At 40.3% G+C, this 144179-nt stretch overlaps 2 long non-coding RNA genes across 2 annotated transcripts; one reads left to right on the forward strand and one right to left on the reverse strand.

The window, feature by feature from the left end:
- Nucleotides 1-10738: 10738 nt before the first annotated feature.
- LOC110134451 (uncharacterized) lies at nucleotides 10739-66130 on the reverse strand. Its single transcript, XR_002313070.2, has 5 exons — nucleotides 65993-66130; nucleotides 61011-61112; nucleotides 28086-28204; nucleotides 11472-11526; nucleotides 10739-10780 (listed from the first exon to the last, which is right to left on the reverse strand). It is a non-coding gene; the product is annotated as an uncharacterized lncRNA (long non-coding RNA).
- Nucleotides 66131-73692: 7562 nt separating this feature from the next.
- On the forward strand, nucleotides 73693-91097 carry LOC110134450 (uncharacterized). Its single transcript, XR_011484522.1, has 3 exons — nucleotides 73693-73845; nucleotides 82997-83090; nucleotides 91027-91097. It is a non-coding gene; the product is annotated as an uncharacterized lncRNA (long non-coding RNA).
- Nucleotides 91098-144179: the final 53082 nt, after the last annotated feature.

The raw sequence follows: 144179 nt of genomic DNA on the forward strand, positions 1-144179 counted from the left end.
GCTGCAACATGTAGGCCTCTCTACCTATGGGGCTTTTATACCTTCACCTTCAGAGTACTGAGAGCTAAGGCCCTGGTACTGCCCCTCCACCCCTGACCAGTGGGAACTGAAGCACAAGAAGCCTGCCTCCTCAACCCCTAGCAGGATGACAGCAGCATGCTCCATCCTGTACCCTAGGGCCCCATGGCAAAGGTGAGCCCAGGTTGTCCACAGTGGAGAGGTGTGTCTCAAGTCTCAGGGGAAGAAAACACACCTCTCTTCCCAAAGAGACCCATTTGCTTCAGTGCCTGCTTTACTCACCCCTCTCTTCTACTAGTGCTTTCTGGGGTCACCTCCCAATTTCCCCAAAAAAACTCTTTCACTCAGAGTCTCCTATCTGGAACCACTACTGGGTGAATTCAGCATAAAACCCATCTTTCTCCTTAGAAATAAATTCAGGAGAAGAGAGATTGCAAAAGGCCTTTGAAGCTACAGGGATCTCTATCTTTAACAGTGAACTGCTCATGGTATCCCATGCTCTGATGTTTCATTGCTTTTATCTGGGGTTAATATACTTTTGACAACTTTGAATCTTGCCTCAATTCTATCAAAGGAAATAAAACCTAAAAAAAATGAAAATACTTGAAGATTTTCCTAAGATCAGGAATCAAAGAGTTAAAGGCTAATGTTGTCCTCAGTAGCCCCCAGCCTATGACCCTGAGTCAGACTGAACTGACAGGATAGATGTTGTGTGAAAGGACCCAGGTGACAGGAACTACAGGAAGACTGGACTTGCCATTGTCCTCCTACCTGCTCTTGTTCTAAGCTGAGAGCATCTGGAAGAGATCTAAGAATGTGATTCTCAACATATCTTTATCCATGATGTTGTCATGAGAAACCACCACTCCTCCACCAGAATGTGATCTCTAGCTTCTGTGATCTTGCAGTTATACATTTTCTACAGTTATTTTATTTGTGAGCCTTCTCGGGGAATAGTGACTGGAACGTGGGAGGCAGTTAGGGGGTGGGAGGTGCTATCAGGCATGATATTAAAATCAGCTATCATCTTAGCCTGAATAATTGGTGATACATAGAAGTCCAGGTTGTCAGAGCTTCTGAAAATCTGTCCATAAGTAAGAAGGCCTTCGTGTCTGGGTTGAGGTTAAGGAAAACATTGAACACTTGGAAAGCAAGCTAGCAGTGACTTGAAAAGAAGGGCCTAAACATAGTTACTCTTAAGAAGGTGCAATAATATTAGTACTTACCCCCATATGAGAAGGATAGAAGCAGCATCAGTGCCTCCCATCACAATCCAAATAGATTCAATAATTATGGGGTAAGGATATCATGGGATGAATAGAATCTGTAAGATTATCCAGGAGAAGTGCTGGAATGAGCTGACATGAGCTGTGCAATGCAAAGGTACCAAGCGTTAATTGTCTCTAATAACTCTCAGCATTATTTCCACAAGGCAGTGTGATAACAACCTTTGAGCATGGGTGCCAAACCTTCTCAGGAAGGGATTTTAATTCAGGCTATGTGTATCCAGAAAATATTTTATAACCTCTCTGTACCTGAATTTCTGAAGGTACAAAATGAGAGAAATTAAAATGAGATATTGAATAACCTGATTAAACATGGACCAAAGACCTTAATAGTTACCTCATCAAATGAAAAAAAAAAAATATATATATATATATATATGGCACATTAGCATATAAAGAGATGTTCTACAGCATGTCATCAGAGAAATTCAAAATAAACTATGCAAACAAAAAACAGATACTACTACATATCTACTAGAATGGCTAAAATCTGGAACATTGACAATACCAAATGCTGATAAGGATGTTGAGCAACTGGAACTTTCATATATTGTTTGTGGGAATACAAAGTGGTACAGACACTTTGGAAGATAATATGGTGATTAATTACAGAGCTAAAACAAAAACACAACTTTCCCATGTAATCCAGCAACCATGCTCCTGGCATTTATGCAAAGGAGCTAAAAATTTATATCCACAGAAAAACTTCACACAGATGTTTGTAGCAGTTTTATTCATAATTACTGAAATTTGCTGCCCTCCAAGGAAATCATAAAGATTAGAGAAGAAATAAATGAGAGATAAAGAAAACAGTTGTGAAGATCAATGAGACTAAAAGCTGATTCTTTGAAAATATAAACAAAGTTGAAAAACCCTTAGCCAAACTCACCAAGAAAGGAAAAAAAAAAAAAGAGTGAGAAGACTCAAATCAATAAAATTAGAGCCAGAAAAGGAGAAGCTCCAACTGACTCCACAAAAACAATAAGGATCACAAAAGACTACTATGAACAACTGTATGCCAATAAAATGGACAACCTGGAAGAAATGGATAGATTCTTAGAAAGGTACAGTCTCCCTAGACTGAACCAGAAAGAAACAGAAAATATGAACATATCAATCACAAGCACTGAAATTGAAATAGTGGCTGAAAACCTCACAACAAATAAAAGTCCAGGACCTGATGGCTTCATAGGCAAGTTTTATAAAGCATTCAGAGGAGTTAACACCTGTCCTTCCAAAACTCTTCCAAAAGAATTGCAGAGGAAGAAAAATTTCCAAACTCATTTTATATAGCCATCATCACTCTGATACCAAAACCAGATAAAATTATTAAAAAAAAGAAAAGAATTTACAGGCCAATGTCACTGATGAACATAAATTCAAGAATCCTCAACAAAATACTAGCAATCTGTGTCCAACAATACATTAAAAAGATCATGCACCATGATCAAGTCTGCTTTATTTGAGGCATGCAATGATATTTCAACATCCACAAAATGTCCTTCAGTAGTGAGTGGATAAAGAGACTGTGATACATCCAGACCTGGGATACTATTCAGATTAAAAAAAAAAAATTTAGCTATCAAGACGGCTCTTTGAAACCCCATGACTGTAGTCTGCCAGGTTCCTCTGTCCATGGGTATTCTCCAGGCAAGAATATTGGAGTGGGTTGCCATACTTTCCTCCAGGGGAATCTTCCCAACCCAGGGATCGAACCCAGGTCTCCCACATTGCAGGTGGATTCTTTACCAACTGAGCCGCCAGGGGAGCCAAAAAAGATATGGAGGAACCTTAAATACATAACTAAGAAAAGAAGCAAATCTGAGAACACTCCACACTGTTTGATTCCAACTATATGACATTCCGGAAAAGGCAAAACTTAGGAGACCAAAAAAGATCAGTGGCTGCCAGGGTGAGGGACAAATAAGTGAGTGAGCAGAGTACAAAGGATGTTTAAGGCAGTGCAATCACTCTGCATGATGTTCTAATGATGGATATTTGTCACCATACACTTGGCAAAACTCATAAAATGTTCTGCACCAAGAACGAGCCCCAAGGAAAACTATGGACATTGGGTAGTTATTATGTGTCAATGTAGGTTCATCCTTGATTTAAAAAAAAAAAAAGTGACATTCTGGTGAGAAATGTTGATAATGGGGCTGGCTATTCATGTATGGAGGCAGCAGGGGTCTATGGGAAATCTCTGTACCTTTCTCTCAGCTTTAATATAAACTTAAAATTATTTTAGAAATAAAGTTTCTAAAAGATCCCCAAAATGAGATGTATAGCACATTCATGAACCATTATGGACAATAAGTAGCAGCTGCCTCACAGCTAGAGAAAGCAAGCACAGCAACAAAGACCCAATGCAACCAAAAAAAAAAAAAAAAAAAATCAAAATTGATTAACTAATTTTAAAAATCTTTTTTAAAAAGTGCAAAGATTCATTTCTTGCCTATACACCAAGTATCCTCATTAAATGCTTAAAAGGAAAAAGGAATACTTGGATTGTGAAAACAGTCATTGTTTTGCTCAGAATTTATTAATGCACACAGGTACCTGCTCAAATGGTGCTTATACTTATAGAAAAAAAGTTGTTCTGTCAAAGAAGCAGAAGACTCAATTCAGGGAAGAATGTCTCATTCAAAAAAAAAAAAAAGTGACTCATTTGACATTTTAGGAATGGACAGGGTTTGCCTGTGGAGCCAGATTTCTTTTTAAAGTTGCTAAAGGAAAAATTCTGCAGTTTACAGATGGTGTCAGTGGAGATGCTTGACGAAGGATAAGATGTCCTTGGAGAAGGCTGAATTCTGGGTGATGTAGTCCATCCCTCTGCAGACTTGACCCCTAGCATTGGGTAGTGTTCCTTAAATGAGGCACAGATGACATTCCTTTTCTTCTCGCTGCTTCTGACTCTTTTGTCAACCCAGATAGCTGGTTGAAATTCCTCATTATATTTCCTAATTTTAATAAGAATGCATCCAGCCCAATTCCTTCGAGCACCTAAATTCACTGCATTCTGGGAGAAATTAGAAGTCAATCTTTCTATATTCATTGCCCTGAAAATGAAACATGCAGCCAGAAGCACTATTTTTTTTTTCTGGCAGAAAATAATTTTATGAATACAACTCAGTCTAAATTACTGAAAGAAAAAGGATCTATAATTAGTTTTCCAATGCTATTGTTGTTACTGAGAATATAGGTTTCCCCCTTTAAAAAAAAAAAAAGCAATTACAGAAATAATTGTGTTGAGAAATGAAGTTGCCTGTTGCAGGTAAGGTGGTTCCTCCTTCACTGAATGCCGATCACTTGATTTGTTCTTTTGTTGGAAAAAGTCAAAGAAAAAGAGAGAGAGAGAAAATAAAGAAAAAAATAAAGACAAAGCTGTTTTATGATACTGTAGTGGTTCCTTTAGGGAAAGGCCTTCAGGAAGGCTCTCAATTCAAGTTCACTGAAAGTTTAATTGAAGTTATTAAATGCCTGCTTTTGGCCAAAAAGACTGAGCCGTAGTTTTTGAGTAGTGTGCATGGGCAAAATTTTTTCTCTCGCTGTTACTAGTTTTACCACCTTTATTGCCATCCTCCTCAAGAAAGAGTACCAAGATACTGCTTTGATAATGAGGTCAGATTTTTGTTTGTTTTGATTATTTGTTTTGATTAAACATACAGAGAAAATATTAACAAGCCAAATTTATCAAAATTAATAAAAGCATATACATCCATGTATATATGTATGTGTGTGTATGTGTGTGTGTTTGTATTTGTATGTATATGTGTATATCAGCTATTACAGGAATAAGTACATTTTATATTTTTCAAACTGAGGCAAAGGTATTATCTTCACTCTAGGTTGTTTACTAGGAAGCCAAAACCTTGTTCTTCCACAAAATCATTCTTTAGGTAGGAGACATTTTTTAACTTCAAATTCTTGAACTACCAAAGCATATTTCACTCTCAGACCACGCTAAGCATTCGTAGTCACAGAGTTCCCGAACATCTATTTGCGTATGAATAATTCAATGTACTTTGAAGAAATGCTCATGAATGGTTAATGAACAAGAAAATATTTGCACGAGGTAGATCTGAAAGATGGATTGAAGGGGGGATTATCTGTTCATTCACAGGCTTGAATCCAGTAATAACTCAGAAATCGACGTAAAGAAACTGATACAGGAGAGGTGGGAGGGAATCCTCTACATCCATCCAGTTTGGTTTACAAATGAAGAAAGAAAAAGTGTCTGATTAATGAACATGTGGATTTTGAAGACTTGATATTTTCAAATTGTAGTGCTGGAGAAGACTCTTGAGAGTCTCTTGTACTGCAAGGAGATCCAGCCAGTCAAATCCTAAAGGAAATCAACTCTGACTATTCATTGTAAGGACAGATGCTAAAGCTGAAGCCCCAATACTTTGTCCACTGAAGCAAAGAGCTGTCTCACTGGAGAAGACCCTGGGAAAAAAAGATACTGGGAAAGACTGAAGGCAAAAGGAGAAGGGGTTGGCAGAGGATGAGACAGTGAGATAGCATCACAGAATCAATGAACAAACTCAAGGAGATGGTGGAGGATAGAGAAGCCTAGGAGTGCCATAGTCAGAAAGAGTCAGACACTATTTAGTGACTGAACAACAACGAAAATATTTCCATGCCCAATTTTCCCTCTGTTATCAAGTCTCCAGATGAAAATTTTGTCTTAAAGGAAACCAATATAAGAAATTCTACAGCAAAGATATTTGAAAGAAAGTACTCTAGTCTAAGCACTGAAAATTGGGTGTTTAAATTTATTTGGAAAAATCACTTATTAAATTTTATTTTTGGTAGGTGCCATTAATCCAAGATCTAACTTCCATAGCACTCATGGTCACTGTGTCTGGCAGGCTGTATGTGTCCAAAGATGTCTATGCAGTTGAACTTGGAGTTAAAAATTGGTGATATACCCCTGTTTTCTTCATCTTTCTCCCGCCTGTTTAACTCCAGTCCAAGACAGACTGAGCTCATCATAAACCCAAGGCTCTACAGTTTCTCGCTGAAATACGCTGGCTTCCATAAATATTCTTACCTATAACCTTACAATGCTTTCTCACACACATTATCTAATTTCATGCTATAGTAACATGAAAGAAAATGAAGTCGCTCAGTCATGTGTGACTCTTTGCAACCCCATGGACTGTAGCCTAACAGGCTCCTCTGTCCATGGGGATTTTCCAGGCAAAAGTACTGGAGTGGGTTGCCATTTCCTTCTCCAGGGGATCTTCCCAACCCAGGGATCAAACCTGGGTCTCCTCCATTGCAGGCAGATGCTTTACCCTCTGAGCCACCAGGGAAGCCTAAATAGCATGAGGCACATATTAACTTAGCATTATTTTTTGATTAAATATATTAAGTTTAGTTAGATTTGCTTAGTCATTAATTGGTAAAGCTCAATTTGAAACCAGTATCATTGATTCTAAATCAGTTTATATAAATAAATTCTCAGATTCGGTTTTCTAGTAAGAAGATGAAATGTATACCCATTTTCTGGTATCATTTAGAAGATATATAGTAGGTGTGTGTGTGTGTGTGTGTGTGTGTGTGCACGTTTATATGTTTCTAAAAGCAATGAGAATCTGGTTAATAAGTAGTTACATATGCCAGAATTCCAGAATAATCAAGAAAGTATCTCAATTAAAATATGTATATACTTTGTTTAGAGGCTTTTACTTAAACTGTATTTCCAGAGAATTAAAGAAGGCATTAACTCCAATCCTAAGGCCATGCGTACCTAAATGAATATGTCATTTTAAACACAAGATCACAGTGAGAGGAACAGCAGAGAGATTTTGAATCCAATTGCAATATCTAGCAAGCAATGGGATAGACGGGTGGGATATTTGACATGACTCAGGAAACAAGGCTTATGAATGATGAGGGTGAGATTTTCCATGAGCACTAAGTCCTGAAAGTGTTGTTTTTTCCACCTGAAGGCAACAGAGTTTGTAACAATCCCACAGGAGACATCTTGCAGAAAGTAATCATGGAATTTTTGCAGAAGGCATGCTCACGTGAAAGGATTGTCACAACTTCTTTATTTTCAGAACGTGTGAAATAGCAAGTAAAACAGAAAAGGCGAATCATAATTGTGATAGATTGCAAAATGGCTACAAAGTCTCTCTGTGTCTGAATGTGCTCCGCTTTGCTCTGTGACAGACTCCTTTTCTCCATCCTGTGAAACTGAGTTGGCCATGTGACTTATACCTCAAGCAGCCATTTAAAAGCACTTGTGAGTAGGTCTTGCTCACTTGCTGTTCCTGGAATCCTAGGATTGCCACATGAAGGAGCCCAAGCTGGCCCATAGGAGCCAAGTGGAGGAGAAGCAAGGCATCCTACTGACAGCCAGCTAGCTACCAGAAACACCAGTGAGACCATCCCCAGTCCTGAAACCAGCTTGGCTCACAGCTGACCACTGATGCATGAAAGAGTCCAGTGGAGATCAGTCCAGAAGAAACATCCAGCCAGCCCACAGGATTGTAAGATTGATAACGTGACTGTTGTTCCACGTTTCTAGTGTTGAGGTGGCTGCAATGCAGCATTAGCTAACTGACACAGCCCTGACAGTGCAACCCGTGCAGACTGAGCCCGCGAAGCAGAATGTCTTGGCTATTTCAAAAATATCTCAGAGAACTCACAAGCAGAATGATTGGGGAAATATTGTATTTCACCCCGGACACACAGGAGCAATCAGGTCCAGCAGATTGCTCCTTATGGTGCGCAATATCTCAATGAATGACAGAAAGGGCTGAATACAACCCAAACTCTGCCTGGTGGATAAAGAGGCTCTCGGACCTTGCTGTTTCAGTTTTTGTTTCTTTAATCTAAAAATGGAATTTAAAACTTTTTTTTTCTCATGACATCAGTTATTCAATATGCCATCTGATGCATTGTAAGTGCTCAGTAAAATAGCAGTTTTAGTTTTGGTGGTGACAATAATGCAGATAGAACCCACACACAACGCATCCTTGCATGAGATGGTCAAAGGCCACTTCAGGATACAGTTGTATATTTGATGTGTCTGATCTGATAAGGGAAAGAGTTTGACAAGGACCAGCCTGGGACAGCCTGGGGCTACTGAGCAAGAGATTGGGAGTAATCAGTAAACAAAATAAGGAAAAATGACTGATGATTTAATGAAGGTATTGCTGTTGCTCTTCGGTCACTCAACTGTGTCTGACTCTTTGCAACCCCATGGACTACAGCACCCTAGGTTTCCCTGACCTCCACTATCTCCTGCAATTTGCTCAGACTCATGTCCACTGAGTCAATGATGCCATCCAACCATCTCATCTTTTTATTAATACCAGAAATACACTGAAACAATATTTGTGTTTTCAGAATGTGGAAACTTTCCTCTATGTAGGTATACAGATTTAAGATCACAGACACTATACAAATTTTTATACTAATATTTTTGCTAACATCTTTTCAAAGGACTCTCTTGTTTTCCATATAAATGTTTCCACTAAGATTTCATGTTAGGGAATTAATTTAATATAAAGATAATATTTATCAAAGTAATGAACCATTCATGAATAGATCTGATGAGAAAACATTTCTCATTAGAAATTATTTCTAATGAGAAAACATTTCTTAATAATAAAATAAACACATAAATGAATACTGTATATTAAGCATTACTATGAACAAAGCAAGTGGAGCTGACAAAATTCCAGCTGAGTTGTTTAATATCCTAAAAGATGCTGCTGCTAAGGTGCTGCATTCAATACGTCAGCAAATTTGGAAAACTCAGCAGTGGTCACAGGACTGGAAAAGTTCATTTTTCTTTCCAATCCCAAAGAAGGACAATGCCAAAAATGTCCAAACTACTGTACAATTTCATTCATTTCACAGGCAAGTAAGGTTATGTTCAAAATCTTTCAAGCAAGGCTTTAGTACTACATGAACTGAGAACTTTCAGAAGTACAAGCTGGATTTTGCAAAGGCAGAGGAACCAGAGATCAAATTGCCTCTGTAGGATCATAGAAAAAGCAAGGAAATTCCAGAAAAAAAAAATCTACTTCTGCTTCATTGACTTTGTTAAAACCTTTGTCTGTGTGAATCACAGCAAACTTTGCAAAATTCTTAAAGACGTGGGAGTACCAGAGCACCTTATCTGTCTCATGAGTAACCTGTATATGGGTCAAGAAGCAACAGAATTGAATATGGAACAACTGACTGGCTCAAAATTGGGAAAGGAGCATAACAAGGCTGTATATTGTCACCCTACTTATTTAACTTATAAAAAGTGTACATCACGGGAAATTCTGGGCTGGATGAATCACAAGATGGAATTAAACTTACCAGCAGAAATATCAACAACCTCAGGTATGCCCATGACACCACTCTATTGGTAGAAAGTGAAGAGTACCTAAAGAGCCTCTTCATGAGGCTTAAAGAAGAGAGTGAATAAGCTGACTTGAAACTCACCATTCAAAAAAAAAAAAATCATAAGATCAGTTCCATAACTTCTTGGTGAATATGATAGAAAGGGAAAAGCAGAAGCAGTGACAGATTTTATTTTCTTAGGGTCCAAATCACTGCAGACTGTGACTGTGGCCATGAAATTAAAAGATGTTTGCTCCTTGGAAGGAAAACTATAGCAAAACTAGATAGTATATAAAAAGCAGAGACATCACTTTGGCAACAAAGATCCATATAGTCAAAGGTATGATTTTTCCAGTAGTCATGTGTGGATGTGAGAGTTGGACCATAAAGAAGGCTGAGCATTGAAGAGGAATTGGTGCTTTGAATTGTGGTGCTGGAGAAGACTCTTGAGAGACCCTGACCCTAACCCTAACCCTAGTCCCAAGGAGACCCAACCAGTCAACCCTAAAGGAAATTAACCCTAAATGTTCATTGGGAGGACTGATGCTGAAGCTGAAGCTCCAATACTTTGGCCACCTGATACCTATATTCAACTCATTGAAGAAGACCTTGATGACAGGAAAGGTTGAAGGCAAAAGGAGAAGGAGGTGCCAGAGGATGAGATGGTTAGATAGCATCACAGACTCAATGGACATGAATATGAACAAACTTAGGGAGACAGTAAAAGACATAGGAGCCTGAAATCTATTGGGTCACAAAGAGTCAGACACAACTTAGTGACTGAACAGCAACAGCATATTTTCTATCACATGGATAATTAAAGGTTAAAAAAAATAAGTCAAGAGACTTCTTTAAGAAAAAAAAAAGAAAATTAATGTTATAGATATCTTCAGGTTTCCCAGGTCACACAGTTAGTAAAGAATCTGCTTGCCAATGCAGGACACACAAGACATGGGTTCCATCCCTGGGTTGGGAAGATCCTCTGGAATAGGAAATGGCAACTAATTTCAGTACTCTTATCTAGAAAATTCCATGGACAGAGGAGTCTTGAGGGGGCAACAGTCCATGTGGCAACAGTCCTGAGTTAGCCTTGACTGACCAGGCCCAGGCTGGCTAGGTATCTCAAAAAGAAAACACACACATGAAAGAAAAAAGAACTTTTTTTTGCTAATAAATAAATCTATATATACATATATAGATATAGATATATAAACATTATGAGAAAAAATGTCTTTTAAAAACCTGTTCAAATGAGTAAATTATACTGCAAGAAAATTTTGGAAATTCTTAGGCTCAAAATGAAGCCAGAATCTTGAATCCTGAGTGATTATGAAGGAAATTAGTAGCCACCCCAAACCATTGTTCAGTCCCTGGTAATTTTGAGACTCCTATTGAATACAATATATACTGGGGAGAAAGGCAAGACTTTGGGCCTGAAAAAAGTGAGCAACTCAAATAAAAAGGCTGCATCAACCTAGGATTTATGGGCAACATCCTCAGTGAACTTAGAGATGAGAAAAAATTTCAACTTTAATGCAAATATGACTTGCCCTTGGAATGAGTTAAAAAAAAAGAGAGAAAATAATTCTTTTATCCCTCATAAAGGAAAAAAAATAAATTCAAACTTGAGAAAGACTATGTAATATTATTATGCCAGTAAGACTTCATAAATAACTACTATGAAACATGAAACAGTAAGAAAAAGACTGATGAATTTAATTGCATAAATTATTGATATAAATCTACTTTATCAAAATACATAATCACAAAACTAGTGAAAGAGAAGAAAAAAGACATGGGATGGTTACTTACCACACATGCAACCATTATACAGGATTCCCAAAATCAGTAAGGAAAAGAAAACAAGCTACCTGTTAGAAAAATGACCAAAGTCACTAAATGTGCTAAAAATGAAAACACAGCAGACAAAAAAAAAAAAAAAGAGCAAAGATTATCAACCTCATTAGTAGTCTGGGGAAAGAAGTTAAAATTCACAATGAGATACCATCGTATGCCTTCTAAATTTGCAAAACATTTACAAGTCTGACATTTGCAAGTTTTGGCCCTGCTGTGGAACAATGGGAGCCCATATATCGTAGTGATATGAGTGTAAGTTGGTACAATTGATTTGGAAAGCAATTCAGCATTATCTATAAAAGTTTAAGAGGCAAGCATACCATGACTCAGCAGTTTCACTCCTAGATAATCTTTGCATGGATGTTAAAAGTGATATATACAAGAATGCTGTCAACCACAAATTGGCACTTGCCACCCACCTCTATGAGGATTAAATCATGTACTGCTGCAGGTGCAGAACTTCACCACTGCCTAAAAGGAATCTAGGGTGGAAAGCAGAAACGAGGCAGTCTTTGCTCTGGGTAAACTGGCAGGACAGGTCTTCAGATAGATATTCTCAGGAGCTGATTGTATGAGCCCAATTCTTATATCCCTTATAACTAGAAAAGAACTAAAATCCTTCATGGTGATGATTCTTTTCTCATGACTAGCAGAAGTTTCATGAGACCAGCTGGAACTTTCTATTCAAAAATATATTCTTGATTGCATGTACTCACCCTTTACCAAAATCACATAAATACTACCCTTCCTCCCTACCTCTTTGGAGCAGTATTTCAGGACTATCTGAGGTGCTGTTCCCCTGGCTGCAGGCCTCATGTTGCCCAAAACAGTATAAAACCCAACTGTTGTTAAGAAAATTAAGGTCATGGCATCTGGTCCCATCACTTCATGGCAAATAGATGGGGAAAAGTGGAAACAGTAACAAACAATTTTTTTGAGCTCCAAAATCACTGTGGATGGTGACTACAGCCATGAAATTAAAAGATGGTTACTCCTTGGAAGAAAAGTTATGACCAACCTAGACAGCATATTAAAAAGCAGAGACATCACTTTGCCAACAAAGGTCCATCTAGTCAAAGCTATGGTTTTTCCAGTAGTCATGTATGGATGTGAGAGTTGGACTGAAAACTGAGTGCCGAAGAATTGGTGCTTTTGAACTGTGGTGTTGGAAAAGACTCTTGAGAGTCTCTTAGACTGTAAGGAGATCTAACCAGTCCATTCTAAAGGAGATCAGTCCTGAATATTCATTGGAAGGACTGATGCTGAAGCTGAAACTCCAATACTTTGGCCACCTGATACAAAGAGCTGACTCATTTGAAAAGACCCTGATGCTGGGAAAGTTTGAGAGGGCAGGAGCAGAAGGGGACGACAGAGAATGAGTTGGTTGGATGGCATCACCAACTCGATGGACATGAGTCTGAGTAAACTCCGGAAATTGGGATGAACAGGGAGGCCTGGAGTGCTGCAGTCCATGGGGTCGCAAAGAGTCGGACACAACTGAGTGACTGAACCGAATTCAAATCTCACTGTGCACTTTTTTTTAAGGCAACAATGACCTTGTCCATATTGTCTGTAATAATGAACGCAATATGAAAACAGAACAAAAATTGTGGAATAGACACAAAAGGGTCTACATAGCAGAAAATAGCTAATTTGATTTATATGCATCCAGTGGATTAATCTCTTAGACAAAATTGTGAGTTAAAAAGGCAAACTATAGAGTAAATTCTGGAGAAGGAAACAGCCATCCACTCCAATATTCTTGCCTGGAAAATCCCATGGACAGAGGAGTCTGGCAGGCTACAGTCATGGGGTCACAAGAGTCAGACAGGACTTAGCGACTAAGCCACCACCACCATAGGGTAAATTCAGGGCGATATTTAAAATTCTAAACAGTGTAAACCCCACTCTATTGTTTTAAAAACAGATAGAAAATGACAGCTCACACTGATGGATTATGCCTTCCTGAGAAGGAAGATTTTATTTCTTAAGAGGTGATGACACACACATATATTTATAATGTTGTCCCTCATAAAGGTTTCATACTTAGGAAATATTGCATAATCAATTTTTTAAGAATGAATTTGAAAGGCACATACCAGTCATAGCAAATTCATATTAGTTATCAAACTTAAGGAAGGGAAAAGAGACTGTGTTTATGGGTATCAGGGAAAGAAATTAAAAAAAAAATGTTGAGGTATAATTGACATATTGCATTCATTTCAGATGTACAACATAACAATTCAGTATTTATATATACTGTGAAATAATCATGACAGTAAGTCTAGTTAACATCAGTCTCCATACAAAGCTACAACATGTTTTTCTTTCTTGGGATCCATGACTTTTCCATGTTGCCATTCATACTGAAACACAAGTGTCTTGCACTCATCTGAATTAGCCACACAAGCATTGTGGTGTGGCCTTGCTTTAATTCTCCCTGTAGTGCTTATTATTGTTACATTGATTTGTGTAAGTATTCTCTCACTCTTCCTCTGGAAGGTAAAATCTCATATACAGCTCTGACTGTGCACCTGCGGTGTCTGTATAAGAACTCCCAGTGTGTTTACTCATGTAAGACAGCCCTTAAAAACATGGGCCTCTGCTATCCGGATTCAGTCAGTTCAGTCTCTCAGTCGTGTCCAACTCTCCGTGACCCCATGGACTGCAGCACACCAGGCTTCCCTATCCCTCACCAACTGCCGGAGCTTGCTGAAACTCATGTCCATTGAGTCGGTGATACCATCCATCCCTCTCATCCTCCATCATCCTCTTCTCCTCTTGCCTTCGATCTTTCGCATCATCAGAGTCTTTTCCAATGAGTCAGTTCTTCGCATCAGGTGACCAAAGTACTGGAGTTTCAGCTTCAGCATCAGTCTTTCCAATGAATATTTAGGACTGATCTCCTTAAGGTTTCTTTTAGGACTTTCTTTTATCGTCCCCATCATTCAGATTAAAAAAGAAAAAAACTGAGGCACAGATAGACCAGATTACCTGCTGGAGGATGCCAGTGTGAGTCAGCACCACAGCCAAGATTGGCACTAGACCAGTTGGCTTCAGAATGTACCCCTTCTCAGCTCCACCCTACTCATCCCTCTGTTCAAAAAGACCCAGCCCTTGTGTTTTTCTCATTTTTCTCACTATCGCCACTGATCTGAACTGCATTCGGAGTATGGTGCTACTTCAAAAAGTTTTGAGTAAATATATAAATGGATGCCCTCTTAAGGATATTTATGTTTGTATTGCCTGTTACATATGCACACACACAACATAGAAGGCAGAAAGTGATGTGACCCAAATGCCTAGCATCATAAATTTAGCTATTCTGTGCCTCAGTTTCTTCATCTGTGAAACAGATATAACAGAACCTCTGACACAGAATGGTCAGGATCAAAATAATTTAATATACAGAAATATTTAGAACAGGCTTGTGTTTATATATAAGTGTGTATGTGTTCTGTGCATATATATATAATAATATAATGTGTCTATATAATGTACATGCATATAATATTTGATTATGGGCTTCCCTGGTGGTGATGGTAAAGAATCTGCCTGCTGATGCAGGAGATGTGGTTTTAATCCCTGGGTCAGGAGGATCCCCTAGAGAAGGGAATGGCAACCCACTCCAGTATTCTTGCCTGGAAAATCCCATGGACAGAGGAGCCTGGTGGGTTACAGTTTATGGGATCACAAAGAGTCAAACATGACTTAGCAAGTAAACAATTACAATATTTGTTTATACACTGTATATAGTGCTTCATTGTATATTTTATATGTTATATAAATTTGTCAGCAAATTCTAGGTATGATGAAGAAAATAAATCCGGATGGTTGAAAAATATTCTTTTTTTCCTTTGTATTTTTCTTTCTTTACCAAATTTGCAAATACATAAGCATATTATCTAAATGTAATCACCTACTTACGTATCTATATCTGTATGAAGCTTCTCTGGTGGCTCAGATAGTAAAGAATCTGTCTGTGATTCAGGAGATCCAGGTCCTATCCCTGGGTCAGGAAGATCCCCTGGAAAAGCAAAATGCCAACCCACTCAAGTATTCTTTCCTGCAGAATTCTATGGATGGAGGAACCTGGTGTGCTATAGTTCATGGGATTGCAAAGAGTTGGATGTGACTGAATGACTAGCACTTTCACATTTCACCTAAACTGACTGGGTCCCTTTCACATTCTTACCACTTGACTCACTCTAACAGCCTGCAAAAAATCTGCACCTACTCAACAGAACAATGTCTCATTCAAGAGCTATTAACCTGGAGCCTGCCATGTGCCAATATCCCTTCTAGCAGCAGAGGGACAGAGGTGGAGGCGTATACCCAGCCATCCAGGCACTCACATTTTTCTGGAGTGGGAAGAAAGAATGGCAAACAGCACATTCAGTACCACACAGCATGTTGAGTTCTGCGACAGAAAGAACATTGCACAGGCAGAAGGGAGAGCCCTGAAACCTAGGGAGGCCCTGTGTTGCCACACACCAGGACAGTCTGCTTCAGGATTGGAACACTGGGTTTGAAGTCTTGATCCAGCAAGATGTCCTGAAGGGACATGTGTTCTCTTATTCCCCAAAGCTGAGCAGAATTCTAATAAGAAGCATCTGCACTAATTCATGCTGGTCTATTTCTGACCAGTATTGTCGTTCAGTCACTCAGTGATGTCCGACTCTTTGCAACCCCATGGATGCAGCATGTCAGGCTTCCTCATCCTTCACAATCTCCAAGAGTTTGCTCTTATCTGCTGTGCAATCCCAGAAAATGTTCCTTAACCTCTCTGCCTCAGTTTTTCATTTTTAAAATGGAAATGGATATAGCCAACAAAGGTCCATCTACTCAGAATGATGGTTTTTCTAGCAGTCATGTACAGATATGAGAGTTGGACCATAAAGAAGACCGAGCAAAAAAAAAAAAGAAGGCAGAGCATCGAGGGACTGATGCTTTTGAACTATGGTGTTGGAGTAGACTCTTGAGAGTCCCATGGACAGCAAGAAGATCAAATCAGCCAATCTTAAAAGAAATCAACCCTGAATATTCGTTGGAAGGACTGATGCTGAAGCTCCAATACTTTGGCGACCTGATGTGAAAAGCTGACTCACTGGAAAAGACCCTGATCCTGGGAAAGATTGAGGGCAAGAGGAGAAGGGGATGACAGAGGATGAGATGGTTGGATGGCATCATTGACTCAATGGACACGAGTTTGAGCAAACTCTGGGAGATGGTGAAGGACAGGGAAGCCTGATGTGCTGCAGTCCATGGTGTAGCAGAGTTGGACATGACTTAGCTAAATGTTATCCTGAGGATCAGAGTTGGTCTCAACCAGGGGAAGATCAGATTAAGCCAAGCTCCATCACAGTCCCAGAAACACTCTGTTCTCTCATATGTGTGTATGGTATTTTCTATTTTCATGATTTTTATAATCACAAACCAGAAGCATTATTATTGTTTATTCCCCATAGACAATAATAATGGTCTTAATAGACTTAATAATGCTATTAAGATTTTTGTAGAAACATTAATCTTTAACAAAGGTAGGGATCGTAATTGTGACATTGTTCTAGGACGTGGATTTTCTTTTAACTTAATAAATAATGTGCACATTTTCTCACATGATTTAATATTATTTTAATATTATACACTATTTCATCAGAGAATGCTCCGCAGTTGGCTTAATCACTTTTTTGATCAATTTGAAAGTTATAATTGTTTATAATTGTAAAATGGTTACACTTGTGAAATGGTTCCTTAATCATACTTTTGTTTGCATATATCACTTGCTGTTTCCTTAGAATAAATTCCTTTTTTTTCCATTTATTTTTATTAGTTGGAGGCTAATTACTTTACAATATTGTAGTGGTTTTTGCCATACATTGACATGAATCAGCCATGGATTTACATGTGTTCCCCATCCTGATCCCCCCTCCCACCTCCCTCCACACCCCATCCCTCTGGGTCTTCCCAATGCTAAATGTGTCTATGGCAGGTCAAAATCTTGCTCATTGGTAAAGCTTTAGTATATCTTCCAAAATGCATTGTTATATTGTTCAGTTGCTAAGTCCTATCTGACTCTTTGTGACCCCATGGACTGCACTACACCAGGCTCTCCTGTCCTTCACTGTCTCCCAGAAATTGCTCAAATTCATGGCCAATGAATCGGTGATACCATACACCCACCTTATTCTCCATCGCCCTCTTCTCCTCCTGCTCTCAAAATGCATTACTGAAAAACCACTTTAAAGTCATACCAGACAATTGTGAGAGTGCTCATATTTTTTCACATTTGCTGAACTGGAAAATTTTAATTTTAAGAACTGCCAATTTTAAAAGTTCCCATTATTTTAATTGGCATTAAAGAACATGGAGGTACTGAAGTCTTTTTTACAATGTGCTCATTGCCTTTGAAGTTTGGTTTTTGTAAACGGTGTTTCAGGAATCGGATTATACTGCCTATAAGGCTTCCACTTGCCAGATCAAAAGTCATTCAAGTTCTTTGTCCCCAGAAACAATTTTTATAATTTCCCCTGATTCATCTTTACATTTTCTCTTCTTTCTAATCCCCTGCCCTGGTAAGTTGCACACAGGCATTAGCCTATTTAACCAGACTCTTCCTATGTGTTCATATCACTCTGAGCAGGTACCAAATCTTGGCAATTGTAACACTTAAACTTGTCTCATATCTGCCCCTTCTGATACATTCCTTTAAATAACATCTTGGAAGAGTTACTGATCAGTTCTCACAGGTATTTGCAGAAGCTTTTAAGAGGAATCACAGCCTCAGACTCATTCCTGCAAACTGCCTGTCCCTTCTCTGCCAGCATGATTGTTTGAAAGTTCAAATGTACTCACGGTGGATTCTCATCACCTTCTCTTTGTACTCCTATGGAGCCATATATGTGCAGCCTTAATATTAACTTTTCAGTGAGTTTAAGATGCCTATCACTGGTTTAGGCGACATGACTTTAGTTGACACATGGATCAATCCCATTTGTATTTCACTGTTTATGAGCATTTATTTTAATGCGATAGAAATGATATAATGTGTCCAATAAATGACAGCATGTATTATTCATAAATGCTGTATGATTAAAATAGTATAAAAATTTAACAAGCAAATAATTGTAACAGTGACTAGTGAATATGTCAAAAAAATTCTCCAAATGAAATACTGGTGACCAGTTTCTGGAGCACCGTCTCATGCCATTGGTTCATTGTATTATAGACACACTCAAGGCTGAATTCCCAGGCAGGGGGTGAGCCCCAAGGTATAGATTGCTTTGTGATTTTCTTTATCCCTGGCGCCTTGGCAATCCATTAAATAGTGGGTTCCGTATTGCACAAATTTCACTCAGGAAGGAGGGATGTATTCAACTGTTGGTCAGGTTCCCATTCTCGATATTTCTTTGTATTAATTTAGACTCTTTGGTTTGTAAGTGACAGAACAGAAATGAGGCTTGAACTGACACAATAACAAAGGAAAATTGAAAACTTTAGTGGAAACTTTGGCTCATTTATGGCTGAATCCAAGTACTCCAATAATGCAGATAGGAAACAACCACTTTTCTCCCTTTGTATGATTCAGACTTAAAAAAAAAAAAAGTCGGTTGTGTGTTTCAGTTTTGACCTCATGTACCTTCTTTCAGTTTTATACTATTATTGCAATCATGGAAGAAAACACCTATTTCAATATCTTTAGTTACTGAGATGGTATCTCTGCTCTGCTTAGTCACTCAGTTGTGTCTGACTCTTGGCGACACCATAGACGATAGTCCCCCAGGCTCATCTGTCTATGGGGATTCTCCAGGCAAGAATACTGAAGTGTGTCGCCATGCCTTCCTCCAGGGCACCTTCCCAACCCAGGGATCAAATCCCAGTCTCCCGCATTGCAGGTGGATTCTTTACCATTTGAGCCACCAGGGAAACCCAAGAATACTGGAGTGGGTAGCCTATCCCTTCTCCAGGCGAGGGACCTTCAAATGGATGGTCCATTTGAAATTGAGTCCTGATACCTCCAAGTTAACCAATTACTGGATATCTGTTTTGCTGTTTCTTTATTCAACACACATTTATTGAACACCTAATACGTATTAGACCTTGTCACAGATACTCGTTACATGTAGTTCTTATATTCAAGTCTATCATGGGATGCAAACAAGTATATGAGAACATCCACTATATTGTTGGAAGTACCATGTAGGATTATGTGAGCTACCGATGTAGGTAGATGGGCTTCTCTGGTGGCTCAAATGGGAAAAAATTCACCAGCAAGGCAAGAGACCCAGGTTCAATCCTTGGGTCGGGAAGATCCCCCTGGAGAAGGGAATGGCTAGCTACCCATTCCAGTATTTTTGCCTGGATAATTCCACGGACAGAAGGAGCCTGGCATATTACAGTCCACCGGGTCACAAAGAGTCAGACATGACGGCTAAGCACACATGCACACAAGGACAAATAAGTCAGTCTCGGGAGGTCAGGAAAAGCTTAAGGACCTGTTGAAATCACCGATAAAGAAACCGTAGAATCTGACCTGTCTTTGTTGTTATCTTATAATAGTGTTGCCCTTGTCCATTGCTGCCACTATTAGTTTTGTTCGAATCTGAGAAGTCTCTGGAATGACTTCTCTATATGGAGGGATGGTTCTTCCTAGAAGGATCCTGTCTTATTTCACTGGTGGAAAACAGTATTTGGAATTTAAAAACTATTTTTTCCAAAATTTTTGCTAATGTAGGTGAATTTGTTTTACACTGTATTCATTATTTATTTTCTATTAATGAATCATTTTTTTCATTTCCCTTGGTGAGCAGAATTTTCCAGCAGTTGAAGATTTGAATAATTCAGAGATAACTAATTATGTTTTTTTTTTTTTCAGTATGCACATTTCAGATGCAGAAAGATTCTTACCAAGGGAAAACAAAAACCAAACATTTTAAATTGCCATTGTCTAGCAAATGTGATGGGAAAGTGTTCTGGATTAGTTTGAAAATTAATGACTAGGCTGGGAAAATAAATAAATAAAACAAAGCGTGATCTCTGTATTAAACCAGCAGCAAGTTGTGACAGCTCAGCAGATCCGATCTCTAAGCCTGGCCACCTCACTATTTAGTGAGTTAATTGGGAACTCAAGCCCTTGGTTTCTCTGCCCCATCCCTTCATGTTTAAAATAATGTCCTTTTTGTGCTGACAATCTAGAGATTATGAATGCATGAAATTAATTTCAAAATAAGAACAGACAAATTGAATATCATTAGAATAAATAACTTCCGTGATTTTTGATCTCCAGTCCCAAAGCACATGATCAAATCAAGCAAGGTACACATTATAACTTCAAAAGCCAAGCAGAAAATTAATTTACGTAACTTTAGAACAGAGGATAAAAATAAGGACTGAAAGAAACTACAAATATCAACTGTTCTAATACTGAATTTTTTTTTTTTTTGCATTTACAAGAGCTGCCCCACATTTGATGATTTCTTATTTAGACAAAGTGCTTATATCCATGGCTTCTGCCTAGTGAGTGTACACGCTGGTAAAGTCATGTGGATCACACAACCTTGGTGTCTCTTTCAGCCAGTGTCTTCTTCTGCTCAGTCACAATTCATTTCTTCCAGTGGTGAAATATTGTTAATGTCACGCTGTTTATACCCATTGGGAAATTTATATGACTTCCCTCTTAACCCGAACAGCTGAGGATAGATACACATTTTATCCTTTATCTGTCAATCATTATGAACATAGTCCAGTTTTGGAACTGTACAGGCATGGGCCTGAGTCCCAGATACCCTATACACCAGCAAGGCCAACTCAGGTATCATCCTTGTCATCATTACTCACTGCCCCCATTTGAAAGAGACTGCTACACAGTTTTGCTTATATAAACAGAGAGTAGGTATAGGATGTCCACCTCTGGTTTAGATTTCTTCCAGAAAAATGGGATTTTCTTTTCAGATAGCTTGTAGGCAAACTGGAAAGGAGCCCTGCCAAAGTGGATTAAGGCTAATCAGTGACAGGTTCTATAGGTAGGTCAAGATTGGAGCAGGAAGAGTCAGAAGCTCGATGCCGAAGGGTTCTGTGTAGATTTCTATAGAAACCAGGAAAACAATCTTTTCTCAAGAGTTGAGCAGGAGCAAAGCAGTGGAGGTACTAATCATGTAAATGAAAAGAAAATGTGGTGGCAGAAAGATATGAAAGAATGACACAGTGACGGCGATTCTCAACACTGGCTGTGGGCTGAATCTCCCGGGAAGCCTTTATAAACACAGATTCTCAAGTCACGTTCCATTAGACAGGATCAGAATCTCCAGGAGTGGGAACTCCATGTCTAAATTCTATAAAGCACCTGGATAATTCATGTGTAACCACCCATCACTGGGTCTTCCCTGGCGGCTCAGGCAGTGAAGAATCCACTTGCAATGCTAAAGATCTGGGTTCGATTTCTGGGTTGTGAAGATCCCTTGGATAAGGAAATGGCAACTCACCCCGGTATTCTTTCCTGGGAAATCCCATGTACAGAGGAACCTGACAGGCTACAGTCTATGGGGTCACAAGAGTCAGACACAACTTAGTGACTAAATCACATCACTCGATCATTTCCTGTTAGTTAGGGTACACCTTCCAAAACGACATCATTCATGCTAATCTGACGAAGTTTAAAATACACAAAACAATAAATGTAGCTGTTTAAGTGGAAAATATCATGGCTGAAATCAAAAGAACTTATATATGTTACTTTTATTCACCCTGCTGGAAAAAAACATAGACTCAGAGAAACTTAGATTTGGAGATTTTTCACTTAAGCAGCTGTATGGCCATTGCAACTAACCAAATCCTTTACACATAGTTTCATAAGTTTTAAGTTAATAGCAGTATTTAATAGCTCTTAGAATTATTATGAGGACCGAATAAAAAATTGCTTTCAAATTTAAAGGGAGAATGCTATTTATTCAGCTGATCTTTGAACAATGCAGTGGGGTAGAGGTGTCCAAACATGCCCAGTGAAAAATCCACATAGCACTTCACATTTCACCCTCCATAACTGCACTTTAACAACCAGAGGTTCAGTCAACCACAGATTACACAGTACTGTGGTACATATTTATTTTTTTAAAAATCAGTGAATAAGTGGACCTATGCAGTTGAAATCTAGGTTGTTCACAGGTTCACATAGATTTTTAAAAAATAATAAATATGATATACCACAGTATTACAGTGTGATACATATATATAACACTTATATGCAATATATATAAAGCATATGTATATATGTCATATGTATATATTACACATGTATACAGGTGTTTATATATATATATATAAACTCATATATATATACACATGAACTCCACATCTGCTTCAGCATTAAAAAATCTGCCTTCAATCAAGGAGACACAAGAGACATGGGTTCAATCCTTAGGTTGGGAAGATCCCCTGGAGTAGGAAAGACAACCCACTCTACTTCCATTTTCTTGCCTGGAAAATCCCATGGACACCAGAGCCATGGAGAGTCTGTGGGGTCTCAAAGAGTTGGACAGAACTGAGCACATGAGCTATATATATATATACATATATACACCTATACATATAATACGTTGGAAATAGTAGTTACAAACAGAATTCTCACAAATTATATGATTCTATTATTTAAAAAATATTTACTTGTGTTTTTAAGGCATCAGTATGTTTTATCTTTATCTAGCAACCCCTTCCTTCACTTCTAAATACATTTGTGGTTACAACAAAGTTATTAAACAGTTTAAAATGTTTGTGTGTTATAGACAAATCCTCTAAATAGCAAAGAATTAGTCCAAGTAATCAGCGTTCCAGCCTCCTGGTCGGCTGTAAAATCTAAGGCTGTATGTCTAGGTCACTTGAAATCATGAATCCCAGCCGTGTGAAGATTTTATTTGAAAAGTCTCACAATCAATATAGCTGAGGATAGTCATTCCTAGAAAGCTCTAAGGAAAAGAGTGTTTGGAACAGTTGTAGGCTGGAAGAATGGTAATTGACATTCCTCTGTGGCTGAATCCTGGGGAATAATCCATGTTGTTAGATTTATAGGGAAGTGAGAGTGGGCATCCTCCTCAGCTTGGCATTTCACAATAATTGTTTCCTCTACTTTAATCCTTATAGACAGGATTTACTCTGTAATTCCATTGGTAAAAACTAATGCATGCTGTTGGGATCCTTGGAATAGGAAACAAATCCAGTGCTATCCAGGCAGGCTTGAAACGTTTTAAGTATTAGAGTCAGCTTTAATTCCTTGGGTTTTAATTCCCCTCTTTTCCATTTGATTGGGCTTCCCTAGTGCCTCAGTTGACAAAGAATCTGCTTACAATGAAGAAAAGCTGAGTTCGATCCCTGCGTCAGGAAGATCCACTGGAGAAGGAAATGGCAACCCACTCCAGTACTCTTGCCTGGAGAATTCCATGGACAGAAGAACCAGGCAGGCTACAGTCCATTGGATCCCAAGGAGCCGGGACATAACTGAGCAACTAACTTTCACTTTCACTTTTCCCATTTGCAAGATAGTTGTCCTTTGGGCTATTAGATAATCTTTCAATGATGATTTTGTTTCCTCATCCATTAAGTGGAAACGTTACACTCACCTAGTAGCATCATTGCCAAGAGTATTGAAAATCTGACCTGATTCCAGTTGAAAAGTTTCAAAGCCACAGCAATCATTTCAAAAAGAGAATCCTTATTTGTTCAACTGAACAAAATAATTCCAAATTTAGCTCTAACCTAGAGCAGCTAAGACAATTTATGATTTCTTTTTCCTGGCCTTGGTTCTCCTGATTTATTGTATTTGTTAATACATTATATTGTAAAATATAATGTGTGTTAGAAAAAAAATGTCATAAAATAATTTTGCAATCGGATCAATAATTCTGAAGTGAACTGCCATATGGCCCCAAGGTGGCCCCAAGGTCTTTTCTTTCCTGTCATTTTCTTTTTCTCCCAAGAGGTGAGTCCTGTTCTAATGTCTCTGATAATAACTTTCTGATTCCCTTTATAGTTTTACTACTTATGTGCTGTGCTTAGTTACCCAGTTGTTTCTGACTCTTTGCAACCCCATGGACTGTAACCCACCAGGTTCCTCTGTCCATGGGATTCTCCAGGCAAGAATACTGGAGTGGGTTGCCATGCCCTCCTCCAGGGGATCTTCCCAACCCAGGGACTGAACCCAGGTCTCCCTTATCGCAGGGGAATTCTTTACTATCTGAGCCACCAGGGAAACCAAGGAATACTGGAGTGGGTAGTCTATCCCTTCTCCAGGGGATCTTCCCGACTGGGAGTCAAAATGGGATCTCCTGCAGATAGATGACCATCTGAGCTACCATGAAGCCCTTACTACCTATATACATTCCTAAAAATACAGTTTAGTTTTGCCTGTTATCTAATTTTATACAAGTGAAGTAGCACCATATGTATTCTTTCCTTAATGCCCTGCCTTTATTTCTGAAAATAATGTTTACAAGATTCATGTGGTTGGAACACTCTTTTTTCTTTACTGTGCAGCATTGCCTTAAATAAATGCACCCCAGAGTATATATGCATCCCACTACTGGAAAGTATTGGTTCAGTTTCCATTTCAATCTATTATGAACAGTGTTGATATGCACTTCCTTGCTTGTGTTCCTGATACCCAGATGTTTCGGGGTTTCCACTAAAGAAGAGGCTGAGATAAGGATGAGGGTGTGGGGAGTGTATTTGAGAAAAGATCCAGGAAAGGGAAGAGAGAGAGTAAATAGAGTGAGAAGAGGATAAGGACAAGTAATAATTGATATTTTTATCAATGATTGCTTCAGCCATTGAGGCTTGAGTCTACTTGAACCTCTGAGATGCCTACAAACCTTCCAAAAATGTTCTCAATGTTCTCTATATGTTGAAGTCTTCACCCACAGACTTCAGACTCCCAAATTGCTGAAAGTTGATACAGGGAACTAACTCTTTTCAGATTTACATTAATCCTGTAGATGCTTTATTTTCTTCTGCTCTTAGACAAATTGACATTGTGTCCAGAAATCTTGCTACAATATTTATTAAGAATTATAATAGCTAATTTGCAGAAATTTGAAGATTTTCCACACATATAATCATATAATATACAAATAATACCAGTTTTTTTTGTCTTTTTCAATATTTTTGCTTTTAAAATTATTATTATCATTAGTATTTTTACCCCCAGAGAGGTCACATTAACTAACTATATATGCTGTAGGTTTTTATCACATTGAAGAAGTTCCACACTGTTCTTAGTTTTTCGAACAATTCAATTTTATGAAGCATTTTAATTCATCTACTAAGATGATATGACTTTTCTTATTATTTAATACATTTGGTGAATTAAGTTGATCAATTTTCTAAAGTTGAAGCAAGCTTACATTCCTGCTATAAAAACAGTTTGATCATGATGTAGTAGGCCTTTTGCATACTTTGGTAAAAATTTAGTTTAGTGCCTTTCTATCTTGGTATATATACATATATATTTATGTAAACATAAAATGTATATATATGTTTGCTTTAAGTTTACATAGATAATTATATAAGAATTATATCCATCCTATGACTATGAATAACTATATTTTAATATATATTTATATCATATTTATATGTTTCAATATATTATATTTAATAATCCATGTATCAGTTCAATACAAGTTTGTGTATAAGGGTGTGTGTATAAGTATAAGTAAACATAAAATTATAGTCCAAAGGGTTTTGGTGAGTTACTCATTGCCATACAATCAATTAAATTACAGAACTCCAAATATGTGCAGCATTGGCTGGAAGTATTTCTTCCCTGGATGTTTGGTAGAACTTGTTGGTGAAGTTTTTGGACTTTAACTTTTCCAGTTGATAATTAAATGTCTTTGAATCCTTCAGGACACGTCAGGACAATTCTGATATCTGGGTCAATGTCAGGAGAGTTACATTTCCTAAACATGTGTGTTCAATCACTCCTAATTTTCAAATCTTTTGCCATGCAAGTATTAGGTCATTATTTTTTTAGTTCCTCTTGGTCCTAAAGTGGCTTATCTAATCCCTAATAATTGATTATATGTGACATCTGTTTTCTTAGTCAGTCTCACCACTGCTTAGATGATTTCTTATGTCTTTACTGGTTTTCAACTTTACTGATCTAATGCATGCTTTTCACATGTTTCATTAACTCCTGAATCCACTTTATTTACTGGATCCCATCCTATAACCCCTTCCATTTTATCAGCTGGATCCCATCCTGTGGCCCACTGTCCAATCAACCTCACTTTGGGACATAGTCCTGGGTCTCAGGGTCCCTGCTCAGCCCCCACTTTATGCAGCTCGAGTTTTGAATTCTGTGCCTCACACTCCACAGGTCACAGAAGAGGGTGCTCTTCTATGAATTGCAAGAGAGAATTGCAAAAGTCAGGAGCAAAGGAGCTTAGGAGATGTCTTAGCTTGTTGGATTCCCAGTTTTCCTTGAACTGATCCTGATAATCCAATATTATCTTGTCAACTTTTAGATGGTTTTAAGAAGTTTGTGAAAAACTTTATTTAGCTTTATTAGTTGTGTGTGTGGTAGTTTCAATAACAGGAAATGACTTACTTCTATTTTAACTTGCTGCATACCAGTATTTATCCCTAATTGTGTCTTTATTCAGGAGTAAGTTCAGGTGTTGTCATAACAAAGTAAGATATAAAAATTTTGTAGAAAAATATATAATATATAGTATTTATGTACATATATATATATATATGGGGTATATTCTGAGTAGTGAAATCTTTGTTGTAGTACTTTTTTTCTTAAAGTAGAATTATCTCTATGTGCAATACTGTTTTCGAGCTTGAAAAATATTATAGATCGTGTTCCCTAACCTGGATAATGTCATTATGACATTCACCTCTTTGCATGCACCTCCATCACCAGACATAGAATAATTTAAGAGGCTTAAACTGGATATTTCATAACAAATTTCTGATTTACTTTGTACCACAGTACAACCATGGCAAACAGAAACAATAATATCATACTTTTTTTACAAAAGAACATCTTCAATAATATTATGACATGATATTTTTAAAAGCTCACGTTTCAGGATGTTAATACATATGCCAAATAAACACATAGTCTTCTATATAAAAGACAGGCCTAGAATGCTCAATATTGAATTTGGCTTTAGACAGACTCAAAATCATGAGAACTGTTAAAGTGATCATTCTAATTGTCAGCAAAAAACTGCTTAGAATCTTTGTGCACATTTACAACAATTTCCCAGAGAGTAGCAATGCTATTTCTACTCTCCACTTCAGATACGTGATGTTTTAGAGCATCTGAAAACAAAAATGTTACATTAGAATAGGTCAGCCAATTGCTTAGTGAGTTGGTAAACTCACCAAAGGAAGTAGTTTTTTTTTTTTTTTTTTCTTTATTAGGCATTGTCACTTGTTGAGATAAGGAAAGCCAGAACTTTGGAAATTTATCATTTTTACTCTTCCAAAATGAACACCCACTATGCACTGACAATCTTCTCTTTACTTAATTAAATAATGTACACTGTGCTGCTCAGTTGGTAAAGAATCCACCTACCATACAAGAGACCCCAGTTCGATTCCTGGGTCAGGAAGATCCCCTGGAGAAGGGATGGGCTACCCACTCCAGTATTCTTGAGCTTCCCTGGTGTCTCAGCTGGCATAGAATCCACCTGCAATGAGGGAGACCTGGGTTCAATCCCTGGGTTGGGAAGATCCCCTGGAGAAGGGAAAGGCTACCCACTCCAGTATTCTGGCCTGGAGAATTCCATGGACTGTATAGTCCATGGGGTCGCAAAGAGTCGGGCACGACTGAGTGACTTTCACTTTTCATGCTGTGGTTACAAGAAGAGATGTGGTGGACAGACCACAGGTGACATCTGAATTCACTTGCTCTAGTGACAAACCCTTAGAAATACTCACCACTGGCCTTTGGAGGGATCACTAAGGAGGATTAATCTTTAAGAATTTTTAAAAGACTAGCCTCATTGACCTACAATATGTTATGTCCCTCTGGGGAACAACCCTTCTGGCATCTCAGTTCTGGAGGTTCAGAGCATGCTGGACTCCCAGCCCTGTAGCAAGGCATTTGACCTTGACATGGGAAGTCCAAAATATTCCAACTCCTTGACTGCTGCGATTGGTTCAGGAACAGACATGTGACCCAAGATGGACTAATCAAAGTCCACAAAACACACTGGGACCCCCTTTAAAAAAAATTTTTTTTCAGTATACCCTCTATTCTCTGGAATGATTAAGCTGGTGGGCTACACATTTGTGCCTGAGGTCTTAAAAAGAGTTCAAACTTGGTTCAAGTTTGAGGTAATCTACATGACAGATGAGTAACTTTGACAAAAAGTATCTAAATTGTCAGCATCCCAGTTTATTTATTGAAACTGTGACACTGCCTTTCCAACTGGCTGCCTGTCGATGCAGCAAGATCATTGCAAACTAGCAGTGTAGTGCTTCTTTTGTTTTTGTCTTATTTTAGTGCTTGTTTTCTTCTCATCTTTCTTCTTCATGCAGCCTGGAGGAAGCTAGTGGTGACACCTCTCAACCATGTTTCTCCTTTCACAGAGCAGCCCAGTAAAAGAATAAAGTCCAAGCCATCATCACCTCTCACCTGGGCAACAGCTCAAGTCTCATACCTGGTGAGCCTCATCCCTTGGTAAACAATTTTCCCAACAGTGCTTCTCCATGGAGTGATCACTTTCGGGGAAATACTATGTGAACATCCTCATGAGTCCATGTTCTTGGCGCCCCCAATCTTAGAGTCCCATAAGCTTTGATCTCTTGCTCTCAGAAACATCAAATCTCCTTTGAGGCACAGTAAAGTTTCAGGATCTGCTGCAGACCACTGGGAAGCAAGGACGCTGTCACTTACTCACTGCCCAGCTGTTCCGCTCTGATGCTGCCACCAAAGATTTGTGTTATCACACAGCATCAGCCAGCATGAAACTGCGATATCTATAAGCAGATCTTCTCCCAGAAGTCTGTGGTCTGCCATGCCTATTTCAGATGAAGTATGCCATCAGCCCCTTTGTCAACCGGCTTTTTCATACTGATTTGGAATTTAAAATCTTTAACTATTTAGACACTTCATTAACAGTGGATGAGAGAAAAAGAAGGACTCTGGAAGCTAATTTACTTCTGTTCCCAAGTCTCCTCTGTCCTTGTTATGAAATAAGAAAAGGAAATTCAAATTTAAAAATCATGTGTATTAGCACTTTTTCTATGGTTGAGAAAATTTATCATTATTTCTTTTCAGTGAAAAACTTTATTTCACCTCATGAAGTTTTAAAATCTACATTGTTACAATTTGAAGGACACTGGTCTACTCCAATAATATAATTTCAAAAATGAACCCCAAAGAGAAACCATGTGACTTGTATAAAGTCTGAACTCTATTTCTTGGCAACTGTGCCTCTCAGTAATTCTAAGGGGCACTAACTTTTCATGCCCTGAAATAGACAGTCATGTAAATAGTTAGAATTAATGATTGGATAAGCCATAGACCAACATGATTTTTAAGAGTAGCTTAGGTCTCTGAAAGTCTCTTCCTTTCGATTTTAGGAAACTGTGTTTGTAGACCCAATACCAAACCTAGGAACAAAAATGCATTCCATGAGCTACTCATAAGTTCATCCTGGCAGCCATTCATCTATTCATTCATTCATTCAACAAAAATGTGTCAGTTACCCAGCTACTAGTTTTTGTGTACAGTGCCAGTAAGTGGTTTGCATTCTTAAAATGTAAGTTTTATAAACCAAGGTCCCTTCCAACAATTGGAAGTAAGGGAGATAGAATATGCAATGCATGTTTATACGTGCTATTAGTAGAGAGATGTTAGCTGGAATACCAGAAAAGCGGCCATACAGAAGTGGCATTTGAAATGAACCTGAAAGAAAAGTTATACAAAACAGAAAAAGTCGTATCAGTCAGAGAGTGTACTCAGGCACAGAGACACAAAAAGATGTGGCACTTTGTATTTGTATTGAAATGTCCTTATTCCTTGCTTGCAGTTTCTTATAATAGCGAAAGTCAGTGGGTTGCTTTATATAGTAAGTTCCTATTTAAAGCAAATAAATGACATAGTGTGATAGAAATAAGAAATGAGAATAAAAAGTGGATTCTGTGACAGAAGTTCCGAGTTCAAGTGCTTGTTATGTAATTGGCCAGTTATAACCTTGGATCAGTTAGACTCTTGGATCTTTCTCCTCATATAAAGAAAGAAGTTGTAAATCATAAGCAATAATGACAAAGGGAAGGGTACTGCTGAAGTGTGTTCCAGGTTACTGGCATGGATTTTTAAACCAGTTGATCCTCACAACAATACTCATGTAGATTTGCTTATTTTCTACACCTTAGAAATAATCAAGGACAGGACAGTTTATCTCATTTTTTAGGCGTATGAAATGTTTGGGGGAAGGATGCCTATTAGAAATGCTGTTTCATAGACGTCCCCCACTTCTGGGAAATTTGATTTACCTATATGGTACTTATTCACCTTGTCTGCTCATTCAAATCTTCTGGAAAACTTTTAAAATGACTAAAATATGACCACCACCCATATAAATTCAATCAGAATGTCTGGTAGTTGGATGGTTCCAGTTTATGTATGTTCTCAGAATATTCTAATGTGCAGCCCAGATGGAGGACCCCGCCCCCTCAACTTAAAACCATTCCTTCAGCTCTCCAAACGATTCTGACCATGCTGAAACTCTCTGAGTATGACCTGAAGGTGATAAAGGAGCAGAGAGGATGAATTGTGGAACCAAAGATACTGTTGACTGCAGAGTGAAGGGGGAAACACATTGTGAAGAGAGAAATAGAAATAGCCTGTGTGTTTAGCAGATGAAGGCAATTTCAGAGATGACGCAGTTTTAGATTAAATGAGCAATTTGAGCTGGTGTTGCAAGTTTAGGACAGATTTCTTTTCCCATTTACTATAAATGGAATTCAAGCCATTGGAACTGAGACTTGATGAAGGAGTGAAACAAAACCCTTGGTAAGAAACTGGACTTTCTATCACAATTGGCTGCAAGCAGTGATGGTTGGAGGGGCAGGTGTGGAAGAAACCTAGAGGCTGAGTGATAAAGCAATGGGAGGCCAGTTTCGGGTTGGATTTTAATTATCATTTTTATTAAAAAATCATGAAGAGATTAAACAAAAATGAAAATGCAAGAAGAAAAACATGCTGATGATGCTTAAAGTGCTATGTGAGCAGATTAGGAGAGCAGAAATAATGCAAATAAGGAAAAACAAGTAGAAATGCAAGGAAAAAAAAAGACATAATTAGTCACTCCATCAAACAGCTAAAATCAAAAGGGGTCCAATATCCATAGAATGAATGACCCTAAAATAAAGTAATCAATATTTGTCCTGGAAATACAAAATTTAAGATTGTTAGCTTCTCAGATCACTTCTACTAAATAATCTTCATTTCTTCTGGCTTTACCTTGGGCTACTTTGACTGGAATTGAAGGACCAGATTCACATCATAGACCATCTTATTTAATGTTCACAATGACCTTATGATAAACACATTGTTGTTTTGTTGTTCAGTTGCTAAGTCATGTCTCACTGTTTGTGACCCCATGGACTGCAGCACAGCAGGCTTCCCTGTCCTTCAGTAACTCCCAGAGTTTGATCAAACTCATATTCATTGAGTCGATGATTCCATCCAGCAATCTCATTTTCTGTCGCCCCCTTCTCCTCAATCTTTCCCAGCATAAGGGGTTTTTCTAGTGAGTCAGCTCTTCACATCAGGTGGCCAAAGTATTAGTTTCAACTTCAGTATCAGTCCTTCCAATGAATATTCAGAGTTTATTTCTTTAATATTGACTGATTTGATCTCCTTGCTATCCAAGGGTGTCTCAAGATTCTTCTCCAACACAACAGTTCAAAAGCATCAATTCTTCTGCACTTGGCCTTCTTTATTATTCAACTCTCACATCCACACATGACTACTTGAAAAACAGTAGCTTTGACTATATGGACCTTTATTGGCAAAGTGATGTCTCTGCATTTTAATATGCTGTCTAGGTTTGTCATCAGTTCAGTTCAGTTCAGTCTCTCAGTCGTGTCCGATTATCTCTGACCCCATGGATTGCAGAACACTAGGCCTCCCTGTCCATCACCAACTCCTGGTGTTTACTCAAACTCATGCCCATTGAGTTGGTGATGCCATCCAACCATCTCATTCTCTGTTGTCCCCTTCTCCTCCTACCCTCAATCTTTCCCAGCATCAGGGTCTTTTCCAATGAGTCAGTTCTTCACATCAGGTGGCCAAAGTATTGGAGTTTCAGCTTCATTATCAGTCCTTCCAGTTTATATTCAAGATTGATTTCCTTTAGGATGGACAGTTGGATCTCCTTGCAGTCCAAGGGACTCTCAAGAGTCTTCTCCAACACCACAGTTCAAAAGCATCTATTCTTCAGCACTCAGCTTTCTTTATAGTCCAACTCTCACATCCACACCTGGCCACTGGGAAAACCAAATCCTTGACTAGACAGACTTTTGTTGGAAAAGTAATGTCTGTGCTTTTAACATGCTGTCTAGGTTGGTCATAACTTTTCTTCCAAGGAGCAACTTTCTTTTAATTTCATGGCAGCAGTCATCATCTACAGTGATTTTGGAGCCCAAAAAATAAAGTCTGTCATTGTTTCCATTGCTTCCCCATCTATTTGCCATGAAGTGATGGGACCAGATGCCATGATCTTAGTTTTCTGAATGTTGAGTTTTAAGCCAGCTTTTTCACTCTCCTCTTTTACCCTCATCAAGAGGTTCTTTAATTCCCCTTCACTTTCCATCATTTCAATGGCTTCCTCCCATCATCTTTGTCACAATGAGTGAGGTAACTGCCTGTTACCAGTTGTGCTAGCATTTGGCTATTCTGCTTTGTGACTGAATGGCATTTCTTAATGGTTGAGCAAACAAACAAAAAACGAGATACAATTCCTGCTGTTTATTTCCTGTTCATCTGTTCATGGACCTGTTCTCTTTCTCTTTGGAGGACTGACCTACTTCTTGATTTCAGCACCCCAATCCAATCTGCCTCCCCTTTACTCCAGCTCCTTGTTCTGTATCTGACTATTTCTCCAAAATGTTGAAAATAATGTGTACCCTATGTTGGAAGTTTTTTAAAACATCCCTATAAAGGGAATAGGCAAGGAGAGAAACAAGTATTTGCCTATATGGCATCAGTTGCTTTATATTTTTCTCTATAATATATAAGTGCATAATACATTTATATAAATACCTTAATATAATATACAATATAATTTTATGGCCATTTATGTATTTATATAATACTTTGGCCACCACACGTGAAGAGTTGACTCATTAGAAAAGACCCTGATGCTGGGAGGGATTGGGGGCAGGAGGAGAAGGGGATGACAGAGGATGAGATGGCTGGATGACATCACCGACTCGATGGACATGAGTTAGAGTAAACTCTGGGAGCTGGTGATGGACATGGAGGCCTGGAGTGCTGCTTTCACGGGGTCGAAAAGAGTCGAACATGACTGAGCAACTGAGCTAACTAACTAACTAACTAATTATGGGCTTCTCAGGTGGCTCAATTGTAAGGAATCCACCTGCCGATGCAGGAGATGTGGGTTTGAACTCTGGGCCAGGAAGATCCTCTGGAGAAGGAAAAGGCAACCAGCTCTATATATTATAGAATATGCTTGAACATATGTACTTATATATTGCATCTGTACTATAAAATATCAGTATTGTATGTGATATTGTATATTATAGAATTCATAATTATGAAGATACTAAATACATTTAAAATAAATATATCTATTTACATTTAATATGTATATAATTAAAATATTTCTTTATATGATAATTCATAAATCTAGGGATACCTTTATTTCAGTGAAATATTTAAAATAGAAAAGAAAAACTAAACAGAATTGAAAAATCTTGAAAATAGCAGGATACAATAGACTGATGTCTCTGGATTCATTGGATAAATTAAAACTACTAACCTCTGGAAGGCTGGGGGAAGATACTGGGCTTTCAAGAGGTAACTGACATGATGGGAGAGAAAGCAGTTACTGACTGCCATCATCTGCCACATGCCACGTGGTATTATCATCTGACCGAGGATAAGAAAGCAAACCTTATTCTCTCCAAGCATACATATTTTAGTTTCTATGGAGCTGCTGAAGAGTAAAGTGAGCAGTCACGAATTCTAGAGAAGTGCTCTGATTCACACATTGACATCTGGCTTGCCTCCATGCAGTTTTCACAAAAAATACAGCAACCTCCCCAAAAGCTTTCTGAGTGCTGGCAGTGGCACCGGGAGACAAGCACGAAGCAAAATATTAACATTTCACACAGCGAGCAGGTCACACCATGTGAGGTTCGGGAACAAAGTGCCTCTATTTCCCCCGAGCTTCTGCCGATGCCAGAGCCTCCTTGCACAGCTCATTACCAATGCTCTGATGGCTTCTCCCAGAAGAATGGATTGCCTTTTGTTGGCATTGAAAAGATGCTCAAAAGATCAAAATAATAAAATCAAGTGACAACAGTCTCTGCAGGAACGAAATGCTTTTGCTCAGTGACTCCTGACCTGGTTGCAGCTCCAAGAGGTGTTTCCCATGGAGAGCTCTGTGCTAATGTCACCTTTTGCTGGCGGCTCTGTGCCATCTGAGACAGAGGAGGTGTTGGTGCAGCATATGCTGCCTCTCCAAGGAAGCCCAGTGGTGCAGAAAAACTCAGAGACTTCCTCTGGAGGACACCGACACAGTCACGTTGAGCATCAGATATCTTTAGCTCTTTAAGTCATGAAGTATCTCCTCCAGAAGAAAATCCATAAATGACAATCCCTGGTTCCCTTTGGAATCCCTGACCACCCAGAAAATCTTGATTTTTTTCCTCTTAGGGAAACATCTATCTGAGGTGGCTCAGTGGTAAAGCATCCGCCTGTCAATGCGAAGACCTGGGTTCAATCCCTGGGTGGGTATGATGCCCTGGAGAAGGAATGGGCAACTCACTCCAGGATCCTTGTGGGAAAATCCCATAGACAGAGGAGCCTGGCAGGCTACAGTCCTTGGGGTCACAAGAGTTGGACTTGACTTAGCTAAACAATAACAATCTTTAGTGTAGAGTTCCTTGTGGGTATAATTAAGTACTTACTCCAGGAAGAAATCCACAAATGAAAATTCTTGGCTTCCTTGGAGATCCCTGATCCATCAGGAAATCTGATTTTTTTTTCCCTCTAAAGTGACTGACTAATCAGAAATATAATGCCAGAATAGACATTTGTCAGCAATGTAGAATCCCAGGGACATATATATATATATAGTTTCTGATATATGCCTATTGGTTTACACACGTTCTCTCTAATCATCTTCTAGAACCACAAAAGCTAAGTAATGGTAGTCCCTTTTACAGACTAGGAGACTGTGGGGTCACCAAGTAAATCAACTTGTTTGAGGCCATGCTGTATTAAGTAACTACATGATGGATGTGAGATTAAAAATCATATCTATCAAATGCTGAAGCTTGGGCTTTTTCCAATATTGCATGTCATGGTTGAAAGAATGCTTACTGATTACTACCTTTATGTTCTAGGAATATGAGTTATTTAGGAAATGCATCTTGAGCAGATTTAAAAGTTCAACTTGCACACAAATCACCTGGAGATCTTGTTAGACACAGATTCTGACTCAGAAAGTCTGAGGTGGACCTAGGAGTGACATGCATGGTGCTGATCGAAGGACCATACTTGGGAGATCAATGTTCAGAGCATGTAAACTAAATGAATAAGAACTTAAGCCCTTTTAAACTCAGTATTTGAGTGTATTTGCATAAAATAGCCTTCACTAGGTGAAAATTCACGGGATTCTTGTTTTTACGGTGGGGTCATCATTAATGATAGTGTCTAAATGTATTTTCATACCAGGCACATTTAATTTACCTTTATTCAATCCATCAAGAGATGCATTGGCCATCTGCAAACATAGTTATACCTGACATTATTTTTCCAGGTGATTTACAATTTAGAAAATGTCTTTATGTGTGTGATCATACTCAATGCTCACAAAAAGAAAACAAAATAAACAGTGCTATTGGCATAATTTTAAGTTGATAGTATTAAGGGTCAGAGGAAGAAGGTGATGTGTATTGGACCTGTGTCACAGATTTTATTAAAATATTCAGTTTTTCTGAATCTCAATATCATAATCTCAAAGTCAGAATTAGCAAGACTTTTGCTACGGCTCCTGTTACAAAGTACCACATACAAGTGGCTTAAAAAATAGAAATTTAGTATTTTTCAGTTCTAGATGGCAGAAGTCTAAGATCAAGGAGCTTTCAGCGTTGATTCCTTTTGAGAAGTGTTTGTTCATCCCTCTCTCCTGGTTTCTGGTGGTCTGCTGGTGATCTTCAGTGTCACTTAGCTTATAGACTCGTGATTTTGATCTTTTTCTTTGCTTTCTAATGATATTTTTCTTGGGTGCATGTCTGTTTCCAAATCCCCCCCTTTTGGAAGGAAACCAATTATTTTGTTGGATTAAGGGCTAACCCTACTTCAGCAGGACCTCATCTTCAGTCAGTTTAGTTCAGTTCAGTCGTTCAGTTCTGTCCAATTATTTGCAACCCCATGGATTGCACCATGCCAGGCTTCCCTGTCTGTAACCAACTCCTGGAGCTCGCTCAAACTCATGTCTATCGAGTCAATGATGCCTTCCAACCATCTCATCCTCTGTCATCCCCTTCTCATCCTGCCGTCAATCTTTCCCAGCATCAGGGTCTTTTCCAATGAGTCAGTTCTTCGCGTCAGGTGGCCAGAGTACTGGAATTTCAGCTTCAGCTTCAGTACTTCCAATGAATATTCAGGACTGATTTCCTTTAGGATGGACTGGTTGGATATCCTTGCAATCCATGGAACTCTCAAGAGTCTTCTCCAACACCACCGTTCAAAAACATCAATTCTTCGGTGCTCAGCTTTCTTTATAGTCCAACTCTCACATCCATACATGACTATTGGAAAAACCATAGCTTTGACTAGAGAGGCCTTTATTGGCAAGGTAATGTCTCTGCTTTTTAATATGTTGTGTAGATTGGTCACAGCTTTTCTTCCACGGAGCATGTGTCTTTTAATTTCATCTGCAGGACCTCATCTTAACTTAGATAATCAGTGATCCTATTTCCAAATAAAATTGTATTCTTAAGTATTGGCAATTAAGATTTCACTTAGAATTTGAAGAGTGGAATACAGTTCAACCTTTAACAGTTGGTGTTGCCTGGTATCTGTTTGAGAGTTGCTTATAATCTATTTTGGCAAGCTATATACAAATCCAAATGATTCCATATAAAAGGTAGGCAACGAAGTGTTCCCACTGAGACTTGATGAGTTCTGAGATGAAAGAGACCCTGTTCTCCTAGGTAAACCAAGACAATTGCTATAAATTGGCAGCCCATGTTAACCTTAGAGTAGAAGTGAGATTTAGATAGGGAAGTAACCAAAAAAAAAAAAAAGATATGGAAGTAAAGAATATTCCAGACATCAAGTTCAGTGTTTGTTAAGAAGAGAAGTCAGTCCCCAAATGTGCCCTGAGAAGAGGAATTAGAGTTATTCTAAACTATAAAATAAGAAAATCAGAGTAGAATTGGGTAACGTTGATTTTATGTTTATTTCTGGAGATAAAAATTAAGTAACTCCAAGGTCTGGTCTTAGTCTGTAAAATGGGAATACTAACTCAAATATCACAGGGAGTTGGCTTGTTTCATTGTTTTTTTTGTTGTTGTTGTTTGTTTGTTTGTTTCAAACATATGAACAATGTATGGTGAAGCTTATATGTTAATGTCTTAATAGATGTCTGTGGTATGCTGCCAAAAATTGAAAACAAGCTACTGTCTGAAGCTAGAAAGAATGGTTCTCTTTGCATTCTAAAACGCAGGTGACTTTTACACTGAGAAACGATAGCGAAGCTTTTGTTGAGTTAAAACAAACCAATCCTTGTTTACTGGCCTGCGGATTTAAGAGAATAGATTGTCATTTTAATTGACAGAGGATTCTGAAACTCTGTCAAGAGGATTTATTCAAATTCTTCTGGACAGTCTCAGAACTTACAGTCCTGTGTTTGAAAACAACTCTTTTTTCAGTTCAGAGGATGACATCTTTGGGGAGTTGTCCCTGAAAGGATATAGTCACCAATGCTCACAAAGAAAGAAATGTTCATACCCTGAACAAAGATTATCTCACAAGATAAATAGCTGTGTCCCAATTCAGACAGAAATGCATTTTGACAAGGTCAGAGTCTCTCTTCTTATTCCTCGGGCCTCGGTTCCCTGGGACACATGAGGTTCCTTGTCTGAGTCAAAGAGCTACGGGGCTGATGGGGAGAGAAACTCATTAATTTTGTCAATACCCATTCCCTGCTCTGAGCTTTATAGACTGTCTTAAGTAAAAGATGAGCTTGTCTCCATCTTCTTATTCTGTTCAGAGTGATTTAAAAATGGACCTTTCTATTTTCAGTGAATATCAAGCTCTTTATCTAATATTCACAAGCCCCATAAATCTACCCCTTCCCCACTCCTCTCAATGTACAATCAATTTCTCCCCAGTGTAGGGCCTCTCCCTAATCAAATGGGTCTCATCACTCTGAATTCAATGCTCTTTCTTGATTTTTCACACTCAGTTTTAAATTTTTCTCAATTGAAAGCTCTCTTTGTGACATCTCTTGCCTCGTTCCTTTATATCTGTTTCATCCTAGTCCAGGTTGACCAATATCCTACACATGTTCGCCTCTACCTATGCAAGCCAGACAAGACCAAGTGATCACAGCATTCTATGCTGCTAAGCCTGGATGGATGGGTGCCTACAGGACCATTTTTGTTCATGAACACAAATCTCCAAAAAGAAAAGAAAAGAGAAAAAAGCCTGATTTTAATGCTAGAATCATGGGGTCATTCTGCATTATTTATTTTATTTTGTTCATTGGAATTCACTTGTAAATTCATTTTTGTTGAGTGAAAATTCTCTAAATTCTGTTGTGCTTTACAATTTTCAAAAGTTTCACACATATGATTTCATATAATCTCACAATAACCCCTTTTTTTCCTTTATCCCTATGTTACAATGCCCCCTCACACACACACACACACACACACACACACACACACTGGTGTGTACGTATGTTAATTGCTCAGCTGTGTCTGACTCTTTGGGACCCTGTGGACTGTAACCCGTCAGGTTCCTCTGTCCAAGGGATTCTCCAGGCAAGAATACTGGAGTTGGATAGCCATTCCTTTCTCCAGGGGATCCTTACAACTCAGGGCTCAAACCCAGCCCTCCTGCATTGCAGGCAGATTCTTTACCATCTGAGCCACCAGGGAAGCCCAATTCTTTATTGTCTATTAAGTCTGCTTTTTTTTTTGTTGTTGTTATATTCACTAGCTTGTTGTAGTTTTTTTTTTTTTTTTTTTTTTAGATTCCACAAAGAAGTGATATTATATGGTATTGTCTTTCTCTGTCTGGTTTATTTCATTTAGCATGATGCCTTATTGCCTTTCTGGATTTCCAGTGTTCATACTGAATTGCCATAGACCCCTTCAACAGGATTATCCAGGCTTGGTAGGCCTGGATGCCCCCAGGGATAGAGAACACTGACATCTACAGTTCAGTTCAGTTCAGTTCAGTCGCTCAGTCATGTCTGACTCTTTGAGACCTCATGAATCGCAGCACGCCAGGCCTCCCTGTCCATCACAAACTCCCAGAGTTTACTCAAACTCATGTCCATCGAGTCGGTGATGCCATCCAGCCATCTCATCCTCTGTTGTCCCCTTCTCCTCCTGCCCCCAATCTCTCCCAGCATCAGGATCTTTTCAAATGAGTCAACACTTTGCATGATGTGGCCAAAGTGTTGGAGTTTCAGCTTCAGCATCAGTCCTTCCAATGAACACCCAGGACTGATCTCCTTTAGGATGGACTGGTTGGATCTCCTTGCAGTTCAAGGGACTCTCAAGAGTCTTCTCCAACACCACAGTTCAAAAGCATCAATTTTTTGGCACTCAGCTTTCTTCATAGTCCAACTCTCACATCCATACATGACCACTGGAGAAACCAGAGCCTTGACCAGACGGACCTTTGTTGGCAAAGTAATGTCTCTGCTTTTTAATATGCTATCTAGGTTGGTCATAACTTTCCTTCCAAGGAGTAAGCGTCTTTTAATTTCATGGCTGCAGTCACCATCTGCAGTGATTTCTGAGCCCCCAAAAGTAAAGTCTGACACTGTTTCCACTGTCTCCCCATCTATTTCCCGTGAGGTGATGGGACCAGATGCCATGATCTTAGTTTCTGAATGTTAAGCTTTAAGCCAGTTTTTTCACTCTCCTCTTTCACTTTCATCAGGAGGCTTTTTAGTTCCCCTTCACTCTCTGCATAAGACATCTACAGTACAGTGCAACTGATAAGGACAGGAATATCTAAAAAAGGGCGCTTGGAATTCTGGAAAATGCTAGTTGCTCAATGAGATAAGCTGCTGCTGCTTAGTCACTACAGTCGTGTCCCACTCCATGCGACTCTATGGAGCCCACCAGGCTCCTCTGCCCAGGGAATTCTCCAGTCAAAAGTACTGGAGTGGGTTGCCATGCCCTCCTCTAGGAGACCTTCCCAACCCAGGGATCGAACCCAGGTCTCCTGCATTGCAGGCAGATTCTTTACCACGGAGCCACCAGGGAAGCCCAGGCTAAGCTGAACTGACCTTAGTAAATAATAATCTTCTAAACAGTGTCTTCCAAAAATAAGAGAGTTTAATCTGACATAAAGAAACAAGAAAAAGAATGGTGAGGGTAGACGTGGGGGTTAAGATGATCAATGTGAGCATGATTTTTTGTAGAATGTTACGAGAGACATTGTGGGTGGAACAAACACATGTTTCAGATTAGTAAGCTAAACAACGAGACTTGAATAATGAGCATTTGACACTCAAATCCAGAAGCAGTATTCACTAGTACTTTTTTTGTACTGTACATTATGTACCAGATGATATAACAAGAGCTATCTATATTTATTCTCATTTTACCTGATTCCATAACCCAATAGGCTATTATTGCTCCCATTTGCAGATGAGGATCTTGCGTCCCATATAATTTAGTTACTTTGCCCAAATAATAAGTGAATAAAATGCTCTGGAGAAAAGTGGAGATTGTCAACAGATAAGTACACATTCTCCTGGTTTCTTATAATTGTGTTGCTAATATTCTTGCTAACATTTCGCTAGTCCTTTATTTTGGTTATATTCTCCTGCATTGCTTTAAGAAATCTTCATTCAAACTAAATAAAATGAAGTATTCACTTGAAAGAAGGGAAGAAAGAAAGGTAATAGTTTATGATAGAACTATGTTAATATGAACCTGAAATTTTCTAATCTAGAGGAGATATTTTATGGCTGGTGAAATCTCAGGGTGGCGAAGACACCATTTGTACAAAGTAAAATTTTCTTGCTCATTTATAGGCAAGTCTACACAAGTCATGTCTGATTAATCTTCTACTATTTAATTTAAGGTCCTTTCAATAGGCTTTGAGAATTGTAGGCATTAATTATTTCACTCAATATAGGAGAGAAGTTCAATATAAACTTTTATCACATGATTTTTATTCATCTTCTTGATCATCAGTTTCTACAAGGAGACTCACAAATTTCAAAGAAGAAAGAGAAGCCATCATTTAGTTCAGAGTGAAAGATGTGGACCAGAACTCGAGAAACACCCTTCAATCATAGAACAAGTGTGTACTGTTTGCCTGTTATGTAGAGGCAGTATTCTATGGTCTTGCTATACAAGAGTGAATCTTGACCTTATGGCATCATATTCCAGCAGGATGGGACAGACAATACACAACTGTCAAAATAAATACATAAAATTAAGTCATGTATTAAAAGGCTTTCCTGGTGGTTCAGGCAGTAAAGAGTTTGCCTGCAACACAGGAGATCCAGGTTCAATCCCTGAGTTAGGAAGATGCCCTGGAGAAGGGAATAGCTACCCACTCCAGTATTCTTGCCAGGAGAATTCCATGGACAGGGGAACCTGGCAGGCTACAGTCCATGGGGTTGCAAAGAATCAAACAGGACTGAGTAACTAAGCGCTCATGCATGCACGCAATCTGGTCAGGCCCTGGGAGAAGATATTATTTGGGTGAAGTTTTAAAGCTCTTTTAAGTTAACCATGCTTGGAGAAAGCATTGTTAAAACTTCTCTTCTATGCTAGGGTGTACTGGGTCAAATCAGAAAGGTATCTGGGTTTGTAGATGGATTGTGAGAGTAAGTCAGTTATGGTATAATGAACAGACTGGCCTGACCGAGAAGGGTAAGCTAGTAATCTAAAGTTCTCTATAAAGGTAGAAAGAAGCCCAGCCAAGTGACGGAAATGAATTGTGGGCGAGAAGGGAGTCAAATGTCAGAGCTAGAGAAACATGACCAAATGGCAACCTAAAGAATCACCTTGTTTTAAATAATAATGAATGTGCAGTCATATTTAGGCTGGAAAGTAAGAGCAAATGTTTGATCTCAGTCATGGGTCATGGCTTCCTGTCTGGTTTTTGTCATAATTTGTCCAAAAGGGTGCATGCACATTTCTAGCTGTCACATTTATTAGAATTATCTCTTTCCTCCTCCTGATTGGCATTAAAGTAAGCAAACATGATCAATGTTGTTAAATAAATTTTACTAGTGAAATACTAGGTCTCTTCATTTTATTCTAGGTGTTCCATGTTTCACTCAGAAATAAGGCGGGATCCTTTGTCATGCTTTGAGCATCGGTGGTAAAATCTCCTCATTTTCCTATTAAAAAATGCAAAACTCCAAGAGCTGAAGCAACTTCTAAATGTCACACAAGATATATTATAAGTTGGTTCCCAGAGGAAGTTGTTTTTGTTTTTCCCCCTTTTTCTTTATTTTTTGAAAGGAAAAAAAAAAAAATTCTGTGCTTATTTACACTTCATGGGAAAAGCATCATTAGCATTTTGTATTTTTCTGTAGGCTTTTTTCTCCCCTGGGGATTATTTTACATCTGAAAGGGCATTATTCATCAATGAATAATGAGAAAGTTTTCAGGAAACCTTTCTACTACAGCCCTGCTCCCACCCCTGTCCACTTCCCCCCAACACACAGATGCTGACTGGGTGATTGAGGCCAAGGAGAAACTTCAGGCTTTGTAGGCATTTCCTTACTAGCCTTGAAGTCACATACACCCTGGTAATGACAGCCATTCCTGCCACCCTTGACTGCAGAGATGCACAGACTCCAAAAACCAACATGGCAGCTTTTACTAAAGAGTGGACGTAATTGAACATGCAAATCGGATTTACACACTCAGGTTTGGGCAACAGTGACTATAAACACAGCCTAAGACTCACATTCACAAAATTATATTGGACTGTACATACAAATCAGCTCCCATTGAATCTTTGAAAATGAGATCACATTTCTTCCGCATTTACCGCACAGTCCATGCTGGTTAACTAGAGCAAATTGTTATCACCAAGCTCAGCAGAAAAATTGTAAAATGTTCCCGATGGTTATTTCTCCTCCCTCCTCCTGAGGGGCTTTGCAGGTTATACATTTACAGAGCGTTTAGAATGTGATACAAATCAGGCCCCTAGATTTTCCCCCCATCGGTGGTGTCGTCTGGATAAATCACACCCTTTGGCATTTGCATTGATACAACAAGAACATACCATGCAGCACAAATAACCTCATTTCCATAAAACGGCCTTTTAAAATTAGAAAATGTATAATTCATTTGGGGTGGTTATTACCGCTTTTGGTCGGGAGGGATTTAAACTTGTATTTAAATGCAAATAACTGTATTTTTTCACAGTTACACACAGGAAGCCACACAACTTAGGCACTCTAAGATGTATGGTTATCCTCCGCTATCAATTCAGGATGACGATCTTGATCACAAAAGCGGTTTACAGGTCCCGTTACAGTTTGCATGATCAAAAGCGGTTTACAGGTCCCATTACAGTTTGCAGCAAGCTCTCACATGTCAGGTGAGATCCTCCAAGCTCCAGGAGACAGACTTCCATTTTACATTTGAAGAAGCTAAAGCCCAGAGAATTTAAGCAATGTCTCAGGATCACACAGGTTCAGGTGTCATCTCTGTGAGCAGGAAGTGGCTTAAACATGGATAAGAGGACAGAATGGATAAACTTGGGCACCCAGACAGATTCAAGGATGGGAATAAGGTAACCAGAAAGAAAGGGAAAATGAGAGAGGGTAGAGGGAGAGAAAGAACCCTTTTTAAAGCGGCAGAAAATACCCAGGAAAGAAAGGGCCAGGTATACTCTTGGACAAGTATGTACTACTTTGTCTGCTTCTCATCTCCGACCCTCTGCATGGCACTGTAGCTCACAAATATTTAAAGAACAAAGAGAAGCAGAAGCCTTTGGTATCTCACAACCCAGGTGTCTGACCCAGAACCATGGTTCCTTCTATTCAACCACGCTGCTCCTGTCTCCTTTGTTCCAGAAGGCTGTTTATCCTGCAGTCTCCTGGGCAGGGGAAAGCATCTCTAAGCCCCACTCTGGAGACAAATGGCTCACCCTTTAGGTATCAAAACTGCATTCCCACAAAGGAACCAGGTTTCTGGCTGCTGGGTCTTTGTCCATCCTGTCATCTGGCTTTCTCTCTGAACCAACTCCTCCTGACTCTGACCCCCACCTTGTCTAACAAGTGTGTACTTACTCTTCAAAACTAAACTAAGGCAGGAGTCCTGGATGAAAACTTTCTGAATTCTCTTTCCATCACCAACCAGGTGATGACACCTCTCTTGCCTCAGCCTTCGTCATTTTATGAGCCCTCTCAACCTACAACCAGAAGGTTTGCTTTGCTGTAGCCATACCTCTGGGCTCAAGTCCTCAAAAGCAAGGATCTTTTCTTGTTTATCTGTACATATTCACAACCGATGTGGCAGAGAGTGGAGTATAGAAAGAATCCTATGCATGTTTGTTGAGTCTCAATTCTGCTGACACCATCTGTGTGACTTCAGACAATTACTGAGCTTCTCTGAACCTCAGTTTGAAAGTGAAGGTGTTAGTCACTCAGCCATGTCAGACTCTGTGACCCCATGGACTGTAGCCCACCAGGCTCCTCTGTCCAAGGGATTCTCCAGGCAAGAATACTGGAGTGGGTTTCCATTTCCTTCTCCAGGGGATCTTCCCAACCCAAGGTTTGAGCCCATATCTCCTGCATGGCAGGCAGATTTTTTACCATCTGAGCCCCTGAAACATTTTACTCATATTAAAAAAAAAAAAAAATGGAAGTGTAGTATGGCCAGAGTGAATATTGCACTAACTAGAAAGAGAGTGTGCCCCGTATCTGGTAAGGTATCAAAAAATGACAGTTGCCATAATCACTCCTGCTAATATTAAATCAGTGAATGAATGTTTGGATACCAGAGGTGCTGCCCTCAAGCAGACCTTTTTGACCTTTATTTATCAGTTTGGTGTCAACTATACTTCTTTCTATACAAAATACTATCCCCTTCCTGACTACATCTCTATTTATGGAGCTATTACAAATCCTGTCCTCCAGAACAGAATCATATGGTTACCCAGGACCTTGTGTTTCTCCTGCCTCAATGTCACTCCAACGTTAACAGCTTCACTGAGGCATCCATTTGTCAGCAATGGCTGGAGTTATTACCATTCTCCCAGAGACTGAATTTAATCTGTTCAGTTACGCTGTTTGCTGTGCTTCATTTTCTCATTGGCCAAATGAGGAAGTCAGATCTTAGGGATTCCAAGTTTCCTTCCAATTCAAGCTCCTGATTTTCAAAGAGAAATTCAGTTTGATCAAAGAATTTAATAATTTAATGTATTTGCTCATACTTGCTATAGCAGTGAAATTGAAAAGCTTTCTGGTCCAAGATTTAAGAGCAAGAGGAAAGACCTTCTTGACCTTGGATAAGACACTTTCTTTTTCTGAATCTTCTAACCTCATCTGAAAAATAAGGATCTGGGAGAGCAGGAATTTATGTAACAGCATTATTGAACCCCAGCGGGCATATAGAAAGTGAGGAGATATTTTTGTGTCACATGGCATTTAGTAAGTGAGGCAGAGGACGGAAATCATTCTACAATGAAAGCAACACTTTGGGATAATGAAGAATCATCCAACCCAGATTAATAGGAGTGTTTCAGTTGAGGCCATGTTAGCAATGTTCACATGATCTCCATTAGAATATTCTGGGGCTCTCGAGGCGATTCAGCGGTAAAAAGTCTGCCTGCCAGTTCAGGAGACACAAGAGATGAGGATTCGACCCCTGGGTTGAGAAGATTCCCTGGAGGAGGAAATAGCAACACACTCCAGTATTTTTGCCTAGCAAATTCCAGGGACAGAGGACCCTGGCGGGCTGCAGTCCACGGGGTCACAAAGAGTCGGATACAAATGAGTACACATGCATATTAGAATACTCCACTTTTAACATTTTTTAAACAGCTAAGGGAAGCAATAGGTGCTTAATAAATTTGTGTTTAGATAGAGTTTTGACTTTTGCAGTATTCTGATTTTCTTATTATATATAACTCTAATTAACCTTGAGATTTTATACTTAAGTTATATCAAAGGGCACAGATCTTTTCTCCTTTAAGTATGTTGTTTCCAGAAAGTATTATGCAGCCTCACTTCCTATAACCTTTCCTTCTTTCTCCTACATCAAAACCTCCTCACAGGTTGGACCTGAAACGATTAGAACTGGGAGAAATGTAGCGACATTTATTTAAGATTCATTTGGGCTTTCAGTTCTATCATTAGTCTGCTTGTATCCTCAGTTCTAGGAAGAAAACCTATAAATGGATCATTTCACCTCCAGAACTGCTGATTCTTATATTTAGTCAATTGTCTTTTTAAAAAGTATGGATTATATTTCCTCATTACCTGCTCTGAGCCAGACACTGTGCCAGTAGCTTTGTAAACATTGATGTTAATATAATAACATTTTGATTATAGATTATTTCCTCATTTTCAACATCAGGAAATTAATTTTTGGTGAGGTTTGTAAAAATTTCCCAAGGATACCTGGATTCTAGTGGTAAATCCAAATTTGAGCTTGGTTTGTCCCCTGAAAGAATCCACCTGCAAATGCGGGAGACCCCAGTTCTATTCCTGGGTCAGGAAGATCCAACGGAGAAGAGATAGGCTATGCACTCCAGTATTATTGGGCTTCCCTATGGCTCAGCTAATAAAGAATGTGCCTGCAATGCGGGAGACCTGGATTTGATCCTTGGGTTGGGAAGATCCTCTGGAGCAGAGAAAGGCTACCCACTCCAGTATTCTGGCCTGGAGAATTCCATGGACTGTATAAATCCATGGGGTTGCAAAGAGTTGGACACAGCTGAACAACTTTCACTTTCACTTCTGTCACTAAAAATTCATGATTTTGTACTATAAGGCATTCTGTTCTATAATTGGGAGATATAAGACAGCTGCTTTCTTCTGGAAGGGACCTGGTGCCTACCTGAATTTAGCCATATGAAATATTGATGTCCAAATAAGAGCTGGTCCCTGGCTGTGCAGAGAGGAGCATGGCAGCATGTGTACTGGGGATATACTAGCCCCTCACTTACATCACTGGCCCATTCTATACCTTCAGAAACTCTCTACTCATTCTGAGAAGTCATATCCTGTCTAGGGAGGGAAAAAATAATGGAAAAAAAACTTCTTAGAAGGGAGACAAATTCAGCTTTTAGATGAATAGAAAAAGGGACTTTGTGATAGTTGGAGTTGATAAATGAAAACACAAGGTGACGTTATTGTTTTCTAGAGGGCAGAGGTAAGTGCTGGGTCTACTGTTCACTAGCTTTTTGATCATGGGAAGACCCAAAAGGTTTCTGAGCCAACATTTACTCATCTGTAAATTGGTTTATGATGCTTATTCCAAAATGCTGTTGTAAATAATGAGGCATGGAGAAGGCATGGAAGGCCTCCTTCATCATCCTCGGGAGGCTTCTACTCTGGCTGGTCTTGAAGAGTTGATATTTTCTAGAATTCCACTCCTCACAAGTGCCCTCTGAGCAGTTCCATTCCTTTCTGGTATTCCTTATCTCCAATCTTGAAGCTGAGATTTGCACATCCAAATGCCAATGAGGCTTTTCCATTTGGGTACCCCAAAGGGCCTCAAGCTTGAAATTGTCATTATGCAAACACATCATTTTCATGCTTCCTTTGTCTACCCTCAGGGCTCAAGAACAGTAAAACCATCAGTCCAATTCTGATGCTAGAATCATGGAGTTATTCTGTATTTGTTTATCCTGATGCTGGGAAAGATTGAAGGCAGGAGGAGAAGGGGACGAGAATGGATGAGATGGTTGGATGGCACCACTGACACGATGGACATGAGTTTGAGTAAGCTCTGGGAGTTGGTGATGCACAGGGAGACCTGGCATGCTGCTGTCCATGGGATCGCAGAGTTGGACACAACTGAATGACTGAACTGAGCTGAACTGAATCACAATAAATTTCATTTTATTTATTTTTGTTGAATGATAGAGTTTAAATTCTGTCATGCTACAATTTTCAAGAGTTTCACACACATGATTTCTTATAAATCCCATAACACTTTTCCCCCTTACATTTTTACTGCTTCTTCTTCTCCCCATTCTCCTTGGTAATCACTTGTTTATTCTCATTATCTGTGAGTCTGCTTATGTTTTTGTTTTATTAACTAGTTTGCTGTATTTTTTACATTCCACACAGAAGGGATATCATACAGTATTTGTCTTTCACTGTCTGATTTATTTCGCTTAGCATAATGCCATGGGGTCATTCTGGATTTCCAATGTTTATGCCATATTGTTATCAACTCCTGCAGCAGGGTACCCAGCCTAGGTAAGCCTGAATACCTCCAACAATAGGGAACACTGACATTCACAGTACAGTGTGACTGATAGGGACAGGAACATCTGTAAAATAGTGCATGAGATTCTGGAAAACACTAGTTGTTCAATGGGCCAAGCTGAACCGACTTCAACAAATAATACTCTTCTAAACAATGTCTTCAAAAATAGTACTTTCTATGCTGTTCTCCTGAAACATCCCACCCTCGCCTTCTCCCAGAGTCCACAAGTCTGTTCCATACATCTGAGTCTCTTTTTCTGTTTTGCATATAGGGTTATCGTTACCATCTTTCTAAAGTCCATATATATATGTTAGTATACTGTAATGGTCTTTATCTTTCTGGCTTACTTCGCTCTGTATAATGGGCTCCAGTTTCATCCATCTCATTAGAACTGATTCAAATGAATTCTTTTTAATGGCTGAGTAATATTCCATGGTGTATATGTACCACAGCTTCCTCATCCATTCGTCTGCTGATGGGCATCTGGGTTGCTTCCATGTCCTGGCTATTATAAACAGTGCTGCGATGAACACTGGGGTGCACGTGTCTCTTTCAGATCTGGTTTCCTTGGTGTGTATGCCCAGAAGTGGGATTGCTGGGTCATATTATCTAGGGTGAAACGGATAACCAGCCCAGGTTGGGTACATGAGACAAGTGCTCGGGCCTAGTGCACTGGGAATACCCAGAGGGATCGGGTGGAGAGGGAGGTGGGAGGGGGGACTGGGATGGGGAGTACATGTAAATCCATGGCTAATTCATATCAATGTATAACAAAAACTACTGTAATGATGTAAAGTAATTAGCCTCCAACTAATAAAAATTTAAAAAAAAAAAGAGAGAAAAAAAAAATAGTGCTTTCTTTGGCATTGTAGTTATTCAGGTTTAGGATGGACAGCTGTGATCATTTTGTGTAGAATGATAGATTCTGTAGTTGTTGTTCAGTTGCCCAATCTTGTCCAACTCATCGCGACGCCACGGACTGCAGCACACCAGACCTCCCTGTCCCTCACCATCTCCCGGAGTTCGCCCAAGTTCATGTCCATTGCATCTGTGATTCTATTCAGTCATCTCATTCTCTGACACCCTCTTCTCTTTCTGCCTTCAATCTTTCCCAGCATCAGGATCTTTTCCAATGAGTCGTGTGTTTGAATCAGGTGAGCAAAATATTGGAGCTCCTGCTTCAGCATCAGGTCTTCCTACGAATATTTAGGGTTTATTTCAAGACTGACTGGCTTGATCCTTGCTATTGATATTCTTTCATTTTCAATCTATGAAAAAAATAAGAAATAGTGTATAAGTTATACTTTTTTGTCATGGAAGAATTCTAGATAGTAAAGGAGATTCTAGAACTTACCCAAATTAAATCTATATCTTTAGAACTTGACATGTCATACGCACTCAATAAATATTTGTTGAATTAATCAATTAATTAATGGCATGATTTTAAGAAAATATAGGGATAATCCAAGTTCAGACATGCTGTAACTTTTATCACTAATTTCAGCCCCTAATCTGCTCATGTCCTTTAACACCTCTAAACCTGTTTCCTTTTTCCTTCCCTTGGGAAACACACGCATCTCTAAGCCCCTTTAAAATCAACTCATTGGTGAGAGGAAGGTTCTTCATGCCTTTTTGCTGTCCTTGGCAGGTTTTGAGGGTTTGAACATTCAGACATCCAGCTACCTATTTGACTTTTCTCTTAATATCTATCTTCTTTACTCTCTCCACTTCAGATAGATGTCTAGACTTTTCTTTGAAACCTGAACATCCTCCCATTTTCCCTAGCTCAGTAAATGGCAATAACATTAAAATAAACAAACAACCAAACAGAAAACTTACTCGGGCCAGAGCTTGGGGTTTTGACTCTATTCTCTCAGACTATATCCAACCCACCAGAATGCTTGTCTAGTCTAACCTCAAAATATATCCTAAATTGCAAACTAAATTGAATGCAAAATTGTTAGTCACTCAGTCATGTCCAACTCTTTACAACCCACTGGACTGTAGTCTGCCAGGATCCTCTGTCCATGGAATTCTCCAGGCAAGAATACTGGAATGGGTTGCCATTCCCTTCTCTAGCAATCTTCCCAACCTAGGGGTTGAACCTGGATCTTCCTCTTTGCAGGCAGTTTCTTCACCGTCAACTCCAAACAACAAACAGCCATGTTTTCTGTGGACTTAAGCAACTGTTTACTGACTTGTCTCTCAAGTGACTAAGATCCCTGGCCAACACAACTGGAGGCCCAGATGCCTCAATGCACACTGGGGCTGAGGGTTGCTGTCTTATCAGCTTTGGCTGTCTTAGCAGCTTTGGCTGTTATGACAAAATACCACAGACTGGGCAGCTTAACCAATGGAAATGTATTTTCTCTCACTTCTGAAAGCTGGAAAGTTCAAGATCATGGTGCTATCTTGCTTGGATTTTTGGTGAGTATACTCACCCTGGCTTGCAGACAGGTGCTTTCTCATGGCGTTCTCACAAGTTAAAGAGGGAGAGAACACTGTTGTCTTGTTTCTCTTATAAGGACACTAATCTATCATGAAGCACCCATCCTTATGTCCTCATCTACACCTAACTACCCCCCAAAGGTTCTATCTCCAAAGGTGATTTGATGACATTGGGTGTTAAGGCTTTAATATATGAATTTGGGCGGGACACAGGCATTCAGTTCATAACAATCACTTTCTCACAGGCAGTTGAGAAGAACAAGCCACAAAGCAGGTTCCAGAAAAGAACAAACATTCAAGACTATCTCTTCACTAGGTGAAACTGTTGCAGAAAAGAAGGCAATTCTCATTCCATGTTGGAATGCTTTCTTTGACAAGCTTTTCATTGTTTTTGTTGTTATAACCATACAGAATGGCCTCAGAGAATCCTGCCCCTCTGCCTGACTGTTGAACTAAAATGCTTTTGTTCAGAACCCTGTCCACCTACAGATGGCAGGAAGGAAAAAATGAACACATTCCCTGCCTGAGGCTTGCCCTTCTAGGAGAAGATTGCAAGATTAATGGCCTTTTTACTTTGCTTCCTCACCTCCCCAAATCTCTACTCTATAAAAGAAACTGACATCCAGACCCCAATAAGATGGTTATTTTGAGGCACTAGCCTACCATCTTCTCGATCAGTCAGCTCCCCAAATAATAAAGTCTCTTCCTTGCCTCAACTCCTCATCTCTTGGATTCACTGGCCTGTCCTGTGGTGAACAGAATGATCTTGGACCTGGTAACAAAATCATTGATCCCAAAGAGTTCACAGACAGGTAGAAACCAAGAAGAAACTAGGAGTCAGAGAGACAAACAATGAGATTTCAGTAGAGGTTGGCAGAATTTTTGGAAGAGAAGATGGTGCTTGCTATAGAGTTCAGAGAAATCCCTGTGGCCCTGATAGTGGATGAGATGAGAGCTCTTGGGTGTGTTTCCCATCTCAGTGAAGTGTTGATAATGTTTAACAGCAAAGGAAAAAAGAGAAAAAAGAAAAAAGCCTTGATTAGTAGCACTTGCTAATTTTCTGGTATAAAGATTTTCTCTGTGACTATCAGTTTCCACCCACTAGTTTGTGCCATCATTTCTGAAGACAATGGTTCCCTAAGAGAGCCTTAATGAAAAGTATGAACCAAAATACTGGTTCATATGATGGGGAATAAAGCAAGCTTCCCATTGCTATTTAGTACAATAATAACAATTGCATTAATTATAGCAATAAGTATATTTTTATAGTAATAAGAATATCACTAAAAATAATTATTCATTAAGCATTTAGAATGTGTCTAGTGCTATAAAAATGCTTTCAATATATTATGTTATTTAACTTCATGATAAGTATGTTAGGTGAGTATTATCATTAGCTCATTTTATGGGAGGGGGGACTTCCTAAGGTTAAGGAACTGATGTTGTATTCAGCTCATGGCAGAGTCAGTGTAGGAACTTAGTTTTGTCTGAGTCTGGGGCCCTCAGTGTCCCCACCCAACTCAGTGCCTCCCTCAAGAGGCCACATTGGAACACCTCCTGTGACTCAGCTGCCTGTTTCCAGTCTCTACTGAATTGGTAGGACTGCTGTCTCCTTGTTTCCTGCATCTCCTTCTTTCTAGAACTCCCTCAGCTATTGAGTTTCCCAGGCACATCCGGTCTCCTGCAGAGACGTCCACCCCCGCTTCCTCCCACCATCCCCGGCCACAGCTCATGGAGCTGCAAAAAATTTGAGTAGTAACTGATGCTCTGTTGTTACTGATGCTCCAGAAACAAACAGATAAACAAACAAGCAAACAAAAAACAGCCTTGCAAGTTTTGACAACAGTCTATGCCATGCCCTGAACTGTATCTCCCAAGATTCATCAGTTAAAGTTCTAACCTGTAATACTTAAGAATGTCACTGTATACTGAGATAAGATCATTAAACAGTTAATTAAGTTAAAATGAGGTTATGTGGGTCAGCCTCAGTCTAATATAACTGGTGTTCTTACAAGGAAAGGAGATTAGGACACAGACACACAAAAAAGAGGCCATGTTAAGAGTCAGGGAAAAGATAGCTGTCTATAAGGCAAAGAGGGAAGCCTCAGGAGAAACCAACCCTATTCATACCATGATCTTGAACATTTGGCCTTCAGAACTTTCTGTTGATCAAGCCATTCAGTATTTTTTTTTTATGGCAGACCTGGCTAATGCAGCCTGGGTCACCCAAACTCATCAGATTCCTTGAAACAACAGAGTTAGTCTGTTCAGATGAAATTATGGAGGCATCTTATACTCAGTTCAACTGAAACATATGTAACCATTTTATACAGGTCATGGCATAGCTGCAAGGGAACAGGTAAAAGTGCAGTGAGGCCCCCTGATGTGAGAGTGGACCAAGGTACACAAAGTAGGTGGGGTCAAGTTGAAGACAAAAGGCTCACATTTTGTGGAAGTCACATCTGTGCTCTTTGCTCCAAGCACTCAACACACATCATCTCATTTAGCTCGTATTTTAAAGACAAGGAACCTGAAACTCAACAAGTGCAAAAGACTTGTCTAGCTAGTGTGGGAAGTAATATGTGCCTAGTGACATCTCAGGTCCATTCACAAATCCAGTTTTGGCCACAACTTGAGGCTTTCCTAAAAGCACATGATGGATGGAGAGTTCTGTACAAGTGCTGTAGTAAAGTTGTAGTTTTGTCTTGAGGGATCTGAGATGAATTCAGCTCCTCTCCTGAGTGTCTGCCTTTTTCACTTGTCTTGTGATCAGGCTGAGCAGGGTTTAGGCCCAGGGATGACAGAAGATGAGATGGTTGGATGGCATCACTGACTCAGTGGACATGAGTTTGAGTAAGCTCCAGGAGATTATGAAGGACGAGGAAGCCTGGTGTGCTGCAGTCCATGGAGTCACAAAGAATCAGTCCTGACTGTACAACTGAACAACAACAGCAATTCCCCTCTACCTGCTGAGTGAATTTGCTTGTACCTTTTGCACTCCTGGCATTTACCTGGGAATCTGTGACCTATGACTTATTTTCAGCTTACCTAGAGAGCACCTTACATCCTGTTGGGGTCTCTACCCACCTCCCAGTGCTCCAGACCATGGATCTGAATTGAACTGTACCCCTCTCCCAGAGAAGAACATAGTTCTAGGGTCATTTTGACAAGGCTGTTTTGATACAAGAGAAAATTTGGTGTGGTCTTTATAATGTTGTTCTCAGCTTCACTGTAGCCCTGGTGAGGCTCTCAGATGGGATTAAGAATAGGAAAGTGAGGGAAGGATCAGAGGTAAGCTAGGGGGCAAAGATGGTTTTAGGATGGAATGGCTACTAAGAAGTCTACTGGGTATAGCAGCTATTATTGTCTTTGAAATTCTTAGTGTTTAGGGGTTTGTTTTAGGCTAAATCACAGTGTTCTTCCATTATGATGGCTTTATTTGTACTACCTATTACCTCTGGGCATCCTGTAACACTTGCTGGTATAACTCTAATTTTTTACTCTTATTCCAGTTACAGTACCATTGAGTTCATCTATCAATTTAGGAAACACTGTCCAGAAAATGCCGCTTTAAAGACTGAGTTTTAACAGAAGTCTGAGGCCAGAATCATTTCCGTGAATGGTGACTTGCAGCTCTGGAGTTCTGTTTCTCACACACACCCTTGGCGGGAAGGTGGCTCATCAGTAGCAGGGTGTTGTCCTCAGGCTTCAGGAGGAAAGACATGAGTAACTAACTAACTAACTAGTCAGACACTTCCTTCTAGTGAGGCCACTTCCTGGTTTGTTCCAGTTCACATACTTACACTACATCCACCAATGGGAAGCCATGAACTCCCTGCCCTGAGGATTTCTAAAGTAATCAGAATCCTGTAAAGCAGAACTGGCTTAACCACATTTTGTACTTTCTCTTGCCTCACCCATATCTGCATGGCAGTCATAGGTATTAGGGGAGCTCAGAACCATGGGCTGTTTAATCAAAGCTATGGTTTTTCCAGTAGTCATGTATGGGTGTGAGAGTTGGACCATAAAGAAAGCTGAGCACTGAAGAATTGATGCTTTTGAACTGTGGTGTTGGAGAAGACTCTTGAGAGTCCCTTGGACTGTAAGGAGATCCAACCAGTCCATCCTAAAGGAAATCAGTCCTGAATGTTCACTGTAAGGACTTATGCTGAAGCTGATGCCCCAATACTTTGGTTACCTGATGGGAAGAACTGACTCATTGGAAAAGACCCTGTTGCCAGAAAAGATTGAAGGCAGGAGAAGGGGATGACAGAGGATGAGATGGTTGGATGGTGTCACCGACTCGATGGACATGAGTTTGAATTAGCTCTGGGAGTTGGTAATGGACAGAGGCCTGGAGTGCTGCAGTCCATAGGGTTGCAAAGAGCTGGACATGACTGAGCATCTGAACTGAACTGAACTGAGAGCCATAGGCAAGCCAGGTTTCTGGACAGACCAGGGATTTATTCAGGTTGACTACTAGCTGCTGTAGACTTTGGACACATCCCTTAGTCTTGCTGAGTCTCCATGTCCTCTTTGTAAAATATTAACTATACACATTCCACAGGGTTATTGACAGTGTTAGATGAGATAATGCTGGTTTAACCCTTAGAGTAATGTTTCAACATATGACTATGACTCTGAGATGAGTAATATGTGCTTTTATTCTAAAATAATAGCAAGAGAACTAAAACGCAACATTAGGGCACATATGGAAATGAGGGGACCTGGAAAAAAACAAAGAGAGCTATATCAAATGCAAGCTGGTTGATCAAACTCAGATCCTAGTGTGAACTTCAAGAATTACATCAAAAATGTTGGCAAGCACATCAGCAGACGAATGGATGAGGAAGCTGTGGTACATATACACCATGGAATATTACTCAGCCATTAAAAAGAATTCATTTGAATCAGTTCTAATGAGATGGATGAAATTGGAGCCCATTATACAGAGCAAAGTAAGCCAGAAAGATAAAGACCTTTACAGTATACTAACACACATATATGGAATTTAGAAAGATGGTAATGATAACCCTATATGCAAAACAGAAAAAGAGACTCAGATGTATAGAACAGACTTGTGGACTCTGGGAGAAGGCGAGGGTGGGATGTTTCAAGAGAACAGCATCGAAACATGTATATTATCTAGGGTGAAACAGATCACCAGCCCAGGGTTGGATGCATGAGGCAAGTGCTCGGGCCTGGTGCACTGGGAAGACCCAGAGGGATCGGGTGGAGAGGGAGGTGGGAGGGGGGACCGGGATGGGGAATACATGTAAATCCATGGCTAATTCATTTCAATGTATGACAAAAACCACTGCAATGTTGTAAAGTAATTAGCCTCCAACTAATAAAAATAAATGGAAAAAAAAATTCAGCTTCATTGGGAATCCAAAATATTCAAATTAAATAAGATATTTTCACCTAAAAAAAAAATGTTGGCAAGTAGAAACATGCTTAGAAGAGAATGACCAAGATTGTGGACGGTCTAGAAATGAAATAATGTTTGAAAAAACTCAGATGGTTAACCAAAAATAGACAGAACTTGGGAGCATGGGAAAACTGTCAAAGAGTACAGAAAATGCCCCCACAAGGACTCCAAAAGAAGAACTGAACTCAGTGGGTAACAAATGCAGAACAGATTACAGCTCAAAATATAAAAGGAGTTTCCTGATTTTATGATCCTTGTCAACCGAGAATAAAGCCTCCTAGATCAAGAATTTCTCTTGTACTATTGAGTTATGCATCTGCATATTTTACTTTTTACTCAGCAAGAATATTCCTGAATAGCTGTATATACATCAAAAGTGGTTATGAATCATCTTTTATCATTGACCTACATTAATCTGCTGAGAAGGCTCTAAATAATTCAACCCTGATTTTCCCAGGACCAGATTCAAGAGCCAAGGTGCTTACTGCCCAACTGTCAATGTCTCCTCATTTTGTCTACTCAAGAATGTAACCAGCTATTGTTCCCTTTCTTTTGTGCATCATCAATTTTCCCTCTATTCCAGATCAGTCTGATTAAAATTATATATGATCTATTCTTCCCATTCAAAAAACAAAACCCTTACTTGGTTCTACATCTTAACCTCCATTCATCACCCCATTTCTTTGTCCTCATCTACAGTTAAATTTTCAACGAGTGGTCAATATTCACATGCTCCAGATTCTTCTCTCTATTATCTCTTGAACACAATTCATTACCTGATTTCCCCTCTACTCCATAGACATCACTTAGGTTTCTTTCTCCAAGTTTCTCCATTTTGCTAATTTAATGCACAACTTTCAGTCCATCTGGTTTTGACTTATCAGCACTTAAAATATTGCATTCCTCCCTCCTTCTGGTCATACTTTCTCTGTTTGTCTTCCAGGACATCACACTCCCTTGGGTTTTCTTCTTGGTAGTCTCTTCAAAGTTAACTTGGCTCATTCCACCTCATCCTCAAGACATCTAAACAAGCCTCAGACCTTGCACTTTCTTCATCTTGACTTGCTTTCTAGAGTATACTCTCCAGTTTCAGGCCCTCATATACCATCCCTGCTCTGGCAAATCGTAAGTGTATACAGCTAGCCAAGATCTCTCCCTCTAATCCTTGACTTGTAGGTCCAAGTGCCTGCATAGTTGACATCACCACTCGGAGGCTAAAGAGACATTTCTTACCTAACATGTCTAAAACTTACTTTCTGCTATTTCCCAGCCCACCCTCATCTGTGCCTACAAAAACCTCTCAATTCCAATTAATAGAGATTTACTTTTTCCAATTGGCAGGGTCATTCTGAACTCTTTTATCTCTCCCTTCAGATACTCTCTGCCAGACTGTTTTTAAGCTGGGACATCAGTCTTCTCTACTTGGACTGGAACTCAAACCATCTATTTTTCTGGTTCTTATACCTTTAGTCTTGAAACTTGAGTTTTCACCATTGGTTCTCCTAATTCTCAGACCTTCAGACTCAGGTGTGCCACTGATCATCCTGGGTCTCCAACTTGCAAGGATCAGCTCATGGGACTTCTTAAGCTCCGTAATCAATGGTGAGCCAATTCCTCAAACTAAACTTCTTGATATATAGATAGATAACAGATCCTACTGGTTCTGTTTCCCTGGAGAACACTGATTAACATACACACACATACATATGTACATATGTATACACACATATCACATATGTATATATGTATGCTTGCGTGTTCAGTCGTGTCTGACTCTCTGCAGTCCCATGGACTGTAGCTTGCCAGGCTCTTCTGTTCATGGGATTTCCCAGGCAAGAATAGTGTGGTGGGTTGCCATTTCCTTCTCCAGGAGATCTTCCTGACTCAGTGAGTGTACTCACATCTCCTATATCTCCTGTATTTGCAAGTTGATTCTTTACCACCAGCACCACATGAGAAGCATGTATACAAATTCAGCTGGCTCTTCCTTCTTCAAAAATCCAGACTCTCATTTTTCACCACCTCCACTTTTTGACTCAAGCCATCATACTCTCTTTCTGCATTATTGCAATGACTCCTCATCGTTCTTCTCCCACCCAAGAACCTAGAGTGTCCTATAGATGGAAGTGAGAGTAAATGTTTAGAAATGTAAGCCAAATCACATAATTCCTCAGCACAAATCCTCCATGAGGTTCTCATCATTCAAAATAGAAGCCAGAGCGCTATCTGCAACAGCTAGGAGCTGGAAGCAACCTAGACATCCATTGGCAGATGAATGGATGATGAAGTTATGGTACATCTACACAAGGGAATACTACTCAGCTCTAGAAAGGAATACTCTTGAGTCAGTTCTAATGAGGTGGATGAACCTAGAGCCTACTATACAGAGTGAAGTAAGTCAGAATGAGGAAGACAAATACGATATATTAATGCAGATATATGGAATCTAGAAGGGTAGTGCTGACGGTCCTATGTACAGGGCAGCAACAGAGACACAGTAGTAAAGAAGAGACTTCTGGACTGAGTAGGAGAGGAGAGGGTGGGATGATTTGAGAGAATAGCACTGAGACATGTAGAGAATGGATGACCAGTATGAGTTCAGTGCATGGAGCAGGGCAATCAATCCTGGTGCTCGGCGACAACCTGAGGGATGGGGTGAGGAGGGAGGTGAGAGGGGGCTCAGGATGAGGGGTACATGTGCTTACCTATGGCCAATTCATGTTGCTGCATGGCAAAGCCATCACACCATTGTAAAGTAATTATCCTCCAATTAAAATAAATAAGTAAAAAGCAAATAAAACAACCCCAAAACACTCTGAAAACAAAAACAAAAACAAAACTCATCAGAGAATAGGAATTAAAAAAAAAAAAAAGAAACAGATTCCTTGGAATAGTCTCCTTACATGAACGGTCTCCACGAATCCTGAACCTTCAGGGTCTGCTCTACACCCTTCTCCATCCTCACTCACTCCTTGATGTTTTATGGACGCACCAAGAGTGCTCCATTTTGGGTTTTATGTATATTTTTTCCTTTTACCGGGATAATTGTTCTTTCCCACATGTTCATGGCTGCTTGTTGCCTTCTTAAAGGCTGCACTCCAATGTCATCCATGTCCTCCTGGAAAATCTTTTAAAAATAGTCACATCTCTCCTGCCCCAGCAGTGCACTAGCCCACTTCCCTTGCTTTGCTTCTATTCACAGCATTGGCCACCATCTGGCATATTTTCTTTCTTAGTTTTTTTATCTTCTGTGTATTTCTCATTATATTATAAACTCGGTAATTTTTTCCCCCCTCTTTAGTCCTCTACTTCATCTCCTGCACCTTGACTAAGCCTAGATTAGAATAGGTACACGTGGGGTAAGGGGAAAGGGCAGTTACGGGAACCCAGTGAAAGCCAAAGCTAGAAGGAAGGACTTCCCACAGAAGCTGCTGAACAAGGTCATCATCAAACTACTACTGGGCAGAGAAGGAACCACAGGGATAAATACCCTTCACCTCCTTTCCTTTGCTGTGTGCTGTGTCATGCAGTCACGCATGACTCTTTGCAACCCCAGAGACTGCAACTCACCAGGCTCCTTTGTCCATGGGATTTTCCAGGCAAGAATACTGGAGTGGGTTGCTTACTTCAGGGAATGAATCTTCCTGACCCAGGGATCAAATCCATGTTTCTTGTGTCTCTCGCATTGGCAGGTGGGTTCCACTGCACCACATGGGAAGCCCCTCTCTTTCATTTACCTCTCTTTTTTGCTACTGCATCTCATTGACCACGTTCAACAAGAAGCCAGAAGATAAGGAGTCGGTCTGATGCAGTCCACTCAAGACTATTTCCCAAGATTCCTAGGGAGTAGACAAGAGCAGAGAGTGAATCCAAGGGTGTGAATAGAACACACCTCTAACAGTCAAACAATGGCAGTGAAGCAGAAAGAGAAGTGATGTCTTAATTTTAATTGTAAAACTCATTACTCATTGTTGTTTTTACCTAAATGAATTTCAGGTGCTTCTGTGATGGTGAAGAGGATTTGGCAAGGGGACATTGACCCAGAGGATGTTTGTTTTTCTGCCTTCATTTTCTTATCATCAGTGTCTTTCCAACAAGAATGATGTTGGAGAGTATCATTTGACTTGAAACACCTGTTCTAGAAGGAATTTTTGATGACTTGCTTAAATGCACACAGCACAATAAGTAGGAACATAAATAGACATTGGAGATGTACATTGCACTTAAATAGAGATGTGTTGAGCATGGGAAATCCTTTACTGGACTTTTACTGGATGTTTCTGGAGGGGAAAACTTGGGTTAATATTTAGATTTTACCTTTACTGTCTTTTCAAACAACATCAATCCCTCTGAAAAGGAATCTCACAAACCTACACATTTTTATCAAACTTGCAATCACCCGGGATCTCCTCCCTAACTATCTGAGGCTGGGTCACAGTGGCGTCTTCCATGTTCTTGACTTACTTGTAGCCGAAAGTGAAAGTGAAAGTCACTCAGTCATATCCAACTTTTTGCGATTTCTACAGGCCAGAACACTGGAGTGGATAGCCTTTCCCTTCTCCAGGGGATCTTTCCAACCCAGGAGTCGAACCCAGGTCTCCCTCATTGCAGGCAGATTCTTTATCAGCCGAGACACAAGGGAAGTCCAAGAATATTGGAGTGGGTAGCCTATCCCTTCTCTTTGGATCTTCCTGACCCAGGAATTGAACCGGGGTCTCCTGCATTGCAGGCAGATTCTTTACCAACTGAGCTATCAGGGAAACCCATATTTGTAGCTGAGACTCACTAAATCCCATGTAATAACAGTCTGATCACCAAAAACAGATCCTAAATGTAAATTAAATGTTTAGACTAAATTAACACCCAACATTTCTTCAAATTCAACATACCCTTACTAAATAGTTGTTAGGAAACATTATTGTCAATTATCATTTACTCAAACTCCCATTTTTCATATTAACGTTGTAGGGAAATTTTACATGCCGTTCTGTAGTAGGGTGTTTGTTGGTTCCTGGATGCGGTGAGCCTGGAAAAAGCTTAAAGGAGAAAAGAATATCTGAAATGCCCTTTTGGGATTCAGTTCTATCACTTTTGCTGGTAAATCCAAAATTTTGACTTAGTTAATAAGTTTCTCCACACCTAATTTCTCCTCTGTAAAACAGGAATGGTAATACCAGCACTTAGTTTACTGCACCATTCCTTAAGGGTTAAGTGAGTTAACATCTGTGAAGTGCTTAGAATAGCACTTGGCACAAAGTAAGCACTATATAAGTATTTGTTGACTAGAATAAATAACCGTCTTTGCAACTTTCATTTTACACCTTTTTCCCACTGATTCGGCTGAAAAATAAATTTAAAAAGTGTTTAACAGCAGCTTTGGGGAATGATATAGTATGTTGTACAAGAGTAATTTATCTTACATTCTATTCTATTCTGTAAGACTGCATGGCTTTCAGAGAATCATTTTTTTTTTAAATTCTAGTTTATAAAAGAAATAAATTAGGAGGCATAATAGGCAGGATAATGTGGACCCCCAAAGTTATTCATATCCTAATACCCATAATCTGTGAATCTGTTTCTTTACACAGCAAAAAGTCTTTTGAGGTATGAATACATTGAATATTGAAGTAAAGAGGGTAGCCTGGATTTTATCCCCAGTGAACCAAACCTAATCCTTAAAAGGGGAGAACCTTTCCCAGCTCTGGTCCAAGGAAGACTTGACTATAAAAGAATAGTCAGAAAGATGTAACACTGTTACCTTTGAAGAAAGACAAAGAGGGCCATGAACCCAGGAATGTGAGTGGTCTCTAAAAGATGGAAAAGGTAAGGAAACAGACTCTCCCCTAGAAGTTCCAGATGTCTTGATTTTAGTTCCCTGAGACCTGTGTCAGACTTCTGAAGCATTACTGTAAGATGATATACATGTAATACAAAGTTTATAATGATTTGTTCTAGCAGCAAACAGAAGACCAATACAGGAGATGTTGTTTGTGTGTTAAGTCCTGTCTGACTCTTTTGAAGGCCCATGGACTATATCCCGCCAAGCTCCTCTGTCCATGGGATTTCCCAGGCAACAATGCTAAGTGGGCTGCCATTTCCTTCTCCAGGGGAATCTTGCCAACCCAGGGATCAAACCTGCGTCTTCTGCATTGGTAGGAGGATTCTTTACCACTGAGCCACCAGGAAAGATCAATATAGGAGATAAGGCTTGACTTATTAAGGAATTCTCACATCATGTAATGTGCCCACAGTATTTGTATACTGAGACCAATTTACTCTTACTGGGAGATGTCTGTGGAAGATGGTTTTAATAATGAATGTGCTCTATCCTTCAGAACTGAGAAAGGGAAGCACCACAGTACAATTAAAAGGCAATGAGGTTTGACATTAAAGATGTCAATCCTTAGAGTTACCAGACTTGCCAAATACATTTTTAGTATGAATACATTCAGAGCGATCATGGGAACAGACAAATAGTAAAAACAAACAAACAAACAAACAAACAAAATCATTTTTAATCTGAAATTCAAATTTAACTGAGTGCACCATATTTTACCTGGAGAAGGGCACAGTAATCCGCTCTAGCATTCTTGCCTGGAAAATCCCATGGACAGAGGAGCCTGGCTGGCTATAGTCCATAGAGTTGCAAAGACTCAGAAACAACTGGAGAGAGTTAGCACACATTCGGAGAAGGCAATGGCAACCCACTCCAATACTCTTGCCTGGAAAATCCCATGGAAGGAGGAGCCTGGTAGGTTACAGTCCATGAGGTCTCTAAGAGTAGACACGACTGAGTGACTTCACTTTCACTTTTCACTTTCATGCATTGGAGAAGGAAATGGCAACCCACTCCAGTGTTCTTGCCTGGAGAATCCCAGGGACAGGGGAGCCTGGTGGGCTGCCGTCCGTGGGGTCGCACGGAGCTGGACAGGACTGAAGCGACTCAGCATCAGCAGCAGCATATATGCACTGTACTTTATCTGGCAACATTACCTGTACTGGAACAATAACTATCACACAAGTGAACTCTCAGCGTGCATTTGAAATCAGGCTGATAATTGGGATGTCCTTTTAAATCCCAATGCCCAAACTCAATGATTTAATGATACTTTAATCATTATCTCTGAGGGTAGGACACAGACACGAATGTTTCAAGGCACTCAAGTGATTCTCAATGTGCAGGTAATAATTCAAACAATAGTTCTCTAACTATCTTGTGTGTAAGAATCACCCAGGGAACTTATAAAGATGCAAATTCCTGGTTTCATCATAAGAGATTCTCTGATTCAGTAAGATTGCAGGCAGATTCAAGATTTTCTGTCAACAAACATCCAGGATAATTTCTGTGACTCAATGAAAGATCTGTGACTCACAATGTAAGAAAAAAAAAAGCAAAACTAGACTTTCCGTCTCTGAACTTGTGCCCACAAGGTTAAGTACAGTGAAACTCACTGTGCAAGTTTTATGAGGATTATATGATTTATGCATACATACTGTAGAAATTACTAAACACAAATTACTGAAAATAGAAGACTGTCTAATTCCTTCTCTTCTCTCTTAAGTTTCACTACTGCCCTGAAGTTTTTCTTGATTTCTTTAGCTTTTTTGAGTCCCATCTTTTATCTCTGTATTCCTGTAGACCCAGGTGTTGATGCTATGTAGCTCTGTCCAAATTAAACATCATCTTAAACTGTTCTTTCTGATTTCAGGGAAGTCCAACTTGTCTTCCCAGTGGGTCCTGAGTTTTCTATTCATTGGTAGAGGTGACAGGGTCACCTATATTGTTGCTTTGTTTCATCACGTGATAAGCCTGAAAGCCTGGTATTTTTATCTTCATTTCTTAAGACAATGCCATGTCTCCATGTCAGTCCTACCAGGACTTTAAAGCTCAGAGTTTTCATGGAAGAGGCAAACACATGAAACTCAGTGACTTTCTGACTCCAGGCCAGATAGGATTTCTGAAACCAACCCTGCCTCTTCTGAAAACAAACCCAAGGCAGATCCTGTTTCTCTAAACCTTGGTGCCCTTCCGCTCACCTCAGGGCCTCTCAGTACATATGCCAGGCCAACAGCCCATTCCCATGGACTGAATAACCAACAGGATACGGAAAATACACTGAACCGGGAAGAAGGACTCTTTCCTCCTCTTCCTTGATTTTTGGCGCCTGCACTTTCAGCATTCCTGCCTGGAAGGACGTGAATGCAAGCAGGGAGGCCTCTGTCTTTCTACCCTGGGGCCGCCTGGGGTTTGTATGAATGGCTCATCCCCACTGGGCTTGTGAGTCAGGAAATTACAGGCTGCGGGGTCAACCAGGTCCTTTTGAGAAAAAACAGCTAACATTGTTCTGACCAGAGAATAATATCTATACCTGCCTGGAGAAACAATAGCTGACCTTATCACCCTCTTCCCTCACTGTACTAAAAACTGCGGCTTTGCACAGTGTAGGCAACTTACTCAGGTTTTTCAGTTGATATAAGGAGTTTTTAATAAGTGACTCCTCTTGGATTCTATGTGTGGTTTTCATTTCTCCAAAGTTCTCAGGTTCATATGCATTGTGTATGGACAGAAGCAAAGATTTGGGGTTAGAAAGATCTGGGACTTGAAGCCCTGCTCTGCTACTTCATAGGTGTGGCATATGGGAAAATGTCCCAGACTTTCTTGAGCATTCTGTAATCAGGGTGCACATCGGAGAATGCATTGATTGGTCTTTAGCCCTACCTGGAAACTGCAATTCTGATGTCTGTTTCTGTCACTCACGATGAGGAAGCCCCAGTGGTCTTCTCCCAGGACTCTGATGGAGAACAGCCCACCTCTGACAAAAGACCTACAGGTCTAAGATACGTGAGGACAGCTACAGTGCTAACTTTGGGAAGCTAAGGCTTGTTGGCACAGCAACAAGCTCTTATGACATGTCTAACCAGCAGGCCTCATTTTCATGAGCCACCAGCTAAGTCACCCTGAGATATCTGGAAAGTGTTAATTACACCTCACCTATATCTGCGGTCACCTCTGTGTCATCGGAACACACCCCTGACATGAGTAGGGTGTGGAATACGCTAGAGGTAGTGACCAGGCCCAGGGAGGCTCTCTATCAAAGGGTGATGGGTCCAGACCCAGAGGTGACAGGCCTTGGGTCATAGAAGCAAGAAGAGCAGTGTGGCAAATGATAATTTAAAGCTAAGACTGAAGTCTGGCATACCCTTAGTGTGCATGCACGCTCTGTCATGTCTGACTCTTGGTGACGCTATGGACTGTAGCCCACCAGGTTTTTCTGTCCATGGGATGTCCCAGGCAAGAACACTGGAGTGGGTTGCCTTTTCCTACTCCAGGGGATTTTCCTGACCCTGGCACTGAACCCTCATCTCCTGCATTGGTAGGCAGGCTCTTTATCACTGAGCCATCTGGAAGGCCCTGGCCTACCCCTAGAGCAAGTCTCTTTTCTGTAGCTCTCAATTTCATTACCTTGAATAAATGAAAATTATTTGCCTCACCAGTGGCTGTTATGAGAAGGGGTAGGATATTTGCCTCTAACCATTAAAGTTTCATGTAAAGCTTTCTACTCCAGGCATATCATAGCCTGCTTATGAACAGAGGCAGAATTCCCTGCCAAGGCATGAACTAGGTTGACAATAAGGGTTTAGTTTCAGTTTCCTCACCTCTAAAATGGCAATAAAATCTCAATATTCACAGTAAATATGGAAAAGAGACTGGTAATGGAAGAGAATCTGAAGCTATACACCTGAAACCAACACAATATCGTAAATCAACTGTAGTTCAATTTTTAAAAAATAGAACAGTTGTAGAAAACTATATTGTAAACTACAAAGGAACAGTGTGTATTGCTGTTTTCTTTTTCTTTTTTTTTTTCTTTTTCCTTGTCTTCTATCCTATCATCTAGAGACTATGACATGCACAGTAGATCCAAAAAGGCAATGGGTCTAACTTTCAGAAACACAAAGAGGAAGCCTGATCAGGAAGGTGATAGAGGTAATTAGAATCAGTGTTAGGTAACCAAAACAAGTCTCAACAGGTGGGTCTGATGTTGAAGCATCAGCTAACTTCCCTAAGGCAGAAGATGTAGGGCTGGTCTGGCAACTGGGTCACAGGAATCAGGCTCCCAGTTTCTGTTATTTCATCACACTACAGGAGTCTTGTAATTAAGTGTGTCATTGGAGAAGGCAATGGCACCCCATTTCAGTACTCTTGCCTGGAAAATCCCATGGGCAGAGGAGCCTGGTAGGCTGCATTCCATGGAGTCGCTAAGAGTCAGACACGACTGAGCGACTTCACTTTCACTTTTCACTTTCATGCATTGGAGAAGGAAATGGCAACCCCCTCCAGTGTTCTTGCCTGGAGAATCCCAGGGACGGGGGAGCCTGGTAGGCTGCCATCTACAGGGTCACACAGAGTCGGACACGACTGAAGCGACTTAGCAGCAGCAGCACACTGTCATTGTTCATTTAATTTGTTCATTTTGCAATATTTAGTAAGCCTCCAATGTGTGTCAGGCCACATGCTAGGGATTTACAATACAGGGGTAAGCAATATCCTTTTCTTTCCTCTGTAGAACAGAAAATGTTAATAAAACAGACATTTAAAAAAAAAGAAATAATACAAATGTGAGATAAGTGTTTATTGAGGGCACATGTTGTTGCTCAGAATTTCTTTCCTGTAACTTTTATCACAGCATTAAGTTTGGATGGGTCTGGCCTACCTGCTACTTCCAGAGTTCATCCAGAAAGAGGAAGAACTGGATTATATTTGATTTATGCATCTATATATTGCTTTTCTCCTGAATCTATTGAGATTCCTCTAGGACTATAAGTTGCTACAGCCACTTGGCTTCTTTCCTTCCACACAGAGAGAGTCTGTCTGATTAAGGGAGGAGATATAGAGAGGGAGAAAGGAAGAACCTTATATTATAATTTGAGCTCCTGGATCAAGCCATGCCAGGAGCCAAAGGAATCCCAGAACCTTTCTCCTAAAATAGTTGGGGCTGGGTTTCCATCTTTTATAAGGCAATGAGATCAGACAGAGTAGTCACAGTGAAAATGCAAACTTCTGTGGGAACATGGAGAATCTGGGGGTCAGAGAAGTTGCCAGAAACAGAAAGCTTAGGGAAAGGGTTAATTTCCCAAGAGAAGAAATGAGAGAATGGTGAAGACTCAGATCTGAGGCAGGCATGGAGAGTTTAAAGACCTTTCAACTTATCATTACGGCTACAAAAATGTGCAAGCCGTGTTTGCACTGTGTGCATGTGTGTGTGTGTCTACTGGGGGGTGGGGGGAGAGAAAGATGAAGCCAGGGATGATTCATGGGGATTGGCCTCCACCCCTGTTACTTTATGGCCTGCAACATGTCACAGTTTCTTTCATCTGTGAATCAGAAATACTCATACCTAATTCATAGGGATGATGTGAGGTTTAAATAAGATTACTAAGGTAATGTATATGAAAGCACTTGTTCACTTGTTATCGTTATCAGTTGCTATGTCATGTCTGACTCTTTGAAACCCCATGAACTACCGCATGCCAGACTTCCCTGTCCTTCACTGTCTCTCCGAGTTTGCTCAAACTCATGACCATTGAGTCAGTGATGCTATTCAACCATCTCATCCTCTGTTGCCCCCTTCTTCTCCTGCCCTCAATCTTGCCTAGAATCAGGTCTGTTTCAGTGAATCAACTTTTCACATCAGGTGGCCAAAGTATTGGAAATTCAGCTTCAGCATCCATCCTTCCCATGAACATTCAGGGTTGATTTCCTTTAGGATGGACTGCTTTGATCTTCTTGCTGTCCAAGGGACTCTTCAAGAGTCTTCTTGAAAGAATCAATTTTTTGGCGCTCAGCCTTCTTTATGGTCCAACTCTCAGAGCCACATATGACTACTGGAAAAAAGGTTAAACAGAGAATCTGAACCCCCTCCAAAGCTACCATCTGCACTTGATGCCAAATTATCTAGAAATGGGAAGGAGATGCCCTTGACTATGGGCACCAGTTCTGTGAGCTGACTCCCCTAAATGGGAGAGACCCTGGGCAGGACATCAAGTGTCCTGAGATGAGTAGCATCTGAGCTGAGAGCACCTGGCTTAGGCCATACAGCAGGCAACCTGGGCTGCAGACCAACAGTTTAGCATCAACAGAAGAGGTGTGTTAGTTACTCAGTTTCATGAGGAAAATTGATAGAGCTTATAATGCCAGACAGGCCACAGAAGGTTCCAAAGGGCTTTCCTGTATCAACAACACTGGGTGGAAGAAGTAACACAGCATACCATTCCCATTTCCTTTAACCAGATGGAATTACTTCCTTCTGGAGGAAAACAAGTCTACCCTACATATTAGGTAATGCTGATTAAAGTTCAAGGTACAATCCTGTCATACTGTAAGCAAGAAGATAAAGGTGATAAAGGTTAATATTACCATTATGTTATTGACAATTAGATGAAAGAATACCTTTGCAACATGCAAATATAAGGGCTCAGTGCCAAAAATGCATTAGTTCAATTTACTGACTGTCTAACATAAGCCATGTCCATTTCAAAATGGTGGTTGTGGTTGTTCAGTTGCAAAGTCATGTCTGACTCTTTGAGACCCGTGTGGGGTAAAATAGTTGTACGTACAATTATATAAGACCCCATGTAAATAGAAAGAATAAATAATCCCACAAAAACATTGTCTCTATTCTTACAGCTCTTATCTCCTCCTAGGAGAGACAGACAACAGAAAGCAAATAAATAAATATAGTCTCTGATGGACGTAAGTGCTCTGGGGAAAAATTAACCAGAGTGACAGGAGGTCACATTGGTGAAAATTGTTTTCGAAATGACTGTCAAAGGAGATCTCTGTGGACATGGAATCTTTGAAGGAGACAAGGGCACAGGCTCTATGAGGTCAGCATGATTAGAATTCAAGGGCCCTGAGAAAATGCAAAGTCCCCGAGGCTGGGATAAGTCTTGACAGACTGGAGGAACTTGAATGTTAGCAGAGGAAGTGATAAAATGTCCAAATTGGTACTATATTTTGAGTTTGTAAGTGATGCTGAGTAGATCCCTGCGGGATTCCTGGGCACAGAGGCCTTACTGTTCCCCACTTCTTGTAGACAAGACTCCAGCCTACATGACATTCCCTGAGTTTCAAAGGACAGATTCAAACAAAAGCTAATAATGGAGGCGCAGCCACAAAACCACCTGAGGCAAGATAAAAGGGACTGGAGAAGCTCATCAAGATTAGGAGACCCTCAGTTCAGTTCAGTCGATCAGTCCTGTCCAACTCTTTGCTACCCCATGGCCTGCAGCACACCAGGCTTCGCTGTCCATCACCAACTCCCAGAGCTTGCTCAAACTCATGTCCACTGAGTCAGTGATGCCATCCAACCATCTCATCCTCTGTCGTCCCCTTTTCCTCCTGCCTCCAATCTTTCCCAGCATCAGGGTCTTTTCCAATGAGTCAGTTCTTGTCATCAGGTGACCAAAGTATTGGAGTTGCAGCTTCATCATCAGTCCTTCCAATGAATATTCAGGACTGATTTCCATTAGGATTGACTGGTTGGATCTCCTTGCAGTCCAAGAGTCCTCTCCAACACCACAGTTCAAAAACATCAATTCTTTGGCACTCAGCTTTCTTTATAGTCTAACTGTCACATCCATACATGACCACTGGAAAAACCATTGCTTTGACTAGATGGACCTTTGTTGGTAAAGTAATGTCTCTGCTTTTTAAAATGCTGTTCTAGGTTGGTCATAGCTTTTCTTTCAAAGAGCAAGCATCTTTTAATTTCATGGCTGCAGTCACCATCTGCAGTGATTTTGGAGCCCAAGAAAAGAATTCATTTGAATCAGTTCTAATGAGATGGATGAAACTGGAGCCCATTATACAGAGTGAAGTAAGCCAGAAAGATAAAGACAATTACAGTATACTAACACATATATATGGAATTTAGAAAGATGGTAATGATAACCCTATATGCAAAACAGAAAAAGAGACACAGATGTACAGAACAGACTTCTGGACTCTGTGGGAGAAGTCAAGGGTGGGATGTTTTGAGAGAACAGCATCGAAACATGTATATTATCTAAGGTGAAACAGATCACCATCCCAGGTTGGATGCATGAGACAAGTGCTCAGGCCTGGTTCACTGGGAAGACCCAGAGGGATTGGGTAGAGAGGGAGGTGGGAGGGGGGATCGGGATGGGGAATACATGTAAAAAAAAAAAAAAAAAAGGAAAAAGAAAATAGTCTGTCACTGTTTCCATTGTTTCCACATCTATTTGCCATGAAGTGATGGGACCAGATGCCATGATCTTAGTTTTCTGAATGTTGAGTTTTAAGTCAACTTTTTCACTCTCCTCAATTGAATCCATGTCTCTTGCATCTCCTGCGCTGGCAGGCAGGTTCTTTACCAGCTGAGCCCCTGGGGAAGCCTGACTATGTAACGTCTCCCTACTCACCAAGGAGGCTCAGATGGCAAAGAATCTGCCTGGAATGCAGGAGACCTGGGTTTGATCCCTGGGTCAAGAAGACCCCCTGCAGAAGGGAATGACAACCCATTCCAGTATTCTTGCCTGGAGAATCCCATGGACAGAGAAGCCTGGCAAAATATACCCCATAAGTTTGCAGAGTTGTACATGACTGAGTGGTTTTCACTATTCATTAAAGGAGGGGGTCACAGTTCTTGAAGTGCTAACCTACTGTTTTCCTCTTTTGCCTGGCAAAGGAATAAAACCATCTTTCCTTCTCCTCCATTATTCTGCTCCTCTATTTCTTTTCTGCATTGGTGCACAGAAAGCCAAGATTTTGGCAGCAGAACCAACAAAAATTGAAAATAGATTGGTAATAACATATAAGGAAAAGAGAAGAGAAATTGAATAAATGATGTTGTTATTTACCAAGATGAGGAAGATGAGAAGAGGAAAATTTTTGATATGTAAGAGTCCATAGTTTTATTTTGGACCTCTATTTATGCTATACAGGGTAAGGGTGACATGATAGTAGAGATCAAGGTGAGATGCTGAGCCTGAGGCTCAAGGAAAGGATCAGCATTCAAGGGATCAGCATTCTCCAGGCAAGAAACTGGAGTGTATTACCTTTCCCTTCTCCAGGGGATCTTCCCAACCCAGCACTTGAACCTGGATCTCCCGCATTGTAGGCAGATTCTTTACCCTCTGAGCCACTAGGGAAGCAAGAATCAGCCTGCCAATAAAGGAGACTCAAGTGATGCGTGTTCAGTCCCTGGGTCAGAAAGATCCCCTGGAGTAGAAATTGGCAACCCACTCTGGTATTCTTGCCTGGAAAATCCCACAGACAGAGGAGCCTGGAGGGCTCCATTCATGGGGTTGCAAAGAGCTGGACAGGACTGAGCACACAGAAGCTCCCCAGGTCTGTAAAGGCTTAGATAAGATCTCCCAGGAAGGAAATCTAGATAAAAGTGGGCTGACTAAGCAAAGGAGACAGAAAAATGGCCACTGGAGGAGGAGGAGAAATAAGAGAAGGTGGGATCCTGATGGCCAAGTGAAGAATATTTAAAGAAAGATTGGTTAAGGGTGTCCTATGCTGCTGAGAAGCTGACTACAAAGAGAACTGGAGAACTGACCTTTGCATCATTGGCGGGAAGGAAATTGTTAATGACCTTTACAAGAGCAGCTTCAGACAACAGTGGTAGTAAGATAAGAAGGGACCAGAAGTGAGAGAATGAATTCAGCAAATAAATGTGCTGAAGACTTTTGCTACATGACAAAGCAGAAAAATAGGGCAGTGGTTCCAGAAATGGAGGAACTAGTGAGAGGTGAAGATTCTTTAGGGACTTTGTGGCTTTTTGAGATGAGAGGTAGAGAATATATTAATAATTCAGTAAACAAGAATAAATCATGACGAAGGAGACAATTTCAGTGGGGAAAATAAAAACTTGTGAAAAGGAAAAGTAAACAAGTCCCAGTTGTTGACTACAAGTTGACACTTACCAAGGGCATTTGCTCTCTGCCTCTGTGGAGACTGAATCCTGCGCTGCTGTAACTGTGGACCGTCCACACACCCTGAAGGGCATTTGCTCTCCGCCTCTGTGGACACTGAGTCCTGCGCTGCTGTAACTGTGGACCGTCCACACACCCTGAAGGGCATTTGCTCTCCGCCTCTGTGGACACTGAATCCTGCGCTGCTGTAACTGTGGACCGTCCACACACCCTGAAGGAAGTTCAGCATGGAGAATGAGGAACTTTATGCTCCACACAACTAGTGAACAGGGTTTAGACAGATATATTCAAGAACTGATTTCATGATCCCAGTCCTTGCATACCCTCATATCTTAGAAAAGCACTAATCCCTTCATGGTGACATCAGCTTCTTGTGATGAGTACAAAACCCTTTGTGAGATAAGGGTATGATTCTGTGAACTCCCCTTTTTCAAAACCACATATGGTGACCTTCCCCCACTACCTATTTGGAGCAGTTTACTGAGAGCTACCTGAGGTGATGTCTCCTGGGCTGCGGTCCTGATTTTGCCCCAAATGACAGGGAAAACGCTGACTTAAAGCTCAACATTAGAAAATTAATGTCATGGAATCTGGTCCCATCACTTCACGGTAAATAGACGGGGAAACAGTGGAAAAAATGATAGACTTTATTTCTTTGCGCTCCAAAATCACTGCAGTTGGGTGACTGCAGCCATGAAATTAAAACACACTTTCTCCTTGAAAGAAAAGCTATGATGAACTTCAATTAAGTTCGGGTAAGTCATTCATTCCTGTCTGATTCTTTGCAGTCCCGTGGACTGCAGCACGCCAGGCTCCCCTGTCCATCACCAACTCCTGGAGCTTGCTCAAACTCATGTCCATGGAGTTGGTGATGCCGCTCAACCATCTCATCCTCTGTCATCCCCTTCTCCTTCCACCTTCAATCTTTCCCAGCATCAGGGTCTTTTCTTAGCATCAGGTGGCCAAATATTGGAGCTTCAGCTTTAGCATCAGTGCTTACAATGAATATTCAGTACTGATTTCCTTTAGGATTGAGTGGTTTGATCTCTTTGCAGTCCAAGTGACTCTCAAGAGTCTTCTCCAACACCACAGTTCAAAAGCATCAATTCTTTTGCACTCAGCTTCCTTTGCAGTTCAACTCTCACATCCATACAAGACTACTGGAAAAACCATAACTTTGACAAGATGGACATTTGTCAGCAAAGTAATGTCTCTGCTTTTTAATATGCTGTCTAGGTTGGTTGTAGCTTTTCTTCCAAGGAGCAAGTGTCTTTTAATTTCATGATTGCAGACAACGTCTGCAGTGATTTTGAAGCCAAAGAAAATAAATTCTGTCCATTGTTTCCCCATCTATTTGCCATGAAGTGATGGGACTGGATGTCATGATCTTAGTTTGTTGAATACTGAATTTTACTTTTTTACTCTCTTCTTTCACTTTCATCAAGAGGCTCTTCAGTTTCTTCACTTTCTGCCATAAGAGTGGTATTATCTACGTATCTTAGGTTATTGATATTTCTCCCAGCAATCTTGATTCCAGCTTGTGCTTCATCCAGCCCAGCATTTTGCATAATGTACTCTGCATACAAGTTAAATAAGTAGGATGACAACATACAGCCTTGATGTTCTTCTTCCATGATTTGGAACCAGTCTGTTGTTCCATGTCCAGTTCTACCTGCTGCTTCCTGACCTGCATACAGATTTCTCAGGAGGCAGGTCAGGTGGTCTGGTATTCCCATCTCTCGAAGAATTTGTCACAGTTTGTTGTGGTCCACTCAGTCAAAAGCTTTGGTGTAGTCAATAAAGCAGAAATAGATGTTTTTTTGGAACTCTCTCGCTTTTTCAATGATCCAGTGGATGTTGGCAATTTGATCTCTGGTTCCTCTGCCTTTTCTAAACCTAGCTTGAACATCTGGAAGTACACAGTTCAAGTACTGCTGCAGCTGTGCTTGGAGAATTTTGAGCATCCCTTTGCTAGTGTGTGAGATGAGTGCAACTGTGTGGTACTTTGAACATTCTTTGGTATTTCCTTTCTTTGGAATTGGAATGAAAACTGACCTTTTCCAGTCCTGTGGCCACTGCTGAGTTTTCCAAATTTGCTGGCATATTGACTGTAGCACTTTCACATCATCATCTTTTAAGATTTGAAATACCTCACCTGGAATTCCATCGCCTCCATTAGCTTTGTTCGTAGTGATGCTTCCTAAAGCCCACTTGACTTCACATTCCAGGATGTCTAGCTCTAGGTAAGTGATTACACCATCGTGGTTATCTGGGTCATGAAGATTTTTTTTTTTATAATTATTCTGTGTATTCTTGCCACCTTTTCTTAATATCTTCTACTTCTGCTAGGTCCATACCATTTCTGTCCTTTATTGTACCCATCTTTGCATCCTTGGTATCTCTAGTTTTCTTGAAGAGATCTCTAGTCTTTCCATTTCTATTGTTTTCTGCTATATCTTTGCACTGACCACTGAGGAAGGCTTTCTTATCTCTCCTTGCTATTCTTTAGTGCTCTGCATTCAGATGGGTATATCTTGCCTTTTGTCTTCTGACTTTATCTTCTCTTCTTTTCTCAACTGTTTGGAAGGTTTCTTCAGACAATCATTTTGCCTTTTTGAATTTTCTTTGGGATAATCTTGATCACTGCCTCCTGTACAATGTCATGAACCTCCATCCATAGTTCTTCAGGCACTAACAGATATCATCCCTTGAGTCTGTTTATCATTTCTATTGTATAACCATAAGGGATTTGATTTAGGTCATACCTGAATGGTCTAGTGATTTTCCCTACTTTCTTCAGTTTAAGCCCAAACTTCCAATAAGGAGTTTATGATCTGAGCCACAGTCAGCTCCCAGTCTTGTTTTTTGCTGGCTGTATAGATCTTCTCCATCTTTGGTTGCAAAGAGTATAATCAATCTGATTTCAGTATTGACTATCTTGTGATGTCCATGTGTAGAATCATCTCTTTTGTTGTTTGAAGAGGGTGTTTGCTATGAAGACTTCATTCTCTTGGCAAAGTCTAGACAGCATATTAAAAAGCAGAGACATTGCTTTGGCTAAAAAGTCTATAAAGTCAAAGATATGACTTTTCCAGTAGTCATGAAAGGATGTGAGAGTTGGACCATAAAGAAGGCTGAGCACAGAAGAATTGATGCTTTTGAACTCTGGTTTTGGAGAAGATTCTTGAGAGTCCCTTGGGCTGCAAGATCAAACCAGTCAATTGTAAAGGAAGTCAATCCTAAATATTCATTGGAAGGACTGAGGCTGAAGCTGAGGCTCCAATACTTTGGTCACCTGATGTGAAGAGCTGACTCATTAGAAAAGACCTTGAAGCTGGGAAAGATTGATGGCAAGAGGAGAAGGGGATGACAGAGGATGAGATGGTTGGATGGCATCACTGATTCAGTGGACATGAGTTTGAGCAAGCTCTGGGAGATGGTGAAGGACAGGGGAGCCTGATGTGCTGCAGTCAATGGGGTCACAAAGAGTCGGACGTGACTGAGCTATTGAACTACAACACAGCTCTCACATGGCGCATCTCTTTTAGTTGACGCTGTGTACAAGCCATAGGCCTGATCTCTGATAGGATCAGGGTTGGCTCAGGCCCAGATGAAAATGTGGATAACTTTATTTGAATTGAGTCTTACTCCCATGCCTACATATGCGTAGGTACCATATTCTGTCATTTTCCTCTCATTGTCTAGGTATAAGTAGAACCTCTTTAATTTTGTCTCTTTCTGTCCACAAAATTCACAAGATAGAGATAGAATTAGAAACTGTCCTATAACTAAGAATTAGTACTTAGAAACCCTTGGCCTTACATTGCTCTAAAAAAGAGTTATTTTTCTGTACCAAATGTACTTTATTCTATCTTGGTAAGCTTCTTGTTTGGCTTTTGCACTCATTAAAAAAATAATAATAATGATGGAAGTTTGTCAATCCTGCCCCCCATTTGGGGTCTGTCTATCAAAGGTCTGATGAGAATCACCATGAAATGACTGTCTGGAAATAAATGAGGAGTTCTACAATCCCCTGAGTAAAGAAAGGAATAAGGAGAGAAGCATAAGAAACCAGTTTTTATAAGTCTCTTCCCTTGAAACCCAGGTCTCGAGAAGTTAACTTGGTTAATAACTGAGTATATTTTTCTGCAAAGAACTCATGCCATAAAGGAAAGGCCAGTGTCTATATACTAGTTCCACTCCTACAGCCTATATATAAAGGACTTAACTTCTATAAGCACCCATCACTCTATGCGGAAAAGATTACTAACCAGCATCCATCAGGAGACTGTGATAGGTTGAAATTGTCCAGATGTCTGGGTTCATAGCAAGTGCTCAATTAAGGTTTCTTTCTTTTGAACTTTTCTTTTGATTTGTAAGTTAATTAAATGTATTGACCCATCACTAAATGGGAAAATAAACTGCACCCCAGCAGGCGCTCATTAAATTTCAGGCAGTGTGTGCAATACAAAAATTACAAAATTGTCCCTGGTCTCCATGGCATATATATATACTGTTGCCATGTAAATTAAATCCTATATATAGTTAACCTTTGAACAACACAGGTTTGAACTACACAAGTCCATTAATACACATATTTTTTTCAATACATACTGTATTACAGTACTTCAATATCATCAGTTGATTGAATCCATGGAGATGGATTGACAGATACAGAACCATGGATTTGGATCTAGAGGGCTGATCCAAAGTTATTCGCCAATTTTTGACTGTGCTTCAGGTTGTTGGCATCCTTACCCCCTTCATTGTTTAAGGATCGACTGCACATACACACTGAAGTGCTAGTGCAGCTAGTGTCATCACCAGTAACATTTACCTGGATGGCAGATGGTTGAGAGGTAAACTAAACACTAAAATATAAGCTTCATGAAGGCAAGGGCTCTTTTTTGTCTTCTTTGCTGCTATTAAAACATTAAAACTGTCCTTAGCATAGAGAAGTTACTTGATACATATTTTTGAATTAATTACTGATTAGACATAAGAATGTGTTTTGCAGGCTTGGGTAAAGAACAAACAAAAGTCTGAATGAAAGGTCATTAAATGATGAAAAGGCAAAAGTGGCCATATCACAGTTTGGCCTGAGTGATCTCAGTTAACCATATAAAAGATGAGGGCTGAAGAATTTATGTTTTCAAACTGTGGTGTTGGAGAAGACTCTTAGAGTCCCTTGGGTTGCAAGGAAATCAAACCAGTTAATCCTAATGGAAGTAAATCCTAAATATTCATTGGAAGGACTGATGCTAAAGCTGAAACTCCAATATTTTGGCCACCTAATGGGAAGAACTGACTCATTGGAAAAGACCCTGATGCTAGGAAAGATTGAAGATGGGGAGAAGGGAACGATAGAGGATGAGATAGTTGGATGGCATCACCGACTCGATGGACAGGAATTTGAGCAAGCTCCAGGAGTTGGTGATGGACAGGGAAGGCTGGAGTGCTGCAGTCCATGGGGTGGCAAAGAGTCAGACAAAACTAAGCAACAGAACTGAATTGAGAAAAGTGAACACAGGGAAAAATAAGTTTTAGAGGATGAAACTGATAATTGAGCTGTGTGATCCTGGAGTTTAAGTCCATACAAATGCATTTAAGTGTGATCAGGTCTTCCCTCCTTTTGTCTCTGTGTCCAGAATAATAGAGTTGGCCTGGAAGGAAGGTAAATTATGATTGTTTAACTCTCTTCTCACTTTATATCCTGGCGGTGGCTCAGTTGATAAGAACCCACCTGCAAGACAGGAGACCTGAGTTTGGACCATGAGTTGGGAAGATTCCCTGGAGAAGGGAATGGCTACCCACTACAGTATTCTTGCCTGGAGAATTCCATGAGCACAGGAGCCTGGCGGGCCACACAGTCCATGGGGTCGCAAAGAGTTGTACACAACTGAGAGACTAACATTTTCACTTTCAGCAACCTAGGAGAAAAACAAGAGACCTCCCCCCCTCAACCCCAGGAGAGATATAATTGCAGAATAGACCACTTACTTTCAACAAGTGTTACTGCTGTTTGTTCAGTATGTAAGTGGTGTCCAATTCTTTGCAGCCCCATAAACTATAACATGCCAGGCTTTCCTGTCCTTCGCTGTCTCTTGCAGTTTGCTTAAACTCAAGTCCAGTGAGTCAGTGATGCCATCCAATCATCTCATTTTCTTCTCCTGCCCTCAATCTTTCCCAGCATCAAGGTCTTTCCCAATGAATCAGTTCTTCACATCAGGTTGCCAAAGTATTAGACCTTCAGCATCAGTCCTTCCATTGAATATTTAAGGTTGATTTCCTTTAGGATTGACTGGTTTGACCTCCTTGCAGTCTAAGGGACTCTCAAGAGTCTTCTCCAGTGCCACAATTCTAAAGCATCAGTTTTTTGGCATGGTTAGTTGGTTGCACAGATTTAACTCAAAACCTTGGGAATTTTCGCTGCACATATTCACTGTGTTATACATTGTGATAAAGCAATGGACAAAACAGAGTCCTGCCCTCTGGAAGCACATAAGCCAGAATGAAGGAAAGGTGGATTAGGAAGGAGTTCCTGGAAAAGGTGGCATCTCAGCTGAAACCTATGAAAAGATTAGGATGCTATCCAAGTTAAGGGTGAGGGAGTGAGTCACGCAGAGCAAGCCTAGCACCGAGGTTCCAAGATGAGAGTCTCTTAGCACATGCCCTCAAGATGTTCAGAATCTGAATTAAGAGTCAGGAAGTCCAGCTACGAAGCCCAGCTCTGAGCAAGATACTAAGTCACTTCACTCATTCCTTTATTCATTTATATACTCTCTCCAAGATTGAAATACAGGTGAACAACCTTAATTTTTGGATGTCCCTGATGTATTAAAGATGAGACAAATTCTCAAAAATATTTCCATTTAATACTGACCCATCTTACAAAAGAAAACACTGCTGTAATAATTACCTTAAGATTGAGTTTATAAAAATAATCCATTAGGAATAGACAGAAAATGGAACATAACTTTAAATTTCTATGGGAAATTTATTGCCCCCAATTCTGTAAGTTTTTATGCTACTCCATGTGCAATTTCACTTGGAGACACTAATAAAGATCTAAATTTGAAGATCTTGGTTATTTTAAGACTCAGGCCTAAAGTCATAATTATAATATTCCATTTACTTACTAATTTAATTAATATTAATGGAGGGCCAGGAACATTTGGAGGTTGATCACAGAGGCACTGTTGACCAAACGAGTGTTTTTTGTAGTTCTCAGAGACGCTTGGGGAAGACAAATGTTAAAAAAATATTTTAAAAATATATTATACCATATTGAGTTAACCGTTTTGAAAGAAAGGCAAGCTCTCTCTAGGTCTCATTCTACATTTATAAAAAGGGGATGAAAAAGGTCTTTTTGACCTTGACATTGAAAGTCCTACCAGCCAATCAGTCTGTGGAGAAGTACTTGCTCAGAACAAGTTAAATGAAACACATAGGTAACGATCATCAGTGAAAGTGAAGTCATTCAATCATGTCCGACTCTTTGGGATCCCATGGACTGTAGCCTACCAGGCTCCTCCATCCACGGAATTTTCCAAGCAAGAGTACTTGAGTGTTGCCATTTCCTTCTCCGAGGGATCGTCCTAATTGCAGGCAGACACTTTACCATCTAAGCCACCAGGGAAAAGAGTCAGCTAGATTCCTCAGGAAACGCACAAGGATGCTAGAAGAATCCATCAAGTCCTAGGACTCTGAAATCAGAGTTGGAAAATATTGTTGTTTCTCAGTCACTAAGTCATGCCCAACTCTTTGCGACCCCATGGATTGCAGCACACCAGGCTCCCCTGTCCTTCATTATCTCCTGGAGTTTGCTCAAACTCATGTTCATTGAGTTGGTGATGCCATCCAACCATTATATCCTCTGTTGCCCCCTTTTCCTCCTACCCTCAATCTTTCTCTGCATCAGAGTCTTTTCCAACGAATCATCTCAGATTAGAGAAATAGAAGAAAAATGATAGAAACTTCCTCAATGGGCATCACTTCTATAAAAATTTAAAAGCCAGAATTACATTGAGGTGCACACTCTTGCATCCCAGATCCTCAAAGATGAGAAAACTATAGCTCCAAAATGGTTAACTGACCTATCTAGTGGGATGAGTGAGCCAGTTGTGCTGGAATTTTAGGAATGGCATTTTGTAAAGTCCAACAGACTCACTGACTTTCTTGAAATACAGGTTAGCTGAGTCAGAAGGGTCATTTCTCCAGACTGAGCAATGCCATATCATGCTTAAATGTTTCTCATCCAAGAAGATGAACAGAAACAAGAGCAGACTCAGTCTTGACCTTTACAAGTCATGAATTTGACTCCTAGAGAGATGGATGGATTTGCTCCATGAATAATGTCAGCAGTAAATAAAAACTGGGAAGGGGGTTGCACTCAAGGAGAAGGTTTGAAGAGGAAGACACTTGTTTCCTAGAACAGATGACAAAGTTTATGACCTCAGAGATGGCAAACCCCCATGGCATGGGTCTCTCCTACTGAGCAGAGTTTGTACAAAATGCACTCCTGCCTGGGGAGGGTCAGGGAATCCTGGGTTTCTTTCCCTCCCTGATCTCTCTGAACCAGATTCTAGCTTTTCAGTTTCTCAGAGCTGCATCCCTGGGGGAATTTGAGAAGCCCAACGAATGTGAGGCAACTCTCCACCTAAGTTTTCCTGACATTGAAGCAAAGGACAACCATTTACACTTTTCAGAAAATAAAGATTACTTGATGGTAGTCAAAAAACTATATGCGAGACAGCAAAAGAGACACAGAGGTAAAGAACAGACTTTTGGACTTGGTGGGAGAAGGCGAAGGTGGGGTGATTTGAGAGAATAGCATTGAAACATGTATATTATAATGTGTGAAACAGATTCACCAGTCCAGGTTCGATGCATGAGACAGGGCACACAGGGCTGGTGCACTGGGATGACCCTGAAGAATAGGATGGGGAGGGAGGTGGGAAGGGTTTCAGGAAGGGGCACACGTGTACACCCATGGCTGATTCATGTGAATATATGGCAAAAACCACCATAATATTGTAAAGCAATTAGCCTCCAATTAAAACAAATTAATTAAATATAAAAACTATATATGTGGCATATCCTTAGTAAAGACATCATGCTGAATCTTGTTCATTATGATTCTAAGAATATGTTAATTTCTTCCAGTAAGTTTCACTTTTGTCTTCATGCTTTCCAAACAACACTGGTTAGATATTCATCCAAACACATTTTGACTATATGCCATCTATTTCTTGTGTCTTCTATTTACACTACCCAAGTTTACAGCAAAAAATTTAGATAAATTCTCTACTAGAAATTTTGCAAGTTTTTCTTTTTTCTAAGAAAAAAAATAAAAAGATCCTACCATTATAATTTTCTACAACTCATGGGTTATGATCAGTTGCTTGCCCTGGACTCTATCTCTGCTTGTTTGTTTGTTTGTTTTTGAATAAACATGTGTGTGTGCTCAAGTGCTCAGTTGTGTCTGACTTTCTGTGAATCTGTGGACAATAGCCCATCGGCCTCCTCTGTCCATGGGATTTTACAGCCGAGAATACTGGAGTGGGTTGTTGTTCCCCCTCCAGGGGGTCTTCCTGACCCAGGGCTCAAATCCAAGTCTCTGTGTCTTGTGTTGCAGGCAGATTCTTCACCACTAGTGCCACCTGGGAAGCTACACTTACTAAAATGTGAAACTTTTATTGGCAATTTAAAGTTTCTAAGTTGCATTCTGATCCTTTATTTCGCCTCATTCTCTCAACAGTTTTAGAATCAACACACAGAAAATGGTACACAGCTTCCTTAGGAGGCAACGGAGACCCAGAATTTCTAAATGACCTAAGAAATTGATGCCTATGGTAAGTCGCTTCAGTCATGTCCACCTCTTTGTGATCCTATGGGCTATAGCTTGCCAGGCTTTCCTGTCCACTGGAGAATCCAGGCAGGAGTACTGGAATGGGTTGCTATTTCCTTCTCCAGGGGATCTTCCTGACCCAGGGATGGAACCTGCATCCCATGCCTCCTGCACTGGCAGGTGAGCTCTTTACCACTACTGCAAATTTCTCAATTATTTACTCAAGGCCACGTGTCTCAGCGCAAAGACACGCAGACTGTCACACAGGACTTTGGACAGTGAACCCATGCTCTACAATACACTTCAGATTATTTGGAATAAAGGACTAAATCAGCAAATAAGTAAATTAGTAAATAAAAATAACTTCAAGAACTACTATTTAGATAATCTTTTTAAAAACAAAAAATAACTACACATCTCATTTCAACTTGAAAATATTCAAATGAACTGAAATTGAAAAGGATAGAATACAATTTCCAAAGTTAGTGTGAACTGAACATTTAATGATGTAATTAATATTATTTGTGCCTTTCTCCCCATTCAAGTCATGAGTGTCTGACATAAAAGATGGTTCTAGTAATGCGTGTAGCTCTGCCCCACTACATAGAATAAATTAGAGGATTATTTAGAATGAGGAAATACCTTAGTGTTTTGAGGCTATATTTGTTATTGTTCAGTCACTCAGTCCTGTTCAACTCTTTGTGATTCCATGGACTGCAATATGCCCGGCTTCCCTGTCCTTCACTTTGGAGTGTTATTTGCTCAGTCGTGTCTGACTCTTTGCGAACCATGGACCACAGCCTGCCAGGTTCCTCTGTCCATGGGATTCCCCAGGCAAGAATACTGGAGTGGGTGGTCATTCCCTTCTCCAGAGGATCTTCCCAACCTAGGAATCGAACCCAAGTCTCTTGCATTGCAGGCAGATTCTTTACCATCTAAGCTACAGGGAAGCTGTCCTTCACTCTCTCCTATTATTTGTTCAAACTCATGTCCATTGAGTCAATGATGCCATCCAACCATCTCCTCCTCTGTCACCCATTTCTGTGCCTGCTCTCTATCTTTCCCAGCATCAGGGTCTTTTTCAGTGAGTTCGCTCTTTACATCAGGTGGCCAAAGTATTGGAGCTTTAGCTTCAGCATCAGTCCTTCCAATGAATCTTCAGGACTGATTTCCTCTAGGATTAAGTGTTTTGATCTCCTTGCTGTCCAAGGGACTCTCAAGAGTCTTCTCCAGCACCACAATTTGAAAACATCAATTCATCAGCCCTCAGACTTCTTTATGGATTAACTCTCACATCCACACATGACTACTAGAGAAATTTTAGTTTTGACTAAATGGACCTCTGCCAGCAAAGAGCTGTCTCTGCCTTGTAATACACTCTCTAGATTTGTCATAACTTTTCTTCCAAGGAACACACATCTTTTAATTTCATGGCTGCAGTCACCTTCCACAGTGATTCTGGAGCCCAAAAAAGTAAAGGCTGTCACTGTTCCCATTGTTTCCCCATCTGTTTGCCATGACATGATGGGACCAGATGCCATAATCTTTGTTGTTTGAACACTGAGTTTTCAACTAGCTTTTTCACTTTCTTCATTAAGAGGATCTTCAGTTTCTCTTTGCTTTCTGCCATTAGGGTGGTATTATCTGCAAATCTGAGGTTATTGATATTTCTCCCTGCAATTTTGATTCCAGCTTGAGCTTCATCCAGCCCGGCATTACCTGTGATATACTCTGCATACAAGTTAAATATACAGGGTGACAATAGACAGCCTTGACATACTCCTTTGCCAATTTTGAAGCAGTTTATTGTTCCCTGTCTGGTTCTAACTGTTGCTTCTTGACCTGCATACAGGTTTCTCAGGAGGCAGGTAAGGTGATCTGGTATTCCCATCTCTTCAAGAATTTTCCACATTTTGTTGTGATCCACACTGTCAAAAAATCTGCTTGCAATGCAAGAGGCCCTGGTTCAATTCCTGGGTTGGGAAGATCAACTGGAAAAAAGATAGGCTACCCACTCCAGTATTCTTGGGCTTCCCTTGTAGCTCAGCTGGTAAAGAATCTGCCTGCAATGTCGGAGACCTGGGTTCGATCCCTAGGTTGGGAAGATCCCCTGGAGAAGGGAAAGGCTACCCACTCTAGTTTTCTGGCCTGGAGAATTCCATGGACTCTATAGTCCATGGGGACAGAAAAAGTCAGACACAACTGAGCGACTTTCACTTTCACTTTTCACTTAGTCAATGAAGCAAGCATAGATGTTTTTCTGGAACTCTCTTGCTTTTTCTATGATCCAACAGATGTTGGCAATTTGATCTCTGGTTCCTCTACCTTTTCCAAATCTAGTTTATACATCTGGAAGTTCTTAGTTCACCTACTGGTGAAGCCTAGCTTTCGGGATGTTGAGCATTACCTTGCTAGCATATGAAAAGAGCACAGCTGTGTGGTGTTCAAACACTCTTTAACATTGTTCTTTTTTGAGGTTAGGAGCTAAAGAGTGGCTAATATCTAGGAAAATGTGCCATGAATTCTTATAGAACTGATTCTGACACCATGTCAGAAAAAAACAGACACATGGAGTTCAGAAAAATCTGAAGTTAAATCCCAACTAAGTGAATTGTTAAATGTCTGTATAAGTTTAATATCAGTTAGTGCCAACCTCACTACCTTCATTTTTCAAATGAAGAAAATAAAACCTCCACTGTGAAAATAAGGAGTAGAGATAATATATATGATGTATCTAGAGAACTGACAGGCATTTATGCATTCTGTCTTTAGAATGAAGTCTCAGGTTTAACCCTATTGCCAAAGTCCTTTCCAGAATGGAAATTCACTGAATTCTGATTCATTCTGTAAAACGATTGACCTGATTTCTTTCTCAACCAATATTATGAGATCTTAGACAAGTCATCAGGCTCTTCTGGGCCTCAGGTTCCCTTGCTTTATAAGAAGAAAAAAAATGGAAAAGAGGGATTGTATGATTTCCTCCACCTTTTTTACCTCCCAACACTCATTATTGTATAATTTCAGTACATATCTCTATTTTTGCATGTGAAGTTTGCTGGGTGGAGAAAGCTCTTCCAGTTATACTGTGCTGTGTGGATGTCCAGATTTCATTTCATGTCATCGCATGTTATTTCTGACTGTTAAGATGTTCTCTGGAAATTGAGAGAAAAGGTGTTGATAGATATCTTGGATAATATACCAAAATGTTAAGAAAATAGGTGAAGATAGAATCAGGAGACAGTAACAAACATGAGGAAAATATAATACTTTAACTAAAACTAAATATGGGAAAGGGATGAGGAAATCTGAGTAAATACTTTGAAAGGCATTAACTAAGAGAATAAGTAAATGAAAGTTGAGATTAAAAATGATAGGGAAACCAACAAATAATCCAACTTGCCCAGCAGGAAGTGGACTTTTTTGTTTTTTTTTCCAGGGTTGCGGCTGCTGCTGCTGCTAAGTCACTTCAGTTGTGTCCGCCTCTGTGCAACCCCATAGACGGCAACCCATTAGGCTCCCCTGTCCATGGGATTCTCCAGGCAAGAACACTGGAATGGATTGCCATTTCCTTCTCCAGTGCATGAAAGTGAAAACTGAAAGTGAAGTCGCTAGTTGTGTCTGACTCGGGGTTACTTCCCCACAATTCCAGGCTGCCCTGATAGGTCAACTGGTAAAGAATCACCTGCAATGCAAGAGACCCCGATTCAATTCCTGAGTCAGGAAGATCCACTGGAGAAGGCATAGGCTACCTACTCCAGTATTCTTGGGCTTCACTTGTGACTCAGTTTGTAAAGAATCTGCCTGCAATGTGGGAGACCTGGGTTTGATCCTTGGGTTGGGAAAATCCCCTGGAGAAGGGAAAGGCTACCCATTTCCAGTATTCTGGCCTGGAGAATTCCATGGACTGTATAGTCCATGGGGTCACAAAGAGTTGGACATGACTGAGCAAATTTCACTTTCACTGTGCCCACAATTATCTGTGTATAATTCCACAATCTTCTGTGGAATCTTCTTAGCGAAGACTTTATGATGTAAAAAAAATGAGGGTCATGCAGCTGAAAAATATACAGGGAATTCTAATTCTGCTCCTCCCAATTTTGAGTCATCAAATGAAATTTTTCATTGAGTATCCACTTCATGTGGTGTATACTATTTGATAGCAACTTCTGGGGGATATTCCCTATGGTGGCCGACTCAAGTTTCTAATATTTACATGCACCCAAAGTGCAATGCCTCTGCAGAAATTATTCAAGGATAGCTTTAGGTTACAGACAAGTTTGGGGTAGAAGAACTTGGGTGTATATTTGCTTCATACAGTGGTTCAGAGGCCCGAGAGGATAGCGCTTCTGACAACTCCAGCAAGAAGCTTACCTGAATTGAAAAGAAAAACGAAGGGACACAGATGTAGACCAGGCATGGATGCATAACACAGGGCTTCCTCTATGATTCATTAGAGTCTGTATTATGGCTACACCTAAATGCAAGGAAGGTGGAATCATTTGCCTAGCTCTGCCAGCAGGAAGATGAAGCTAATGACTGCGGTCGGCTAATAGACCATGCCAGAGGGCAGAAAGAGATCTAAAGGTCAGAATGGTTGCTGACCCAGGCATGTGAAATTTATTTTATTCATGGCTAAGTGTCTCCCACCCAACCCAAGAGACTTTTAGCAAAGGTCTGAGAACATGAAGTGGGGGATAATTCATTTGCAGCTAAGTATAATCAAGGAAGGGCTTCCCTGGTAGGTCAGACATTAAAGAATCTGCCTCAATGCAAGAGACCTGGGTTCAGTCCCTGGGTTGGGAAGATCCCCTGGAGGAGGGCATGGCAATCCACTCCAGTATTCTTGCCTGGAGAATCCTCACGGACTGTAGCCTGCTGGGCTCCTCTGTCCATGGGGTCACAAAGAGTTGGACCTGACTGAGCCGCTACACACACTCATACACACATAATCGAGGAAATGCTTTACAGAATATATTAGTTGAGTTCTGTCACTCAGTCATGTCTGACTCTTTGTGACCCCATGAACTACAGCACACCAGGCCTACCTGTCCATCATCAACTCCCGGAGCCCACCCAAACTCATGTCCATTGAGTTGGTGATGCCATCCAACCATCTCATCCTCTGTCGTCCCCTTCTCCTCCTGCCCTCAATCTTTCCCAGCATCAGGGTCTTTTCAAATGAGTCAGTTCTTAGCATCAGGTGGCCAAAGTATTGGAGTTTCAGCTTCAACATTAGTCCTTCCAATGAACACCCAGGACTGATCTCCTTTAGGATGGACTGGTTGGATCTCCTTGCAGTCCAAAGGACTCTCAACAGTCTTTTCCAACACCACAGTTCAAAAGCATCAATTCTTCGGCACTCAGCTTTCTTTATAGTACAATTCTTACATCCACACACAACTACTGGAAAAACCATAGCCTTGACTAGATGGACCTTTGTTGGCAAAGTAATGTCTCTGCTTTTTAGTAAGTTGTCTAGGTTGATCATAACTTTCCTTCCACCGAGTGTCTTTTAATTTCACGGCTGCAATCACCACCTGCAGTGATTTTGGAGCCCCTAAAAATAAAGTCAGCCACTATTTCCACTGTTTCCCCCTCTATTTGCCATGGCGTGATGGGACCGGAGAATATATAGAAATTAGATGTACGTGAGGGATGAGTTTGATACAGGAAATTTCACTGAACAAGCCACAGATGGTTTTAGTAAAACAGTTAAAATGAGTGTAGCATCTTTCCTTTCCCACTAAAAGCAGACTCCTCCATTAGGATACGAAGAAAGCCATAGGTAAAAAATAAATGATGCATCCATCAGAGAGGTTTTCCTTGTTCATCTGTTTTGAGTCACATCCCTGTCACTCTCTCTGTCATGGTCCTTGGTACATAGTCACCAGATTGCTCATTTGTTTTTCCCTCCATAATTACCATGGAGCAGGGAGTTTTTTCTGTCCTATTTACTGCTTCGACTCTAACATCTAAAACAGTGCACAGCAAAGCATTTAATGAATATTTGTTGAATGCACTGGACAGACCGAAAGTCCAGTTGATTGATGGAGCAAATGAGACCATTCTATGGGGAGCTGAATGGCAAAGATGAGTAGAAAGTCAAAGCTGGGCCAGACTTTATGAACAACTGAGTCTAGCCTCTCTGTGTTGAAGAAACAGAGGCTCAGGGGAGGCAACAAATTTTTCTAAGATGTTGTAACAAATGGCAAAACATGTTTTCAAATGCAATCAAGTAACTTTCCAATATGTTATTGCCAAACTAGACTATCTTTTAGCTGTAAACAGATTTTTGGAGGTTTTTATATTTGTTAGCACTTACTGTTATTTAATATTGTCATTTCCTTTTATTGGCAGAATCCATGTGTTGTCAACTGCCATGGAGAATTATATGATCATATTTCCTTTTGCAGTGATACATGTCTATGTGGGAAACAAAGTTAAAAACTATGCAACAGAAAAATACCCTTAAAATTTAAAGATAAAATATAAAGTTATCAAATTTAACTAAACAGAGAAAAGCTTCCACTCACCCTCAGGTAGACAAATGGGGGAATAATACGAGCACAAAAAGAGAAAAGTGATGGTCCTAGATGAACTTCAATTTCCTTGTGAATCAAATTAATACAAAAGTGAGATGTCTTTTCTTAGCAAACTATACTGATCTAAAAAAAAAAAATGATGCCATCTAATATTTGCAAAGTTGAAGGAAACACGTATTTTAATAACTATGGAGATCTGCACCAAAGGTTCACATTTTTAATATTTTTCTCTTTTGACTTGATACTTTCATTTCTAGAAATTTATCTTGAGAAAATAATTCTGGCTAAATAACATTCAATCCTAAAACTGTTGACTCTGTGAGAGTGTGTGAATACTTGAATACATTTATATGTGGTAAAGCTTTAGTAGTTTTACCTATATGTACATAGCCATAATATATTTTGACAGGCCAATGAGAAAAGTACCAAAAATAATTTTCAGAAGAGTTAAAGCTCAAACAATAAAATCCATGGGAATACTTCAGTAAAAATACTACCTAGGGTTTAACCCTATTTCAGACATAAGTACATTTCAAAGTCCCTAAGGAAGGACTCAGACAGCTTCAGGCTCTGTAAGACCAGAAAATCCTTGGCCCACTGCCCTGGTGTGACTAATGACAACGCAAAGTGCTAGGGAGAAAACATGAAATCGGAGGAGGGAGTTACGCACTAAGTTCTCTGCGCTTCGGTTTCTATATCTTAGACATGAATATGGCTAGCATTTCCCACCGACACATGGCCCTAGAAACCTTTTCAAATTACACTTTATTCATGAAACACAAAAAGCATTTTATACAAAGCAAGGGAATGGCAATCCACTCCAGTATTCTTGCCTGGAGAATCCCATGGACAGAGGAGCCTGGTGGGCTGCAGTCCATGGGGTTGGTCGCAAGGGGTTGGACACAACTGAGAGACTAACACACACAACAATGTGTATTTTGGATTTAAATTGTCTTTAAGAAACAAAGAAACACATTTTCTTAGTATTAAAGTTTAATTTATAATCGATATTGAATAATATTAACAAATGTGAAGGGGAAATATAAAGTAAGGTATCAATTTAGACCAGAAACGCTTGGCTCCATTGCATATACTGTGGTTGATAACATGTCCAATATTGACGCTATGTGTTCATACACCAACACACCCCATATGACCTTTGAGATTTCTTAAGTCTGGCCAATTTTGTCAAAGACAGACTGTCATATATAGGAAGAATTACTCTTAATATAGTCAATATATTTTCTTTATTTAATTTAAAAAGCTATATTTTTGAAGAAAAAATTCACCACTGATGACTTTTTTTTCCCTCTAGGATCTTTTTTCTTAGAATTTGGGTAATCTACATCACATTTGTGTTGCCTGTCATCAAAATATCTCATTTCTTTTTTATTCCAGTATAGAAGGCGTCAGGGCCCAGAGATTGTTTGCATACACAGAAGTCATAAATGGACAACTCCACTTTCAGGTAGGAGTTGGTAGGAAGGATTTCTCTAACAAAGCATGTATCCATCAACCCTTCCAGTCATACACCCATTAAATCCATGAGAAAATAAATATGAATTGAGTCTGTACAAAGTCCAAGCCCTATCACATGCTCAGGGATACACAATATAAAAATATCCTTGTTGTTCTCATGGTGCAAACATTCTAGTGGAATAGAAAGAATTTAGTCAAACAGTTACATAATATATAGTTAACAAACTGGGATAACTGCCATGAAGGAAAAGTACAAGAATCTACAAGAAGGTGTAACCAGGAAATATGATGTCACCCAGAGAATTCAGGGAAATGTGGTTTGTTTCAGCTGAGCTAAGACGATGGGAGGAAAGACTAGCATTTCATTTCACCCTAGACTTATGGCCTCCTGCCTTACTCACACACTAGAGGAATGCTCCAACCTTACACAATTTTGCACTTATTTGTTCCCCCTCTGCCTGGAATGCCCTTACACACAAATCTGCAGTGTTAGCTAATGCTTTCATCTCCTTCAAGTCTTCAGTGTTAACTTCTCAGTTAAAATCACCACGATGTCTCCTTTAACAGGGTAATCTGTAGTGACCTCCCCAACCCTTGAAACTCTAAGACTTTTCTAATTTTTTTTAATAGGACCTTCTAGTTTATCATAATTTCACCTTTTCTCTAACTCTCTGGATTAATTTACTAGGTATAATTTCAATAGGGGAAAATATTTTCTCTGCTTATTGATGGTATCTAAGTGTTTAGAACAGTGTTTGAATATAGTTGTATATATTTAAAAGTTAGGTTAGTTGTTAATTAATTTAATTGTCAATTATTTGTCAATTGTTAATTAATTAGCAGTTAATCCATTGTTAATTTTAATGAACAGTTAATTGCTGATTAATTAATCAATTGGTTAATTAAGTAATTGTTCTGAGTTATAGTGAATATACAACACAGAAAAATGTTAGAGAGTCAGCTGTAATAGTACCCAGAAGAGAATGTCCCTGGTGGAGCAGTGAATAAGAATCTCCCTGTCAATGTAGGGGATATGGGTTCGATGGCTGGTCTGGGAGGATCGCACACATGCTACAAAGCAACTAAGTCCATTCACCGCAATTACTGAGGCTGTGCTCTAGGGCCCATGAGCAACAGCAGCAGACCTGCCTGCCTCGAGCCTGTGCTCCACAATAAGAGAATCCACAGCAGTGAGACACCCATGCACCATAACAACGAGCAGCCCCCTTGCCACAAGGGGAAGGCTGCACAAAGCAAGGATGGCCCAGCAGAGTCAGAAATGACAAATAAATAGAAATTTTAAAAAAAATATCCAGCAGAAAAGTAATAGACTTAAACGAATGTATTAACCTACTTCTCGTATGTCAAAGTTTGAAGAGTAAAATAAATCTGAAGTGAGTAGAAAAAAGGAAATGATTAAATATGAGAGGAAATAGCAAAATTGAAATTTGAGATAAACTGAAAACATCAACGAAAGCCACATTTGCTTCTTTGAAAAGATCAATAAATTCAATAAATCCATTTTTGATAAAACTAGCCACACTAATGAAGGGGGGAGGGAGAAAAAAAGAAGATATCCACAAATACCAACATCAGTAATGAAAAAATGGATCTCATTGGAGATTTCAAATATTGAAATATAATAAGATAATATTATGACCACATTTAAATCAGTAAATTCAACAACTTGGGTAAAAATAGACAAATTTCTTTAAAATTCAAAATAACTAAAATGACTACAAGAATAATTAAAAATCTAAATGCCCATATGCATGTTGAAGAAATTGCGAAGCAAAAATCCACACTCAGAGGTCTTCACTTGAGAATTCCCTTAAACATTTATAGAAGAAAAGAGTTTGTATACAAATTCTTTCAGAAAACAGAGGAGAAAAGAACACTTTTCAGTTCATTTTAAGAAGATGATCTAACTTGTTGAGTCACTATTCCAAGCCAAAGAACGCCCCCTCATTCTAAATGTCCGTATTTAAATCCTTGGAACTTGTGAATATGTTACCTTATGTTGCAAAGGGATTTGCGCATGTGATAAAATGAAGGATTTTGAGATGAAGAGAATATCCTGGATTTTATAGATGGGCCCAATATAACTGCAAGGGTATTCCTGAGGTAAAGGGGGAAGATAGGACAGAGGAAGGCTCAGAAGAGATATGACGAAGGAAGCAGAGGTTAGAATCAATCATGTGGGGCTCATGGTGAGGAATGTGAGCAGCTTTTGGAAGTTTGAAAAACCAAGGAAACAGATTCTCCCTATAGTGTCTGAAGAGAATGCAGGCCTGACAACACCTTGATTTCAGCCCAAGGAGACCCATTTTAAACTTCAGACATCCAGGACAATAAGGTAATAAAGTTATGCTTCTTTAAGACACAACATCTGTAGTAATTTGTTACAGCAACAATCTGAAGCTCATACAACTCTATCTGCAATGTGCGCACAGTCTTTGCTGAAAACTTAGTGTAGAACCCTGCGATTCTGGAACAACCTATTTCTGTTCATTACACCCCTCTCTTCTTAGAGTGTTTTCCCTTCCTTGGCCTAAAGCCTGATTGAATCAGAAGGGCAGTAAGTCAGGAAAGGTGGTCTTTTGGGAGCAGTTCCATTGCTCCTTTGCTCTGTTCCCTTGAGTCAGACATGAGAATTATCTGGATGAACATTTCTAACTTGTAAAGCAAAAGTATTGCATTGATCAATATTTTTGACAGGAGTATATGTATGACTGAGTCGCTTCCCTCTGCACTTGAAACCATCACACTGTTTATCAACTATACTCTTGTATAAAATACTAATAAAAAGTTAACTAGCAGTAATAACACTTGAGTGCATATATCCTAAAAAATATTTTGAGATGACAATACAGATGATTAATTTAAGAGTGTATGAGACATTTCATATCTATATGTACATTTTTGTTTTCCAAGTACAGCAAGCAATACTGGTTTTCTAGGTATTGTAGTATCTTAAAATTTGCTTTAAATTAAATAATCTAGATGTTTAAAAGAGAACAATTTAAACAAAATATTACATAAATATAAGTGGTACTTTGAAATGACTATAATGATAAAAGTGAGATAAGAAAAACTAGGCTACAAAATGTCTTGCCCTCTTCTCTACTTATCCAATCAGTAATCAATTTACTCATTCATTTACTTATTCATGAAATATATAAATATTCATGAGCATCTTTCAAGCACAACCCCCCAAATAAGAGAACACTGAGATAACAGTAATGAATGTGATACAGTACATGACCTGGAAGACCTAAAATCTAAGCAGGGAGACAAATACATGTTTTTTTGGGGGAAAACTAAACACATTTTAATAGAAAACAAGATACAAAATAACTGTTTTCAGAAAGCATAAATATTTAACCCTTTTCCCACAAGTTAGAAGTCGCTTCATCCTCAGAGCATAGTTTTCGATATGTGTGTTTGTATGGCAATGAACTAGGCTGACAACTTGAATGGGGATATATACTAACATATGGTCCTACCAATTTGCAAAGAACTGAGAAAAGAAGAGAAGCAAAAGGCAAAGGAGAAAAGGAAAGATATACCCATTTGAATGCAGAATTCCAAAGAATAGCAAGGAGAGATAAGAAAGATTTCTTAAGTGATCAGCACAAAGAAATAGATGAAAGCAATTGAATTGAAAAGACTAGAGATCTCCTCAAGAAAATTAGAAATACCAAGGGAACATTTCATGCAAAGATGGGCACAATAAGGGACAGAAAGGGTATGAACCTAACAGAAAGAGAAGATATTCAGAATAAGTGGCAAGAATATACAGAAGAGCTATACAAAAAAGATCTTAATGACTCAGATAACCAGGATGGTGTGATCACCCACCTAGAGCCAGACATCCCGGAATGTGAAGCCAAGTGGGCCTTAAGAAGCTTCACTACGAACAAAGCTACTGGAGGTGATGGAATTCCAGCTGAGCTATTTCAAATCCCAAAAGATGATGCTGTGAAAGTGTTGCATTCAATATGCCAGTGAATTTGGAAAACTCAGCAGTGGCCACAGGACTGGAAAAGGTCAGTTTTCACTCCAATCCCAAAGAGAGGAAATGCCAAAGAATGTTCAAACTACCACACAATTGCACTCATTTCACATGCTAGCAAGGTAATGCTCAAAATTCTCCAAACTAGGCTTCAACAGTATGTGAACCATGAACTTCCAGATGTTCAAGCTAGATTTAGAAAAGGGAGAGGAACCAGAGATCAAATTGCCAACATCCCTTGGATCATAGAAAAAAGCAAGAGAATTCCAGAAAAACATCTACTTCTGTTTAATTCACTATGCTAAAGACTTTGGCTATGTGGATCACGATAAACTGTGGAAAATTCTTAAAGAGATGGGACTATCAGACCACCTTTTCTGTCTCCTGAAAAATCTGCATGCAGGTCAAGAAGCAACAGTTAGAACAGGACGTGGATCAACAGACTGGTTCCACATTAGGAAAGTAGTAAGTCAAGGCTGTATATTATGACCCTGCTTATTTAACTTCTAGGCAGAATGAAGTGAAAATCACTCAGCCATATCCGACTCTATACAGTCCATGCAATTCTCCAGGCCCCAATACTGGAGTCGGTAGTCTTCCCTTTCTCCAGGGGATCTTCCCAACCCAGGGATTGAACCCAGGTCTCCCACACAGCAGGCAGATTCTCTACCAGCTGAGCCACCAGGGAAGCCAATGCAGATTTCATCATGTGAAATGTCAAGACTGCCGGGAGAAATAGCAGTAACCTCAGATATGCAGACGGCATCGCCCGTATGGCAGAAAGTGAGGAACCAAAGAGCCTCTTGATGAAGGTGAAAGAGGAGAGTGAAAAAACTGGCTTAAAACTCAACATTCAAAACATGAATATCGTGGCATCTGGTCCCATCACTTCATGGCAAATAGATGGGGAAACAATGGAAACAATGACAGACTATTTTCTAGGGGTCCAAAATCACTGCAGATGGTGACAGCAGCCATGAATTTAAAAGATGCTTGCTCCTTGGAAGAAAAGCTATCACCAACTTAGCATATTAAAAAGCAGAGACATTACTTTGCCAACAAATGTCCATCTAGTCAAAGCTATGATTTTTCCAGTAGTAATGTATGGATGTGAGAGTTGGACCATAAAAAATGCTGAGTGCCAAAGAATTGATGCTTTTGAACTGTGGTGTTGGAGAAGACTCTTGAGAGTCCCTTGGACTGCAAGGAGATCCAACCAGTCCATCCTAAAGGAAATCAGTCCTGAATATTCATTGGAAGGACTCATGCTGAAGCTGAAGCTCCAATACTTGCCCACCTGATGAGAAGAACTGACTCATTGCAAAAGACCCTGATGCTGGGAAAGATTGAAGGCAGGAGGAGAAGAGGGTGACAGAGGATGAGATGGTTGGATTGCATCACGGACTCAATGGACACGAGTTTGAGCAATCTCCCAGAGTTGGTGATTGATGGGGAAGCATGGTGTGCTGCAGTCCATGGGGTTCCAAAGAGTCAGACAGGACTGAATGAACAGAAATTAACTGAACTAACTTCTACATTTGGAACCTCCAGTTTCTCCTTAAATTTGTCCTCCTCACTGACTTCTAGCATAACATATTTAAAACACAACTTTAACTATGTCACCTTTTTCTTGGCCCCCAGTCCTTGACAAACTATGATCCCAAGACTAATGACACTGCTGTAGCTTTTAGTTTGATAACAGTTTTTGATGATACAGCCATACCTATTTATTTAGGTGAAATTCATATCTGTTACATGCTGCAGTGGCAGAATTAAGTAACTGAGATGGAGATTAAAGGGAGACTTAAAATATTTATTATCTGGTCCATTATTTTTAAAAAATTGGCATCCCTGTCTTTAAAACCTTTCATTGAGGTTTCCATTATGATCATTTGGAAATTTAAATTAATTAAGATAGAACATGCAGCTTTCTACTATCATCTTATACTATCCTTCTGAATATGCCTAATAGGTCGCCCATATCCTGAAAAGCATGAATCTTCAAGACTTTTTTTGCCTAGAAAATTGGCATTATTTAGCTTAAGATTTCATCCTTTCTTGTTTATGTGGACAATTTATACTCAGTCTTTAAATCCAATTAAATTAATTTCCACAGAATAAGCTCTCCTGACTTTCCAAGGAAAATAGTCATTTCTTTATTTTTGCTTTCTCAATAGGTTATGCCCTTAATATACCTCTTAAGATGTTCTAATTATTACTAATTAACTTCATTGCTTTTGTTATAATGCCATATTCCTCAGAATAAAAATTCAAGCAAATGCTGTAGAAGTGACAAGCAAGAAACATCTCAGTTAACACACACATAAAAACCTCAAAAGTAATTTCTATCAACTATTACTGAATATCATTTTAGCTTCTCTCTCTACTTATTTGTAGAAGCAATTTTGTTATAAAACAATATTTTATAAAATTTTGTAGTTTTATAAAAATGCACACATAGTAATATTCTAATATAAATTTTTATTTTAAATTTACCTATATTTAGTAGATTTAAATAAATTCAACAAGCTAAAGGAATTCTTATTTTTCAGAAAGGTTTTTTACATAATAAGTATTTACAGTTCTTAGGACATAACACTTTAAAATAAACATGTGTGTGTGTACTCAGTTGCTTAATTGTATCCTGTTCTTTATGACCCCACAGGCTGCAGCCCACCAGGTTCCGCTGTCACTGGGATTTTCCAGGCAAGAGTACTAGAGGAGGTTGCCATTTTCTCCTCCAGGGGATCGTCCCAATCCAGGGACTGAACCTGCATTTCCTGAATCTCCTGCATTAGCAGGAGGATTGTTTACCACTGATCCACCTGGGAAGCCCTCTCTCCACACGTGCACACACATATCACAAATTATGATATACATAAAATAGGAAATACACATTAATACTATATATATATATATGAATACATATTATAAGAAAATAGAGTTTGTTATGGGCTAAATTGTGCCAACTTAAAATTCATACATCAAAACCCTAACCCCTAGTAACTCGGAATATAACGATTTTTGGAGAAAAGGCTCTTAAAGAAGTGATTACTTTCAAATGAAGCCTTTATGGTCGGCCCTAATTCAAACTGTGTCTTTATAAGAAGAGGAGACTAGATCACACCAGGGGGAATGCTTACATAGAGGAGACACCAAGTGAAGACAGTGAGAAGGTTGCCAGCCGTAAGCCCAGGAGAGAGGCCTCAGAAGAAATCAAACCTGCCAACACCTTAATCTTGAACTTCCAGCCTCTAAAACTGTGAGAAAACAAATTTCTACTGTTCAGGCCAAATAGTGTGTGATACGTTGTTATAGAAGCCCTAGCAAACAGATATGCTATTTTTACTGTTTTAACATAAAGTTTCTCCTACCCCTAATAAGAACAAAATCTTCTGAATTCTGTTATCTGTGTTATTTTTGCATTAATGAAGTCTAAACTACTTGCGTGTTTTCTTATATTCAACATTCTCACTTTGTTCAGGAAGGGTTTTCTATTTAGGTTAATTTGGTTTCACTATCAGACCACCACCGTGTGATCTTTGGAGAATTCATCACTGTAACATGTCTGTTGATGGACCAGTCCTCGTCATCGAGTATTCTTCAACAAGGAGAAGCAGGTATTATATTCAAGGCTTTTTCTTCTGATTGAGATTGCAGTCTGTTGCCTCTATACTTGAAAAGTGGTGAGGTTGCGGTCTCTTCTCTTCATTTGCACACTCAGTCTACTTAGTGTACTGGTCTAAATATTGTTGAAAAGATTGAGGTCAGCCAGATGATCTGAACTTGTGGGCTACGCAGTCTTTCTGTGTGCACAATATCCTCTATTCCAATTCTGGGATACTGGGGTCCTTTCCAATGTGTAGATTATAACCTTTCATTTTAAATAGATTTTTCATTCTGGTCTATATTTGAATAGTTTTGTTGTTCTAAGGCAGTATCCCAGAGTGATCCAAGGAATGAGGTCACACCCATGCTTCTCTACTTACTGAACATGTGACCTTGGAAAACTTTTTAACCTCAGTTGCCCTCATCTGACAATATTATAATAATATTATATTATGTTAATAAAATAATATATTAGTATCAACTTCATAAAGTTGCTGTGAGAACTATATGAATTAGTAAATGTAAAATTGTGCTAAATAATATTAATTATTATAATTATGTACATGCTAATCTTTGCTTAAGTTCCTTGTCTGTAATGTTTCTACTAATATTTAACATGATGTTTTCCACTTCATTTTAGGTAATTTCCTTAAGCCTATTTGAGTTTCTAGTCATATTCATTCTTCCAATAAAAATTCCCTAATTACAAGTTTTTGTTTTGAGAATCTAGAATTATTTGCCCTTTTCCTCTTATTTAGTCCAAACTTACCTCCATCCATATGCCTTGGCTAATTGGTTAGGAGTTAGCCATTTTAAAATAGAGATAGTAAACATTTTAGGCTTTCTGGGATACAAATAGTCTATCTCTCCCTTCATGGATCACAGCTTTATTGTGGCCAAGGGGTTTGCATAACTCAATGAAGCTATGAGCCATGCCATCTATACAGTCAAAGTTATGGTTTCTCTAATCATCATGTACAGATGTGAGAGTTGACCATAAAGAAAGCTAAGCACAGAAGAATCGATGCTTTCAAATTGTGGTGCTGGGGAAGACACTTGAGAGTCCCTTGGACTGCAAGGAGATCCAACCAGTCCATCCTAAAGGAAATCAATACTGAATATTCATTGGAATGACTGTTGCTGAAGCTGAAGCTCCAATACTTTGGCCATCTGATGCCAAGAACTGACTCATTGGAAAAGACCCTGATGCTGGGAAAGATTGAAGACAACAGGAGATGGGGGAGGCAGGGAATGAGATGGTTGTATAGGATCACTAACTCAATGGACTTGATTTTGAGCAAACTCCAGAAGATAGTGAAGAAGAGGGAAATCTGGCATGCAGCAGTCCATGGAGTCACAAAGAGTAGGTCAGGACTTAGTGACTGAACAACAACAAAAACAACTGTTATGTCTGTGCCATAGAGGGTGATTCTGTGGTGAAATAAATGTTGAACATAATATTCAATCGAAATAGCATTGACTTTTAAAAGTCATGACTTAGGACATGACTAAGCAATTGAATAGCAACAAATAGTGTCTTGTATTGTTTTAGTCCATTTGGGCTGACAGAACAAAATACAATAAACTAAGAGGATTATAAACAACATACATTATTTCTCAGAATCTGGAGGCTGGAAGTCTGAGATCAGAGAGCCAGCACGATGGAGCAGGATCCTTCTACCTGGTCCTAGACTTCTCCTTGTGACCATGCATGGTGGCAAAGACTAGGGAACTCTGTGCAGCCTCTTTCACAAGATCCCTACTCCCATCCACTAATCTCTACATTCTTGACTTAAACTTATCCTAAAGGCTACATTAGGATTTCAATATCAGAACTGAGAGTAGGGGGGATCACAAACAGTCAGATCATAGGAATATTCTCTGTTAATCATTTAAGTATATAAAACCATTGTTAGCTCAAGAGTTTTGAAAATTCTCTGGTGATCTAGTAGTTAAGACTCTGTGCTCACTGCCAAGGGCCTGGGCTCAATCCCTGCTCAGGGAACTAAGATCCCACAAGCCTAGTGGAGAGGTCAAAAGAGAGAGAGTGAGAAAGAGAGCTTTAAATAAACATGAGTGTGCACTAGACAGTCAGTAACTCATCTGCACTTGGAGGTCTTAAACAATAATGATGTGGATTTGTGTATGTGGATGTATATGTGTGGGTGTATGGCAGTCTCTGTGTTTGGGTGTGGGTATAGGTCTGTCTTCCACCTTCCAAAGCACCTCTCTTATAGACCAATGTAATGAGATTCAGTTTCAATTACTTTTTTTCCATTTCTCCTTTGTTCTCAGTGGTTCCTCTGCCCATGGAATTTTCCAGGCAAGAATAGTGAAGTGGGGTACCATTTCTTCCTCTAGGGGATCTCCCTGATCCAGTGATCAAACTTGTCTCTCTTTTGTCTCCTGCTTTGGCAGGAGGATTTTTTAGCCCTAGCACCACCTGGGGAGCCCAGAATAAAGCATGGTAAAGGCGATCAGTTGTCTCTGACTCTTTGCAACCCTTTGGGCTATAGCCCACCAGGCTCCTCTGTCCATGGGATTTTTCCAGCAAGAATACTGGCATAGGTTGCCATTTCCTTCTCCAAGGGACCTTCCCAACCCAGGGCTCAAACCCATATCTCTCGTGTCCCCAGCATTAGAGTTGGATTCTTTACCTGATAAGCCATCCTGGAAGCCTATTTTTCATTTGTTAAATCACTTCAGTTGTGTCTGACGCTTTGTGAACCTATGCACTGTAGCCTGCCAAGCTCCTCCGTCCATGGGATTCTCCAGGCAAGAATACTGGAGTGGGTAGCCATTTCCTCCTCCAGGGATTCTTCCTGACCCAGGGATCGAACCCGAGTCTCCTGAGTCTCCTACATTGGCAGGCGGGTTCTTTACCACTAGTGCCACCTAGGAAGCCCAATTTCTCCTTTGGTTTCCTGATTCTCCATCTCATTAATCTAATCAACATTTCATTGGGCAAACCTTTCAGGACAGTGACATGAATATTGAAAGAAATCAATACTCTGCCCAGAGCCTGAGGAGGCTAATGTCAGTAACAGCATGTCCACATGTTTCCATGTTGGGCACACATTCTTCATAAGATGTACTTTGGAGTAGGGATCATTTCCTTTTATTGAAGTCAGGTTTCTCAATTTATGTTGCTGTTGATACTAAATTTCAAAAGAGGCAAAAGAAGTAAATATTCCCTCAGACTGCCATGTTAAACCAAAAATAGTGTGATTGGATCTTTTCAAGTGTATATCTGTATATATCAGTTGAGCCTAAAATCCATGAAATCTAGCATCTGAGTGCTCTGCAAAGATTGGTAGAATAAATTAATGCACAGATTCTCGTCATTTCACAAGAGCAGGAGACGAATGACAGATATACATTTGGAATCTCCTGCAGAAAATACCAGCCACCCATTTGACCTCTTTTGTATCAAGTAGCCCTTGAAGAAAACTGACTCCTGGGGACCTTTCTCACGGTCCAGTGGTTAAAAATGTCATGTCCAGCTCTTTGTGACCCCATGGACTGTAGCTGGCCAGACTTCTCTAGCCATGGGATTCTCCAGGCAAAAATACTGGAGTGGATTGCCGTGACCTCCTCCAGGGAATCTTCCCAACTTCGGGCTTTAACCCATATCTCTTATGTCTCCTGCATTGGCAGGAGTGCCATCACCTGAGAAGCCCTAGTGATCAAAATCTACCCTCAAATTCAGAGGACTCAGCTTTGATCCCTAGTCAGGGAACTAAGATTCCACATGCCACAACTAAGCTCACAGCCACATTAGAGAACCTACATGCAGCAACTCTGAACTCATGGAGGAATGTCTGTTTAGGTCTTCTGCCCACTTTTTGATTGGGTGTCCATCAACAGATGAATGGATAAAGAAGGGGTGGTACATATGTGCAATGGAATGTTATTCAGCCATAAAAAAGGAACACATTTGACTCAGTTCTAATAACATGGATGAACCTAGAGCCTATTATACAGAGTGAAATGTCAGAAATAGAAAGACAAATATCATATACTAACACATATATATGGAATCTGGAAAAATGGAACTGATGAACCTATTTGCATGGCAGCAATGAAGACGCAGATACAGGGAACAAACTTACGGATGCGTGTTGGGAAGGGGAGGAGAAGGTGGGACGCATTGAGAGAGTAGCACTGAAATGTATTCACTATCATATGCAAAATTAGCCAGTGGAAATTCACTGTATAATGCAGGGAGCTCAAATCTGGTGCCCTGTGATAGTCTAGAGGGATAGGATGGGGTTGGAGGTTCAAGATGGAGGGGACATACATATACCTATGGCTGCCGATTCATGTTGATATACGACAGAAACCAACACAATATCATATAGCAAATATCCCCCAATTAAAAATAAATACATTTTTAAAATAAAATTAAAATTGGTTTACAAATTAAATAAATAAATACGAACCATGATCCTCAACAAGGGAAACCTGTGCATACTACGATGAAGACCCAGCACAGAAAAAAAAGAGAGAAACCAAGCTGACTCCTGCATCCACATCCTCCAGTGGAATCCCCACACAGATCTTCTTCCTTCCTCCCCAGCTCAGTTTTGGATGCCCAGCAGTCAGAACAAGCCTGAGAGAAGAAATCAGGCCCCCAAGAGGAAGATGAGGACTACAGAGAGACCAAGAGGCAGGATGCAATTTCCAAACTAGGTCATGGGGCTCCTGGGGTGTGTAAGTGGGGCGGCTGTGCTGACATGCATTCCCAGCCCCGGGGGGCTGCTGGCAGACTGGTTTTGTCTCTGTTTTAAAATCTTGTTATGCTCTTAGTGTCTCTCTAAAAAATAATAGTTTGCTGAACTTAACTTTTAACCTGGAAAATGATTTGGCACCTGTAAAATGAACAAGTATATTAAAGTTATAGGCTAGTCCTTGAGGCTTCCTGAGTCATCTTTAGCATGCTATAGAAATTTCAGGACAATTTGAGATTTAGAGGTGGAGGTGGATGATCACTTTCTCAAGGTGGGAATTTTTTTTTTTTTTTCTGATTGAAAACAGGGACATAAACTCTCTTGCGAGCAAACTGTTGGCTAATTATTGACTTCTCTGAATTTCTCTCTCTCTCTCTAACTCTCCAGTGCAATTTATGTTTCTCTTTCTGTCTGTATGTGCATGCATGGGTCTCAAATACATCTTATTTATCACATGGAGTCATCAATTATCTTATTACCTAACATGTATTTATATCTTATTTTGGGCATTAAAATATTTGGAGAACAAACAAATGAATGCACATCTATGAAAGACCAAAAAAGTAAAGGAACCCAGAAAGAGGAACTGGGGAAAATAAATAGAAATCTTTCTTCAGGTGCCTAGCAGTGAACAGAATGTTCATGGCAGAACATTATAGAAACACGTCCATGAGGATAGTTAAAGGTAAGTCTTCCCTAAGCCTGTGAATACAAGATGAGTAGCACATGGAAAGCTTTTGGCACATGTCACATGAATGACTGAGACAGACTTTGAATAGATGTGTTGCAAATGGTCCATTTAGTGATTGTCCTAGAGATTCTTTGGTAAATATTGCTAAATATTTAAATTTTCAAAATAGCAGTACCCCTCCCCTCTGCAGATAGAAAAAGGTGTTAGCTATTCATCCTCTTCCTAATAACCTGAAAACAATAAAGTGTGTGACAACAGAAACAAAGTTTAGGTCAAATTCTTTTAAACATTAAATAATTCATTAGTGGGCTTCCCTGGTGGCTCAATGGTAAAGAATTCACAGGTTCAGTTCCTGGGTTGGGAAGATCTGCTGGAGAAGGAAATGGCAACCCACTTCAGTGTTCTTGCCTGGAGAATTCCTTGGATAGAGTAGCCTGGTGGGCTACAGTCCATGTGGTTGCAAAGAGTCAGACATGACTGACCAGCTAACGTTTTCACCTTTCACTTTGCAGATTAATGCATCAATAAATTGAAAGAGGATTAAGCCATCTCTCTGGACAGATCAAGCAAGTTTAGTTTAGTTCAGTCACCTAGTCGTGTCTGACTCTTTGTGGCCACATGGACTGCAGCATGCCAGGCCTTCCTATCCATCACCAACACCTGGAACTTGCTCAATCTCATGTCCATTGAGTCAGTGATGCCATCTGACCATCTCATCCTCTGTCATCATCTTCTCCTCCTGCCTTCAATCTTTCCCAGCATCAGGATCCTTTTCCAATGAGTCAGTTCTTCGCATTGGTGGCCAAAGTTTTGGAGCTTCAGCTTCAGCATCAGTCCTTCCAATGAAAATTCAGGACTGATTTTCTTTAGGATTGACTAGTTTGATTTCCTTGTAGTTCAAGGGACTGTCAAGAGTCTTCTCCAACAACACAGTTCAAAAGCATCAATTCTTTGGCACTCAGATTTCTTTATGGTCCACCTCTAACGACCGTACTTTAGTACCGGAAAAACCATAGCTTTGACTATACGGACCTTTGTTGGTAAAGTTATGACTCTGTTTTTTTATGCTGTCTAGGTTTATCATAGCTTTTCTTCCAAGGAACAAGCATCTTTTAATTTCATGGTTTCAGTCACCATCTGTAGTGATTTTGGAGCCCAATAAAATAAAGGCGAATCTAGATATAGACACTATAAAGATGATTGGCCATGAAATTGCTGGAATTCTATCCCTCACTGATGCAAAGACACTAATGCTTTTCTAGTCAGTTTTATATTTTGAACACTACTCATTTCACCAATGAAAACTTATTTCTAACATATTTCATGTTGATTAATTGATCCTCTTATATAAATTTTGATACCAAATGACTTGTAAGCAGCTACTGTGTACTCCTGGTTCCTGATCCAGTTCCAAAGAAATTTAACTGTCACTAAGTATAGATTAAAGTTAATTCGGGTATACATTTATGCATTGCTTTGTTTATACTAACATCACATTACTCAATTTGCTTAACTACTAAATTTGCTTAACTACTAAATTCACTAAATTTAAAATTACTAAAATGTCTAAATTTACTAAAATCAATTGATTTTAAAATCCATAATATAATGGATAAAGGTAGCTGGAAAAAGTTCAGTCTGAAGCAAAACACTGAATTAGATTCAGTTGTGAGTTAGTCATCCTTTCATTCACTTATTCATTCATTCATCCAGTAGACATCAATTGTGTGCCAAGACAAGCATCAACACATTCATCACAGTGAGTCTTTAGCTCTTTGAATACAGTATGTTGAGGATAAAATCTTAAATTCATGCTTCAATGCTTTGATAAAATGCATTTTATAGAAAAATAAAAAGGAAAAGCATATTCTTTCTGAAGTATAGTTGATTTACAATGTTGTGTTTAGTTTCAGGTATATAGCACAGAGATTAAGATAGATATATATGTATGATATGCATATATGCATATATTCTTTTACATATTTTTTCCCCTGGTAGGTTATTATAAACTATTGAATATAGTTCCCTGTGTTATGCAGTAAGTCCTTGTTGGTTATCTATTTTAGATATAGTAGTATATTTATGTTAATCCCAATCTCCTAATATTAATACATTAGTATGTCCCTCCCCTCCTTTCTCCTTTGGTAACCACAGATTTGTTTTCTGTGTCTGGGGTAATGTTTCTGATTTGCAAAGAAGGTCATTTGTATCTTTGTTAAAAAATTTTAAAGAGCTGCATCTCAAGGGCCCTGGGAGAACGCTTCTGATCACTAACCAAAACTAAGCTACCTATTGGTTGGACGAATCAGGGTTGCAGGACATGAACTTGCCGTTGGGTTATTGGATTTCTACAATAAATGTATATGGTTCACAAGTCATGGTGCACGAAGATCTAATTTATTGGATCTGGCATTGTCCCTGGGTTTCTCACATTTCTGAACAAAGACATGAATGGTATTTCTGTTCCAGATTATCTTTTCAAGGCTCTTGCATAAAAGCAACCTTGGAAGAGAAATAGTGTCTCCATCTGGAGCAGCTTTGTTTAACTGGCCAATGGAATGAAAAATAATGTCTTTTTCTATGGTTAAGATTGAGCAGGTCTTCCAGAAACCCTCTTATATAAAATTGAGGTTTTTCCAATCCCAAGGTTTCTTTTCTGGAAGCAAACTTGAGGACCAAAGAGACGTAAGAGCAGGATGAATTCTGAGGTAATCATGAGTGAGTCCTGTACTTTCAAGCCTGGAATCTTCTCAACTTCTAGGCTTCCTGTAGGAAACAATTTACTTCTTCACTGGACGAGCCAGTTTGAGTGATATTTTTATTATATAATTGAATATGCATTCAATAGAAGATACACACACACTCATACACATGCAGTGTGATGTATGTTGTTTTTTTTTTCACACACACAAGCCCTGGACTTTGATTTATTCATAATTTATGTTTGCATGCACTGTGTCATTCTCTGCTTTATGCACTCTCTGTTACAAGAAAATTAAGATTTTTCCCAACTAACTTTAATTCCTTGAGTATCAGTGTTAGACTACATATCATGTAATATGCAGAACTGTGAACATGGTGACAACTCCATAAACACTGATTTTGCTTTAACACCTACCACTTTGCATGCATTGCGTGCTAAGTCGCTTCAGTCATGTTCGATTCTTTGCAAGTCTATGGACTATAGCCCACCAGGCTCTTCTGTCCGTGGGATTCTCCAGGCGGAAATACTGGAAGGGATTGCCATATCCTCCTCCAGGGGATCTTCCTGACCCCGGGATCAAACCTACATCTCCTTCATCTCCTGCGTTGGCAGGTAGGTTCTTTACTAATAATGCCATGTGGGAAGCCCACCTACCATCTTACTTCACAATTATTCATTTTATTCTGGTATCCCTCAGTCTGCCCTTGAGACAGCATATGTTCATAACTCTAAGCTCATAAGATTTGGAAAAGCAATGTGGATTGAATGAAAGAAGAATAGTAGAAATTCTTCTTAAATATCTTGAAATATTGTTATTAATCAACTCTCCTCTCATTTTTTAATCTCTAGTGTTCCAATGACATGTTCCATTCATCTTGGCATTCTGTATTTAAGATTCTTTCAGGTTTATTTTATTTTGGCAGTGTCAGGCCTTAGTTGTGGCATACAGCATCTTTTATTGAGGTTTTCGGGCCCCAGAGCACACAGACTCAGTAGTTGAGGTGTGAAGGTTGCCTCAAGGTACATGGGATCTTAGTTCCCTACCAGAGATGTAATCCATGTCCCCTGCATTGTAAGGGAGATTCTCAACCTCTGAACCCCTAGGGAAGTCTCCTATTTCTGCATTCTTATTCCTCAAAGTTGCCAGGTAGACTCAGGATTGGAATAAGGAAGCGAAGTTCTTCCTCTGTCACTGTTAACAGCATTGGTTGTTATTTAGTTGCTCAGTCATGTCCGACTCTGCAACCCCGTAGACTGTGGCATTCCAGGCTCCTCTGTCCTCCTCTGTCTCTTGGAGTTTGCTCACATTCATGTTCATTGAGTCAGTGATGCTATCTAACCCTCTCATCCTCTGCTATTCCATTCTCCTTTTGCCTTCCATCTTTCTCAGTTTCAGGATCTTTTTCAGCTTTTCCGATCAAGTGACCAAAATATTGGAGCTTCAGCTTTAGCATCAGTCCTTCAGTGAATTTTCCAGGGTTTGTTTCCTTTAGGATCAACTGGTTTAATCTCTTTGCAGTCCAAGGGACTCTCAGGAGTCTTCTCCAGAACCACAATGTGAAAGCGTCAATTCTTTGGCACTCCATCCATGCAGCATCCATGGCAATAAATTAGAATTTTCCCCTTGAGAAAGAAACAATTTCCTCTTTTTGAGTTTGATGAATGTTCAGTTATGAATATAGTACAGATCTTATTGTGAAGTCTTCTTAAACCCTTTAAGATAAAATTTATTTTATGCTGCATTATATAATAAAGAATGCTAGGTCCCATCTGGTCTGAGACATTTAGATCTTTCTACTTCCCTCATTTCTCCTCATTTTCCTAATTATCATCTAGTTTGTCTGTAACTTTCCTGGCTTTCGCAAACAGTTTTGGTCCCTGGGAAGCCCTCGAACCCAGGCAAACTTAGACGTTGGATTACTTTCCTTAGTTACTCTACTTTCTTCTGTTTGATAATGAGATACAAGAACAAAAAATTATGTGTAAAGTTATTTATGCAGGCATGTGGCTGGCATGGAGTTTGAATAAGTGGATAAATTAATCACCAAGTATGCATCTGGACATAGAAGAGTGTTGTAGTCAGGGAGACGTGGACTGAGAGATCAGATCAGTCATGTATTCCTACGGAAACTGATTCCACATGTTTTACCTCTCTGAGCTTCAGCTCTATCCTTAGCAGAGGTTTGGAGATAAGGGGATAGTAAAAGAAACATCATGGACTTGTAATAGAAAACATACCAAAGCACCAGCTCATTAGCAGCCTTTCAAACCCTTGCGTGTAGCCTCTGTGTTAATTATGGCAAGCTCAGTGTCTTTAGCTCAGGCTGCTCTAACAAAAATACCATAGACTGGGTGGCTTAAAAAACACCGGTTATTCCCCGGGAGGCTGGGAAGTCCAAGGTCAAGGTACCAGTCAACTTGGTTCCTGGGGAGGGCCTTTTCCCTGGTTTGCAGAGGTCTGCCTTCTTGCTGAATCCTTGCATGGGTCAGGGAGGCTGGAAGAATAATCATCTTCCTATTGTTTCTTGTTTATCAATCACTAAATCCTTTCAACTCTTTGTGACCCCATGTACTGCACCCATGTTACTGTGATTCGACCTGGGAGAGATGAATATGGGAAAAGTAAGCTATATTCTGGTTAGTTTTACACCAGCGCTTCCCTGGTGGCCCTGTAATGAAGATTCTTCCTGCCACGCAGGAGACATGGGTTCAATCCATGGATCAGGAAGATCCCATAAGAAAGGGATAGCAACCAAAATCTAAGTATTCTTGCCTGGAGAATCCTATGGACAGAGGAGCCTGGCGGGCTACCGCCCATAGGGTTGCCGAGAGTTAGACATGACTGAGCAATTAAAACAACAAGAACACATTCTGGCTCTAGTGTGCAGGTCCTGTAGTCCTAGTGTGTGCATTAGTCACTCAGTCTTGTTGGACTCTTTGCTACCCCCATGGACGGTAGTCTGCCAGGCTCCCTGGTCCATGGAAGTCTCCAGGCAAGAATACTGGAGTGGGTTGCTATTCCCTTCTCCAGGGGATCTTCCAGACCCAGGGGTCGAACCCTGGTCTCCTGCATTGCAGGCAGATTCTTTACCATCTGAGCCCCCAGGGAGCCCAACTGTATTCTTAACTATAATGCAAAGAGCAGTATAACTTCCCGTGAGAGCATAGAGCTCCGTGCATATGGTATTTATTCAATAAAACAAAAATGAGTTAATGGAAACTGAATAAAATATGGAATCTTCAGCTGGTACAATGACCACACTGAAATGCTGCCAGGGTCACAAGTTCTGAGTTCACTTTCCAATTGTGCTTTGTACTCACTGACTGGCCGCTCAGCTCTCAGTGGTGTGTGTTTTTACTGAATTTGCTTTGGTGGTGGTTGTTGTTATTATTACTATTATTATACCCTCTCTGGCCCCAATTTTCTTATTTTTAAACTGAGGTATTTATCCTCATTCTCTCATATTTTGCTATTAGTAACTATCCCCTGGAGGAGGGCGCAAAAACCCACTCCAGTATTCTTTCCTGGAGAAGCCAATGGACTGAGAAGACTGGAGGTCTATGTTTCACAGAGTCACAAAGAGTCAAACACAACTGAAGTGACTTAGCATTCACTCAATAGTAACGATAGCTTTCAGATATTGAATTTCCCAGCTATCAGAAGTCTTCCTTGTCATTGTTAATATTGCTCAATATGGCTAAGTGTGTGCTTGTCAGAAAAACAACGTACTAAAGGCAAAGTCCATGATTTCTAATGTCCACAGAGACATCGTATTGATGCAAGACCAAACAAAAGAAAATCTCAAACCACAACCAGAGAAACTAAAACCTCTCAGCCTTTTTAATACCTGCTGTGGAAGAAACAAAACTTTTCTTGTCATTGAACAAACTTCCCGCTGCTAAGGCCAAGTTATTTCTTTTCTCCAAGGAGCCACAGAGAAGGTTATTGAATTAACAGGCTATTGAGTTTCATGGAATTTACTCTCAACACCAAAACCATGTTGAGGTGAGTGTTCTTCAGAAAGAATTGCAGAAGGACAAGGTCAGGGTAGACCACCAAGGTATCTGATTATGAGATATGAGATGTTAATGAATGCAATTCTTGAGAAACTCTACTTCTCCTGAAATATTTCATACTGTGGTTTTTGGTCCTGGTTCCTGCTGTACTGTTGGTCAAACCTACTCATGTGTTAAAAGCAGACAGAAATTATCACAAAAGAGTCTGAAGCCAACTTAATAGATAATATTCCTGAGTTCTCCAGAGTGGTGATTCCCTCTCCTTCTATTTACATTTTCTCCTGATAAAAATTAATGTATAAGATAATAAAATACATTAATAACAGAAAGCAAAAAGCAATGTCTTTTAACAGTAGTTAATGCTAAACCCAGGGCTCCCCTGGTTGCTCAGACAGTGAAGAATTTGCCTGCAATGCAGGAGACCCGGATTCGATCCCTGGGTTGGGACGATCTCCTGGAGAAGGGAATGGTAACCCACCCCAGTATTCTTGCCTGGAGAATTATATGGACAGAGGAGCCTGGCAGCCTACAGTCCATGGGGGTAGCAAAGAGTCAGACACAACTGAGCAACCAACACACACACAGTGCTAACCTCAGGACTATTAGAGACTGTCTTTGCAAAGAAAAAAGTTCAAATGTCAATAGCATACACTGACATCTAGGAAAATGGTTTGCAAACTTAGAATGGCAAGGATAGAGTTAAATGTCTCCCTGATCACCAGAATTGGGACACTTAGAAGAATCAGAGTGACTACAGAGCTCGTGTGGATAAGGCTGTACCTAGCGGGTGTCTGAGGTTTTGTCAGTTCGTTCTTATTTTTGTGACAGAGCATCCTAGCACAGCAGTTTTTTTTTTCTTTTTTCTTTTTTTTTTTTTTTTTGCAGAATACCATTGCCACACATCCATTCAAATAAATTAACACTCCCATCTTCGCTGACCCATTTGTCAGGCATGCCAAAATGTAGGCTGACCCATGTGACCTTTTCACTGAAAATATATAGAGAGAGTGTCATTGGATCTCACGCTGACAAGCCTGGAATTACAGTTATTTTTTTCTTTTTTCTGTTTGTCATATAACACCAACTGAACTACACCCATCCTTCTGAAGCATACTTTATTCTGAGAAGAGGAAGGATAATCAAAGTGGGTATTTCTGAATCTTCAAGCAGTCATTATTAAGACCTGTTAAGAGAAGCGAAATGGAATTTATTGAGTATTCGCTTTGCACTAACTCTGGAGCATAAGTAATTGCAACATCCATAACTTCCTTTAAGGAACCATCCTGCAAGGTAATTAACCTGCCCAGTCTCTCATGGCTTCATATGTCGACCACAACTCCAACCTACGTCTGACAAATTCGGAATAGTCACTTTTCCTTCCATCAAGTTACCAGAAGGAAGCCAGCTAGCATCCTTCCCTGGAAATCAGTTACTTGTCTCCTGGAATTTACTCTTTTTGTCATCCTTTGGACTTAGCAACAGTGCATTTGAGTTGTGAAGACTTTGGTTAGACTTCTTAGAAGACACACAGAGGGAAGAAGACATCATTCACTTAAATAATTAACCAGAGGATAAAAGTCTGTCCAAATAAAGCATGCCATTTTGGTTCCAGGCCAATACTCTTCTGAGTGGGCTGCTCTCCGTGAACTTGTAAACTCTACAACGACAACAACAACAACAACAACAGAACAAAATTGACATGTGTCCTCTGCTAAATGATCGTGTATTGAAACTGGAACATCCAGGCTGTGAAATACGCAGGAGAAGCAAGGTTGAATCAAAGTGCACTTCTTAATTTGCACCACACCAACTGAACAGTAAAATGTGATTTAATTTACTATATAATTTGCTTGTTCAACAAAGCTGAAAGATAACTCACTTAGTGCCACTTTGCTTGTAAGTAAGCCCGTAACTGGCGGTGTTCTTTCAGCGAATGGCTTTGTTGTTGATGCCAGAGAAAGCTGTTTGAGTGGAAAATGCACAAAATTAAGGGTCTGTTGCTGTCGTATTTGCAATGCACTCCCTTTGTCCTCATCAAGTTTATTTCTGCCGAGCGGCAGTAACGGCTCTTTGTTTTTCTAACTCGATGAAGTCACTAAGTCTTGCTCGGTGGCACACGGCTCGGGGGAAAAATGCAGGCAGCCGAATTTAGAACCATTTGGAACTCACGAGTTGTGAATTTTGAACCAAACTTGAATCTTTTAAAAGCTCATCTGTTCCACAGAGAGTGCCAGCTCGGCTAACAGCCTTGCAGCAGGGACTGTCCTCTGAGAGCTGAGCCAGGGTCCCCCAGTCCCTCCTGTTTCTTCCTATGCTGAGTTGATTTGCATCTTTGCAGGATGCAAAGAGATGGGTGTGTTACAAAGCCCCAAAATCTGGACCCCAGGAGGAGAGTTTCCAAGGGGTCTCTTTGGTATATCGCATGCATGTTCAGTCATTTCCATCATATCCAACTCTCTGAGACCCTGTGGACTGCAGCCTACCATTCCATGAGATTTCTCAGGCAAGAATACTGGCTTGGGTTGCCATTTCCTTCTTCAGGGGATCTTCCTGACACAAGGATCAAACCCCATCTCCTTCGTGCATTGCTGGTGAATTCTTTACCGCTGAGCCACCACCAACCTTTTAACATTTTCTTCATGTCTCTTGTATCCATTTGTTCTTTTTGTCTGCTCACCCCATTCTAGGGTTGACCTGTAATCACCAGATTCTCCAGAGAGGGCAAAAGCAGTTCAAGTAATTACATGTGAGTCACCAACTCATCCATGGAGTGGGTGGGTGTGTGGGTGTGAACAAGAGGGAAAGTGGTTTTGATCAAGCGCTACAAGCAGAGAAGGAGATAAAACCAAGATCCAGTTCATGGAAGACTTGTTACAGCCTCCTCATGAGTTTGGACCATGTCCTGAGGACAAGTAGCCATTCTTCCCAATGACTCATCCTAGTCTACAACACACAGACCAAATGCCTTTGCCCAGTATTTAAGGCTCTCCATAATGCTTTTTCAGCCTACCTAGAAAATCAAACCTCTCAGGGATTGTTTCCCTTGGCAGATTTCTTTACTTGTCTACAAATATATACTGCATCACAGCCCCCTGCCTTCTGGTGTCTACATATTTGATCATACTTCTGACCCCCACTGGAAGCCCTTTCCATCTCCTCCCATCAGAGATGTGAGTCCTCTCTGTGTTTCTGCATTTGTATTAAATAAACACTCTGCATCTAGCAATGACCGTATAATGCAGAGTGTGGCCAGGGTCCTGGACCAGACAGAGGCAAGCAGGAGCTGTGGGCTTGGGGATTCTAGCCTGGAAGGCTGTACCTGCTACTGCATCGCTTCGGTCGTCTCTGACTCTGTGCGACCCCATAGATGGCAGGACACCAGGCTCCCCCGTGGGATTCTCCAGGCAAGAATACTGGAGTGGGATGCCATTTCCTTCTCCAATGCATGAAAGTGAAAAGTGAAAGTGAAGTCACTCAGTTGTGTCCAACCGTTAACGACCCCATGGACTGCAGCCCACCATGCTCCTCCGATCATGGGAGTTTCCAGGAAAGGGTACTGGAGTGGGGTGCCATTGCCTTCTCTGAAGTCTGTACCTATCAGTGTTGTTTATGGCATGGTTCTGTTGGATGGCTTCATTAAACCCCAAAACTATATGAAAACATCTTTCTCCAAATGGCCATTTCTAGATATGTTTGGGGCTTTCCTGGTAGCTCAGCTGGTAAAAAATCCATCTGCAATGCAGGAGACCCTGGTTTGAATCCTAGGATGGGAAGATCCCTGGAGAAGGGATAGGCCACCCATTCTAGTATTCTTGGGCTCTCCTGGAGGCTCAGATGGTAAAGAATCTCCTTGCAACGCAGGAGACCTGGGTTTGATCCCTGGGCTGGGAAGATCCCCTGAAGGAGGGCATGGCAACCCACTCTAGTTTTCTTTCCTGGAGAATCGCCATGGACAGAGGAGCCTGACAGGCTATATAGTCCATGGGGTCATAATAGACTCAGATATGATTGAGTGACTAAACAACAACAAAAGAGATGACAAAACAATTAGGCAATAGAGCAGTTCAATATGGCTAGAGCATGAAGTGCAGAGGAGAGTGAAGACATTTTAAAAGAGCAAAGCAGAGTGGAGTTGATGATGCCGGGCAACAGCGATGCAGCTAAGGTCAGGTTATGTGCTAAGTCTGAAATGGTCCTTAGCTCACTGTGTGTTTGGCAAAAAAGGATGACCAAGCAAGAGCTCATTGGGGGGATTGGGGTCAAGCGTCAGGAGAGAATTTTCTCCGACTTTCCCCTTGTAGGTTATGAGTGGAAGATCACCAAAGACTGAAAGGCAGACACTGTAATAATATGGTTTCCTTGCAGTAACAAACACTGTTGGTGTTTTGTCCCACAAGGCTTAGCCCACCCGAGCTCACCTGCAGCTGTAGGATGAGTTTTCCTCTAGGAAGCGGCTTCCCGAGTCAAGGACCTGTAATTGTATGACTCCCAGTTTGAAACTTTTAGCCTGAGAGCTCTCTCCGTAACCAAGGTGATTTTCTTTAGAGAACAAAGGAGAAACCAACCGAGAAGAAGGGAAAGGGGGAGATAGTAACATCGCCTAGAAAATCTCTTAATACATAGAAGTGAGGTTTAGGCATAAATGTCCCAGTGCTGTCACAGTTCAGGCTTTGGGTTCCAAGTTGGCAGGGTGCTGCCAGCAAGACTGAGCCCCACGGGCCCACAGCCCATAACCTATCATTAATGTACCCCATGTGGCTTTCCTCCTTTCCCTCTCTTTCTCATTTTTTTTTCGTTTTTGATTCCTGAGACCATTTTTCAAATAAACCCCTAGTATCCTAACCCTTGTCTAGGGGTCTGATTTTAAGGAAACCCAAACCTATGCTACACATCCTTGGATTCTATCACAGAACCTACCACAGACATGTCTATGTAAATTTTTAATGCTCTTACCAACTTTTAAAAAGCCTTCAATGTCCATAAGGATGGTAAGCCTAACCTGAAGTACTGCCTTGTCTGGTGTGTGTGGTGGGTGGGGGGAGAAGGGTGGCTGTGATGTAATTTGTTTACTCAAGGTCATGGTCAGTAGACATTATTATAAAACTGCTATGGAGGAGGAGGGCTTCCCAGGTGGTGCGGTGGTAAAGAATCTGCCTGCCAAAACAGGGGAGACTCGGGTTCAGTCCCTGGAGTATGAAATGGCAACCCACTGCGGTACTCTTGTCTGAAGAATTCCATGGGCAGAGGAGCCTGGTGGGCTATAGTCCATGGCATCACAAAGAGTTGGACACAACTGAGTGACTGAGCACACTTAGAGGATGAGACCACATGGGGAACAACCAGAGGTGGTAAAAATCTTCCAGCAAGAAGATATGAAAGAGCTCAACACTGATATTGACAAGTGATGATAAAGGCAACAGATTAGAGAGACATTTGGGAGAATTTGGTTACTCATCATCATGATGGCTTGAAGACCTACCTCCCCCACCTGAAAAAATATGATTGACATGATGACAATAATAATAATAATGTAGGGAAAGTCATGCCAATGGCCTAATGAACCTTCTGGTGATGTGCCCAGGAAATCAATTTCCTTGGAATAACTCATGCAGAGCGAAACCTACAAAGAGTGCTAGGCACTAAACATGCAATTACAGTTTTCTGAGTTTAAAATTGTGTTTGGGTATGTGGTGCACAATCTCTAAAATATAATTACTGAGGAACATAGTTTAATTTGTATCAGTCACAATTTACGGCTTGTCTATGTTTATAGAAATGATTATGGTTTGAAGCTTCTTGTGCCTTCCTTGATGCATAAAAAATGATTATCAAGCCTTCAGTCGCAGCCGCCTTCCCTGAGAATTGGCAGCAACAGGCCCTTTAATCAGGAACAAGATCCTACGGAGCCAACGTATGCAAATAGGCAATCTGAGAACAACAGTTAAGTTTTTATAATGAGAGGGTTGGAAAGAACGTTGGAAAGTGCCCACCCAACAGAACTCCAGTGATCAGTGTCTACTGAGCGTGGGAGGCTCAGTCCTCTCCTGCATCGTTTTGCTACATCTGAACACAAGCCAGTTTCTACCACCGACTTATTATTTTAACACGATCATTGTTTCAAATGGACTTTCACAGGTTGCCCTACCAGAATTTTTTTCTTTTTTAACTTTGTATTTTATATTGGGGTATAGTTGATTAACTGGAGAAGGCAATGGCACCCCACTCCAGTCCTCTTGCCTGGAAAATCCCATGGACGAAGGAGCCTGGTGGGCTGCAGTCCATGGGGTCGCTAACAGTCGGACACAACTGAGTGGCTTCACTTTCACTTTTCACTTTCATGCACTGGAGAAAGAAATGGCAACGCACACCAGTGTTTTTGCCTGGAGAATCCCAGAGACTGGGGAGCCTGGTGGGCTGCCGTCTATGAGGTCACACAGAGTCAGACACGACTGAAGCGACTTAGCGGCAGCAGCAGCAGCAGAGTTGATTAACAATGTTGTATTAGTTTCACGTGTTTAATAAAATGATCCAGTTATACGTATGCATGTATCTCCTGGAGAAAGGAAAGGCTACCCACTCCAGTATTCTGGCCTGGAGAGTCCCATGGCCTGCACAGTCCATGGGGTTGCAAAGAGTCTGACAGGGCTGAGTGACCTTCACTTTCACATACATTTATCAATTCTGCTTCAATTTTTTTTTTTCCATTTAGGTTGCTACAAAATGTTGAACAGAGTTCCATCTCTGTACAATAGGTCCTTGTTGGTTATCCATTTTAAATATTGCTGTGTGTACCTGTCAATCCCCAAATCACTAAATATCCCTTCTCCCCTACTCTTCACCCCTGGTCTCTAAGTCTTTGAGTCTGTTTCTGTTTTGTGAATCAGTTAATTTGTATCATTTTCAAAAGACTTGATGAGAAAGGACTTAAAAGTTTGCAGGTTGAAGAGACAGTTGGTGATTACCCATCAACACTGCCTTTAACTTGTTGTATAACCTCAGGCAAGCCATTTAACAGTTCTGGGAAGTTTTTTCACTTTTTTAATGAGGGGACTGAATGAAAGAGCTGTTAAAGACCCCATCAGCTTCCAAAGATAGTGACTCTATATAAAGAGAAGTGTGCTAATTCATAGAAAAGCCATTCAGTGTGGGGAGACACACATGTACACAAATACACACACACATTTTGGCTATGAAATCTCGAATGATGTGTAGTTTCATTTATATGTAAGAAAGAACAAAGACTATAGATAATGGAGTTCGTGTTAACATATTATTTAGAAGCAATTTGGTTGTGGAAAACTGTCAAAAACTTTACCAGGATGAAACCTGGTAGAAAAGAATCTGAATCTTCCAGACCTGCGTATTACAGAGCGGGACTGGCTTGCACCACCCTCTAGAAAAGCACTGTGTCTGGTCAACCAGTAGGCTGTACACCCTGTTCCTCAGTAGATAGTTAATGTTTCATTTTTCACAAGAGTAATGTGATGGGAGAGACAGAAGAGAATGTAGCTGCCCTTAAAATGATGCCCGGCTCCGAATGTCCTTATTATGCGCTTTTGGATAGCACTTCACAGGTACAAAGTGCTCCCCAATCATCTCATTACTTTTATATGAGCTAAAAGCTGTTGAATTTGTCATCCTATACCGCACAATGTGTTGGAAGACAGCAAACATTTTACTGCAGCATCATTGTGTAAGGAGCACATCCCTGTAACTCCCTGGAAAATAAGAACTCTCTGGGGAGATTTTATTCAGCCTACCCTAGGAGTCTTTATTTCTTGATGATTTTATTCATTTAGTAATTTACTTAGTTTTGGCTGTGCTGGGTCTTCATTGCCACACAGGCTTTTCTCTAGCTGCAGCAAGCGGGGACTACTCCCTAGTTCGGGTGTGCAGGCTTCTCATCGCAGTGACTTCTCTTGTCAGGGAGCACCGGGTCTTGGTGTAAGGGCTTCAGTAGTTGTGGTTCACAAGCTCTAGAGTGCAGGCTCAATAGTTGTGGACCACAGGTTTAGCTGTTCCTGGCATGGGGGAGCTTCCCAGATCAGGGTGGGGAGGGAGGTTGGCAGGGGGATTCAGGATGGTGGGGACACATGTATACCTATGACCAATTCATATTGATGTATGGCAAAGTCATCACAATATTGGAAAGTAATTATCTTCCAATTAAAATAAATTAATTAAAAAAAACCAAAACTATGTCTTTTGCATTGGCAGGTGGATTCTTTATCACTGAGCCACCAGGGAAGCCTCCAGGACATGCCATTTTAAGTAGGTGGATTAAGACGGTCATTTGAAGTTGACAGTTGTGCAAAGTCCTAGAGGAGAGAGGAATACAGCGTACCTTCCCCCGTGCCTGTAAGCAGTGGGAAGACTTAAGGCAAAGATAGAAACTGGCCTGGTAAGTCTGGGAACATCAAAGCCAGTGAGGCTGGAGGAGGCGAGTGAAAAAGAGTAGAAAAATAAGATCAGAAGAGTATTAGGGAAGTCAGATCACTTAAAATCTTGGACATTGCAAAGGCTTTGACTCTTACTCTGTAAGCAGAGGAGCCACGGGAGGGCTTTCAATGGTGAAAGATGCCAAGTTTCCCAGCATCCCTCTGGCGGGACACCTTCCCTGCTGGCTCAGACAGTAAGGGGTCCACCTGTAATGCAGGAGATCCAGGTTCGATCCCTGGGTGGGGAAGATCCCCTGAAGAAGGAAATGGCAACCCATTCCAGTATTCTTGCCTGGTGAATCACATGCACAGAGGAGCCTGTCAGTCTACAGCCCATGGGGTCGCAGAGTTGGACTCAACTGAGCAACTAAAACTCTGGCAGTGTGGTGTTGAGGATAACCTGTAGGTGGACAGGCTATGAAATAAAATGAATGAAAAATCAAGAAGACCAATTAAGAGGTGATTATAATATTTCTGGCAGGAGGGCATGGTGGCTAGATATGGCTGGACCAGGGGAGGAACAGATTCTAGGAGTATATTTTGAAGGCAGAATCAAAAGGTTTCTCTAAAGGTTTAAACTTGGGATATGAAAGAAAGAATCTAAATGATTCCAAGAAAATTGGCCTGAGCATCAGAAGGGTAGAATTACCATCAACTGAGATGGGGAAGCTATAAGTCATGGAGAAGAGATCAAGAGTCTGGTGTGGCAATGATAGCATGCACTGACAATCCTAAAAGAAGTCAACCCTGGATAGTCATTGAGAGGACTGATGCTGAAGCTGAAGCTCCAATACTTTGGCCACCTGATGCAAAGACTTGACTCATTAGAAAAGACTCTGATGCTGGGAAAGATTGAAACCAAAAAGAGAAGAGGGTGGCATAGGATGAGGTGGTTAGATAGCATCACCAACTCAATGTACCTGAATTTGAGCAAACTCCAGGAAATAGAGGACAGAGGAGTCTGGCATGCTGTAGTCCATGGGATTGGAAAGAGTCGGACGTGACTTAACAACTGAACAACAACATTGACAACTAGACGTCCAAGCAGAAATTTCCGGTAAACAGTTAGATGTGTAAGTTCAGAATTTGGGGCTGAGTTTAAAGAATTCATCACTATAAATGTCCAAGTGGGATTTAAAGCAATCAGAATGGATGAGAGAAACAAGGGCACTAAGTATGAAAGAGAAGGACCAAGTTCAAGACTGGAATCATGAGCAGGGTCAACAGACCAGGGAGGAGGCTCCAGTGTGCAAGAGCAGCCCCTGGAAGCAGGTGAAACCAGGAAAGGGCTAGAGACGGCCATGTGTGGTGAGGTTTTCAAGGAAGAGCGGGAGCTTGACTATGTCAAATAGTGCTGAGAGGTAAACTGGATGCATACTGAGAAGTGATCACTGTGTGAATGAAAAATATTGCCTGCCATGTCAGTAAACAAAGCCTGCCGCAGCCATCAAGTCATCACATTACAGCCACCAGATGGTGAGCCCTGGGGGAACTCAGGATGGGGCCCGGGTGCCCCCCATCTATCAGTCAGCTGCTGCAGCAGCTCCAGTGGTACACTGTGAGGAGACGCATGAGAAGCCCAGGATACTGACCCTAATCAAAGGTATGATTGCAGTGGACCCAGACTTTTGCATCTTCCCATACATAGAAAAGCACTAAATTCCTTAACTTGAAATATCCGGTTTTCTTTAATTAACAGAAATCTTTTGATGGGCTTCCCTCATAGCTCAGTTGGTAATGAATCCGTCTGCAATGCAGGAGCCCCAGGTTTGATTCTCGGGTCTGAAAGATCCCCTGGAGAAGGAAATGGCAACCTACTCCAATATTCTTGCCTGGGAAATTCCATGGACAGAAGAGCCTGGCAGGCTATAGTCCATGAGGTCACAAGAGATGGACATAACTTAGCAACTATACCACTACCACTCTTTTGATATTTTGACTACCTGGTCTTTGTTGTAAAAACTCGTATATCCTGGCCCCCCCTTCCCCCTCCTTGAGTCTTCAGAGAAGCTCTCAGAACTTTGTGAGATGCTGTGCCCCAGGCTAAAGTTCTCAGTTTTGTCTGCCAAGTACAACCTAGCTCTCAAATTTTAGGTTGTGAATTTTTTTTTTTTTTTGTAAGTCAGCAGCTGAATCAGTTTTAGTGCTGAGTATATTGGGAGGATGGAGAGATGGGACAACACCTGTATAAGAGAGAAAGAGGAGAAAGAATCAGACCTACAAAGTAAAGACAATTTTTTTCAAGTAATTTTACTGCAAAGAAAGAACTGGTATCTATTAGAGAGAATAAGGTAAACAGGGTGTTTTGTTTGCTTTGGTTTTTGGTCTATTTTTAAGATGAGCTAGTAGCATAAGGTGTCTATGCTGATAGGAATGATGGGCTTAGAGGAAATATTTAACTATGCAGAAGGGATAAGGGAGACTGGCTCCAGCAAGTTCTCTTGACTTGGTGATGGGACATTGAGCACATGTGGAAGGACTGGCCATGGGTGACATCTGTGGCAACACCCAGGAAGTCAGGGTGTCTGAATGTAAAGACTGCCAGCTGCATGGATGTGGGGACCACTGGCTGATATTCTTTATCATGTTACTTAGTCATATTCAACACTGCTTCACACTCTGCTACTATTCTTCCACTGGTTTTGCAAGGTACCACCCACAGACTATTTTATTGGAGCCTGGATTGTCCAATTAGCTTTTGTCCAATTTTAAGGATTAAAAAAATCCTTAAAATATTTGTCCAGACCTCCTGTATATTGGAATGCATTTTTAAAATTAACTTAACGTATATACTACAAAGACACTGTCCCTTCTTTTTTCCCCTACTGCTCTATAGTAGGTTCTCATTAGGCATCTATTTTATACCTAGTAGTGCATATATTGGAGAAAGCAATGGCACCGCACTCCAGCGTTCTTGGCTGGAGAATCCCAGGGATGGGGGAGCCTCGTGGGTTGCCATCTATGGGGTCACACAGGGTCAGACACAACTGAAATGACTTAGCAGCAGCAGCAGCAGCAGTGTATATATGTCTCCCAACTTACTCCTTGCTTTCCCCCTTGATGTCCAAGTTCGTTCTCTAGGTCTGGGTCTCTATTTCTGCTTCACAAATAGGTTCATCTCTACTATTTCTTTCTAAATGTGACTTGTGCCAAAATAAATAAATAAATCCTTAAAGTCTGGCTGGACTTTTCCATCAGTTAAATCATATGCCTAAGACACAAATGGCTCAGAATGGTAAAGAGTCCACCTGCAACATGGGAGACCTGGGTTCGATCCCTGGGTTGGGAAGATCCCCTGGAGAAGGGAACAGCTATCCACCCCAGTATTCTTCCCTGGAGAATCCCCATGGACAGAGGAGCCTGGCGAGCTACAGTCCATGGGGTTGCAAAGAGTCAGACACAACTGAGTGACTTTCACTTTTCACTTCAAGACACAAGCCAAGCAGACAGGAGAGAAGAGGAAGGAATTCAAGGTCAATAAACATTTAGATCCATGAACACTAGATATCTTTCCATTGGTTTATGCTTTTTCCTGTAGCAGGCCTTAAGGGCATTGTGCTAAGTGAGATAAGTCAGAGGGTGTCAAATACTGAAAGGTATCACTTACATGTAAAATCCAAGAGTCAAATTCACAGAAACAGAACCCACAGAAGGCAATCACCCGGGGCTGGGGGTTGGGGGGATGTCTTTAAAGGCTACAAATTTACAACTAGAAGATGAAAAAGATCTGAAGATCTAACTCACTGCATAGTGATTTTAGCTAATATTATTGAACCCTAAACTTCAAAGTATCTAAGAGACTAGGTCTTAATTGACCTGACCACAAAAAAGAAATGATAATCATGTGACTCGATAGAGGTGTTAGCCGATACCATGGTGATATTAATATATATCAAATTGACAGATACACCTTAAAGGTAAAGTATTAAATGTCAGTTATATCTTAATAAGAGTAAACAGACAAATAAATAAATACAAATAAGACTCTAGAATTGTACATCAGGGACCTTTATTTTTAGAAGAGTAATTTTTAGCCCAGAAATTCAAGGTAATAAAATTGCATTTTGAATTGTATATAGGAAGAGAAGTACCATATTTTTTTTTAGTGCAGAGAAACTCTGGAAGAGTTCATTTTCCCCTGCCCCAGGGCTGCATGTTCCATTGCCAGGGCAGCAGCCTAAAAACAGCACAGGAAAAAGCCACATTTCTGTAGCTAGGGGCAGAAGTAACCAGTGGCACAAATCTGAGTCTTGTCAGAGGAGAGAAGCTGCAAATGATATCAGAGAAACCAGAGCTCATGTCAAACGGGAGTGCACTGCTGTAGTGACGGAGCCTGGGGCATCAGAAGCAGGTGAGAAAGTCAGGAAAATTATGACCTTCTCAGTCTCCTTCCATAATGGCCTGCTAATTTAGGGTAAAATTCTAAACCCTCCTCTGACACATGAGATTCATCACCCACTTTCTCCTCCCATCAGTGTGTCCTTGAGAACTGCAGTCATCCTGTGCACTGTATTTTCTCACCTCGGGTTCCAAGCACGGGCTGCACCCTCTCTACCTGGCCTGTCCATCACTCTGCTTTGCCAGGCTAACTTCCTGAGCTTCAGGTCTCAGCCTGATAGTGACTTCCGGCCGGAAGTCTTCCCTGATGCTACAGAAATCTTAAAACAGTAAAGATTCCTATAGGGCTTGCTGTATGCCAGCTATTCTCTTAACAATTCTACAGAAATTAACACACTGAATCCTCTAAAACAGCCATATTTTATTGGTATCATCATCATTAGTGTGTACATTTTATAGATGAGAAAAAATAGGCACAGAGAAGCCAAGTAACTTTTCCAAAGTCACACAGCTTGTGGATGTCAGACTCGCATTTAGCCAGTCTAACCCCAGAGCTCCACTCTAGACTGTCTCTTGTGAAAGGGTGTTTAAGTTATTGTTTTATATATTTTTATTTTACCTTAGTGTTCTCACATTAAAACAGCATTCTCACTGGGCTTGAGTTTAGTAATAAACAATTAAATATGTGTGCATGCTCAGTCATTCAGTCATGTCTGACTCTTTATGACCCCATGGACTGCAGCCTGCCAGACTCCTCTGTCCGTGAGATTTTCCAGACAAAAATACTAGAGTGGGTTGCCATTCCCTCCTCCAGGGATCTTCCTGACCCAGGGATGGAACCCACATCTCATGTGTCTCTTGCATTGGCAGGCAGGTTTTTTATCTTCTGAGCTACCTGGGAAGCCCAAACAATTAAATACTACCCCCTAAAATGGGCATGTATGGTCTGTTTCCTAGGGTCAATCTCCACTGGCTTCCCATGCTACCTTAGGTCAGGTAAAAATACGAAACGTGTTTGGCTGAAAATTTTTATAGTAATGATAGAAATGTATGCTGATTGCTTTTTCCTTCTTATTATCTAAAATAACTAAGAAGTCCATAAGTACTGGTTACTAGCATTTGTGATGGTGAAGTGAAAATATATTCCATCCATTCATATATACTTTGGTTAGGTTTATTTTTCCTTAAGATATATAATTCTACTCATTAATTAATTCCTTCATGTATAAGGGCCCCATGGATGGGCTAGCTAGGGAAGAAAACCTATCATTTGCAACAGTGTGGATGAACATGGAGGACATGATGCTAAGTGAAATAAGCCAGATGCCAAAAGATAAATAGTGCATGATCTCACTTATATGTGGAATCTAAAAAGGTTGAACTTATAGAAGATAGTAGAATAGTGGTTAACAGGGCAAAATGAGGAAAGCTTGGTCAAAGGGCATTAAGTTTCAGATATGCAGAATGAACAGGTCTGGATGTCTAATGTCTGTATATCTATTGCTCATAATACTGTATTAAAAATGTCAATGTATGGCAAAAACCACTACAATATTGTAAAGTAATTAGCCTCCAACTGATAAAAATAAATGGAAAAAAAACTTCAAATTGGCTACGAAAGTAGATCTTAATTGATCTCATAGAAAAGGAGCCAAATGAGGTGATAGATATGTGCTGTGAGTTTGTTTATTTGCTTGTTTGTTTCCAGGCAAGGTTTTACTGGGGTCCCCAGTACAACGGCTGGGAGTGGGGGGTGGTAAACTTGTTCCTTATATGGGGAAAGTGTATGTTAATTAGTTTGCTTATGGTAGCCTTTCACAATATATATGTATTTCAAAACAACTTATTGCACACCTTAAATATACTCAACTCTTATTTGTCAATTATATCCTAATAAAGCTGGAAGAAATATAAAAATTAGTTCAATTATAAAGGTTTTACCCAGCAGACCTTACAGAGGAAATTTGCACTCCCCACACCAGACATGGGGCACAGTTAGTACAATGTGAATGTTTCAGCCAAAGAATCAAGTCCTTCTGGCCAGTGATGCTCTTTGCATATTTGCATTCTTAACCCAACAGCCCTAATTTATGGGGCTTTATCTGAGGCCTTGGACCAATGGTTCTTTCATTTCAAGCTCTTCAGTCAAAGCCTCCTTCATGGAGAAGGAGGGGGAAGCTTGAAGATACTTTTCCCCAGTCTGACTGCTTTCCACTCTTAGCCTTCCCCTTTTTACCTCCTTCCTGACCTCCTGGTCCATAAACTGTAGGAGCCTTTCGTTTGGGGTCTCCTCTGAGTGAGATAACTTCGCATCTATGCTGACCCAACTGACCTGGACTCGTGCGCTGTTTCGTGGGGGAGGGGGGCAGAAACAGAAAAAGGGAGCCAGCATCTACCTTGATTTGGATGCTTGCTATCATTTCAGTGAGTGATTAAAGGTTGATTTTTACTTCCACTGGGGCTTGCTGCTTAATCAGCCACTCTGGCAACTGATAGCTAAGTTCCTAAAAATGTATTTAAGAAGCATCATTGAAGTCCTGATAGGAGGTATTATGAATACAAAGATATCTATATGGTTAGCAGACTCTTGGTTCACACAAAGTCCACAGCCTGGGGTATGTGTGCATGCGTGCTCAGTCCTATCCAACTCTGGGACCCTGTGGACTGTAGCCCACCAGGCTTCTCTGCCCATGGGATTCTCCAGCAAGAATACTGGAGCAAGTTGCCATTTCCTCCTCCAGGGGATCTTCCCAACTCAGGGATCGAAACTGCATCTCCTGAGGATTCTGCATTGCAGGCAGATTCTTCATCACTGAGCCATCAGGTAATAGCAGTATCTCTCAAACTCAGCATCATTAATACTTGGACCAAATGATTCTTTGTTGAAGGAGTGAGGAGGAAGCTGTCGTGTGCATTGCAGGAGGTTTACTTTAGCAGCATCTCTGGCCTCTAACCACTAGATGCCAATGGCAATCCCCTCCCCCAGTGTGACAACCAAAACTCTCTCTAGATACTGTCAAACATCTGCTGATGGACAAAATCATACCCAACTGGGGACCATAGGTCTAGAAGATCATGCCAAGCTCAAGTCTAAGTTATATAGATAGAGAGATGTAGGAATTCAAGATACAGAGAGTAGAGATATAGATAGATATAGATATATAGATATAGATACATAAAGATATAGAATCTGCCTGCAATGCAGGCATTGAAGGTTCAGTCCCTGGGTGGGGAAGATCCCACTCTAGTATTCTTGGTTGGCGAATTCCATGGACAGAGGAGCCTGGTGGGCTACTGTCCAGGGGTCGCAAAGACTTGGACAAGACTAAAGCAGCTTATCACACATAGATACAGAAACATGTGCATGTAAGTCACTTTAGTTGTGTCTAACTCTTTGCGACCCTGTGGACTGTAGCCCGCCAGGCTCCTCTGTCCAGGGGGATTCTCTGAGCCAGTATACTGGAGTAGGTTTCCATTTCCTTCTCCAGGGAATCTGCCCAGCCCAGGGATTGAACACTTGTCTCTTGTGTCTCATGCATTGGCAGGAAGGTTCTTTACCACTAGTGTCACCTGGGAAGCCCATATATATACACGCACACTTATGCATACATATGTATGTGTATATATAAATATATATATATATATACTAACTTTATAACATTTCTATGAGGCAAGTATCATTATTATCTGTTTTTCATATGACAAAAATGACACATGGATTCATTAACTAAGTCATACAAGGTCACAGCTATGAAAAGGTAGAGCCTGGATTTTTAACTCAGGAAGTTTGTCTCAGTTTCACTCTAAACTATTGTGTGGCAAGTTACAAGAGAATGTTCTGAGAACACAGATGACACAGGACTAACTCTGGTAGGAGATCAGAGAAGACTTCATAGAAGAAGAACCATGTGACCTGGGATTATACCTCCAACAACCAAGAAGGCTCTGCACACACTCCATACCTGAAGCCAACTGAAAACCCCACCACGGCTTAGGTGCACCCTCATTCTTGGGCTGAATGCATCCTGTTCACTTACCTCTTTTGTCTGCCCTATGTTCCTCTTTATCTACAGAAATGCTCCTGAGACTTCTTAATAGAAAACTCATAACACATTTTGCTTGAGTTATTCCTTTGGGAGTGACCCCGTCTGCTTCTCTGGCATCTTCCTCATTGTTTTGTGTCTCTTGTATAACTTTGTCATCAGTCGTCAAAACCCTTTGGGTCAGTCACAATGTGTCATTTGACAGAAGGCATATTTGCAGTGAAGATGAATGTCATGGGTTTGAATCTCAACTCAGCCAGTTGTTATCTGAAATTTCTAAAGAAGATACCCAGGCTCCTTGATCTCTCGTTTCCTACCTATAAAGGACTCAAGTTATTAAATAAGACTAAATATTCGAGGTGCATTATTCACTGTAATGTACACAATAGGTCCTTAATAAATCTCAGTTCCTTTCTCCTCAATATGTTCCTTCCAGTTAGCCACTTGCACATTACTCAGAAAGGTCTTGAAAATGCCTCAGGAAGTGATGAAGTGCTTAGATGTTACCATAATGGTGCAGATGAGTTCACCGTTAGAGAAAATAATGGCAAAATGAGCTTTTTTTTTTTTTTTTTGCTGTGAATCAGTGTTACCCATTTTTTAACTGTATTTTTAACCAGAGGATAATTGCTTTACGATGTTGTGTTGGTGTCTGCCACAGAGCAGTGTGAGTCAGTCACAAGTATACTTACCTCCCCTTCCCCTGGGCCTCAAAATAAACTTCTGGTTAGCGAAAAGACAGAGGGAGAAACAGAATATGTGCAACCATCTTTTCAGGTCCTCACTGGGAGGCATCACCCAGACACCCACACTGCCAACTGCAGACTTCTCCCACCTCTGCTAAGATGCTCAAGGCACACCTCAAGGTGTGTACCTGGAGGGAAGAGAAAAGCTGGAGGCTCAAAAGTGTCAGAAACTTAGTTAATTTGACGGGGGAAAACAGGCATTTCCTGCACTCCTAAAAATCAGTGTGACCCAAAAATGGAGCCGTAATGGCCGATCTGTTGCCATGGATGTTACCATTGGCTCTGGCCTCTTTTCTTGCCATTGGTTATATATTCTAAATATTTAAGAGGGCTTTGAAGACAGATCTTATTAGCTATTTTTGTTGCCTGGTGGCTAATTCACGTCCGACTCTTTGTGTCTCCATGGACTGCAGCACACCAGACACCTCTGCCCTTCACTATCTCCTGAAGTTAGCTCAAACTCATGTTCATTGAGTTGGTGATGCTATCCAACCATCTCATCCTCTGTCGCCCCCTTCTCCTGCCCTCAATCTTTCCCAGTATCAGGATCTTTTCCAATGAGTCAGCTTTTCACATCAGGTGGGCAAAATATTAGAACATCAGCTTCAGCATCAGATCTTCCAATGAATTCTCAGGGTTGACTTCCTTTAGGATTGACTGGCTTGATCTCCTTGTAGTCCAGGGGATTCTCAAGAGTCTTCTCCAGCACCACACATCAAAAGCATCAATCCTTCAGTGCTCAGCTTTCTTTATGGTCCAAGTGTCACTACCATTCCTGGAAAAACCATAGCTTTGACTACATGAACCTTTGTCAGCAAAGTGATGTCTCTACTTTTTAATACACTAAGTTTGTGACAAGGCTGTGATTCATGAAGAAGATTAGCTATTTTACCTTATACAAATTAATTAACCTCCCAGCATCAGTTTCCTCATCTGCAAAAATGAGGAAAATGCAAGAGATGCCATTAATTCTCCTCCTGACACTTCTGTTCAGCCTCTGACATTAAAGAAGATAGGTAGAGACCATCATTGCAACTGACTTCTAGGTCTCTTTTTCTGAGATAGCAGTCCATGAGCTCAAGGGCAGAGCAGGCCCTGAGGGCAGCAGAGTGAGTGCCCCCAGGAGCCTCCTTGCCCAACAACAGCTGGAGAGTTGATGGGTAAGCATCATTCATACTCACCCTTTGGTTGAGATAACTCTGAATCAATTTAGCCTATATTCCACAATTCCCCAACCACATCCTCCAGCTGCCCACAGGGTTAACTTGCTTGATAGCGTACCATTTATATGCTGACCTCCTTCCCTTGTCTTTCTCCCTCTCCCCGCTGCTTCTACTTCTTGGGACCACCTTTTGAATTAACTATTTGTCTTCTCAGGGTCAGTTTCTGTGGGAACTCCAAACACCAGAGAATAATAGTGTGTAACACCCGAGCTATTACATATTGAGGTCTTGGCACACTTCCTAGCCCATTATATCAGTCAGAGTTCAGTCAGACAAAAGCAATAGGAGAAATATATACTAGGAGATGATTTATGGCAAGGAGTTGGCTTATAGGATTGTGGGGGCTGGGTAAGCCAGCCCCAAACCTGTAGGACAGGTGACAAGGGCAGGCTGGAACTCTCAGACAGGAGCTAAAAATACCCTGCAAGTAGAATTTCTTCTTAAGGGAAGCCTCAGCTCTGCCGTTAAGACTTGTTAACTGATTTAGTGAGACCCATCCAGATAACCTAGGAGAAATCTCTCTTACTTAAAGTCAACTGAATATGAACTTCAATCACATCTATGGCATACCTTCATAGCAACATCTAAATTAGTGTTCAAATGAGTAAGTGGTGGCTGATGACTAGACAAGTTGGCCATCTCACACCCATGGTAACAGCTCAACAATGATGGAAGAGTAGTTATTAATTTATACCTGATAATAGACAACAGTGGCTCATTCTACAATATTTGAAAACAAAAACAGTACCATAAAGAACAAATTAATACTTATTGACAAGTCCTCTCTGAAGGACTTTTCACACTCACAATCGTCTCTGCCTTTTTTTTTTAATTGGAGTATAATTGCTTTACAATGCTGTGTTAATTTCCGCTGTACAGTGAGGTGAATCCGCTATATGTATACATACATTCCTTCCCTCTTGGACCTCCCGTCCACCCATCCAGGTCATCACAGAGCACCAAGCTGAACTCCCTGTGTTATCCTGCAGGCTTCCACCAGCTATGTTTTACACACGCTAGTGTATTTATGTAAAAACTAATCTCCCAATTCATCCCACCCTTTCCTTCAACCACTGTGTCCACATGTCTGTTCTCAGTGTCTCTATTTCTGCCCTAGAACTAGGCTCATTTGTACTATTTTCCTAGATTCCACATACATACGTTAATAGGCAATAGAGAAATACAGATCAAAATTACAATGAGGTATCACCTAACACCGGTTGGAATTGCCGTAATCAAAATAATCTACACTCAATAAATGTTGGAGAAAGTGTGGAGAAAAGGAAACCTACAGTGTTGGTGGAAATGTAAATTGATACAGCCACTATGGAGAACAGCGTGGCAGTTCCTTAAAAAGTTGAAAATAGAACTAGCATATGACCCAGCAATCCCACTCCTGGGCATATACCCTGAGAAAACCATCATTCAAAAATTCACATGTACCTCACTGTTCACTGCAGCATTACTTACAACAGCTGGGACATGGAAACCACCCAGGTATCCATCGATAGATGAATGGTTAAAGCAGATGCGGTAGGTATGCACAATGGAATATTACTCAGCCATATAAGAAACAAAATTGGATCACTTGCGGAGATGTGGATGGACAGAATCCACACACTAAGTCAGAAAGAGAAAAGCAATGCCTCTGCTTATACTCCATTAAACTAATGCATCCTTCACTTCACAGCATATAATGAGCACAATTGTGCTAAGTTACTTCAGTCATGTCTGACTCTTTGTGACCCTTTGGACTGTAGCCCACCAGGCTCTTCTGTCCATGGAGCTCTCCAGGTAAGAACACTGGAGTGGTTGCCATGCCTTCCTCCAGGGGTTCTTTCTGATCCAGGGATCAAACCCAAGTCTCTTGTGTCTCCTGCACTAGCAGGTGGCTTCTTTACCATTCTTTACCATTCTAGTGCCCCTGGGAAACTCCCCAATGAGCACATTTAACCCCATGTAATTGTTGAAGACTTCATTTTAATAGCTGCAAAGTATTTTATTATATAGAAGTATTATATTTTATTTATAGCATGCCCTTTTGTGGGACATGTGGATTATTTACATTTTTAAATTTTTTTTTCATGAATATCCTTGTGTATAAATCTTTGACTGCATAAAAGGCTAACATGGTAATTATTTTAGGATACTTTCCTAACTATTTAATAATGAATCTGGCAGGTTCTTGTAATTGGTTCTACAAAAGAAGAAAGCCCTGGCCCTCTAAAGCATCCATCATACATAGTGAATGAACCTCTTTCCAATACAGCTAGAACGGAACTAGGAGTAGCTTTGGGAGAGATTAGGGTAGGAAATCTCCAGTTGAGAAAAGTTGATAGAATATTTGAAAAATAGCCTATTTCTTTTAAAAGCTTATTGGTGCAAGTTTCTAGCTTGTACACTTTCTTTCCAGAATTTCATTAACAGACTTTTTGGGCACAATTTATGTTATTAAAAATCTAGATAATTAGACAAAGGGACAGATCAGTGGTTACTGGATATTAGGGTCAGGTAAGGGTGTCACTATAAAAGTGTAGCAGGGGAGTTTTCTAGGTGATAGAACAGTTTTGAACTCTGATTTTCTGGTGATTAACCAAATCTAGGGAAGTGCAGGACTTCCCAGGTAGTCCTAGTGGTGAAGAATCCGCCTGCCAATCCAGGAGTCACAAGAGACAGGTTCCATCCCTGGATCAGGAAGCTTCCCTGGAGTAGAAAATGGCAAACCACTCTCGTATTCTTGCCTGGACCATTCCACGGACAGAGGAGCCTGGCAGACTATAGTTGCTGGGGTTTCAAAGAGTCAGACACAGCTGAGCAACTGAGCACACATGCGCCAAAATGAGTCCATTTTACTGCACGACAATTTTTAAAACAAGGAAACGTGGAGTGACAGATGAGAGAAAGGGGTCATGGAGGGGATTTTTGGAGAAAGATCAAGGCATGTGTTCTTCTGTTAGTTTAATGCCATAATCTGGAGCACTACACTTTTCAGATCTTCTAACTGAATCCTTAGATTTAAGGGCAATGGTGGTTTCTATAGTCATTTATACAATAAGTAGAATAATGTCAAATAGAAATTATGATTGCATTTTATAGAAACTTCTGGTAAGTGAACAAACTGTACCAGTAAAGAGATCAATCTTTTAACTTTGATTATTTTCAAGTGATTTATTTAAATTGGCCACATTCATTTGCTTAACTTTTCTGCATTTCTGCTTAGATGAAATATTTTAGCTAAGTGTTAAATCATCTAAAGATACAGTCATCAAAAATTGCATAAGGAATTTCAGCGCCATGTTAAAAAATATGGAAACTCAATTGAAATTTGAATGTTATCTAATGCATGGTATGATCTCTCCTTATTTCCTTCTATAAGTATGGTCGGCAGAGATGGAGATTCAAAGGGATGTTGGTTTGGAACAAGGAGATATATAGTTCCTTCAGTGAACCGAACCATCCTCTTGGGGAGACCCCATCTGAGGCTACTGCTCAATAACTGAGCCAATGGTGTTGGTCTCTAGTAACCTTCTGAAGTCTGCCTCCACAAAAAAATGGTCCTCATCTATTATCAAATGAGAGCTGCTAGCTAATGTGTCTGTATTCCTGTTCACATGTGCACTTATCTCTCCATCTATGGACAAAGAATCTTTGAGATTATTTCTGACTTCTGAGAATTTTGGAATCTGTAAGATAATAAAACTGATGCTCACAGCTCTTAAGATTTACAATAGGCAGATGGTAGGGCTCCCTTCAAGGCACTCCATTTAAGATGTATGTCCCTGGACTTTGCTCCTCACTCCTCCTGGTGGTAACTACATTTTTTTTTTCACTTTACACACTTCAGAAACACTGTCTATTCAGTGATTTGTTTTGGTGGGTGAAGAAGAAAGATGAAGACAATAGCAAGACTACAATTTCAAGTTAGAGTCACGGTGATCTTTTAAGAGGTAAAAAGACCCTTATGCCATTTGCCTCTGTCTCTGTGCCTTGGTCCAAGCTCCTACCATCTTGCAGCAATCATCCTAAGGATCTCCCCCACCTCTTTCAGTCACATTGATATGATTTATCCAGGAAGTGTTCATCTCTGATGGGAATCATGTGGGCAAAGACAAGTCCAAGACAGAAGACTGACTCATGAAGACTGGTGTCTATTAGGTCTGACCTAGAGGTGGGGCCACTTGGAACACTGTGTTCTAACTATTCATCTTAAGGATATCTCTGCCACAAAAGAGGCCAGAGAAGCAGTAGCCTAAGATCCCAAGAAGGAGCAAAGTAGATGTTTGTTGTAAACTCAATTTTCTGGCTTCAAGATACTTGGTTCACTCCCCTTTGATGCTCTCTGATGCCATAATCAAGGTCCACTCTAGACTTAAGAACCTGCCAATAATAATGCCTCTCTCCATCCTAAGTTTGGGAACAAGCATAAGAAAGACACAAGAATCAGATTAATATCCAAATAATCAACTTTATTGCTTCTTTTTATAAAATTTAACTTATGTAATAATGTTATCTTTTAATAAAGATTGAAATACAGTTTATTTGCAATGTTGTGTCAACTTCTGCTGTACAGTTTTTTAAGCCAGGGTTGGAAGACATAGACTCACCTGCAGCCAGGTGAGTTTGTTAATGTTTTTTTCTGAAGTAGATACACTCACCCAGACACCAGTCCAGGCCTCACCTGTAGGGCATGATGGGGAGCAGACCAGAATGCATGTCGAGAGCGGGCTGGGCAAGGATGCTCAGCTCCTTCTCCCAAACCCACCAATCAGAGAGGCAATCTCTCCTCCCATGGAGAGAGGAGGGAGGGGAAGAAAAGAAGCAGGCAAGTGCTTGAAGCTGAAGTCACGCATGACTACCACTCTGTGAAGGAAATTAGTGTGTGTTTCCTCTTGCTGAACCAACCGGCAGAGTCTAGGTTTTTAAGGCAACAAACACACACACGAGGACACGTGAAACAAAAGGAGAACATGACCTCCAGAGGGCGGCTTTGAAGAACCAAGGGAAACAGTAAGGCCCTCAAAGAGAATGTGAGAATATTGAGAATATAATTGTCCACCTTGGAGATCATGTTTTTACATTGTGACATCACAGTGATTGTTACTGTCTTCGCTACAATCAGTAGAGGTAGAAATCAACTCTCTACCCCACCACACCCTCAAGGAAGAGATTTTGGTTTCTGCTGGGGTTATTTTTTTGTTTGGGGGATTTTACCTTTTTTTTTTTTTTTTTTAAATTTTGTATTGGGGTATGCGTGCAAGCATGCATGCTATGTAGCTTAAGCCATGTTCAACTATTTGTGACCCTGTGGACTGTAGCCCACCAGGCCCCTCTGTCTATGAGATTTTCCAGGCCAGAATATTGGAGTGGGTTGCCATTTTCTCCTCCAGGGGATCTTCCCAACCCAGGAATCAAATCCATGTCTCTTAAGTCTCCCATTGGCAGGCGGGTTCTTTACCACTAGTGCTACCGAGAAAGCTGTATCGGGGTATAACAGATTAACAAACAGTGTTGTGACAGTTTCATGCGAACAGCTAAGGAGCCAGCCATAGTACATATGTATCCATTCTCCCCCCAAATCCTGGTTTTTCTTTTTTCTTGAATTATAGTTGAGTTACAGTGTTGTGCTAGCTTCAGGTGTGAAGCAGAGTGTTTCAGGTATACATATGCATATTTCCATACTTTTTCTGTTTCTTTTCAGGCAATAATATAGGTTATTGGCAAGCATTAAGAAGAGCTCCCTGTGCTGTGTGGTAGGTCCTTACTGATCGTCGCTGCAGTTTCAATAAGCCCCTTGGAGGGTGGAGTGGCATAGCAGGAGCCCAGGGCCTCCATGCAGTACCTGTCGCCAGTGGGTTCCTTGTTAAGGATGGCAATACCTCTCTTTGAGCAGTTCTGAGCAAACTTTTCCACCAAAGCATAAATGGTAACCAGCTGGTGGGTGAGGAGCGAAGGTGTCAGAGGCTGAGGATTTTGTTCTGAAAAAGTCTGCAATGAGGATGGCATTCCTTTGAAGTCCCTTATTTGTTCTGTCTTAAAAATTCATGAAATTTTAAGTTTCCCCTATGATATTTCCATTTTTACTTTGATATAAAATGGAGTTTAAATTACCTACCATTAAGTAAAATTTGTGCTTTCTGGGAAGATGTGGTACGCTTTGCCCTTGAACCTACATTTCCCAGGCAGGTTGCTGAGTAACCGCCATCCTTTTCCCCAAGGCCATTCCATTGTACACACCCCCAGGTTTAGCAAGCACAGTTTATATGCCATATTCATTCATCTATCCATCCAACAAATGTTAACTAAGCACCATAACTGTTTGCAAGACTTTCTAAGTCATAAAACCTCATCTAAGTCTTAAAGAGTTATAACTTCTAATAGAGGAGTCTACAATTTTCACTTATAATTGAGACCCTGGATGCAAATGCTTTTTCCAGTTATAAGAATTTAGTAGGTATTTTCTTCCCAGGTGGCACGAGTGGTAAAGAACCCACCTGCCAGTGAAGGAGACTTAAGAGACTTGGGTTCAATCCCTGGATCAGGAACATCCCCTGGAAGAAGTCATGGTTATCTACTCCAGTGTTCTTGCCTGGAGAATCCCATGGACAGAGGAGCCTGGCAGGCTACAGTCCATAGGGTCTCACAGAGTCGCAAAAGCCTGAGTTACTTAACATGATACAGTATGTATTTTCTAAAAATAAAGCATTTTATGTCATTACAATTGCTTGTATTGTTATCCTATTAGTATACTGGAAAGAAAAGCAAATAATCATGGCTTTCTTCTTGGAAAGGGAGAAGAAACCTGAAAGCTTTGACAAAAAAACAAACAAACAAACAAACAAAAAACACATCCCCTGGCGCTCTGTTTTCTTGACCTTCATTAGGTTGAAGATGTTTTTTAGTTAAAAACAAGACCAAAAAAGCATTGTCCTGTCTTAAAAGACACTACAAGTAGCTTGGTTACAGCAGTGCATGGCCATATTCACTATTTCTCACATATTAAATATCCTCACCCCAGAAAGACTATAACCCCCACTAAAGCAGCAATTGGTCTAGACCAGCACCATCCAGAAGGACTATGGTGCAAGCCACATATGTGGTTTTAAAATTGTCAGTCGACATATTTAAAAATGAAAAGAAACAGGTGAATTTTAAAAATCTGACTCAAAATATCACCATTCCCACATGTAATCAATATAAAAGTTCAAAAGAAAATATTTTATATTCTTTGTAGCAAGCTTTCAAAATCCAATGTGGTTTGTATACTTGTAGCTCATGTCATTCTTGTTTTAAAAATAATTTTATTGCATTAGCTCTTTCTGGCTGTGCTGGGTCCTTGTTGTTCCACTACGTTGTGGTGCACAGGCTTCTCACTGCAGTTGCTCCTCTCACTGGAGAGTGCAGACTTTAGAGCCCAAGCTCAGCCATTGTGGTCCACGGGCTTTGTTGCTCCTTGGCCTGTGGGATCTTCCCGGACCAGGGATCGAACCTGTGTCCCCTGAACTGCAAGGCGGACGCTTACCCAGTGGACCACCAGGGAAGCCCTACAGCCCATCTCACTCAGTACTACATTTCAAGTGTTCAATAGCCACTGTGTCTAGTGGCCGCCATCTTGGACAGCACAGGTATAAACTCTAGAGCTTTAGCTGAAAGTCCAAGAATACCTCCCCAAGAGGAACTTATTAACAAACACGTGTGAGTGAGTTTGTTTTCATCATGGGCATTGATATTAACAAACACACTCAATGGGATTCTTTCTACATTTATTAATCACATCCTAAACAGCATAAATTAAGCATAATGTAAATCTTGGAGGAAAGAAGTGGTTATGAACATTAGAAAGGGTAGATGATGGGAAAGACTGAAGGCAAAAGGAGAAAAGTTTGGCAGAGGATGAGATGGTTAGATAGCATCACCCACTCAATGGACTTGAATTTGAGCAAACTCTAGGAGATAGCAAAGGACAGGGAAAACTGGTGGGCTGAAGTCCATGGGGTTGCAAATAATTGGACATGACTTAGCAACTGAACAACAATAAGATTCTTGAAGGAAAGCAGTGGTTATGAACATTAAAAAGGGTAGGTCTCTTCAGTCCTGCCTATATAGGTCTAAAGACCTAAATAATTCAATTTAGGCTTAAATAGATAATTTATACTTGCCCTGCACAGTTCTTTATTGCTAGGATTTTTGGCTCTTATCTGTGGTGCTTAGAATTTTTATTTTTTACCTTCTCCATAAATATCAAGCTCGTATGTATCTTTATCTTATCATCATATAGCCACACTCCTTTCCCTAACACGGAAACCCCCATCCCCCACACACATAAACTTACACCCCTAGAGGAAACATTACTATATGTGTTAAATGTGCACATCAAAGTAAGAGTGATATATTTTTGGAGGAAGTGACTGGAATATTCTCTCATGAATAAAAATGCTTTTGTTAACCTCTGTCCATCAACTGACTTCAAGATCCTGGCAGCTGGAAGACACATAAGATATTTTTTCAGAATTATTGTATTAATGGATTACACTGTTTGTTTATAATAATGCATCATATTTAAAAATAAGACTGTGGTCTGAAAATCTATGCAAAATACCCATGCTACTAAAAAGTTATTTGACCAATAGCGATTTAATTATTCCTCAAAGTGTCAACTTTTGAATACAAAAGTCCTGGGGATATTTAGAAAGTATATTTTAGAAATAAAATACCCATGGAGGTATTTAATCCTCCTCTGAGGGTTTCAGCATATTATTTGTGCACATTACTGAAGCTGTCACAGTCAAGAAAACTCGAGGGAATAGAATAGTTATGAATTGTAAAACACTCTTGTGCCTTAACCTTGAGTGACTTTCTTTATCTTCATTTATCAATTAAAATTCCATTGATCAGACTGAGATGCTGTGACCTGGATGTTCTTGTGCCCCCTTGGTGACTTGATCTGTAAAATGGAATAACAAAGCCTTTTTTTTTATGCAGCAGCTGCATTTATTCATTACATAAATGAATGGCCCGAGAACATTGGAAACTGCAAACATTATATCATAGGTCAGCAAACTACAACCCACAGGAAAAATTGAGCATCCACCTGTTTTCATAAGGAAAGGTTTGGAACCCAGCCACACTCATTCATTTACATTTTACCTATGGCTGCTTTAGTACCACCCGGGCAGAATTAAGTAGTTGTAACAGAGACTTTGTGTCTAAAATACTCGCCATCTGGCACTTTGTAGAAAAGATTGTTGATCCCTGATTTACATAAAGGTGAGGTATTATTGCAATGATGAATATTGTTCTCATGACCATGTCTGGAGAGACACCATGATATAGTGGTCCAAGCATGGGTTTTGGAGCCAATAGGCTTAGGTCACAATGCCCTCTCTAACACTATGGGAGATAGATGACTTCAGATATGTTCTTTGACCTCTCTGAACTGGTTTCTAAAAGAGGAGAAGCACACACATCAACTGATTTAACATGTGGATGAAGTAAGACTACTTTTTTAAGCTGTCTGATATGTGTGTGAGTGTCTGCTCATTTGCTCAGTCATGTCTGACTCTTTGTGGCCCCATGGACTGTAGCCCGCCAGACTCCACTGTCTATGGGGTTCTCTAGACAAGAATACTGGAACCGGTTACCATTCCCTCCTCCAGAGAATCTTGTCAACCCAGAGACTGAACATTAGTCTCTTGCATTGCATACTGTTTCTGTACTGGCTAAGCTATCAGGGAAGTCAAGGTGTCTGATACATAATTACTTGCAAGCAATTGTTAATATCCCTCCCCCTTGATTTTCTTGGGCTCCAAAATCACTGCAGATGGTGACTACAGCCATGAAATTAAAACTTGCTTACTTCTTGGAAGAAAAACTATGACCAACCTAGACAGCATATTAAAAAGCAGAGACATTAATTTGCCAACAAATGTCCACTAGTCAAAACTATGGTTTTTTCAGTAGTCATGTATGGATATGCGAGTTGGACCATAAAGAAAGGTGAGTGCCAAAGAATTGATATTTTTGAACTATGGTGTTGGAGAAGGCTCTTGAGAGTCCCTGGGGCTGCAAGGAAATCAAACCAGTCAATCCTAAAGAAAATCAAGCCTAAATGTTCATTGGAAGGACTGATGCTGAAGCTGAAACTCCAATACTTTGGCCACCTGATGTTAAGAACTGACTCGTTGCAAAAGACCCTGATTCTGGGAAAGATTGAAGGCAGGAGAAGAAGGGGACCACAGAGGATGAGATGGTTGGATGGCATCACTGACTTGATGGATGTGAGTTTGAGCAAGCTCTGAGAGTTGGTGATGGATAGGGAAGCCTGGTGTGCTGCAGTCCATGTGGTCACAAAGAGTTGGACACGACTGAGCAACTGAAATGAACTGACCTACAAAAATAACACTTTATAATTTGAACACTCCTCAAAGTGTGTTTAAAGGCCTCTTCCGGATCTGAGAGGCTGTATATCCTCTATTCCATTCCTTATGTATATTTTTCTATCTCAGGGCTCTCAGCCCTGAGGTTGGGAGACATACACTTTCCTTTGCATAAAGTGTCCTTCCTCTCTCACCTCCCTGACAATCCCCTATTCACCCTTCAGCGGTGACTTCAGGCATCACCTCCTCCATGAAGCCCTCCCTGGCTGCCCCTGATTCATGGGCTCTTTTGCCCATTGTCCTGAGCTTCCCTTGCAGCTCACAAAAGTTACTGCTTTCTTTGCCCCCTCCCACAGTCCATGTACTGCAGGGCACAAATGTAGAGGAGATAGTTTCTCTGCTTCTCATGCTGCTTTGAGATAACATTTCTCCTCTCTGTCAAAAAAAAAAAAAAAAAAAAGTCGAGTTCCACTAAAATACATGTCATCAGATTATATCATCCCCTACCTCTCTTTATGGAACTGATCAACCACAGTCCAGTCATTCTTCTTCACTCATTAAAGAATGTGACACTTGCTCATCATCTTTTTCTTCATGATTCCCCTGATCATCATTTATTGTTGTTGTTGTTGACTTCAATCCAGCTGAAGAGGGGCCCAATGACCTGAAACTTGGAATTATATGGCTAGCCTCACTTTTACCCCTTACTCACCTTCTGCTTTATTTTGAGTCCCCTTCAGTGAGGATTTTGTTCCCACCACTACAATGATACTGTGGTTGTTAGAGTGACCAGCTACTCCCAGGCTAGCTGAGCCAATGGTTAGTACTCAGCCCTCATCTTAGAATCTCAAGACATTACTGATCACTCATTCTTCTTGAAATATGTTCTTACTTTTTTTTTTTTTTGAGGGGCATGTTATCATTTGGGCTTCCCAGGTGACACTAGTGGTAAAGAATCCACCTTCCAATGCAGGAGACATAAGAGATGTGGGTTCAATCTCGGTCAGGAAGATGCCCTGGAGGAGAGCATGGCAACCCACTCCAGTATTCTTGCCTGGAGGATCCCATGGACAAAGGAGGCTGGGGGGCTTCAGTCCATAGTGTCGCCAAGAGTCAGGCATGACTAAAGCAACTTAGTACGAACATTAACATTTTAATGATGTAGATCTCTGGTTTTTCCCCAAGTAGTATTCAGACTATTCCTCCTCCTCCCACCACAATGTTTCTGTGATGAGCTACAAACAAAAAAGAAATCACATTTTCATGCTAAAATATTTTCAATATTTACATGCTAAAAATATTAGTCTGAGCTCTGATTTCTCCACTAGAAACTACACATAAAGTTCAAGATTCCACATGCAACACCTTAAATCACAGACCAAGGCCTCACTTTCTGACCTGGATTCTCATCCCCTCCCCCAGGCTTGGGCTGGCATTGGTCTAGGCTCAACTAAAACTGACATGGATGGGTGTTGCTCTGAGGGCCTTGGGGGGTGGTGGGGAAGACACTTGGTGGACAAGCCCTAGGGACTGGCCAGCCTACACTCCCTACTCCTGGGTGAGGACCTGCCCACCATCCCTTGATCCCATCTGGTCTCACGCAAGCAGGCTGCCCCCTTCACTCCATGATTGTTCTCCACCAGTAAGTGAAGGAAGACCCTGTGCCCCGGAATCTGGGAACCTGGCCTGACCCTTGACTGTGGTCAAGTAAGGCAATAAAGACAAGCTGAAGCTCTGGAAGGCTCAGAGATGGAGGTGATTTCTGGGGGCCAGGCGGCTCCTTCTGTGTTAGGACTCCTAGTGGCTCTGCCTGCACAACAGGTGGACATGGAGACGATGCCAAGAGACCATGGTCTCCTGATTTTCTCCCATCTTCTGAGAAGGCAGTCTGCTCTCTCCAGACTCCCTTGCTGTCTGCTCCTCCTCTTGTTTTCTGAGCTCAATCCTTTCCCCTTGGTCCTTCTAACCGCACACTCATCCTAAGTGAGCAGTCCCATAATTTTAAACACCATGCATGTGCCTATAACTTCCATATTTATATCTTCCGTCTTGACTTCTCCCCCAAGTTTCAAACTGGTATACCCAACTACTTACCTAAAAACTCATTGATCAGGCCAAAAATCTTGATTACTTTTTCTTAACTCCTATTTTCAATCAATTTGCAAGTCTCTCCAGTTCCTACATTGTGAACTGACCACTTCTCGACAACTCCACCATTACAACATCAGCTGAAGCTCTCTCTGGATACAGCAATGTCCTCTGTTCTTACTATCCTCCGGTTTATATTTTCTCTTTTATCATTTTTATTTATTTTTTACTTTTTCAGAAAAATGAAGTATAGTTGGTTTACAATGTTGTGTAAAAAGAAACTAAATGTCCATCAACAGATCAGTGGATAAAGAGATGTGGTACATAAGCACAATGGAATATTACTCTGCCATAAAACAGAACAGAATAATACCATTTGCAGCAAGATGGATGGATCTAGAGGTTGTCATACTAAGTGAAGTAAGTCAGACAGAAAAAGACAATTATCATATGTTATTACTTATATGTAGAATCTAAAAATATACAAATGAGCTTATTTACAAAACAGAATCATACTCACAGACATAGGAAAAAATAATAATGGTCACCAAAAAAGAATGGAAGGATAAGTTAGGAGTCTGGGATTAGTGGATACACACTACTATGTATAAAATAGATAAACAACAAGGACCTACTATAGAGCACAAGGAACTATATTCAGTATCTTGTAATAACTTATAATGGAAAAGAATCTGAAATGCTAACACATTGTAAATCAAATATATTTTGCATTTTCATCTTAAAACATAAATTAGATCATGTCACTCCCCTACTCAAAACTCTAATAAACAACATTCAAGCATACTATAAACAGTATTTAAGCTCTATGAATATGCACAAGGTCTTGTATGCTTAGGATCCTACCAGTATCTTCAACTTCATTTCAAACCACATACCCCACTCAGTCTCTTATGAGTACTGAAATTATTGCTGCTCCTGTAAAATTCACTAAAACATTCCTGCCTCAAGACCTTATCACTCCTCATTCTCTCTGTCTCTCCTCATTATTTACAAGTCCTTGATTCTCAAATTTTCCTCCTCAAAAAAGCCTTCCTTCCTTTACACAAGAAACTGGTCCTCACCTCCCATAAGTCTCTATATGATTTCTCTTCTTTAATTTTCTTCATAGCATTTATCTCCATGAATAATTACATTATTTATTCATTTCATTTTTATTGCCTATTCACTGTACTAAAATAAATAAGTTCTATGAAAAACAGAGACAGTAGCATTTGAAATATGTTAGCATTAACAACATAGCATTAGAAAAAGCAGAATTCCACAAAAACATTTACTTCTGCTTCATTGACTACGCTAAAGCCCTTGACTGTGTGGATCACAACAAAGTGTAAAATTCTTAAACAGATGGGAATACCAGACCACCTCACCTGCCTCCTGAGAAATCTGTACGTAGGTCAAGAAGCAACAGTTAGAATCGGACATGGAACAACGGACTGGTTCTGAATTGAGAAAGGAGTACCTTAAGACTGTATCTTTTTATCCTGCTTATTCAACTTATATGCAGAGTACATCATGCAAAATGCCAGACTGGATGAAGCACAAGCTGGAATCAAGATTGCCGGGAGAAATGTCAATAACCTCAGATATGCAGATGATACCACCCTTATGGCAGAAAGCGAAGAGGAACTAAAGAGACTCTTCAGAAAGGTGAAAGAGGAGAATGAAAAGGCTGATTTAAAATTCAACATTCAAAAAACTAAGATCATGTCATCTGGTCCTATCACTTCATGACAAATAGATGGGGACATGATGGAAACAGTGACAGCTTTTATTTTCTTGGGCTCCGAAGTCACTGCATATGGTGACCGCATCCATGAAGTTAAAAGATGCTTGCTCCTTAGAGGAAAAGCTATGACAAACCTAGAGAGAATATGAAAAATCAGAGACATCACTTTACCGACAAAGGTCCGTCTAGTCAAAATCAGTTTTTTCAGTATGGATGTGAGAGTTGGAACATAAGGAAAGGTGAGTGCTGAAGAACTGATGCTTTTGAACTGTGGTGTTGGAGAAGACTCTTGTGAGTCCCCTGGACTGCA

Source organism: Odocoileus virginianus, chromosome 29 (genome assembly GCF_023699985.2).
Source record: "Odocoileus virginianus isolate 20LAN1187 ecotype Illinois chromosome 29, Ovbor_1.2, whole genome shotgun sequence".
Taxonomy (NCBI): Eukaryota; Metazoa; Chordata; class Mammalia; order Artiodactyla; family Cervidae; genus Odocoileus; species Odocoileus virginianus.